Source organism: Thunnus maccoyii, chromosome 14 (genome assembly GCF_910596095.1).
Source record: "Thunnus maccoyii chromosome 14, fThuMac1.1, whole genome shotgun sequence".
NCBI classification, from domain to species: Eukaryota; Metazoa; Chordata; class Actinopteri; order Scombriformes; family Scombridae; genus Thunnus; species Thunnus maccoyii.
Genome location: NC_056546.1, coordinates 1,206,315 through 1,350,493, shown reverse-complemented (window position 1 = coordinate 1,350,493; position 144,179 = coordinate 1,206,315). Strand labels below are relative to the sequence as shown.

The 144,179-nt window shown below is 40.7% G+C and overlaps 4 protein-coding genes across 17 annotated transcripts in view; 2 read left to right on the top strand and 2 right to left on the bottom strand.

Annotated features, from left to right (window-relative positions):
• The first annotated feature begins 12,845 nt into the window (after positions 1-12,845).
• prorsd1 (prolyl-tRNA synthetase domain containing 1) lies at positions 12,846-15,468 on the top strand. The gene is made up of 4 exons (XM_042432545.1): positions 12,846-13,028; positions 14,474-14,599; positions 14,710-14,799; positions 14,999-15,468. Exons 1-4 carry the CDS (start codon positions 12,948-12,950, stop codon positions 15,209-15,211), a joined length of 510 nt encoding a protein of 169 aa, XP_042288479.1. The 5' UTR covers positions 12,846-12,947; the 3' UTR covers positions 15,212-15,468.
• A 25,882-nt stretch (positions 15,469-41,350) lies between these two features.
• usp54a (ubiquitin specific peptidase 54a) lies at positions 41,351-85,720 on the top strand. 6 transcript variants are annotated; one of them, XM_042432424.1, is made up of 23 exons: positions 41,355-41,526; positions 42,436-42,604; positions 51,723-52,535; positions 59,135-59,227; positions 59,328-59,462; positions 59,558-59,671; positions 60,822-60,904; positions 61,910-62,012; positions 62,128-62,274; positions 62,437-62,586; positions 64,632-64,800; positions 65,117-65,308; positions 65,589-65,723; positions 66,705-67,437; positions 68,223-68,410; positions 69,035-69,199; positions 70,883-71,002; positions 74,565-74,748; positions 75,688-76,559; positions 77,169-77,272; positions 77,367-77,480; positions 83,038-83,317; positions 84,168-85,720. In XM_042432424.1, exons 3-23 carry the CDS (start codon positions 52,347-52,349, stop codon positions 84,791-84,793), a joined length of 4,896 nt encoding a protein of 1,631 aa, XP_042288358.1. In that variant the 5' UTR covers positions 41,355-41,526; positions 42,436-42,604; positions 51,723-52,346; the 3' UTR covers positions 84,794-85,720. The 6 variants fall into 6 exon arrangements, with proteins under 6 accessions (XP_042288360.1, XP_042288358.1, XP_042288357.1 ...); XM_042432423.1 differs by lacking the exon at positions 42,436-42,604; XM_042432425.1 differs by lacking the exon at positions 42,436-42,604 and having other exon boundaries at positions 41,359-41,526; positions 68,223-68,350.
• A 2,979-nt stretch (positions 85,721-88,699) lies between these two features.
• On the bottom strand, positions 88,700-124,949 carry LOC121911181 (multimerin-2-like). 4 transcript variants are annotated; one of them, XM_042432434.1, is made up of 11 exons: positions 124,725-124,949; positions 111,070-111,176; positions 107,484-107,570; positions 102,386-102,656; positions 102,225-102,337; positions 95,247-95,683; positions 94,976-95,155; positions 93,266-93,730; positions 92,300-92,642; positions 90,267-90,773; positions 88,700-89,420 (listed from the first exon to the last, which is right to left on the bottom strand). In XM_042432434.1, exons 1-11 carry the CDS (start codon positions 124,943-124,945, stop codon positions 89,020-89,022), a joined length of 3,132 nt encoding a protein of 1,043 aa, XP_042288368.1. In that variant the 5' UTR covers positions 124,946-124,949; the 3' UTR covers positions 88,700-89,019. The 4 variants fall into 4 exon arrangements, with proteins under 4 accessions (XP_042288368.1, XP_042288367.1, XP_042288366.1 ...); XM_042432433.1 differs by having other exon boundaries at positions 102,225-102,385; positions 102,434-102,656; XM_042432432.1 differs by having other exon boundaries at positions 102,225-102,656.
• A 7,001-nt stretch (positions 124,950-131,950) lies between these two features.
• LOC121911218 (protein quaking-like) overlaps positions 131,951-144,179 on the bottom strand; it is a 31,645-nt gene continuing 19,416 nt past the window's right edge. For 2 of the 6 annotated variants that reach the window (XM_042432511.1, XM_042432516.1), the window contains 3 exons: positions 143,784-143,871; positions 143,331-143,633; positions 139,332-141,507 (listed from right to left, as the gene is read on the bottom strand). In XM_042432511.1, coding sequence (XP_042288445.1) covers positions 141,395-141,507; positions 143,331-143,633; positions 143,784-143,871 — 504 coding nt within the window. In that variant the 3' untranslated portion in view covers positions 139,332-141,394. Of the gene's footprint in view, positions 134,492-139,331; positions 141,508-142,961; positions 143,634-143,783; positions 143,872-144,179 lie in introns of those variants that run through there. The other 4 variants (XR_006099788.1, XM_042432512.1, XM_042432515.1 and 1 more) reach the window with 4 other exon arrangements.

Genomic DNA, 144,179 nt, shown 5'->3' with positions numbered 1-144,179 from the left:
AAACCGTCGGACACATAACACACAAACAACCCTGAGATCTCCGCAAACCGTAACTCTGATCACTATAATGGGCAGCAGGGTTTAAGCTGAAATCCCCACAAATGTATCAGGACAAAGTAAAGAGATGATGATGATGATGATGATGATGATGATGTGACTTCGACCCCCACGGAGCTCAGACGTGATCACACCGTCCAGACGTTCAGCTGGGGTGCGTTCAACGCTTTACCACCATCAAAACTAGTGACGTGCAGAGATCCCAGTATTTGTATCTGTATTTGTTGAGGCAGCACTGCACTTAATGAATAATTAAAGTGAAAGGATTATGATGCGTATAAACAACCACAGCAGCATTTAAACCTTTAAAAAGAGACGATTTAGAGTCAATGCACGGATCAAACTGTCTTCGCGTGGTCAGCAGGTTCTGACATGATGGAGACGACTGTGATGTCAGAACCGATCAACAATCAGATGATGTGGTTTCACGTTCTTTAGAAAACAAGTTATAATTTGACACATGATCTGTTTCTGTAGGAAATGTTAAAGGATTCAGACTCAAACCAACAATGTGTTTGGTTATCATGTAATGTTATCTATTAGGGATGTGCAGAGATCCCAGTATTTGTATTTGTATCTGTATTTGTTGAGGCAGCAAAATTATTTGTATTTGTATTCCAATAAAAGTGGAAAGAGGCTTAAAAATCTTGTTTTTGTTTTTATTACGCTTTTAATTTTAGAAAATTTAAGTGTTATAACAAGTGTTCATGAATAAACTACCTTATGAAGGACGACGTCCCCACACCGGGTCTGGAACTGGAGTCTCCCAGATCATAGACGACTGCGCTGACTACTGAGATAAAACTTTACTCATCACCTCATTGCAGACAGACCTCTACCTATTTATACACCCATAACACACAGACAGCACAGCATTTAACATGTAGAAGAACTTCAAAGGTGATTCTTGCTTTGCACTTTTCATTTATTGCTTATTTTTTACAACCTAACTTTGTTGAAAGGAGAAGAGGAACAACAGGTTATGGAGAGTCTCTTGGGAGCACTTTGTGTCAGTATCTCAGCTTTATCTCTGGGGAACACCCCCAACTCCAGGACTGATGTCCAAATTATGAAATGTGCGTCATGTAGCAGGTGGATGTGACTCCCCTCGTTGAGACCTGCTGATAGACGTCACAGCGGAGCAGAGGAGAGACACTGAGATAGTGATGTAACCGACCTGCTCGCTGGTATTTGACATGGGCTTTTTTTTTCCTCCCAAAAACAAATAATTTTAAAAATATTTGTATAAAACCCACTATTTGTGCTTTGCCGAATAATGTATTTGGGCACACCCGTACATCAAACATTAATAAAAAGGCATTTTTACACTCACTGAACTCAACTTGTTGAAAACAAATGATAACTATACAATCATCTGTTTACATTTAATGATAGACAGTCTGTCAATTAAAGGTTTATTGGAAAGTTTATACTTTGTAAAGAATATGATATAAAAAACTAGATATCAAGTGGATGAACTCAAACCTTTCATAGACAGACTTATACTTTAAATCCACTAATAACTTAACATAGAGAAATGATTGAAACTAGCAGGAATGGAGATAATTTATATAAAATGTTTGACAGTTCTGTGTTGCTGTATATATTCTACTTTTGATAGTTTAAAGCATCTATAATGTATGTTTTTATAACCACAATGTATCTGTGAGAATTATCAGAGACTCTGCAGCTCCTCTCGGCTTTACGGAGCTTTATAGTGAGTTTCAGCTCATTGTTTATCTGTCTGGCTGCAACTTTACTGTTCTGGTTCACTCTCAGCGTCTCATAGTGTCGTTTCAGAGAGAAGAAGCTGTAAAAAGCCGCTGGACACTACCTGCTCAGCACCAAACAGACACAGTTAGCTGTAGACTAGCTGGTGAACATAGTGGAGCATTTAGCAGCTAAAGAGTCAGATATTTCCCTCAGGAGTTGGTGGAGAACAAAAACAGAACTAAAAGAGAGAGAATATTGGACTTACATTCACCAGGTGGACAGAAACACGTCTCCACATGAATGATAATGTTGCTCCGTAACTGCTGGATGTGGAAACAAGCAACTGTTTGCTAACAAGTTCAACATATCAACTTAAAAGATGATGATATCATGATGATATCAACGTTTTTCTGACATTTTGTTGATGGCATAGCAGAGGAAGAAAGCTATTTCCTCTATGGTAACGAACCATGTTGTTAAAAGTCTTCTGTGTAATTAAACTGCCAGCAGGTGAAGCTCTGTTTAACGTGTTAATGAGGATTTACAAGGTGTCAGCAGCGACCTGCTGCCCTGTAATTCAGATTAATGCAGAAATGTTTCCCTCCAGAGACACAAACACACTGAGTTTAATCACATCTTCACTTCATTAACAGGCCACAGTCTTAGTTTAGTTCCTGCTTGTCTTTCAATTTAATAAGTTCAAGTTTCTTTATTGTTACATCTCGTTACACAAGTATACGAGAGTAAAACGCTCCTCGACAGTGAAGTAAGGGAAAATCATTAAAACAGTGATAAATAATGAGTATAAACAACTCAAACAACTCAAACTTTGAAGAGACAGATTAATAAACATTAGATTCCCAACTAAACGTTATATAAGTGGTTATATAAACTAGCAGGAATGGAGCTAATTTATATAAAATGTTTGACCTGTTCGCTGAGTCTTTAACCCTGATACACCTGCAGGATTAGTTACAGAACGAGACTATATATAGGTTTTTCTTTCCATCAATGATGTGACACTAAAACTTGTTGTTTTTGTTTTTTTTTAGAAAAAGCAACAAAAACGGCTTTAAAATAAAAAATACTGAAGTAAAATAAAACACAAATGGGACACATTAAAACTGATGTGAATAGTTTTAGTTGTTTGACAGACGGCTGCTGCTACGACAACGACTGATGGGAGAATAATTACAATCAATGTGTGTGTGTGTGTGTGTGTTCATGTGGTTGCCGTTGACAACCGCATGAACACACACAGGGCAATGACAGAAACCCTGCGTCCATTTAATCACCAGTTAAACTGATGGAAGCTGAGAGGAATGTAGGACACTGAATGATTGACAGGTAGAACGACACACACACACACACACACACACACACTCACACACACATACACACACACACACATACACACACACACACACATTAACACTCGAAGGTTGTCTCTCTCAGCTTGAATAAAAAACCTTTTCACTGACATGAAAGTAATTACAGTGAACATCAATACATTACAATGATACAGCTGTAGAGAACACACAGATGCAGGTTCGTCCCCCGTCAACAACACCGTGATCCTGGATGTCATTTAACACTATTAATTACATAAAAGTCAATATTGTTACAATATTTTTTCTGATGAATTAGCTGTCAGTGTTCAGGTTGGTTTGTTCAAGTTTACATTTGTACGTCTACCAGCTGGAGTGAAGCTGAATGTTTCCATCGTTAATCTGTGATTTTATTTTAGCAAAGAGTTCAGACTGAGTCATAACCAACTAAGTACATTTACTCAAATACTGTACTTAAAGCTATAATATGTAATTATTCTACATTAAATGTCTAAAAACAACTAGACCTGTGTTATATATGTTGTTGAGTTGTGTATTTTCAAACCCAGAGAAATCTGTAATTTAATCAAAGTAACGGACCGTTTCATTTGGTCGCCTGTCGATGGCGTCATACCTCCTCTACCAAAGAGTAAACACGCACCAGATGCATACGGCGGCGCTGTGTTTGTCCGCTACAATGGCGTCTACCAAAGAGTAACTTACACACATACAAGATAATACATCGGCGTTGTGGTTGTTCCACACAAACTGTTATAAATGGACTTTTATTCAGTTTTAAGACACATTTTCATGATAAATTTAGGTGGTTTTTAACTATATCTTTTAGCCGGAAGAAGGATTTTAGTCATCGGACGTCTGGATCTTAAGTTATCAGAGAAATAAACTGGACAAACGTTAGCAGCAGCTCGGCTAACAGCCCCTCCAGGAAGTCCGGTGGTCACCAAACATCGTCGGAGAAATATTGATTTTTTTAGGTGAAACAGTGTTTTTACTTGTAATCTCCGGGTCCGTTTGTTCTGATCCCTTGCTACTTCACACCAGTCCCAAACCCTGAGATATTTAATTGACAGTGATGTAATGATGTACAAATGATCCAATATTTCAGCAAAAATCAAAGATGAGAGAAAAAGTCCAAAACCTGAAAACAGATTTGTGTATCAGAACTCAGGCTGATAGAAAAGAAAAGGCCAGAATAGTTATCTCACAATTTTATCTTATCTTATTGTGAAACTAACACGTTTTGCACTGGGTTGTTTCAGGTCAAAATGTTTGAGTGCATTTAGTGAAGTAATAAAAAAGTAGCTCTAATCCAGAGTGCAGATAATCTTTGTTGAACCTCTTTTTGTGATTCTGATCAGCTCTTGACCTAAATATATAGAACTTCTGTATGTTATATGAGTATAAATAGATTTAAAGACAAATATCTACTGTGCTTTTTAGCACAAACTCATCAGTCTGAACTGTCTTTAAAGTAAAGCAGCTCACTATTTGGCATCCTGTCTATTGATGGGTTTATAAAGCAGCTCACTATTTGACATCCTGTCTATTGATGGGTTTATAAAGCAGCTCACTATTTGGCATCCTGTCTATTGATGGGTTTATAAAGCAGCTCACTATTTGACATCCTGTCTATTGATGGGTTTATAAAGCAGCTCACTATTTGGCATCCTGTCTATTGATGGGTTTATAAAGCAGCTCACTATTTGACATCCTGCCTATATATGGGTTTATGTAGCAGCTCACTTTGTGGCATCATGTCTGTTGATGGTTTTATAAAGCAGCTCACTATCTTGCATCCTGCCTATACATGGGTTTATGTAGCAGCTCATTATGTGGCATCATGTCTGTTGATGGTTTTATAAAGCAGCTCACTATTTGGCATCTTATCTTTTGATGGGCTCGTATAGCAGCTCAGTATTTGGCATCCTGCTCTCATCACATTTCTTATGAACCTTCCTCAATCAGTTTCATGTATTTGTTGTTTTAGGTGATGAAGCTGTTGGAGTTACAAATGTATGAGAACATTTGGAGAATATTTGCAGAATAACCTGTTATATAAAGATAATTATTCACATTAAAACAAGTAAAGTTTTTTGTTATAAAGAGAATAAATACCGGTCATAAGGAGAAAGGTGTTTGAAATATGAGACTCTGTCTGTATCATAAAAACAGCAGTGAAATGATCAAGTCTGACTTTCTGTTAGACTGAACAATCAAAATCCTGCTTTTACTAAGCAACCTGGATGTGTTGTCCTCAGTACGCAGACACAGTACAAGTTTCCACTGTTATGAGAAAACTTCATCAGTATAACCAGAAGATATAATTAGTAAGGTGAGCAGTTCCCTACGTACATATATACTACTTTTGATACTTTAAAGTGTCTATTATATATATTGTCTATATAATGATGAACCTACAGAGAATTATCAGAGACTCTGCAGCTCCTCTCGGCTTTACGGAGCTTTATAGTGAGTTTCAGCTCATTGTTTATCTGTCCGGCTGCAACTTTACTGTTCTGGTTCACTCTCAGCGTCTCATAGTGTCGTTTTGGGCCACAGCAGGCAGCTGTTTTGAGAGAAAAGGCTGTAAAAAGTCACTGTACACTACCTGCTCAGCACCAAACAGACACAGTTAGCTGTAGACTAGCTGGTGAACATAGTGGAGCATTTAGCAGCTAAAGAGCCAGATATTTCCCTCAGGAGTTGGTAGAGAGTAAAAACAGAGCTAAAAGAGAGTGAATATTGGACTCACATTTACCAGGTGGACAGAAACACGACTCCACATGAATGATAATGTTGCTCCGTAACTGCTGGATGTGGAAACAAGCAACTGTTTGCTAACAAGTTCAACATATCAACTTAAAAGCTGATGATGAGTCAGTGGACAAAACATCAGTTACTGCAGGTTTAAGTTTATTTTCCTCCATTAAATATCAAATGTCTCCCATGTGAACATAAAGGATGATTTCCACAGTTTTAGGTGAGAGACACAATGTTTGAATGATGGAGAGTCTTCTTCTCTCTCTCTTTCTGTTTCAGGACTTCTGCCTGACCGACTGACTGACGCAGGAAGCAGCAGGATGGAGAGTTAACCTTCTTCCAGCCGGGACACATGAACTGGACACAAGACCGGATGCTAATTCATTTTATCAAAAAACACAGACTCCATCCTCTGGTTACTCTAAAGGACAAAAATAATCCTCATGAATATATGAATAATGTAACTTAATCACCTCAAACATCACACCCTGGTTGATGAGAAGAGTTTCTGTTTGCTTGATTTTCATACATTTCTAATGATGTACATGGAAATACTCAAGTAAAGTACAAGTACCTCAACATTGTACTTATATACAGAATTTAAGTAAATGTACCTAATTTTTACTTTCCACCTCTGCTTATTAGTTTGTTTGGCATATTTAGTGAGATGTAGCTGCTGTGTTCAGCTCAGCCAATCAGAAGTGACGCAGCAGTGACGTCATCGCCTGCTGTTTCTGTATCAGCTGCCAATCAGGCTGAAGTCCTGGGTTCACTCAGCGTGTGTGTGTGTGTGTGTGTTTTAGATTTTAGTGTTAAAGTAGAATTATGATCAGATTAAAGTTACAATCCTGCAGATTTTCATGAAATTAAAACTGTTTTTGTTTTGTAAAAGAAAACTGAATAACAGGTTATCATTTGATGTATTTCTTCAATATATCATACATGTTTCAGACAGTGTTTAAGTTCAGTTTAGTGCTAGTTTGTGTGTGCTGTGTCTATTCTAAACTTAGTTCTTTGCTGTGTAAGATGAGGCAGTTGTGTGTCTAACAGTTAAGTTTATTCTGTTATACCTTTACCTGAGCCAGTGATAAGATAAACTGTAGTTATGTAGATGTTTATGTGTAAAACTGATAAGCTTTAGAGGATAGTGTGGTTTGTCCTTAATTTAATATAGTAGTGATGTTATTGTGTGATGTTACTTGGTGCTTATGTACTGTCATATATGGTCGTGAAGAAAGACTGTTCCTAGGTTAGCTGAACTTTTGACTTATGTTTCTATCTGAGGGTTGCTGACCTGTAAGGTTAGTAAACAGATGTCTGAAATTCTGTACGAGTAGTATTTAAGGGACTGGTTAAGTGCCAACCTTTCAGACAAAGAAAAGATAGCTAGGTGGTATCTTTGTCTCCAGAACTATGATGCATTATACTTCTGATTGTATTATTTGATTACACTATTTCATAACCTGACAATGCTCTCTTTGTGTGTTTATTGAGTGATCAGCAATTTCCCATTACAGTTTCTATTTATAATCAACATTTCTTCAAAAATAGTGATTCAGTGATTTCTTTATTGGGGCTGCAACAAAAAATGATTTTCATCATCGATTAATCATTAAATCTATGAAAAGTAAAAAAAAATAACAGAGAAGTGGCCTTTGTCAGAATCCACCTGATGTCACTGTCATATACGAGAAAGTTGGATTGAGACATTTGGCATTTCTGCTTAAAAATTTACTGAAACAATTTATCAATAATCAAAATACTTGCTGATCAATGTTCTGTTGACTAATCAATTAATTGAATCATCATTGCAGCTCTGATCCCTTTGAACTGTTGTAGGTTTCATTATTGTTCATATTTATCACTGAGTCATCGATCATTCATCAAACGTGCATCTACAAAACAAAACATTGGTTATGTTGATCATTTTGTTGACAGCTGATCATTTTTAAACATTGCGTATGAGGCTGATGTTAAAGGGTTTGTATTCAGCTGTTTGTGGTTTTCTGTTATTTCCTGTTCTGATGTCGGATGTTAAACGTGGTCAAAGTTCAGAAATGTGAGGTGAACGTATGTAGAAACGCTGCCTGCAAGTCAAAAGTCAGGGCTTCAACCTGCTCTGAACGCTTCATTTTTTCTACCTTGCTGACGTTGCTGAAGGCTCATCATGCATGCTCATAAACAGCCGTCCACTCTGTAGCCTTGGTTGCTAAGGTGGTTGCCAAGGTGGTTGCTAAGGTGGTTGCTAAGGTGTTTCCATGTGTTGTTCAGCTCCAACATGTACGGATGGATTAGTTGAAGTTGACATTTGGAGTAAAGAAGGAGAAAAAGAAGTGAAATCCTGCTACTATAGTTTGTTTACGTAGCCTCCGGAGCCGGAGGAAGCTTCCTGAAAGCTGACCAATCAGAACAGAGTGGGCTCATCAGGAGGGCGGGGCTTAAAGAGACAGGAGCTAAAACGGCCTGTTTCAGACAGAGGCTGAACTGAGGGGCTGCATAAAGGACCAGTAGAAGATAAATAAGGAGTTTTTAACTGGAAATCATGCAAAGATATTCCAGTAGAGCCCCAGAATATAAATATAGAGCTGGAAATGAGCAGAATATGTGTCCTTTAATGTGAATTTATGACAAGGAAAACATGCATGTACAATAAAAACAACATCAACATCACGACTTGATGAATATTCACAGAACAGCAGTGAATGGAAACAAGCATAAAGACCATAATCTGGAAATTTATAAACACATTTGGATGCAAACCTGGCTGGTGTGAATATTATTAACACCCACAGTCCCACCGTATACAGTACAGTATGCAGTATACTGGCAACAAAATGTTAAACGTGAACACAATGATGAAGCTCAAACACCTCCTCCTCTGCAGTTTCTATCCATGCGTCCGTCTCCCTCCAGGTATTATTTCCTCTGAAGGTTGTTTCTTATTGTCGACTTCTTCGAGTGGCTGCAGCTCTTCTGTTCAGCCGGGGAGAGCAGAGAGTTAACAGGAGCTTCTTCAACAGCAGCACAGAGACAATACAATAGAACAGTCGATAGAAAACACAGACACACACACCCGACAGCTCTCCTCTACGTGACGCATGTAGCCTACAAACACAAAGAAGCGTCGTTACTTTGTACAATGAAGTGATGTAACGACACACATCACAACAACATGTTTTGTTCCTGAAACGTATGATTCCTTCTGAGACTTTCCTCCAAAGAAAAACTGCTAAAGCTCAGTTGACTTTTTTTTTCAGTTTAGGAGGATTCGTTGTTCATCACAGTGTTGAAACGCTCCAACATCAAACACATGAACAGCACTGACACTGCCTGATATAATCTTTGGATTAGTTTTTGTTCTGACTGAAATCTCTGACCGCTGCAGAGTTATTGTCTTGTGATGCAGCTTCGACCCAAATCTCAGTTTTGTAATGTTCATTTGCTAAAAAGAGCGAACGGCTCAGCTGTGACTCCGACCTTGTACTCTGTATTAAAGTGGGTCATTGTGGTGAATTAATGCTTCATCCATTATGGATGAATATGTTTTATAACACACGTCGTTCAGGTGAAAGTGGGACGCAGACAACATGTCCTTGAATGTGTCTTTACAATGTTAGCTGTGTGACAGACGTCATTAACTCCTGAACACATAAAGACAACAGAGAAGTCCGTACAACCAGTGAGAAGAGGCTGTGGATCAGACCCAGGATGAAAAAACCAGAAGACATTCATGTTTTCTTTAATATTTCATTCCATTTCATTAGAGAGAATATTGTATTTCTGGATGTCCATGTAGAGATATTAAAGATCTCCTTCAGACATACTGTAGCCTCTTAACATCCACTCTTTTCTTTTGAATTTTCACCCATTTGGCATACTCAAATAGAAAAACTTATAACAGAAGAACTGTGAGGATATAATGCATGTATGAGGCTTCATTTGAAAGGTAACATCTTCTAGTTTCTGGAAATGTGCTTGGTTAGCATGTGGCTAAAACACAACCGAAACTACATCCGTTCAAATAAAGCTCAAAAAAGTGTTTTTGGTCCTCATTTATAATGAGTCATATTTGAATAACAATAACTAGAACATGCTTTATGCCAGAAATACGCAAAACGCCATATATCTTCTACATCTTGTCAACCACACCTATATAAAATTCCAGATCTCTAGGCCTAACCTTATAGGAGTCACAGAGTTTTTAGTTTGTGGTGTCACTGGTGTCCCGGAACGTCTCCAAGTGGCCAAATTGTGTCAATTGCTTTTACTCATTACTGTGTGATGCTAAGCTGCTTATAACTGGCTTAACCCTGACTGACCCGGTGGGTGTTAAGAGGTTAAGATGTATAGAAAAAACACTCTACTTTGAAAAATACTGTGTGTATAGTATGATTTCCCCTTAAAATGGCATCTTCTCCTTCTCCCAGATTCTATGAATATGCAAATATTTATCATTTCAAACGTTTTCCTGCTGAACACAAAATGTCTCTTCCTTCACTGTAAAGTCTATTCTCAGCCAAAAACTGGAAGTCGATCCCCACAGACCCCCATAGACCCCATAGACCCCCATAGACATCATAGACGCCATAGACCCCCATAGACCCCCACAGACCTCCATAGACCCCATAGACCCCCATAGACCCCATAGACCCGCATAGACCCCCATAGACCCCCACAGACCTCCATAGACCCCATAGACCCCCATAGACCCCCATAGACCCCCATAGACATCATAGACGCCATAGACCCCCATAGACCCCCACAGACCTCCATAGACCCCATAGACCCCCATAGACCCCATAGACCCGCATAGACCCCCATAGACCCCCACAGACCTCCATAGACCCCATAGACCCCCATAGACCCCCATAGACCCCATAGACCCCCATAGACGCCATAGACCCCCATAGACCCCATAGACCCCCATAGACATCATAGACGCCATAGACCCCCATAGACCCCACAGACCTCCATAGACCCCATAGACCCCCATAGACCCCATAGACCCCCATAGACGCCATAGACCCCCATAGACCCCATAGACCCCCATAGACATCATAGACCCCATAGACCCCCATAGACGCCATAGACCCCATAGACCCCCATAGACATCATAGACGCCATAGACCCCCATAGACCCCCATAGACCCCCACAGACCCCATGTTAAAATACAGAACTTTACAGCTGAAATAAACATGTTTACCGCCTGGTACGAAAAAGGTTTTGGTCTCTGTAGCTAATTTCTTCGTTCATGACAACTATACGGCGGGTGAATTTTTATATAACTCACCAGTTTCATTAAATACATTTTATTAAGGTTTAAAGTTAGGCATAATTAAGGGCGCGGCTGCTTTGAGTGGCAGGTGGGTGCCGTCACAGGCAAGTCGCTACCACTATGACAACGTAGGTTAGGTAACGTGACCCCAGAGTCACAGGGTATAAACGTAGCCGTCGCTATTTCAGCGTGTTTTCAGTTCATAAAAGTTAATTATAACATTTTGGTCGCCTAAAAAAGTCTATTTCAGCGTTTGGTTGAATTAAAAGATCCTCTGAAGAGTCAGATATTCAGTTTTTCCAGTAAGTACATTTTGTTTTAATGGTTTTAAGCCTGTTTTTCGCTAGCTAAAATTAGCATTAGCATTATCACAGTTAACCATAGACTGTAAAAGCACCATGCTAACCAAGCTAGCAGCTAGCATCTAGCAGCTAGCGTTAGGGTCAGCTCCACCTTCTCATCCAAATATGATCACTTCTGGCTCAAAAATCCAAGATGGCGACGGTCAAAATCCAAAGGCAACAAAGCAACAGTTGATGTCACGGTGGTTATTTTTTACAGTCTATGGTGTTTGTGCTCTGGAGGCTTCACGTTTCCACATCACACTTGTGTAAGTTGCGTGCTGGATCATGATTGGTTCCAAACTAGTTGTGATGTCATAAATCCTGCTCGTAGGCCCCTTAAAATCAGAAACTTTCCTCCTTCAGCAGATGAAGGTGAAAACAAACTCTGCACAGAGAAGAAGAACAAACATGCAGCTGAAGGAACAAGAAGAAGACAGAGACGACTTTAATGACGTACAGACAGTAACGACTCCCGCGTGTCTATATAGAGACAATAACAGACTCACAGGTGTGTAGACATGTTAATGACTGACGGGTGTTCACATTAAAATAATAACACACTCCCAGATTTCTATGTGACAATAACAGACACCTCGTTCTGTATCATCAAATCAAAACAACAAGTATAAATTACACACATAATATGTCACAAAACAGTAAGTAAAAAACATTTTACACTATAATATTAGATGCAACTTTGTGAAAATGCAAAAATAAATACATAAAAATGACTTGAAATCATTTAAAATAATTTAAGACTAGTTTAAGTAGTTTGGGATTCCAAACTGGTCTTAATCACCAGTTAACTGATGATTTTTACAGATGTTCAATCAATCAGCTGCTTTGTTCTGCTGATCAATGTTTACAGCCTGATATCTGACATGAACAATCATCTGACAGCTACACTTTATACTGTTTAAGGTCATATGAGGTCATATGAGATATGATCACTTGCTCAACATCAATAGGCCTACAGATCAATCAATCAATCAATCAATCAATCAATCAATCAATGGCACTGAAATCTTCCAGTTATTTAATTGCATGAAAATCCCCCAAAACTGGAGTTACAACGTTTATAAAACAACAGACTCATCTGACGTCTGAACAGCTTTAATAATAAGAAGAAGAAGAAAACTGATTCTGTTGTTTTATTTCAGTTCATTCATTCGTTTGTTTGTTTGTTTATTTGTTTGTTTGTTTGTTTGTGTGTTGTTTGCTGTGGGAGGAAAGATGTCAAATTCAGATCAGAGTCTGTTAACAATAAGTGACTCCAGCAGATGGCAGTAATGCAGCATGTAAAGAAAACTTCAAATACAGAAGAAGAAGTCCTTCTTCTTCTTCTTCTTCTTCTTCTTCTTCTTCTCCTCCTCGCAGCTGTTTCTGTCATTGATTCTCGTCTGTGTTTCTGTCTTCTAGTTTAGTTTTTAAACTCTTTTATAGTGAAGATGTCGGAGGAGCTTCGATCACAGCTGGAGGAGTTTCTGCAGACTTTAAACATTCAGACGACCTGCGTGGATCATCCGCCGGTAAAACTCAACAAGCTAAAAATAATCCAAACATCACAATCAGAAATAAATAAAAACAAACATTATACTGTAATTATCTTAAAGCAAAATAACACTTGAGGTTTGAGTGTTTGCAGCTGGAGAGAGGAAGACTTTCTCTCCAGAACATCATTGAACTACAGCTGAATATTTGCTGTCAGCTGTTTAAACATCCGGAAACATGTTTGCAGACTCTGAATGAATCGTCTGGATTCGTGTTTGTATTCGGTTTATTATTCTTTACTCAGAGATTAATTTCTGTAAATGTAGTTTCAACTTTGAGAAGCGACGTCTTCTCTAAAAAAATAAAAAAAAAAATCACCCACGTGGACGCGTTAAAAGGTCAAATATGAAGGAAACAACAGCTGGAATATAAATTATATAAACACCGAATTTACCATCAAATCCACTGGAGATGAAACGGTGAGAAGAGTTTTTCTCTCAGTATTTTATTTGAGCGCAAACACAAAACAAACGTTAAAATGACGAGTTATTGAACGAAATCTGGACTCTTCAAACCTAAAACGCCACGTTACCAATATATCGATTATTCTCTCCTTTAAATACAAACGTTACTGTTCACTGAGAAGCGTCACAGCTGACTAAAGTCTTCACAATCTGCACTTTTATCATTTCTATTAAACTTCTGGATCATAGAAAGTAAACGAAGGTACATTGTGTTCAATTTAATAACCAGTCTGACCAGTTTGTCCTGCACAGACCTGCCCAGTCCTGCAGGAGGCGCCAAACGATCATTTAAACCTGGAACACACAGGTGGACAAAATAACAGACACACCTCTCTGTCACTCCAACAGCAGATATGTTGACTAGTCATAGTAGGGATGGATGGATGGATGGATGGATGGATGGATGGATGGATGGATAGATAGATAGATTTATTAATCCTAAAGGGAAATTAAACAGTTGAGCAGTCACTTGACATAAATCTAAATACAAAAACAACGAGGAAGGTAAAAGAAACAAATCTAATTAAAGGCTAAATTATGTACAATAACTAAATAGAGTGAGTCTAATATAAAAATAAATAGAATAAATAAAGATAGAATAGAGACTAGTGATGACATGGTTCATTTAAAATAAAAAAAGTCTAAATTTTCCTTCCAATAATTCAATGAATGAATACAAATCATCGTATTTTTCTGTGTTTCTTTAATTTATTTCCACATTTATTTATGTATTTATATATTTATCTCCCTAATTAATTATTTGGGGCAGCTGTGGCTCATCCTGTCTGTACCACTTTCTCCGTCAAGGCGCCTCGTATATATAAGTTGAGTCCGTTTTGCTGTTATTTATTTCCACATGTATGATAATGAGGGACGATGTCACACAACTGTCAGATTTTACTTGTAACGGAGTATTTTTACTTTGCTGTATCGACGCTCCGTCCTTCCTCCTCCTGCAGGTGTTCACGGTGGAGGAAATGATGCCTCACCTGCAGGAAGTGAGCGGCGCCGTCACTAAGAACCTGTTCCTGAAGGACAAGAAGAAGAAAGGCCTGTGGCTGGTGTCGGCTCGCCACGACCGCCAGGTCAGCAGGAACCTTCACACCTTCCACCGTCACGCAGGAACATGAGGACACGTTTATCTGCTGCACACCGCCTCCATCCTGCTCCCATAATCCTCTCTGTTCCTCTGCAGGTCAACCTCAACGACCTCGCCAAGAAGCTCGGCGTCGGCAGCGGAAACCTGCGTTTTGCGGACGAGGCGGCCATGTTGGAAAAACTCAAGGTGGGAACTTTTATACACAGCAGCTGCTCTGAGTGGAAATGTAAAGCAACAGCAACAAAAGTATTTGCAGCAGTTTGTTAAAGTCGAGCTGTAACTGATCAGTTAATTATTCTTTTAGTTCGCTGGTTGATGATTTAATAGATTAAATATGTCAGAAACCGTGTGTGAGGATGTCTGAGCGCTCTGCGTCTGCTCTCAGGTGGGTCAGGGCTGTGCGACGGCTCTGGCGCTGCTCTTCGATAAGGATCAGAGTGTGAAGTTTGTCCTGGACCGCGACCTGGTGGAAGGCGGCCACGAGAACGTCTACTTCCACCCGATGACCAACTCCGCCACCATGGGGCTCCGACCGGACGACCTGCTGCGCTTCCTCGAGGAGACGGGACACAAGCCCGTCCTGGAGAGCTTCGAGTAGAGCGGGACTGGACGCCAGCAGCCTGCAGAGACGAACATCTGGACTGTTTTACATCTGACGTTAACGTCTGTTAATGGGTGATCTGATCACAAATGGACAGTTTTAAGTAAACGCACCCGTTGACATCTGATCGCCCAGACCATATCTAGAGGTGGTCTAGGCCGCCTGCTCAGCTGACGTCTTCTGTGTGAGCAGACAGGTGACACATTAAAGGAAAAACTGGTCCAGGTCTGAATGCTGGACCCCTACAGTGAGAGGGTCTGCTGGCGGAAGAGTCACTGCCAATCAATACAAAGTAGTTGTGATCAGCTTTATCCTATGATGAAACATGTCTATCCTGATGGGAGTGGTCTCTTCCAGGATGACAATGAATGGTTTGATGAGTATTAAATGATGTGAGCGCTCTCCACCACCATCATCACGACACCACATGAGGAAGATCTTTATGAAGAATGATGTTCATCAGCCTTGTTATTGACTCTACTGGAGGGATGAACCATTCATTAAAGATATTCCCTCATCTGGGGTTTTGATGGTGATGCAGAACGCCGTCTAACACGTCAGTCCAGAGTCTCCCATAAGTGTTGCCCATAGACTGTATTAACATATGGACGTAGTTACCGTGACGTCACCCGTTGGTTTCTGAAGAGCGGTTTTGAAGCTCAAAGCGAGCCGCTCCGGCCGTCGCCATCTTGGCAGTGTGTGACGCTGCAACTCCCAGCCAATCAAAACTGGGCAAAGAGGCGGACCTGTCACTCAAAGCAGCCACGTCCTTCATTATGCAGAACTTAACGGCTTAATAAAATTTAAACGGGTGAATTATAAAAAAATTCACCCCCCGTACAGTTGTCATGAAAGAGGAAATTAGCTACAGAGACCAAAACCGTTGTTTGTACCAAGTTGTAAACATGTTTATTTCTGCTGTAAAGTTGGACATGTTAACATGGGGGTCTATGGGGATTGACCAAGCGGCAACCTCCGGAGCTGTAAAATGAAGCCAAAAACTGCAGTTCCTTGAACGACCACTTGAGGCTCCAACAGCGAGTCAATCCCCATAGACCTCCATGTTAAAATGTCCAACTTTACAGCAGAAATAAACATGTTTACAGCCTGGTACAAACAACGGTTTTGGTCTCTGTAGCTAATTTCCTCTTTCATGACAACTGTACGGGGGGTGAATTTTTTTATAACTCACCTGTTTAAATTTTATTAAGCCGTAAAGTTCTGCATAATGAAGGACATGGCTGCTTTGAGTGACAGGTCCGCCAGCCGCTAGGTGGCTTGTTTCAGCCATTCAGCCCCGCCTCTTTGCCCATTTTTGATTGGCTGGGAGTTAGGCAGAGTCACGCACTGCCAAGTTGGTGACGGCCGCAGCGGCTCACTTTGAGCTTCAAAACCGCTCTTCAGAAACCAACGGGTGACGTCACGGTAATTACGTCCATATTTTTATACAGTCTATGGGGATTGACTCGCTGTTGGAGCCTCAAGTGGCCATTCAAGGAACTGCAGTTTTGGCACTTCCGCATTGGCTTTGTTTTACAGCCCCGGAGGTTGCTGCTTGGTGTTGCTAACCAAAAGTATAACAGATCCCCTCACTGTAGGGGTCAAACACTCAGACCTGGACCAGGTTTTCCCTTTAATTTGTCCCCCGTCTGTACTCATTCACACACCAGCAGCATCACATTAAAGACCTCATGAAAAGAAAAACACATTTTCCCAGTTTTAATCCTGTGTTCTGTGTTAATTGTTCATTTGTTTTGTTATTTGCCAAATATATTTAAAAGAAAATCAGTATCAGAGTATTTTTACATCAAAGTCTTTTCTCCTCCTGTAAAACTCTTTCAAATGTTTGACTCATCCTGCACTCAGGGGCGTTTTTATTAAAGTTCATCCAATCAAATGTGACTTTAGGTGAGTAGCAGCAACACTGTTCATATAAAACAACACTTCAGTGTTGGAGGATCGTAGCAGCTCGTCCTCCTCATCTAACAGCAGGTGAGGAAGGTGTGTGCAGCCAACAGGCCTCTGCTAAACTCTAAGCCCCGCCCACTTCCTAGCGGTCCAATCAAATGTGAGGGATTTGATTTAAAGTGTACACTGTTCAATTATTCTGTTTCACTGGGTAATACATCGCAGTACAGAAGTCAAAGATGCTCTAACTTCAGTTTCATGTCGCCTTTTAAAGTGCAAAACAACAACAAGAAGCCACAACAGGTGAAATGATTGTGATGGATGAGTTCACACGAAACACGCCAAGGTCTTTGCAGACTTCCTGATTTCCAACAGACTGGGCACAGGAAGTGTTTTGCTGCCTCCTGCTGGTTAGAAACAACACATTTGTTCTTTGCAAACAGAAATGATATACGTGTTTATTTGCGTCTAGAGCGGGGAAGTGAGATCTGATCACAAGTGGTCACTGAGACGCGTATTAACACCAGGTGTGAACAGGACGACAGGATTATGAACATGTTTCTCTCCACAGATATATTGATTAAAAAGGATAAAAGTCAAAGACAAATATTAAGAACATGAAGAGAAGCTTTCAACCTTCATGTAGAGAAACATTCATCCAAACACTTCTCTCCTCTGACTGTCTGTTACTCTGTAAAGCTCAAGTCTGTTGATTATAAAGGACGAGTTCACAGTTTTTCAAGTTTTGTCTTAAACCAAGAGTCCAAATGAACAGTGAAACATGTTTTTATGCTGTAATCATTCCTCCTGTTCATACTGACCATTAGAGGATTCCTTCATAATGACCTTACAATGTAAGTGATGGAGGACAAAATGTATTTAAAAGTTTATCTGAAGCTAATATGAAGCTTCAGCGTCCAAATGAGTCAAATCAAGTAGATATCTTTCAACGTTACAGTCTTTTTAGTGCCAAAGTCCCTCTTTTTGTTACTATACTTCCACCTGCAGCTCAACAGGGAAACACTGTCCGAGGAAACACAAAGAGGGAATTTGATGCTAAAAAGACTGTAAATGTGTCAGATATCCACTTGATATGACTAACTCAGACTGATGAAGCTGAATAGAAGCTTCACACAGACTTTTAAATGACTGTGTGGACACACTGTGGATTTTAACCTCCATCACTTCCATTGAAAGCACATTTGAAGGATCTTTTAATATCCAGTATGAACAGGAGGAATGATTACAGCGAGGAGAACTGTGAACTCTCCTTTCATTGAAGTGCTGAACTTAAACAGCTTAAGTTCTTAAATAAAGTTATTGGAAACATAAAAATGTCATCAGCAGCAGCAGCTTCAGAACAAAAATAGCTGATGAAAGCTTCCAACAACAGAAACGTCTCCCTCTGAGCCTCTCTGCATTCCTAATGAGTCTCTGTGTTTTGTTGTATTGTTGTGTAAAATTAGCAAATGAATAAACGTTACATACTGACACTCAGTTCCCAGGCATTCTTTCACACGCTGCGTGTGTGTGTGTGTGTGTGTGTGTGTGTGTGTGTGTGTGTGTGTGTGTGTGTGCGCCCCTCCTCATGTTGTACAGAGACTCTTTGTTGGGAAAACATCCTGGTGGGAAAATGTATGAAACATGATGTTAATAGTTGATATCAACAGATTCCTGTTGGACTTCATTTAGTTTAATGAGAAGTTTATGTTCTATGTTGTGTTTGTAGTCTGTAGTAGGGATGTGCCTGAATATAAATACATTATACAGCAAAGCACAAATGGTGGGTCTTATACGAATATTTGTTTCATACAAATATTAAAGAAATTATTTGTTTTTGGGAAGAAAAAAAGCCCATGTCAAATACCAGCGTGCAGGTCGGTTACATCACTATCTCAGTGTCTCTCCTCTGCTCCGCTGTGACGTCTATCAGCAGGTCTCAACGAGGGGAGTCACATCCACCTGCTGCATGACGCACATTTCATAATTTGGACATCACTCCTGGAGTTGGGGGTGTTCCCCAGAGATAAAGCTGAACTACTGACACAAAGTGCTCCGAAGAGACTCTCCATAACCTGTTCTTCTTCTTCTCCTTTCCACAAAGTTAGGTTGTAAAAAATAGGCAATAAATGAAAAGTGCAAAGCAAGAATCACCTTTGAAGTTCTTCTACATGTTAAACGCTGTGCTGTCTGTGTGTTATGGGTGTATAAATAGGTAGAGGTCTGTCTGCAATGAGGTGATGAGTAAAGTTTTATCTCAGTAGTCAGCGCAGTCGTCTCTGATCTGGGAGACTCCAGTTAGAGACCCGGTGTGGGGACCTCCTTCATAAAGTAGTTTATTCATGAACACTTAAAATTAAAAGCATAATAAAAACGAAAACAAGATTTTTAAGCCTCTTTCCACTGTTATTCGAATACAAATACAAATAATTTTGCTGCCTCAACAAATACAGATACAAATATAAATACTGGGATCTCTGCACATCACTAGTCTGTAGTGAATTCTGTGCAGACGTTTAATGTATATAATAATTTATAATTGGTTCTTCTACCTCTGAGAATATCTATATATATATAATATATATCTCACCTGTTTTAAAGTCTCTTCATTGGCTTCCATTCAACTTAGAATTCATTTAAAAGAGAAACTTTGGTATTTTTCAACCTTTCAAGCTATTTTCCATCTTTTTGTGTCTAATGGGGACGACAGTTTTTGAAAGTGGTCCAGTATCGAGTGAGAGAGCTTCAGCCTGCAGCTGTGAAACAGGCTGTAATGTAATGATTTGGGTCAGCGTCCGTCCTCTGAGAGTGTTTTTTTTTTACCACTGACAGCTTCAGATTATTATTATAAGTGTCTGACAACATTTATAAAAAGAAACATACAGAGGAATAAAATGTCTGTTTGTTATTGTGTCTAACTGAGTCTCGCTCAAGAAGAAGTCTCGTTCACGAGATTTTGAGAGTTGAGTTGTTGTTGAAAATATGCAGCCATGACAGAGCTGGAGAGAAGAGTGATGGAGGGAGTTTGTTAAGCTCAATGTTATCTAAAAGATTCTCAGAGTCATGGCTGAATATTTACTTTTAGTTTTATTCTTTCTTCATGTATTGGCACCAGATTATATGTCTGTCATGTCCCTCAGACTCTGGTCTCTTTGGTGTTCCTGGACCAGAACCCAGACCTGCAGTGATGCTGTATTTAGTGTTTAATTCCTTTATGTTTTATGTAGGATAGTGGTCTCATAACTACTGATATCTATTTATGTGTTTTGTGTGTTTTACTGTCTTGTGTCTCTCCAGGAAAATGTGATTTTGCGATCGCAATAATTAACACAAATTCAAGAAATCTCTGCAATATCTGTGAGAGCTGCAACTTTTCCGCATTTAAAGGGTCAAATCAACAGACCGCTCGTGATTTGGACCAACTGTTGCAGCGCACAGGAAGTGATTGTTATGGAATTTTCCATCTTTTAGGGGTCACACTGGGTCAAGTCTGGGTCCTGAGGTCACACTGTAATTCTTAGGCGGGAATCCTTGAGACTCCAGCTGTCTGTGATGTTTTGGGGAAAGCAGAAACCTCTCTGATAGAGAGTAAATCAGCGTCGCCATGGTTACCAAGGTCAGAGGAGGCTTTCCTAGACAACACAGATATGTGGATGTGTTGATTCTATTGACACAGTCAGACATTCAAACCAAAACAGCTGAAGATCCATGCAACGTGACATAAACCGACACGGGTAAAATGCAGTTCCTTGTTTAGAAACTAGTGACCCAATGAGACTAATTTGTAGGCTGATAAAGCTTGGCAAGTACTTCAATAAACATTTTCAGCTTTAAGACATCAAAGACTCGTGTGCACTTTTCTCCACTGAGGTGCTGACCATCGCTCAAAAATATCATATGATTACATATGACTTTTCATTGGTTGGGACGATTTGTGAAACTCTTGCGAGACTTAACTTTAACCTGAACGTAACCCGAACTGCACTAACGACAGGTCGTCCCTACATAACATCCACCTCCTCACCGGGGTCGTGTGTCTAGATGGTAACGCTACTGTCGTAGTCTCTGGTGAGATTAGTGCATGTGTGCGTTGTACTAAATAATGATCAGAAGGTCTGGTCAGGTTTAGATATATTCATGGTTTGGGTTAAAACTGTTACCATCTAGACACGACGCTTCATTGGTCGTCATTCTTTAAAAATAGCATTATTTTTCTTTTGCTTGCAATTTTTCTCAATTCCTGCAATTTTTGAGAAAAGTTGCTGCAGAATCAAACAATATTTTTGGCCTCAATAATCACAAAAAGACTCGTGGAGGGACTGTTTCATCATGTTCTCTGTTTTTAGTTGAGTTCTCATTTAAAGCACTTTGAGTTACACTTGTATGAACTGAGCTATACGAATAAAAGTTATTATTATTATTATTATCATACTGTGCAGAAAACAGTCCTCTGGAATAATGTTCATGAATATTTCGGCTGAGTAAAGAAGCTGAACTCTGCAGTGATCAATAGAAATGATCCAGCTGGTCACAGACTGAGAGGTTCTGATCACTCGACTATATTAGTTACTTTAGTTTTATTAGCTCTTTTATATGTAAATACATGTATTTTCTGTATGTCTGTGCATATATGTAATATTATTTACATATATTACAATGAAGAGCAGCACCTGATCTGATGTCTATGTGGAGATATCTCTGACCTCTGACTGACCTCTGACTGACCTCTAAGTGACCTCTGACTGACCTCTGACTGACCTCTGAGTGACCTCTGACCTCTGTATGGACAGAACGAGTGAGTTAATGCTTCCACAGTGTGTTGGCTCTCTCTCTCTCTCTCTCCAGTCTCTCGCCCCTCGCTCTGTCTGGTTTCCATTAGTTGTAGTCCTGAGCTGCAGCTCTATCGCCGTGGTGACAAAGTGCAGTCTGGTCGCTATGGGAGACAGCCAGAAATAAGCTGTCATTAAATGTGTGTGTGTGTGTTTGTGTGTGTTTGCCTGCAGCTCCACCACATAATAACAGTGATAAAGAGCTGCTGTTATACTGTCACACTGTGTGTGTTTGTACTGTAGAGTAATACTAATAACAGATGCAGTAGTACTGTAGAGTAATACTAGTAACAGATGCAGTAGTACTGTAGAGTAATACTAATAACAGATGCAGTAGTACTGTAGAGTAATACTAGTAACAGATGCAGTAGTACTGTAGAGTAATACTAATAACAGATGCAGTAGTACTGTAGAGTAATACTAGTAACAGATGCAGTAGTACTGTAGAGTAATACTAATAACAGATGCAGTAGTACTGTAGAGTAATACTAGTAACAGATGCAGTAGTACTGTAGAGTAATACTAATAACAGATGCAGTAGTACTGTAGAGTAATACTAGTAACAGATGCAGTAGTACTGTAGAGTAATACTAGTAACAGATGCAGTAGTACTGTAGAGTAATACTAATAACAGATGCAGTAGTACTGTAGAGTAATACTAGTAACAGATGCAGTAGTACTGTAGAGTAATACTAATAACAGATGCAGTAGTACTGTAGAGTAATACTAGTAACAGATGCAGTAGTACTGTAGAGTAATACTAATAACAGATGCAGTAGTACTGTAGAGTAATACTAGTAACAGATGCAGTAGTACTGTAGAGTAATACTAGTAACAGATGCAGTAGTACTGTAGAGTAATACTAGTAACAGATGCAGTAGTACTGTAGAGTAATACTAATAACAGATGCAGTAGTACTGTAGAGTAATACTAATAACAGATGCAGTAGTACTGTAGAGTAATACTAGTAACAGATGCAGTAGTACTGTAGAGTAATACTAATAACAGATGCAGTAGTACTGTAGAGTAATACTAGTAACAGATGCAGTAGTACTGTAGAGTAATACTAATAACAGATGCAGTAGTACTGTAGAGTAATACTAGTAACAGATGCAGTAGTACTGTAGAGTAATACTAATAACAGATGCAGTAGTACTGTAGAGTAATACTAGTAACAGATGCAGTAGTACTGTAGAGTAATACTAGTAACAGATGCAGTAGTACTGTAGAGTAATACTAATAACAGATGCAGTAGTACTGTAGAGTAATACTAGTAACAGATGCAGTAGTACTGTAGAGTAATACTAATAACAGATGCAGTAGTACTGTAGAGTAATACTAGTAACAGATGCAGTAGTACTGTAGAGTAATACTAATAACAGATGCAGTAGTACTGTAGAGTAATACTAGTAACAGATGCAGTAGTACTGTAGAGTAATACTAATAACAGATGCAGTAGTACTGTAGAGTAATACTAGTAACAGATGCAGTAGTACTGTAGAGTAATACTAGTAACAGATGCAGTAGTACTGTAGAGTAATACTAATAACAGATGCAGTAGTACTGTAGAGTAATACTAATAACAGATGCAGTAGTACTGTAGAGTAATACTAGTAACAGATGCAGTAGTACTGTAGAGTAATACTAATAACAGATGCAGTAGTACTGTAGAGTAATACTAGTAACAGATGCAGTAGTACTGTAGAGTAATACTAATAACAGATGCAGTAGTACTGTAGAGTAATACTAGTAACAGATGCAGTAGTACTGTAGAGTAATACTAATAACAGATGCAGTAGTACTGTAGAGTAATACTAGTAACAGATGCAGTAGTACTGTAGAGTAATACTAGTAACAGATGCAGTAGTACTGTAGAGTAATACTAGTAACAGATGCAGTAGTACTGTAGAGTAATACTAATAACAGATGCAGTAGTACTGTAGAGTAATACTAGTAACAGTAGTACTGTAGAATAATACTAGTAACAGATGCAGTAGTACTGTAGAGTAATACTAGTAACAGATGCAGTAGTACTGTAGAGTAATACTAGTAACAGATGCAGTAGTACTGTAGAGTAATACTAATAACAGATGCAGTAGTACTGTAGAGTAATACTAGTAACAGTAGTACTGTAGAATAATACTAGTAACAGATGCAGTAGTACTGTAGAGTAATACTAGTAACAGTAGTACTGTAGAATAATACTAGTAACAGATGCAGTAGTACTGTAGAGTAATACTAGTAACAGTAGTACTGTAGAATAATACTAATAACAGATGCAGTAGTACTGTAGAGTAATACTAGTAACAGTAGTACTGTAGAGTAATACTAGTAACAGATGCAGTAGTACTGTAGAGTAATACTAGTAACAGTAGTACTGTAGAATAATACTAGTAACAGATGCAGTAGTACTGTAGAGTAATACTAGTAACAGATGCAGTAGTACTGTAGAGTAATACTAGTAACAGATGCAGTAGTACTGTAGAGTAATACTAGTAACAGTAGTACTGTAGAATAATACTAGTAACAGATGCAGTAGTACTGTAGAGTAATACTAGTAACAGATGCAGTAGTACTGTAGAGTAATACTAGTAACAGTAGTACTGTAGAATAATACTAGTAACAGATGCAGTAGTACTGTAGAGTAATACTAGTAACAGATGCAGTAGTACTGTAGAGTAATACTAGTAACAGTAGCACTGTAGAATAATACTAATAACAGATGCAGTAGTACTGTAGAGTAATACTAGTAACAGATGCAGTAGTACTGTAGAGTAATACTAGTAACAGTAGTACTGTAGCAGTTTTCATATTTCTTCTGCTGCTGCAATCAATCAATCAATCAATCAATCAATCAATCAATCAATCAATCAATCAATCAATCAATCAGACCAGTAAAGAACTTGATCAGGACATCTTCAGGAAATGTTCTTTACATCCATGTGGCTCCAAATAAAGAATAAAGTTCATCATATAAAGTTTTAGTTTTCCAGAAGTGTTAAGACTTATAAATAATAATAAACAATAATAAATAAACACTTTACCTGTTTCTTTACTTCTATAATTTCTATATTTTAGGCCAAGTGTTGTTAACTCTCATGTCTTGTCTTACTCTGTTAGTTTGACTTTCTTCTTCTTTTATTCTTCAGTAAGACACATGATGATGATGATGATGATGATGATGATGATGATGATGATGATGATGATGATGCTTCAGCTTTCCTCAAACAAAGAATCATCCAGGAGAGAAAGAACAGAAATATTACAGATGGTCATATTGATAATCATAAAGTCAAACCTCCAGCGTGTGAACATCTCATTCTCTCTGTCATGTGACTGTTGCTTCCCCTTTAAGAGATCCAGGAAGAGACCGGCAGTGGGCGGGGCTTCCTGGTTCAGGGGGGTGGTGCTTTTTTGAGGAAACAGGTGTGTGTGCTGACGGGCAATGATGTCATTCTGTGCCTGAGTCACCTGGGAGACAGTTGCAGATAAAGCAGGAGGAAGAGCTGGGACCACTCCTGGTTTTCTGTCCCTGAGGAGGAGTCGGTGTGAGGAGGGAGAGGAGCAGACGGAGGAGCAAGAGGAGGAGGAGGAGGAGGAGGTCATCTGAGTGCTGCTGTTTGTCAAAGTAAGAGAGAGACAGAGAGGATGAATGAGAGAGAGAGAGAGATGGTGAAGATCATGTGTAGAAGAAACATTTATTTTTTACTCTAGGATGAGGAGGGATCTTTGTACCAAACTCTGTTTAAAAATCTGCTAATTTAATGTTCTGTCATAACTGCAGAACTTGACCTATGACCTCGTTACAGGATCACACAGCTGCTGTTGCATGTTTCTGCTCATGAACAACCATCTGAGTGACATTTTTAACCCTGTTGATCATTTGTTGTTGTTTTTTTTATTGGTGTAAAACATAAGAACATATGACAGACAGTTATCAGTGTTGTCAGGACAGACGTGCATTAAGACAGGACAGTAAAACAGGTTGAGATTTAGTGATTTGGGGGCTCCGAGCAAACGTCTTCCTGTTTCATTTTCACCTTTTCTCTAACTGGGAACGTCTCAAATCTTTCTTCTTTTAGTAAAACTATTAAAACTGTGCAGTAAAAATACTGTAAAAGTCCTGCATTCAATTTTTTTACTAAAAGTGAAGAGTGAAAGAGAGATATAATACTGGATAGTTTAATGAATAACAATGCATCATATCTTATCTGTTATATTTTGTGAATCTGGAACATAAGCAGTAACATTTATCTGTCAGGTAAATGTAGTTTACAGCAGACAGTTTGCTTTGGGGCCCTTTGTAAGTTATTTCAGAGTACAATGAGCTAGAATAGCAACATAATTCAATATTTTTCACATCTAAACATAAATAAATCTATGACTGATGGGACAAAAATAGATAAATAAATAAAAACAAGAGAGAAAGAGCGACGAAAGAGAGAATAATAATAAAGTATATTGGTATTGATATGGACAAAATCAAATATCATGATACCTCGATATCAATATTGCGATAATATTTGTAGGGATGAGTATTGGTGCTTTAACAAAATATTTACACAATGAGATTTTTGATAAATAATGATCAATAATGTGGATATTATGACTAAATAATGACAGTTAGAACAGTCTCACTTTACTGTAATAAAGCATTTAAGACCAGGAGAAGTCTCATATATCAATATATCAAGATATTGCACAGCTTTAATACCAACAATAATGATTAAACTGTTTTCCAAATCAGTTTTTAGCCTTTCTAGACTGAAATATCTCTACAACCGGTGGATGGATTACTGTGAAATCTGGTTCAAACATTCATTAGTTCCTCTCAGGATGAACTGTCATAACTTTGATGATCCTCTGACTTTCCATCATTTTCATTTGTATTAAGAGAAAAAGCATTTTTCCCCAAAATGTTGAACTATTGTTGTAAGTTAATACAGTCAAAGCGAAGTCGCTGTCACAGATTTAAACCTCTGAGAGTCTGTCGAGAGAGATTCCTCCCAAAATGAACACACGGTTGTGATTTCTGGGATCTAAAATGACAGTCCTCCAGTATCTGTGGGAACGTCAGACATGTTGAAGCGGAGCGAGGAAGAGGAGGAGGAGGAGGAACCCACAGTTAAGAGGCAGACATCAGAGCTGAGCCTGTAATTTCTCCAGCTGTACTTTGGTTTAGTGGTCAGTTTGGCTTCGGTTTTGACGTCACTCGCTGTTTCTGTGCTCTGTGGATCGACACCCTGCTGTTTGTGTCTCTGGTGGGAAACTGCTTTTACATCAGAGCATTTTAAATGGTTTCCTGTTCTTTTCTTGCTCAGCAGTCCCACCATCACTGAATGGAGTTTGTCTCTTTTCATTCTTCTCTCTGTAATTCATGATCATTCATGGCTCGGAAAGTTGGAATCGCTACGACCAAAGTGAGGGTCATGTGACCGACTGAAGAGACCGCTGAAGGCGTCAGTAGCTTGTCTAGTTTTAAAAGAAGGTCAACAGTAGAGAAGAAGAAAACAAAACTGCATCAGAAAATAAGTAAAACTCTGCAGCAACGAGAAAAACACATTAAAGCTGTAAATCGGCCTGCTGCATGATGGAAGAAGTACTCAGATACTTATAATACTGCAGTAAAAGTACCAATAGAGCAATGTACAAATACTGCATGGCAAATAAAAGTCCTGCATGAAAAATCCTCCTACAGTAAAAGTACATAAGTATTATGAGCTTGATGTAGTTAAAGTATTGCAGTAAAAGTACATAAGTATTATGAGCTTGATGTAGTTAAAGTATTGCAGTAAAAGTACATCAGTATTATGAGCTTGATGTAGTTAAAGTATTGCAGTAAAAGTACATAAGTATTATGAGCTTGATGTAGTTAAAGTATTGCAGTAAAAGTACATAAGTATTATGCGCTTGATGTAGTTAAAGTATTGCAGTAAAAGTACATAAGTATTATGAGCTTGATGTAGTTAAAGTATTGCAGTAAAAGTACATAAGTATTATGAGCTTGATGTAGTTAAAGTATTGCAGTAAAAGTACATAAGTATTATGAGCTTGATGTAGTTAAAGTATTGCAGTAAAAGTAGTGGTTTGGTCCCTCTGACTGATATATTATTATATATGACATCATTAGATTATTAATAGTGAAGCATCAGTGTTAGAGCAGCATGTTACTGTTGTAGCTGCTGGAGGTGGAGCTAGTTTACACTACTTTATATACAGTTAGCTAGTTTAGTCCAGTGGTTCCCAACCTAGGGGTCGGGCCCCTCCAAAGGGTCAGCAGATAAATCTGAGGGGTGGTGAGATGATTAATGGGAGAGGAAAGAAGAAAAAACAAAGTTCTGATACACAAATCTGTTTTCAGTTTTTGGACTTTTTCTCTAATCTTTGATTTTTGCTGAAATATTGGATCATTTGAACATTTATTGAAATGAAAGCATGTGAGAAGTTTAGAGGGAAAAATCACTATTTGGTGGAGCTGTTAACAACTCATAGACATGTGAAATGTGACCCCGACTACACACTGCTTTTTGTAAGACGTCAAAAGCCAAAAAGGTTGGAAACCACTGGTTTCATCTTTAACAATGTGTTGTATTTTAGAAGCTTGTTATATTATCCATTGTGTCAAATCTTCATCTGAAAAGTAACTAAAGCTGTCAAATAAATGTAGTGGAGTAGAAAGTACAATATTTCCCTCTGAGATGTAGAAAGTAGCATCACATGGAAATACTCAAGTAAAGTACAAGTACATCTAAACTGTACTTGAGTAAATGTACTTAGTTACTTTCTTTCACCTCTGGTTAGTTTGAACAAACTATGATTTGAACTCTGCAAAACATTTTAAATGTAAAAACGTTGACGAGTAGAGAAACAATATAAACTGGTGACTCATATTCATGATGATCTTTTGCATGAAGTTTAGTTTATCAGATATTGAAAAACACATTTAAGGATCTTTCATTATTAAAGTACTTAATAATGATTACAGCATATCAAACTATATCATAGTTTTGTCCCACTTCTGTTTATGAGCCTCTCAAAGTATCTTAATAGCTTCATACATGTGTGTTGCACATTTTCTTTTTCAGAATAACCAGAACTATTTGAAAATGAAAGAAATATTTTTTAAAATGTTATTACAAAATGCATTTTATTAGAATTTGCTGATACTTCTCTGTAGGTTCATCGCTATTGTATAAACTTTAACAGTAATATAACAGCAGCCGTCACAGAGCAGGTGTATGTACAGTAAGTCTGGAGTGTTAAAGGTGTCAGTGTGTGTCAGGTAAACAGCAAAGAGCCGACAGGTGACTAACAGCCTGTATTAAATGTCTCACAACTGCCCAGGGCTGTGTGTGTGTGTGTGTGTGTGTGTGTGTGTGTGTGTGTGTGTGTGTGTGTGTGTGTGTGTGTGTGTGCGTGTGTGTGTGTGTGCGTGTGTGTGTGTGTGTGTGTACCGTCATATGACTGGGACAGTAAACAGTGCAGATGTAATGATATGGGGGAACGGCGAGGGTGACGTCATGCAGGAAGTGGAGATAGTGAAATTAAAGCTGCAAACACAGCGATACCTGCGCCACACGCATGGTGTCATATGACGTGTGTGTGTGTTCATCTGGTTGAACCATTAGTGTTTTATAAATAAAACCTTTTCAGATGATGATGATTTTGTGTATTTCTTCCTTCACTTTCTTTTGTTAAGATTGTGTGAAAAGAAAACACTAAACAGTGACTTTACACATAAAACAATATTAGAAACAGATGAAATACAGAACAGACAAACTGGTTATTAGAATAACAGTTTGGCATATAAAACTAACATAATCCATAAACAAGGATAGAAATATCATAAAAGTCAAGATGATAATAATGATAATAATAATAATAATAATAATAATAATAATAACAGCAGCAGTTTGCAAAACAGTGCACAACAGTTTTTTGTATCAGGTTGTAAACATGTTTTATATATATATATATATATTTCTGCTGTAAAGTTATTCATTTTAACATGGGGGTCTGTGGGGGTCTCATGGGGTCTGTGAGGGTCTATAGGGGTCTGTGGGGGTCTCATGGGGTCTGTGGGGGTCTCATGGGGTCTGTGGGGGTCTCATAGGGGTCTGTGGGGGTCTATAGGCGTCTGTGGGGGTCTCATTGGGGTCTGTGGGGGTCTCATAGGGGCCTGTGGGGGTCTCATGGGGTCTGTGGGGGTCTCATGGGGTCTGTGGGGGTCTCATAGGGGTCTGTGGGGGTCTATAGGAGTCTGTGGGGGTCTCATAGGGGTCTGTGGGGGTCTCATTGGGGTCTGTGGGGGTCTCATGGGGTCTGTGGGGGTCTCATAGGGGTCTGTGGGGGTCTATAGGCGTCTGTGGGGGTCTCATGGGGTCTGTGGGGGTCTCATGGGGTCTGTGGGGGTCTCATAGGGGCCTGTGGGGGTCTCATGGGGTCTGTGGGGGTCTCATAGGGGTCTGTGGGGGTCTATAGGCGTCTGTGGGGGTCTCATGGGGTCTGTGGGGGTCTCATTGGGGTCTGTGGGGGTCTCATAGGGGCCTGTGGGGGTCTCATGGGGTCTGTGGGGGTCTCATGGGGTCTGTGGGGGTCTCATAGGGGTCTGTGGGGGTCTATAGGCGTCTGTGGGGGTCTCATAGGGGTCTGTGGGGGTCTCATTGGGGTCTGTGGGGGTCTCATGGGGTCTGTGGGGGTCTCATAGGGGTCTGTGGGGGTCTATAGGCGTCTGTGGGGGTCTCATGGGGTCTGTGGGGGTCTCATGGGGTCTGTGGGGGTCTCATAGGGGTCTGTGGGGGTCTATAGGCGTCTGTGGGGGTCTCATAGGGGTCTGTGGGGGTCTATAGGGGTCTGTGGGGGTCTCATGGGGTCTGTGGGGGTCTATAGGGGTCTGTGGGGGTCTCATAGGGGTCTGTGGGGGTCTATAGGGGTCTGTGGGGGTCTCATAGGGGTCTGTGGGGGTCTATAGGGGTCTGTGGGGGTCTCATGGGGTCTGTGGGGGTCTATAGGGGTCTGTGGGGGTCTCATGGGGTCTGTGGGGGTCTCATAGGGGTCTGTGGGGGTCTATAGGCGTCTGTGGGGGTCTCATAGGGGTCTGTGGGGGTCTCATTGGGGTCTGTGGGGGTCTCATAGGGGCCTGTGAGGGTCTCATAGGGGTCTGTGGGGGTCTCATGGGGGTCTATAGGGATCTGTGGGGGTCTCATAGGGGTCTGTGGAGGTCTCATAGGGGTCTATGGGGGTCTCATAGGGGCCTGTGAGGGTCTCATAGGGGTCTGTGGGGGTCTCATAGGGGTCTGTGGGGGTGTGTTAGTGGGAATATCAGCTTTGTCTTCAGTATTGTTTATTGTTTGATGGTTGATCAGCAGTAAACTGGTTCAGTCCCAGTAATGAGCAGGAAGCTGCGGCAGGTCGGCACAGTTTCCCTCCTGTTTCAGACTCTTTGTATTTAAATCACAGCAGCTTTTTGTCTTCGCTCTCACTTCACTGAGCTCTTTGTTCATCATTAGACACTAGATCACAGCCAGCAGGACGGAGAGGGACAGAAACCATCAACACAGCAGTGTGAGAAGTTGGAAGTGACTCATTGTTGTGTTTGAAAACAGCACAAACTGTTCGTCACAGTCTGATACACAAATTACACCAAAAAACACACGTAATACGGTATCACACAGTCGTCTGGTTATTAGTGTTAAATACACTGAAGCTGAGACAGAAACCGATGAAAACCTGTCAAAATACCTGAAATAACATTAAGATCAGAAGTAAAACTGTTAGTTTGTGTTCAGGTTAACAAAGAATAAACACTCATATATCCTGAATACTGGCTGCAAAACAAACAGATTAAATCTGTTTTGATAATAAAGTTTTATTTCTGAGAAAAGTTCATATTATTACAAGATTAAGTCATATTATACAACAGAAAATTGTGATATTTCATGAATAAAGTTATCATGTGGAAAAAATAAGTTGTTTTTTTTTAATTTTAAGAATAAAGTAATGACAGATAATTAAGATTTACTTCTGTTGGATTGTCAGGAAAAGATGAAACATGCAACAACATCTTTAATATTTGTACATGTAAAATTACAACTTTATCACATAAAATCATAACTGTTTTCTCAAAATATTTTGGTTTTCTTCAGAAAATCTCACACTGCAGCTGTCCTGAACTTCTGTTATTATACTTTGAACGAAACAGCGGTTGAATGTAACAAAGTACATTTACTCAGTACTGTGTTAAAGTAACTCAGTAGTAGTAAATCAGAGGGAAATATTCTACTTATTACTATTATTATCATATAATTAGTAAAGTATCATGAGTAGTGTTTAATGATCTAATCCAATAATATAATACAGGGGTCATTTTTATTTTACTTTTAATACTTTAAGTAGCATGTTGCTAATAATACTTACATACTTTTACTTTAGTGGTATTTTCAGTGCAGCATTTTTATATTTTTATATGCTGTATCACAACCTCTACTTATCTGAACCCATTACTTGACAAAATGACTAAAACCTATTTAAAACTAAGTTTTAAGCAAAAGGTAAAAACACATAAAAAAAAACTACAAATAAACTTAAATTAAAATAAAATAAAGTGATAATTGACTGCTTTCGTCCGTCTTCACCTTTCAGTTTAATGTGATAATTAATAACTCATAATTTCCTCTGTTGATGACTTTTTGTCCTGCAGGATTGAATAATCTGCTGATGAACATGTTAAACAACAATATAAAACCTGGCTGTGTTTTGGAAAGAAACCGCATTCAATTAATAAAGTTTAATACTATATTTGACTTTTCCAAGACATCCAAATGTCAAAAAAAAACATGCAAAATATGATTTTATATTTTCTCAATACATTTTGGCATGAATTTTAAGTTTTTTTTGGATGAATATTTGCTTTAATTTGACATTTTCCTGTGCAGCGGGGGCTGTTTTCTTGCCTCAGCGTCGCTCTAATCCCTGTTGTCCGTGTGCTGTGACCTCTGACCTTTCAGTTCCTCACTGCTGCTCAGTCTGCAGATAGAAACGGTTTAAATGTCCCAACATGGAAAACAGAAAACTGAACGAAGGGAGCGTCTCCATTTTTGGAGCGACAGTCGCTTCAGTCCAATTTATTATGAAGGTTGTTTTTTTTTATTAACCAAAGAAGAAGTGACTCAGCGAATGTTTTATGGAGAAAAAAGATTTCAAACAGACCTGCAGAGCGAGTGTGAACAGGATGATGTGTTGTCTGTTTCTGCTCTAAGTCGACCTGCGTGATGTTCAGGGTCTCCTGTTGTTTTCAGCTCTGGAGTTTGTTTCATCCATATTTATATTCCTGCACTTTCTTCTGATGAACTTTTCTTTTGTTGCTTTTTAAAACACCATAAAAAGCGATGTCATCATTACCCCACCTGACAACGTACTTTATGCAACCTCTGTGCAATAAAGACGCTGTAAAATATCATCAACTGACCTCACAATATCTATATCCAGTATACTTTAACTGTCTGGAGACAACAATTCATTTGGACCAGACAGAGTATTTATACTCATGCAGCTTACACCGATATATGTTGTTTTGAGTGAGTCTTCAATTTCTAAAATCTCTATAACAGAACTGAAGATAGAATAGAGACAGAATGGACACATTTACAGGAAATACATCAGGTTAGAATAAACCAGAATAACCCTTATGAAGAGATATTCCTGCTCTCCAGACGATGAACCCTTTTGATCTGAATGCTTGTGCTGCAGGTGTTGATGATTTTGGCGCAGAGCGAGCGTTGATCCAGGTGATGACCTCTGCGGTTTCTATTGACTTTACCAGATAACCAGTGTGTTTACACAAACCTGAAGCTCCTCGCATGTCCGCAGCGATAAGCGTCATCACGTCAGCGCTGCTGTTTCTGTCACACTGCGGTGGAACTTCTCACCAGGGCTTTAAAAACAGGCCGGGCCTTTTTTCCACCGCTGGAAACTCCAAAGTCGAACACATCCTGCTCCAGTATGAGAGTTAAACATGATCAGGAGCTGTTCATTATGTGCTGGGTTGACTCAGAGATGATTTATGTTTTGCTGCTTTCTGGGAAGCGTCTGTGACTGATGTTAAAATGTGTGACATTTAGAAGAATACACATGAAAATCTGTGTTGTCTGTACAGATCCTTTTCATGAAAGCGTCAAAACAAACATTCATCTGACAGTCACAAGACTTCCTGCCCTCCTTCCTTCTGTCATTTCTCTCCACAAACACTTGTGAAGCTCAGTTTAGTTCATCTTATTCTGTAAAATCTGAACTAAATTTATATAAAATAGTTCAAACGAACATCTGCAGCAGCTGCAACAGTAACGTGCTGCTTATTAATGAGGAAATAATATCAGATAGAATAATTTATCAGTCACTGGAACTGATTTTACTGCAGAATGAATACTTTTAATACTTTAAGTAAATGTAGCTGATAATACTTCTGTACTTTCACTTAAGTAGGATTTTAAATGCTGGACTTTTACTCGTAATTAGGGCTGCAATTATTTTTATTATCAATTAATCTGTCCATTATTTTCTTGATTGTTTGGTCCATAAAATGTCAGAAAATGGTTACTTGTAGATTAGTTTTAACCAAACAATGAGTTTGCTGTTAGCTGCCATTACGGTGGCCCTGAAGGACAAAACACATTCACACAAACACAGTTTCTCTTGATGTTTGTGTTGTTACTTTAATATGTGTTTTACAGTTGACACCAACAACTACAACTACGGAACCAGTGCGATAATGTACGACTATTGACACGGAACAGGATTCTGTGTCAATAATCATCAGGCTGCTGGTCCAGACCGGTTTTTCCGTGTCAATAGTAGTTTGTTCTGTTCCCCCTCCTGTTAAAACACAGTTACTTGAGGGAACAGACTTTGACACAACACCTCTTGTAGACCACTAAATGGACATTTTTACCGTTATGTTGGGCATTTTAGTGCCTTTAAATGGGACATTTTTCCTGCATTTTACTGTTTTAACCCAAACCATGACCTTTCCCTGACCCCAACCAAGTGGTTTTTGTGCTTAAACCATTTTAACCCAAACCACGGGAAGGATTGGCGTATCACCTACAAGCAAAAACATTCCTCCATTTTGGAACAATTTGAATTTGATCACATGGTCTTGAGCAACCAATACCAATGCGCATGCGTATTCATTCTGTACCAACAATAAACTATTGACACGGAGGAATCCGCGCTAATAACCACTTCCTTTACAATTTGTAGCATTTATGTATCCGGAGCACATTTCCCTTAATGTTTATGCTTCAGATCTTTGTATGTGTTTTGTCCTTCAGGGCCACCGTAGCAAAACACACTGACAAATAAACTCCTGTACACAGTGTGATGACAGCAATCTTACAGGTTAGATGGTCTAATAAAGTCACTTCACATAGTTGATTTTTGGACACTGTCATCCCACAATGCATCAGTGCAGTACAGCTCCTGGGGTCTCACGTGAGGTTCAGCTTCAGTTTGAGGTGTGTAGTGGTCTTCACCTGTTGTTCACTGACTGTACAAACCGTGTACTCTGTACGAGCTGGATAGAAGTCGGATGTAAAGAGACGTTTTGAGGAGTGATTTGACGTCATCAGATCCTCCTGATGTTTACTGCATGTGATCAGATTTCACACTATTTCTAACATCTGACAACAGAAACAGAAAAACACAAGTAAACAACAACTATGTGATGACAGCGAGCAGGAGGAGCCTCCGTCTTTCTCTCTCTCACTAGTTACAAACAGTTTTAATGAACATGTGTTGAGGCAAAGTCAAAGTAACAAATTAAATGCACTTTTTTTCAGTTTATATTTTATTGATTTGCTGTATAAACAAACATAAATAATCTGTCTGCCCACCGTTAAACCAGTCTGGCTCAAATCCAAAGCTTTAGAAAAAAATCACAAATACATTCCTAGACTTTCCTCCAGTAGTTCTGTACCGGATGTCGTTCCTGAAGCATTCAGGTCATTAATGTGCAGATCCTTCACATGTCCAACGATCTGCATTATCTCAGAGCTAAAGTAAAATAAAAACCATTTAGTATCTTAAACTGGATCTATCTAGTTATCAAGTCTACAGACACATTTTTTTTATATTCTTACATATAATCTCCATCTCCACTTGCAAATTAAATGGTGAAACATTTGTCAAACATAGACACAAGAACTCTCTTTCTCCCTGTGTTTCCTGTCTCTCTACACTCTTAAATAAAAAGGCAAAAGGCCAAAAAAAACAAAAAGAACAAAACTTCTTATATTAGAAAGAACTTTGTCTTCATCACCTGCTCTACAAATAAAATCAGCCACTAAAAACGTTCCCTTCCTGAAACACAACTCAAGTTTTTATAATCATTCATCCAGAAAAAATCATCAGAAATTAAAGACATTTTACTAAATATTGTATCTCTTAAATCATCATATAATGACAACTAAAACATAAAACAGACTTCATCTTCAGTCTCATCTAAAATGCAGTTTTTAATGATAATGATGAAGAGCAGGACGGTCGCGTTAACACCACATTGTCTCTCATGTTCTGTTCTTGTGTTTCTACAACTGCTGCTACTGCAACATGTAAGTCTGCTCGCAGGGAAAACAATCAGCACTCGTCTTTACTCTCTCTGTGTCTCTCTGTGTCGAGTTAACGGAGCTTCATGAGGAGACAAACAAGACACAGAAGTATGTGAGAGATAAACACATGGCTCACAGTCTAAATGTGGTCGAAAATAAGTTAATAAAGTTTAATGAAATAACACAAAGCATAGTTTGGGTGGAGGACAGATACGAACCGCAGCTCAGCCCTCACACATTCCTCTGGTGGAAACTCCTCCGCCTGGTTTCCATTAAACTGAAGCCGACCGAGGCCTGACTTATTACCATTTATATCACTCCTTCCTACAAAAAGAACATCTGTCTGATGTTGTTGGACTATTATATTGGGTTATGTATTTTAAAATGTCTTTCTTTGTGTGTAGATGGGAACTAAATAACTCTGTAGTGTTATTTATAACACAGTAATAAAAGTGACATGCTGTAAAACACTGAAGTGATGTAACACGTCTGTTGTCTAACTGCTTCAGTGAACATTTAAGCAACAAACTTTTACTTACAAACGGGCTGAAAACAGTTTTAATACAGTAATTAACTTAAAGGGGACACATATTCTGCACATTTCCAGCTCTATATTTATATTCTGGGGCTCTACTGGAATAAAAACTGCTTATTTATCTTCTACTGGTCCTTTATGCAGCCCCTCAGTTCAGCCTCTGTCTGAAACAGGCCGTTTTAGCTCCTGTCTCTTTAAGGCCCCGCCTCCTAATGAGCCCACTCTGTTCTGATTGGTCAGCTTTCAGGAAGCTTCCTCCGGCTCCGGAGGTTATGTAAACAAACTATAGTAGCAGGATTTCACTTCTTTTTTTCCTTCTTTACTCCAAATGTCAACTTCTCAAATCCATCCGTACATGTCGGAGCTGAACAACACATGGAAACCCCTTAGCAACCACCTTAGCAACCACCTTAGCAACCAAGGCTACAGAACGGATGGCTGTTTATGTCTCGGAGCCGGGGAGAGCAGCAGGTGAGCCAACTGTCAGTCACAGCTGTCAATCAACGCCCACACAGCAGACATCAAAGTTATTATAAGTCTTCAAATCTTAGTAACAGAGTAATAATTTCCAAAATGACCACCAGCACACTTATTAGAGCGCCTGAATTTAGAGATTTAGACCAGAATGACTCGTTGAAAACAATGATTGACTCAGTATTTCTAGAGAGAAGTTGAGGCTTTTTGAATGGATCAGCTAGCGGCTTCAGCTTTGGGAGCGAATAAACACAAACGAATGAGAATCGAAAATTTGCTTTGTTTCAGTTACTTCCTGTTTTTATTAATAATATATTAAAGGTGCAGTGTCTAAGATTTAGTGGCTGGAACTGACTTGGCAGAAACGGAATATAATATTCATTAGTATGTTTTAATTGGTATATAATCACCTGAAACTAGGAGTTGTGTTTTCGTTATATATTCACCACTAGATGATACTAAAAAGTACCAGTGACCAGCTGTTTGAGGAAATGAATGAGCCTTTTTTAAATAATGAAACTTCATATTTGTGGGCTGTTTTTAAAGAGAGCTGAGAGCCAAAAAGATGCAGTAGTGAAGGAGGAGAGACGGACTGACACAGTGTTGAGATTTATTTACAATAAGAAAAACATGGAATAACAGATGCTGACCATGCTGCTGGGCGGGACGTCGGCTGTTGTTGTTGTTGGACTGCAGTGGTTTCCAGTTAAGACCATAAATCTATTTCGTTTTGTGGTGATTTCACCAGTTTGTTTGTGTGTTTTTGAGCAGCTACAGCGATGTTAGCGGCAGCTCAGGAAGGAATACTGCTGGTAGTATTTGTAGAAAGTACCTCAGGTGGTAGTTTTAGCAGTAGAAGTACACTCTTAATGTTTGCAGTATTAATAAGTCAGAATCAAATATTCAGCTGAGTGATTTAGTAAAAGCTGTTAATGAATAACTTAACAAAGGTTAATAAAGGCTCAGCGTCCTCCATCCTGCAGCGTGTTGAGCTGCCACATATTGATCCTGACATGTCCTCCTGTGTTTCTAATCTGATCAATACTCTGATCAATACAGTCACACTCACTCTCTGCTGTCGAAGCACAACTTCAGCTCTGCGGCTCGCAGGTTTAACCCCTGACTGTCTTTATTTCAGCACCAGACTACAGATGCGTAATCCAGCGATTTTCTCATGGTATTGATAAACTCCTAATTGCTTAATTATAATGTGATGAAATTACAGTGACGATCAATAAAAAAAAAAACTTTATTATAATCTCATTATTATCTTTAAAAAATTAGAGCTGCAACGATTAGTCAATTAATCAATTAGTTGATTGACAGAAAATTAATCAGCAACAATTCTGATAAACGATTAATCATTTTGAGACATTTCTTAAGAAAAAAAAGTCCAAAATTCTCTGATTGCAGCTTCTTAAATGTGAATATTTTCTGGTTTCTTTAGTCTCTATGACGTTAAACTGAATATCTTTGTGTTGTGGACAAAACAAGACATTTGAGGACGTCATCTTTTCACCATTTTCTGACATTTTACAGAGCAAACAAGTGATCAGACAGATTGATTGATAATGAAAATAATCGTTAGGTGCAGCCCTGTTTAGGTCATTTAAAATACTCTGCTTTGAGTAATAATTTGTGTCTAATATTATTACTAGTTGTGACAACAAACTCAAGCTCAGAGAACATCCAACTGAACTGAACTGATCGACATTTTTCACCATATTCTGGCATTTTATAGATCAAACGACTCATCAAATAATCTAGAAAATAATTGTTAGTTGCAGCCCTAAAAAGATTCTTTACACATTTTAATACACACACACAATATTAATTAATGTCCTGTAAATGCTGAGTTTAATGTCCTAATTTTATCTTATTATGCTCTTATTATGATTATGCAGGGCTGCTGCTGAGTAAATATACATTAAAGGACGAGTTCACAGTTTTTCAAGTGTGTATTAAACCAACAGTCAGGAGCCCAAATGAACATTAAAGCTGTTTTTCTCGCTGTAATCATTCCTCCTGTTCATACTGACCATTAGAAGATCCCTTCATAATGACCTTACAATGGAAGTGATGGGGGACAAAATCCACAGTCCTCCTTCTGTGCAAAAAATGTATTTAAAAGTTTATCTGAAGCTAATATGAAGCTTCAGCGTCCAAATGAGTGAAATCAAGTAGATATCTTTCAACGTTACAGTCTTTTTAGTGCCAAAGTCCCTCTTTTTGTTACTATACTTCCACCTGCAGCTCAACAGGGAAACACTGTCCGAGGAAACACAAAGAGGGAATTTGATGCTAAAAAGACTGTAAATGTGTCAGATATCCACTTGATATGACTAACTCAGACTGGGATTTGCATGATGTAAACAATAAACATGGCAACACTGGAGGATGTTACTACTTTGTTAATTAAAGGGGCAATGACACATCGTACAGATAGACAGTAGGTAATTGCAGACTCGGTCTATTAACTTGTCTTTAAAGCCTCTGGAAATGTGGCTTGAAATCATAAAAATGCGTATATGATGTCAAAGTTGAGTGTCTAATTAAGCATCCACAAAAATCTGAATGAATATAAACATTCATAACTATTAGACAACTTAGCTCAGAAACAGCTCATTTGCTGCTCAAAGCATTTCTCAGGACTGTGTGGGCGTGTCCAGATCACGTTTGATTGACCGCTCACTTTCAGCTCAAGTACCATTTTATTTTCTATTACTTCACTAAAACGTCGACTAACTAGCAACACAGCTTAAACCACCCAAATCTGTGTTTTTATTTAACTATACCTCCCAGAGTATGACGCTAATCATTTTAGCATTCTCCATTCACATACATGAAACAGTTAGCATTAGCTTAAACGTTTTGCTATTAACTACCAAATCTATCAAATAGACCCTACTTGGTAGAAAGCTTGAATAACCAACTAACTAACAAACTAGGTTAGAAAAAAAAATGCATTTTTATTTAACTATACCTCCTGGAGTATGGCGCTAATTGTTTTAGCATCTTTACGTTTTAGCATATTTACCATATGCACATTAGATCCCAAATTACATGATTAATAGGCAATCATGGATTTGCGTTTCCAGGGGCTTTAAACATGGATGTATTATAAGAGCTGGATACCGGACCAAAAATGGAGCCCATTCAGTCCTAAAGGAATTGCTCGCCTGGCGCATACGCCAAAAAAAGTTTCTAGCTTCCAGGTTAGCTTCCGCGTTACAGATTTTTACATCGTTTTTCTCGTCTCGAGGAAAGTTTTACAAACATAAAACCTCCATGGATCAAAAGTCAACAATAGAAAGAGTCATAACTGACGTTGTTTGCAGTTTGAGGCAGTTTTACAGGCGTCTCTTTTACAGTGGTGGTCTATGGGGGAAAATCCTTTTTGGGCCGCAGGGGGATTTTTCGCTGCAATACCGTGAGTGGCCACTGGGGAAAAACTGGCTGCAAGTCTGAGCGGTGGCGCCCTATCCAGCTCTTATTACACATCCATGGCTTTAAAACTTTCCGCCGTTGTTGTTGCTGCTTTCTACTGACCTCTGACCCCGACGCATCCCCCCCCTACCGTCCATTTGAGTTTTGCATCTTGCAGAGGTTTCGCATTAATTTCTGAGGACTTGCTCACACAAACACACAAAATATTATTCAAAGCAGAATGTTTTTAAATGTCCTCAAACGTGTCTGAAAGGGGCTTTAATCGTAATATTGTCATGAGTTTATGGTTTTAAACGCAACACATAAACACACACACACACACACACACACACACACACATAAACACACACACGTGCACGCGCCTCAGCTCACGCGCACAGTGCTGCAGGTAGTAGCCCCTCCCCCTCCATTCTGCCGTTTTAAACACAATAACCGCCGCTTCTCCGGTGCTGCGGACAAACTGGCTTCAGGACACCGACGGCTTCTGCTTCTCCTCCTCCGGTGTTCAGGTCTCAGGTGAGCTGCTTTAAAAAAAACCCACAACCGGCTGTGTTTTTCCCTGCCTGCGTATCTGCTGTGATGAGCTCGGTAGATTTGAACGTAGCAGCCGTTACTCTCATTCACCGGCGTTAAGCTAATACGGACGCTACGTTGTCGGTTACCGGTTACAAACAGGGGCTCGGTAGTAACGGCGCACCAACGTGTTGTAAATATCCGCACGGATTCGGTGTTTGTGTGTGTGTGTGTGTGTGTGTGTGTGTGTGTGTGTGTGTTTAAGCGGAATCAGAAGAGATAATTAAAGGAGACAACCGGAGCCGTTTTACCGTCATTGTTCTCCGTGAAGTTTGCTGGAAGTGATGTAATGTGTCTCCGATGCGCACTGCGCCGAACTCCCTTTAAAAAAAATGTTGTTTTTTTTTAAATTAAAATGCTTCTTTTTGAATGATTGATATTGTTCATGTGTTGTAAATTAATTGAGGCTCGTTTGTGTTCAGGTTAACGTGCTTTACAGTCACCATTTTCCTTTACTGAAATCCCAAACTTCTGGCTTCAGCTCCCGGTGTTCTCCACTGTTTTGGAAGAAGAACATAATGGGAACCAGTTTAAAAAGTGATCTGGTTTATAATAAAATAACTGCTGTACAGTTGGTCTGATTAATGCCGATTTATAGAGTGAGTCCTGTGGATTTCTACTCGTAACTGATTTACAATTTCCGGCGACTGAACGGTTTCCTGTTCATTAGGAATCTTTAAAGTTGTGGATTTGTGAGCGGAGTTTGGTGAGCTGAAGAACCGGACAAGATGCGGTTAAATCGAAGTGATTTAGTTAGAAATTAGTTGGTAGTTTTCCAGTGTTTAACTTTTAGAAACGTTGTTTACAGAATCATACATAGATTCAATGACATGTTGAGTTTATTTCCTACAGGAGGCTGTTTTTAATGACAGTAAAACAACCTGTAGGTCTGGTTCTGTGCAGCTGATGAACTCCTGACTGTAAATGAATGAACCTCCATCAGACTGATGCGTCACTTCACTCCGGGGAAGTTTTGCTGGAAGTGAGGAGAGGAATCTGGAGCTCTCTGCAGAGAGGAGTTGTGAGTTACCGTCAGTGAGCTTTAAAATTAAAGGAACATTATTCAGCAGTACTCATGGGAAAATAATGTGTTGAAAGAGCAGGAGGAGGAGCTCCTCCCAGTCTGGATGATTTACTGTTTATTCACTCAACTGATGGAAGCTGCTGCTGCTGGGAGGAATGTGGGGGAGAGAAAATTAGAACAATACATTAACAACAGGGGACACGATGGAGAGGAAACTACCCAGAGTCTGGAATAACGTGTGTGCATCTTAGTGCAAAGAAAAGTTATACTGCAGAACAGAGCTGCAGCTATATCAGGTTTCCTCCTGACTGAGATTTAACTAGTCGACTAGCATGTTTATGATAATTTAAGTATTTGAATGTATATTTTTGGGGTTCCAGGGCTGAGAAATAATGTTTTAAGTAAGATTGTTAACACTGTGATACATTACAGAGGAATAAACCGTAATAATGAGCCTTTAAAATTTAAATATTACAGCACATGCACGAAGCGAGTCGCCTGTTAACGACAATAAATGCGTCGGATCGAGCAGCGATCAGACTGAGTTTCCTTTCAGTCCCGTTAAATCCTCTTATCTCTCATTTTAGGCTGTTTCCCGACAGGAAAGTGCTGAAACTAACTAGTCTATAGAGGGATCAGTGCTTCTGTTATCACAGCAGAGCAGGTCACTGACTGACTGAGTGATGAAGTTACACCGTTAGTCGGCCAATGGCGCGTCAGCCACGTGTGGCCACGTGTCACCATTTCCTGTATCCGGGGTGTCAAATTAAAAGCCGTCTAGCGTTTCATACACAGTCATTACAAGGTTTTGACTTAACGTTGACGAGGTGCAGCTCCTGTTTTTTGTTTGTTTCCTGCGACTTAACCGACAGTGAAAACGTGGTTGACTAGTAGGGGGGCGGCCCTAAACTATATGAATGTTTTCATTAATTTTCAGTCCATAAAATGCTAGAAAATGATGCCAAATGTTGATCAGTGTTTCCCAAACTTGAATAAACTTGTCTCTTGGTTTCTACAGAGCTCTAGAAACCAGTTAGCTAAGCTAGCAGCCCCACAGTCACAGAATACTGGACCAGTATCCAGTCAGGCTGATCTACCTGTTCATATGGAAATCATATGATCTGATTGTTCGTATGAAAATCAACGGACTGCTTTCATGTCTCCATCATAGACCAGATCTTTCTGAATCTGCTTCTTATTTCTAAAGTGATGTTGATCATTTCTTCAGAGCGACTCTCTGAGCTAATCTTCAGATCTGAGAAACTGAAACCAGACAGTTTTTTTTTTCCATTTTTGCTTAAAAAAAGTGCCTGAAAGGAGCTGCAGGAGGATTTCTTCTTCTTCTGTCTCCATCGTGTGACTTCATCCTGTTGGTGTAAAAGGCCAAACTGTACCGTATGTTTACAGTCCGTCTGTATATGTGACTATGAGACGTGAAGCTGGATGTGGACTACAAGAAGCTAATTCCTCCTTTCACTGGCTGGAATTAAGTGACTGAAGTGCTCCACATTCCCAAACTGTCCGAGTTATTTCGGTGCGGTTGGCGCTCTGAAGGACGGCTGTATATTCATGAGCTCTCCTTTTAGTCATTAGGCCCCAAATCTTTCCCGCAGACCGACTGCCAACGAGGTCAGCAGCAAGAAGAGCTTCAGTCCCGCTGCCCAGAAAGCAACTTAAGATTTACCCACTAATTCTCTGCTGCAGAGTTTCATAGAAAAAAAAATCAGTCACACAGATTTAACCCACATCATGTCTGCAGGAAACGTCCTCGAGTAAAAAAGAGACTGCAGAGAAACTCTGGAAATAAGAGAAAAGGGCTCATTTAATCTCCGTCCGTCCGTCTTCACATCATCCATCACCTCAAACTATCGAGTGTTTTCTCCCGTCGTCTCACACGTTTTCATTTTTAGAAATATCGACGTTTCCTGCAGGTTGTTCTGTTGTTAACATCAGCAGAGCTTTTGTTAATCTTACTCAACCTGAAACTGCAAACAGATATTTTTCATTATTAATCAGTTCATGTGTTCATCACCTTTTCATTCATTCATGTCGGACCAACAGTGCAGAAGCAGCATACTGTCGCTGTGGAGAAGCTGGAAGCATTCATCGATTTATTGTCAAAACACAGTGAAGAAAGGTCACTTCCTGTTGTTTGTTTTCTCCGACCAAAAAGATATTTAATTTACTTTCATATATGACAAAGAAAATGATCCTGACAGACAGTAAGAAGGAGAAAAAGTTCCAACTGAAGGGCCCGAACCTCACTGCTGCTTTCTCTCTCTTTTATTTATTTCTCTGTGTTTATTTATAACCAGAAATATAATCATATGCCTCCAGATTAATCGATAATGAAAATAATCTTTAGTTGCAGCCCTGATAAAAGCTTTCAGTAGGGATGCATGATATTGGATTTTTTGCCGTTATGCTGATATTTCCAACTCATTGTGGCCGATTGATGCCGATATATGAACATATTCTGAGGAGACTATTATACATGCAAGCATAGATTGTACTAAATATGATCAAGAAAGACAATATATGAAGGAAGAACTGAGGAAGACTGGAGTTCAGGAGCTCAGCATTAAAACTTTAATGAACCTGCCAAGTGGGAGCAGCAGTAGAGTTTTCATTGAGTTTATTAGACAGACAGGATTAATGTGGAGGATTTAACCTCTGGTCCACACTCCGGAGCAGAAGGTGGCGCTAATGCACCTAATACGCTGGTTGCCAACCGCTGTTATAAACCAAAAAGATTTTTTTTTCCAAACAGAGTGGTACATCCTGTCAGCCGAGGTGTTTCCTATCTGTGCAGCCGATCATAGTAGCAGCTCCTCGACGGACTGTTTCACCCTGACGGTCCCGGTGTTTCCTCCGCAGGCTGCACTTCACTCAGCTGCCTGTCAGACCCGCTGCTTCTTCCCACTTTAACCTGAATAACACACCGGGGCTCGGTGGCTAACGTTAGCTGAGAGGCTAGCGGAGCGTTAGCTGCAGCATGGCCAGAGGGAAGCACAGCCAGCTAGCCTCCGCTAGAAGAAGCAGCTGGTCTGACGGGCAGCTGAGTGAAGTTCAGCCTGCGGAGGAAACACCGGGACCGTCGGGGTGAAACAGTCCGATATTTCATTTTAGAGCTTTTATCGGCCGATACCGATGACGTGCCGATTATAACGTGCATCTCTAAAAATAATCTTTAGTTGCAGCCCTGATAACAGCTTTCAGTCGTATGTTTTTTTACATTCCTGTTACTGTAAAGTCAGAGACGTGAGATTGTAAACTGTTCAGTTGAAAATGGTGTTAATGTAGAGTTTTGATGGTTTTGTTGGGGCTCAGGCTCTCAGCACGAACGTTTTTATCTGTTTGACAGTCTGATATTAAAATGTCTGTGATGAGGATTTCTCAGGCTGACAGAGATTGTTTTCTTCTCTGCAGCTCTCACAGCTGTCTGCCTCTTTTCAAACCATTTAAACCCTTGTTTCTGTTACTCTCGCTGTGTCAGAGGTCGAGCTTTTACTGCAATGTTCCCAAATTATCCCACAATGCTTCCCTACATCACTGGCTCGTCAGGATGAAAGGTGGTGATATGTGCAGCCTTTCTGTAGAGAAACTCTGACTGGACTCAAGTTGTCCCAGTAAGCCAAACATGTCTGGGAACAGATTAAAGTCTCCTTCACTCAAAGTCATGTTTGTCTTCTTGTTCCTTCAGCTGGATGTTTGTTCTCTTCGTCTCTGTGCAGAGTTTGTTTTCACATTCGTCTGCTAAAGAAGGAAAGTTTCTCTGTGTCACTTTAAATCTCAGTTTAACAGCTGGACATCACAACTAGTTTAGAGCCAGTCATGGTCCAGTATGCAGCTCACACCAGTGTGATGTGAAAACTTGAAGCCTCTGGTGAACAAACAGTGAGACGGACTTTACAGTGAAGGAAGAAAGCAGAGTATTTTTATGTCTTAATAGATCTGAAGAGGATCTTTAAATACTCCAGCAGAACCTGAGTGTGTAGTTACACTTTTGATAACGTGACGCTGTTGTCATTAATGTGGAGTCACTGCAGCTCTGGTGCGTTCAGTGGTTGTGGTAAATTTCACTGACGAGGAACAGCAGCTCGCTGAAAATGGGTCAGAAAGTGAATGAAGTCTGGCAGCTGTGAACTCACCTGACAGACCAGACTGACCCGATCAATACTGTCTGTCGCTCTGCTGCCAGAACCTCCCAGTGTCCCCATTCCCTCCCAGTGTCCCCATTCCCTCCCAGTGTCCACACTTCCTCCCTGTGTCCCCATTCCCTCCCAGTGTCCCCACTCCTTTCCAGTGTCCCATTCCCTCCCAGTGTCCCCACTTCCTCCCAGTGTCCCCATTCCCTCTCAGTGTCCCCATTCCCTCCCCAGTGTCCCCACTTCCTCCCAGTGTCCCCATTCCCTCCCAGTGTCCCCACTCCTTCCCAGTGTCCCCATTTCCTCCCTGTGTTCCCACTCTCTCCCCATTAGCTCCCAGTGTCCCTACTCCCTCCCAGTGTCCCCATTTCTTCCCAGTGTTCCCAGTAGCACCCAGACTTCTGGCAGTGCTCCGGTCAGCTCTGCAGAGCGGCTGCATGAAGGCGGCACTGAGCCAGCCTGTCGAATTAGAGGTGATTATAGCGCTGGTGTGTGTGTGTGTGTGTGTGTGTGTGTGTGTGTGTGTGTGTGTGTGTGTGTGTGTGTGCCTGTGTGTGCCTGTGTGTGCCTGTGTGTGTGTGTGTGTGTGTGTGTGTGTGTGTGTGCCTGTGTGTGTGTGTGTGTGTGTGTGTGTGTGTGTGTGTGTGCCTGTGTGTGTGTGTGCCTGTGTGTGTGTGTGTGTGTGTGTGTGTGTGTGTGTAAAGCTTTTGCAACAGACTGGCGTTTTTGTTATGTAACCAGTTATACACCAAATCAGCCTCGGGGACTCACGAGGAGAGGAAACGACCTCGAACCAGTTGAACTAATCCCAGCTCTCTGATTGGTCGGTTCACCGTCCAGGTACACGGCCGTCACCTGCGTCCCCCTTTTACTCACTGGTCTCGGTCACGTGTGACGTCATCGACGTGTTTAAAGCGGGTTCAGTGTGGAGGTGAAGAGAGTTTCTGTTAGTTTGAAATGTTGAAACAAAAGAAACATCATCTCATTTTATGAGCTGCAACGATTAATCGATTAGTTAATTGGCAACTATTTTGATAATTAATTTTTTTGTCATATTTTTAAGCAAAAATCTGCTGGTTTCAGCTTCTCATATGTGATCATTTGAAGCTTTTCCACGTCATACATGACAGTTAACTGAAGATCTTTGGGTTCTTATTAGAGCTGCAATGATTAGTCGATTAATCGATTAGTTGCCAACTATTAAATTAATCCCAACTATCTTAATAATCGATTAATAGATTCCAACTCTGACTGAAATTCTCTGATTGCAGCTTGTTAAATGTGAATATTTTCTGGTTTCTTTAGTCTCTGTGACAGTAAACTGAAGATCTTTGAGTTGTTGACATAACAAGACATTCGAGGTCGTTAACTTTGGGAAACACTGATCAACATTTTTCACCTTTTACTGACATTTTATGGACCAAACAACTAATCGATTAATCGAGGAAATAGAAGTACTGTTGATGTGTACCAGCAGCTGCAGTTTAATGTTTTCAGCAGGTATAAAATGTGTCGATCTTCTGCTGCTAAGTGTTGCTGTTGCATCTTATTTCACCCATAATGCATTGCGTGACAGGCTGTCTAAGTCAGTTAGTCACTCATAGGGAAGCTTTATGCAACATGTAAACATAAGTGTTTAATAGCAAGTCTGACTCAAAGTTATATTAAAGTCAAAGACTCTTTATGCAGTTATGTTTGTTAGCTCAGTTTCAGTCTGTGTGACGTGTTTTTCTGCTGCAGAGGAAATAAAGTCATAACAAGTGAAAACAACAGAGAGAGAGAGAGAGAGGATACGCTAATGTGGGATTTACCTTCTGCTTTAATGGACGGACTCTCTTCTCCTCGGATTCATAGCATCTCACAGGACGACTGAGAGTGTGTTAGAAAGGTGAAGGAGGGGCTCGTCTTTTATTCTGGACAATACTGTGTGTGTTGAAAAGCTGCTCAAACACTTCGTCTCCGCACAGAAGAAAGACGTTATTATCCAGAGAAATCGTAGATCAGAGGAAGACGGCTGCTCTTCTGCGAGCTGCGTGTTGTTAACGTTTGTCAACACAAACACACTGTCAGCCTCAGGTAGACGACTGCTGCTGCTTTAAACTGCTGCAGTTAACGAGACTAATGTTGTTAACGAAGGAGCCGCAGACACAGAAACACACATAGACGCTGTAATCCTGCACAGACAGACAGAGTCTGATCAGGCTAATCCCTGCTCACCTCCCTCTGCTCCGACCTGCACACACACACACACACACACACACACACACACTCATACACACACACACACACACACTCTGAGGTACTTGTACTTTACTTGAGTATTTCCATGTGATGCTACTTTCTACATGTCAGAGGGAAATATTGTACTTTCTACTCCACTACATTTATTTGACAGCTTTAGTTACTTTTCAGATGAAGATTTGACACAATGGATAATATAACAAGCTTTTAAAATACAACACATTGTTAAAGATGAAACCAGTGGTTTCCAACCTTTTTGTCTTTTGACGTCTTACAAAAAGCAGTGTGTAGTCGAGGTCACATTTCACATGTCTATGAGTTGTTAACAGCTCCACCAAATAGTGATTTTTCCCTCTAAACTTCTCACATGCTGAGTACTTCTTCTCTTACTTCCTGTGTTCTCATCTCTGTCACTAACTGCAGTCTGTTGATTCATTTATGAACATACTTTAATTTATTTACTGTGGAGCTAAAATGAGCCAAAATCCCAAACTTTGAATAGAGAGCCGAAGTCATGACATCAGTGCACAGAAAAAACTACAGCTCCCATTAAAAGAACTACAAGTGTGGGTACTTACGTCAACATAACTTGATTTTTTTTCCATGTTCATGAAACACTTTCTTATAAAGTCATTATTCATCTTTCTAGTTCTGAGCTCTGACAGGGACGATGCGTCGGTGTGTTTAAAGGTGTACTATGCAGGATTTGTGGGTTTGTGTTTATAAGCGGAGAGGGAGGGGAAGAGAGCAGCAGTGGTGGAGCGAGCTACAGAGTGAATGAAGAGAGGGAGCAGCTCTAGCGAGAACAAAGCTGTGACTCAGAGAAATAAAACATTATTTTCTGATTGTTTCACGGCGGTTACGTTCTAAAGCGCAAATAAACACACCCACACCTCCACACAACGCCCTCCTGTCCGCTGCGGCCTCTCTGCTCTGCTCTGTGTGTGTGTAGCTCAGCCTCACACACGCACACACCCGCTGCTCTTTATACATCCACGACACAGAGACAGAGAGCAGAGCGGAGCAGAGGAGAGACATGTAACCTGGTCACTACACTACACTATGAGTCCTGACCTCACACCTGCGTGCTGTGATTGGCTGGGAGCTCCACACCCATTGCCCAAAGGTTGACGCCCACAAACGCCCCGAACACAGCAAAATAATAAAAAATAGAGGCAGAGAGCAGAATCTCTGCAGACACAGACACACTGCTAGTGGGTCATTAGTAATGATTGAGAGGGATTACTGTTACTGCTTGCATACTGTACAATAGGAATTATTTTCATAATTGATTAATAGTTTTAAGTCACGATCAAACATGAATGTCAAACTTTGATTGGCATATTTTACTATTTGCCAACATTTTATAGACCAAACATTTATTTGGTTAATGGAGAAATGAATCAGCACATTTATGGATAATGAAATGATAAACACAGTGTCGTATTTGCAGCAGATAAACCAAGTTTCCAAAACTCTTCACTGCTCTGTTCAAACCCTGAAACACTTTTTCAGACGACACATTTCTGTCGATCCGTCCTCTGTGGCTCTGACAGACTTTATAGATTTGAATTTTCACGCTGTTAAAAGTGCATCAGTCATTTAATGTGTGTGTGTGTGTGTGTGTGTGTGTGTGTGTGTGTGTGTGTTTGATATGAATTGTCAAAGATAACCCTGAGGGGGTTTGGCAGCACAAGTCGACTGTCAGAACAATGAAACCAGTCAGAGAGAAGCTGTAAAGGCTTCTGTCTGTTGTGATGGAGGAGGAGGAGGAGGAGGAGGAGGAGGAGGAGGAGGAGGAGGAGGAGGAGGAGGAGGAGGAGGAGGAGGAGGAGGGTTCCTCAACTCATTATGTCTGCAGAGGCCTTAAATTATCTCAGTCTAGAGTCTTAGAGGAGATTGAGATTTAGATCCAGTTATTATAGGTCTTGGTGTTGGTGAGTAATGTTTGTTTTCAGCTCTTCAGACTCAGACGAGCTGCTTCAGAAACAGTTTAACAGTCTGTTTGTTGAATGAATCTGAAGTTTGATCGGTTCTCTCTCTCCTCTATCCGTCACTCAGCAGACATGTTTGTGATCATTTAGTTTCTCTATTAATCCTTTTATCTACAAAATATCAGAAAACTATGAAAAATGCCAAAAAAAAGTCCAAGTTGACGTCTTCAACTGTCTTTTTGTTTGACCAAAATCCAAAGAAAAGCACTTTACTGTCTTCAGATTATCGATTAATTGATTAGTTATCAACTATGAAAGTCATCGCCAACTATGATGGGAATTATTTTGAGTCTTTTTTCTCTGATTTCAGCTTCTTAAATGTGAATATTTCCTGGTTTCTTTAGTGTCTGTCAGTAAACTGAAGATCTTTGAAAACGAGACATTTGAGGACGTCATGTTGGACTTTAGGAAACACTGATCAAACATTTTTCACCATTTTTTATGTTTTATGGACCAGAAAACAAATTGATTAATCATGAAAATAATCGGCAGCATAGTTAATTAGTTCGTTTCAGCCCTAAAATCAAACATTTGAGGAGCTGAAACCAGCACATATTTAAAAAATGACTAAAACTATTATTTGATGATTAAAATAATTGCATTATTTGCATATTATTTAGTTTATTAATCAGCTGATCGTTGCAGCTCTGCTCCTCTAAAATAGTTCAGGTCAACAGTTTAAAAAAACCTCTCAAACTGTTTGTCTTTCTTCTTCTTCTTCTTCTTCTGCAGGTCTGTCCTGAGCGCCTGCAGAGCCGCTGACCTCTGACCTCTGACCTCCGACCCGCCGGCTGGTCTGTGTTGAGTCTGGAGGACGAGGTGGTCACGACTCAGCTGCACGTGTCTGCGTCTGAAAGGAGGCGAAAGTTCGTCTCTCTCACCTGCGGGATCGTAGGACGTTTACGGGAGCTGATCAGTTTACGTCCGGTCGGGTTTCCTCCGTCGTCTCTCAGAGTCTGGAATATAAAACACGATTCCTGGGAGAAATAAAACCTTTCAAAGTAAAAGGATCCTTCAGTACTGAACCTGTGGAATGTAAAAAGGAGAAAAGAAGACACAGAATATTTCTAACTCCCTGGGACACAAATTTCCTGGATATTCTTGGATTTGAATTAAAAACAGACTCTGGAGAGACGTAATATATATTTAATTCTTCGCTCTTGGAATTTATCTGTTTTCTTGGACTTAATTTAAAAGTTTCTTGCTCTGTCCGTCCCACTTCTCGTCGTCCACTCAGCTGGAAGAAAAAATGGCTCCTTCGATACGAGAACGGACGACAGGAAGCTGATCCCTGCGAGGGAGCGAGGTCGAGACACGGACACAGAGAGAGAGAGAGAGAGAGAGAGAGGAACTATAATGTCGTGGAAGAGGAACTACTTTGCGTCGGGCAGCGGAGGAAGCGACGTCGCGGCAGGCGGAGTCGGAGGAGGAGGTGGTGGGATGCCGGGAATGTTGACGCCTCGCACCATGACGTCCATCGCTCCCAGTAAAGGGCTGAGCAACGAGCCGGGACAGAACAGCTGCTTCCTGAACAGCGCCCTGCAGGTACACACACACACACACACACACACACACACACACACACACACACACACACACACTGACGCTCTGGCTGACCTTTGACCCCTGCTGTGTTGACTGTGTCACCTTTAGTCATGTGTTCTCAGGAGAGTAAAAGCAAGAGATGGAAGGAAAGACAGGAAATATCATTTATCATTTGATTGAATAAATTAGAGCTTCAATTAATGATTATCATCAGTATTGATCAATTGGAAATTATTGGTTGATTGACAGAAAAAAAGGATTATTATTATTTAAACTAAAATTCTCTGTTAGCAGCTTCTCACATGTGAAATATTCACATTTAAGAAGCTGAAATCAGAGAATTTTGACATCTTTTCCTAAATAAATGACTCAAAACTATTAATCGATTATGAAAATAGTTGGTGATTAATTTAATAGTTGGCGACTAATTGATTAATTGACTGATGGTTGCAGCTGTAAATCAGATTATGTGCAGTAAAGCACTTTGCCTGGTTATTAATCCGGTTTTGATTGGTTTATAATCAAATACCTGCGGAAGTAATGACATCCCATGATCCTCAGCTGCCTCTCAGATGCTGCTAGCGTAGCTTCACACTCCCTTTATAAATAACACTTGATGCAGAGAGACGTTAGCGTGCGTAATAACAATGATTTAGTGTTGAACTGTGAGCGCTGCTGTAATGTTTGTACTGACGCTTGACAGAAAGCTGTTTAACCTGCAGCTCCACCAACACACACACACACACACACACACACACACACACACACACACACACATAACAACCAGTCTGATGACCTGCGAGCCTGTAATGAGCCTCATGATGACCCCTCCCACACCGATCATTACGCTCGCCTCATGACTCATCAGCTTTCTGAGGGAGGGAGGAGGCGGCGTGCGTCTGCCTCTCCCAGCCTCAACAATTAGAGCCGAGACAGTGTGAGCGACGGAGGCCTGACAGCAGTAATTACTGCGGCTGACTCGTTAACTCAGAAGCCTTTTTTTTTTTTTTTAAAGCTGCTGTAGTGACCAGTCTGAAGAGGAAACACACACACACACACACACACACACACACACACACACACACACACACACACACACACACACGCTTACTCTCTTTAATGCTGTAATCCTTCAGATTTCAGACCTGGTTGTTTTGGTAACACCTGTGGTTACCATGGTGACAGCAGGTGATTTACTACTACAGTGAAGGCTTTGTGTGAATCAGCCAGGAAACATGAGAGCTGCTGTATAGATTATTTTATTATCTATTAATCTGTTGATTACTTTCTCAATTTATCAATCAGGTGTTTTGATCTGTAAAATATCAGAACACAACTCAAAGATCCTTAGTTTATTGTCATAAAGAACTAAAGAAACCAGAAAATATTCATATTTGAGAAGCTTGATTTGATTTTTCTTAAACAAATGACTCAAAACTATCAATCAATCATCAAAATAGTTGGCAATTAATTTAATATTTGGTAACTGATGGATTTATTGACTGCTGAATATATTTTTATATCGTTGTTTTGTCTATAAAATATAAAATAAATATTGAAAAATGTCTGTTATGTCTTCAAACTGCTTGTTTTTGTCCGACTAACAATCCAAAACCCAAAGATACTCAAAAAAACCCCACCATTGATTATCAAAAAAAGTTGCTGATCAATTTTTTGTTGATCGACTAATCTAATAATCAAGTAGCAGCTCTGTGACATGTGCTGAGCGATAAGCAGCCGGACTCTTTACCTGTAAGACTATTTTTATACATTTTTTATATATTTATATATGTTTCTATATCGCTGCGTCGAGGATCTGATCACTTTGCTGTGTGACGTTATTGATCATCTGTGTTGATGCTTCCCCCTTCAGCTCATGACGATGCTGCTGCCTTACAGGCGAACGTGAGGGAACAGTTAACACCACAGATTATGTGAACAGTCTTTAACGTGATTGGTTGCAGCCATACGTGCACCGATTCACATACGTGTGTGTTCTCACCCACGCAGCAGCCTCGGGTATGAGTCTGCCGCCCTGCACTGTGAACTGGCACCTCCTCATGACTCCTCTGCTCCTGCCAACCAGGAAGCTTTACCGTCCTGCCCCCCCCCCCCCCCCCCCCCCCACCCACCCACCCACAGCTCCTCCGGTATCTCGCCGGTCCGTCGGCTTCGACTCGTCACGGCGGCGTAACGTCAAAAAAACCAGAAGTGATCAAAAGGATTTGCGAGCCCGCGGGCGGCTGAGCAGAGGACTCGTCAGGCTTGTCAGCAGACTCTCAGTGGCTCCGACATGTGATGAAGACAAAGCGAAGAAGAGGAAGAACATTGCGGTAATAAGCGGCTGAGGCCTTCAGTCCAGCTGTTCACAACCCCCCTTCATCCTCCTCATCCTCCTTGCTGGTCAGAACATCCAGCTTTCCAAGAAAAACATCCGTCTGACAGAAACGTGACTCTCTGATTCACTTCATCAGTTATATTTATCATTCTATCGAAACAAATCAGATATCAAACTTCACCTCCAATACTACAGAGTTTAGGCCATTAAAGGACGAGTTCACAGTTTTTAAAACAGTCTGTTAAAGCTGTTTTTCTTGCTGTAATCATTCCTGTAATGTATTTAAAAGTTTATCTGAAGCTAATATGAAGCTTCAGCGTCCAAATGAGTCAAATCAAGTAGATATCTTTCAACGTTACAGTCTTTTTAGTGCCAAAGTCCCTCTTTTTGTTACTATACTTCCACCTGCAGCTCAACAGGGAAACACTGTCTGAGAGGAAACACAATGAGGGAATTTGATTGACTGTAAATGTGTCAGATATCCATTTGATATGACTAACTCAGACTGCTGAAGCCTCATATAAGCTTCACAGAGACTTTTAAATGCATTGAAAGCACATTTGAAGGATCTTTAAATATCCAGTATGAACAGGAGGAATGATTACAGCGAGGAAAAACCTCTTTGACTGTCCTTTAACTACACATCAAATCCTCCATCAGGGTTTAGGTTGTTTAGATTCGACTGCTTCACTGACTCTGATGAATGAAACTAACAAAATCAATCTAAAAAGCTGACGGATGAACAAAGTGTTCAGAATTTCTAATAAACATCCTGAACGCTGAAAGCCGACAGATTTGTTGCTGATCACCTGACTGACCTGCTGCTGCGTCCTGCAGGAACACAGCGACATATTGGACCCGGTGGGGGGGGGTGGGACGGGACAGGACAGGATGGAGAAAACAAACACACCCAAAGTGCTGACATGACAGTACGCTTCACTTTGACTCGAGTCCAACGAGTTATCTCACTCCGACATGTTGTGTCCTCGTGAGGATGAAGGATCATGAAGAGAAACTTTTTATAGTTTAAAGTGTGTTTGTGTGTCTGTTCATTAACCACCAGCATCATGTTGGAATTATTCTTCATCCTCAGTCTTGCTCATGGTTCAGATAAAAAACATTAATTTTGTCTCATATTCAGTACTGGAGTTGTTTCTGCAATTAAATGAATCACCAGTCGTCTAAATTCTGATTGCAGCTTCTTAAATGAGAATATTTTCTGGTTTCTTTAGTCTCTGTGACAGTAAACTGAAGATCTTTGTGTCGAGGAAACACTGATCAACATTTTCTGACATTTTTATGGATCAAATAACAAATTAATCAAGAAAATAATCGACAGATGAATCGATCATGACAATTAGAGTCAGCTGCAGCTCTGATACATTTCTAAAGCATAACAGGAAGTCCATTTACTGTCCTTTTTTGTTCGTCTCTCTGTACATTGATTAAAAGGAGTTAAAGGACTGAAGATAAGAGACTTTGAGTTTAGTCTCACATCAGTCTGAGAGAATGACCTCCACACTGCCCCCCCCTCTACACCTGTAACTCCATAACCTACACCTGGATCATGTCCAGTAAGAATAACACTAGCAGTGATAAATCCATGAATCCTCTGTGTGCATGTAGTGACATGTAGTGAAAACTGAGACTCAAACGGTTCAGTAGGTTTATTTATAAAACGCCTTTCAAGAGCAGAGCGTCTCAGAGTGCTGCAGCCGTAAAATACAGACTCTTTTAGAAGAGTAAAAACAGCATAAAATATAGATAAATAAATAAATAAGTGAGTCTAAACTGGTCTTAAGTCTTCTGAAGTCTCTGTTCTGAAGTGAAGTGATGAAAACATTCCTGCGTGTCTGGATTCCAGCCGCTCTGCAGGAGATGAGACCCCCAGAGTCTCTGAGAGACCAGGAGGAGTTACATAAATGTTGTTTCCTTTTTAACCTGAACATCACATGAGCACGATGCATGTTTCAGTGTCACATGATGCTCTGTGTATGTGTGTGTGTGTGTGCAGCAGCTTCCTGATAGCAATCAAAGACTTTTTTTCAGATGTTAATAGTTTGATCATCTGCAGTGCTGGTGCTGAGTTTGTGAGCTGATGGTTTCTGATCCTGTTATGAAACCTCCGGCTGCCGTCACAGCCGCTTAAATCCACACGATGCGTTCAGGCTCCGTACTGACTGTAGGTCACCTGTGTTTCGGCAGCTCTCAGAGCTCAACGTCTGTTAATCTGCCAATTAGTTTTTCAATTGTTTGGTCTGTGAAATGAAAAAAAATGTCATTTACCACTTCTTCTTCTCACAGTGATGCCTTTTTAATTTCATAATGGACTAATCGTTGCAGCTTTTATAAATAAGCTGAAGTGCAGTAAAAGACCTGAGTTAGTCTGTTTCATGTGTTCATGTGAGGAAGGTTACAGTCTCCTCATCATCGCTCCACACAGATCTGATGTTTTCAGCTCTTCAGTGATGTTTAAAGCTATAATATGTAATTATTACACATTTAAATGTCTAAAAACAACTAGACCTGTGTTATATATGTTGTTGAGTTGTGTACTTACATTATCCCAAATGTTTCCAACAATGTTCAAACTCAGAGAAATCTGTAATTTAATCAAAGTAACGGACCGTTTCATTTGGTCGCCTGTCGATGGCGTCATACCTCCTCTACCAAAGAGTAAACACGCACCAGATGCATACGGCGGCGCTGTGTTTGTCCGCTACAATGGCGTCTACCAAAGAGTAACTTACACACATACAAGATAATACATCGGCGTTGTGGTTGTTCCACACAAACTGTTATAAATGGACTTTTATTCAGTTTTAAGCCACATTTTCATGATAAATTTAGGTGGTTTTTAACTATATCTTTTAGCCGGAAGAAGGATTTTAGTCGTTGGACGTCTGGATCTTAAGTTATCAGAGAAATAAACTGGACAAACGTTAGCAGCAGCTCGGCTAACAGCCCCTCCAGGAAGTCCGCTGGTCACCAAACATCGTCGGAGAAATATTGATTTTTTATTTATTTTTTTTTTTAGGTGAAACAGCTTTAATTAGTATTTTAACGATTTTAATCTGCGTGTGTGTTTGTTCTGGAGAGGAGGAGACCTCTGCTGGTAAAAACATCCCGAATGATGAACACTGGAGTAATCCTATCCCGGTGAAGCTGGTTATTTAACAATGAAGACAACAACTCCCATGATCCCTTGCTACTTCACACCATCATCACACTCCATCTTTTGTTATTGTTTTGATTGAGACCCCTGGCGGGTGAAATGACATATTGTGCATTTAAGTCACATGTTTACATTTGAGCTGCTGTCACACTTCAGACAACAGGAAACACTTTCTACATGTTTCTTTCTACTTTAAAAAAAAAAAAAAAAAAAAAAAAAATTCTAGTGCTGCAAATTGAAAATGTGCATAAAAACATGAACCAGACGTGCAGACTTAGATGCACATTGTGACGTTTGTTCTCTCTGACACATGAAACATCATGTTCTTCCTGTTTGTCTTCTTGTCACACACTTTCACACTCTCGTCATCAGACGGTTTCCTGAAGCAGATGAGAGAGTGATGAACTCAGTTTGACACTTAACACACATGCACACCTTCACCTGACAGTCTCCTGCATGTCCTCAGGTCACTAAACTTGCTCTCTGATTGGTCCGGCTGTGCTCTCAGGTCAGTGGCGTTCGTGTGTCCGCGCTGGCAGGTGATTGGCCGGTGGCTCCGTCGATGTAAACACGTCACATTGAGCTGATAGTGGAGCAGCCGCTGCAGCTCAGAGACGCACAGATTTCACAGAACTTCACTCGCATTTGTAGGATTTTACAGACTCTTAAACTCAGCTTTTTGTCTCCTTACTTCCTCTGCAGAGGTGAGGATTTAAAGCATTTTTTTTTTTGTGATATCTTGATTTCGAGTGTTCGTCTGGTTTCAAACCCAACCACACAGTTGTGAACAGAAAAGCTGCATTTTAAGGGTTTTCTGTTTTGTTGAATCAGGTTTATTTCAAACGGAAACATTTTTATTTCCTGCTCGTAGTCTGCAGGAAGAGAAAATGGTTTTCTTGACTGTACGTCTTTGTTTTTGGTATATTAGAGGCTTGATTATCAGGGATGGACATTAAGTTTTTATTGAAGGTATGTAAAATAACAATGCAGCTACTCTGGACCAGATCATCTTTCCTTCATATTGTCTGCTTGCTTTGCTTCCTGACCAGATGTGTCGTTAACCGCTGTTCTCTCCGTCTCTCTCAGGTCCTGTGGCACCTCGATATCTTCCGTCGAAGTTTCCGTCAGCTGACGACTCACAAGTGCATGGAGGACTCGTGCATCTTCTGCGCTCTGAAGGTGAAGAATCACATCTGCCTGATGTCTGAGGTAAAAAAAAACAGCCGGAACGGACCGGCTTCCTGTTTCTGATCTCAACTGTGTCTGTTTTCTTCTTCAGAGTATCTTCGCTCAGTTTCAGTACAGCAGCGAGAAAGTTTTACCGTCCGACGCTCTTCGCAGCGCGCTCGCCAAAACCTTCCAGGACGAGCAGCGGTTTCAGCTCGGCATCATGGACGACGCCGCAGAGTGCTTCGTAAGACAAACACACTGCGATGAGTGTTTTTGTTTTTTTTTTTACCAAATTTTTGCACCTTTTTGATTCATGTGTGTTGTCTTGCGTCTCTGCAGGAAAACATCCTGATGAGGATTCACTTCCACATCGCAGACGAGACCAAAGAAGACATCTGCACGGCCAGACACTGCATCCCCCACCAGAAGTTCGCCATGACGCTCTTTGAACAGGTGAGATGTTGGATTGTGTCGACGCTTCCTGTCTGACGGAACTAATTACAAAAAGTACAAAAAGAAAAATTCACCTTAAAAACTATTTAGATTATGCTTTTTTTCCCTCTTTTGGGGTGTTTAAAGTAGACCTGAAACAATTAGTCAATTAATTAATTAGTTTATTGAACCAGAAAAGAATTGGAATTGAGAGAATAATCCAGAGGTGCAGAGGATTCTCTCATGTATCATTGTAAATTTGGGATGTGTCTTTTTAATAATGGATTTAATATAGATATTGATACCTACCTTAACCTGAACGCTGATTAAATATGTATCTGACACACTGAAATAACATCTGTAGCTGCTACATTTGACACACCTACTTGATCAGCCTAAATTATTCAGCTGATCTAAATGATAGTTGAAGTGGAGAATGTGACTCCTGATCCTCTAGGAAGACCGACGTCTCACTCTGTTGGAACTACAGAAACACTCTGATTGTACGGCGGTGTTACAGCAGAGTGGAGCTTCTTACCTCACAGATGATCTTTTGGTGGTCGAGTACAAACAAACAAACAAACAAACAAAGCTGAAAATGATGCTATGCTATAAATGCTATTCTGTAGAGGTGAGAGAGTGTCTCATCATTTGTGCAGCGTAGTGATGATGAGCATAAATATCTTCTATCTAAAATGTTATCTAGAGCAGAGTCACAGGTGAACATGATAAACAGCATAACTGTATTTTCCCATCACATCGCCAGTTTTTGACATTTAGAGCAAAAACCAAATGCATGTACTGTATATTCCTACGGATCTGATTTATACTAATTTAACTGTTTTCTCAATGTAGTGTCTTATTTCTAAAAACCTAAAGATCTTTTGTCGTTTGTTGATCCTTATTTGCTTTTTAAGTCTTATAAGTTTTTTAGTGTTCCTCCAGTAAATCCAGTATATCAGTGTATTTTACCAGACCATTTTCAGCCCATTCGATCATAAACATCTTTTGAAAACACCAACCAATCTTTATAATGTCGTCATATTATCCATCGAGATATTTGGTTGATTTCACTCAGATCTATAAGGCTCAAAAAAAATCAATCTTTTGTTCAGAGTTAAAGGGTTGAAAAGAGACGATATCACATGTTTACTGTGTCTTTGCGTGTCAGTGTGTGTGCAGCAGCTGTGGAGCATCTTCAGACCCTCTGCCCTTCATTCAGATGGTCCACTACATCTCCACCACCTCCCTGTGGTGAGTCTGTGGTGATCCTGATGTGTCTCTCACACACACACATTTTGTCTAGTAATGAAGTTGTGGTTTGTGAAATTATTCAAAATTCTACTTAATTTTACACCAGGAAAAGACATTTCTTCAGTGTCATGTTTTATTCAAATATACTATATATACATTGAACGTGTCCATAACATATATTTCTATTCCCCCACAGTCTGATCTGTCAGTGTGTGATGTGTTTGGCTCGTAGTGATGAACCTACAGAGAATTATCAGTGACTCTGCAGCTCCTCTCGGCTTTACGGAGCTTCGTAGCGAGTTTCAGCTCATTGTTTATTTGACTTTACTGTTCTGGTTCACTCTCAGCGTCTCATAGCGTCGTTCTCAGAGAAAAAGCTGTAAAAAGTCACTGTACACTACCTGCTCAGCACCAAACAGACACAGTTAGCTGTAGACTAGCTGGTGAACATAGTGGAGCATCAAGCAGCTAAAGAGCCAGATATTTCCCTCAGGAGTTGGTAGAGAGCAAAAACAGAAACACAACTCCACATACTCCCACTGGATGGGAAGTAGGCATTTGCTAACATGTTAGCCACAACTACTTTTTAAGCAGGTAATGTGATGGAAGTTATGTCGACAGACTATTTTGCAGCAAAAAAGTGGACAAAAAACATAAATATAAACAGCTTTAACCAGATTGAAACTATAAAGGACCAAAAATAGAACCCTGAGGAACCCCACAAGTAATTATTGACATTATCAATGCGAGGTTGATGTTGCTCTGTAACTATTGGATGTGGAAATAAGCAACTGTTTGCTAACAAGTTCAACATATCAACTTAAAAGGTGATCATATGTCAGTGTTCATTTCTTGTTTCTGCTGAATGATTAATGTAAAAGAGCTGCTTTTTTTCAGTCGCTGCAATGTACAGATAAATGCAACATCTCAACTATGACAACTGTCATTACTTGTGAGTCACAAACTAGAGCTATGACAATCATATGTCCTCCTCATCTTCCTCAGTAACCAGGCTGTGAAGATGTTGGAGACGAGAGAAAAGGCGACTCCCGGCATGTTTGGGGAGCTGCTGCGAAACGCCAGCATGGGAGACCTTCGCAGCTGTCCTGTAAGACACTTTTGTATTTGTTTTATCCTCATGAACCAAATATAGATACCAAATGTTTGCTTGAGACAGCTTCTCAAATGTTTCACACCAATGTGAATTTGAAACTCTTCCTCAGAGTCAGTGTGGTCAGCAGCTCAGGATGGCTCGCGTCCTCCTCAACAGTCCGGAGATCATTACCATCGGTCTGGTTTGGGACTCTGACCACTCAGACCTTGCAGAAGACGTCATACACACCCTGGGAACCTGCCTGCGCCTGGGGGATGTAAGACAATTCACACCATAATAAACCACAATAAATACTCACCAGATTAATTAGATAGATAGACAGAAGTGTCATCAGCATATAGTGAGAGAAAATCTGACTTTCAGTGACTGTTCAGCTGCTCCATTGACCTCTTCTTCTTCTTCTTCTCTCTCTCTGCAGTTGTTTTACAGGGTGACGGAGGAGAAGGCTCGTCAGTCGGAGCTCTACCTGGTCGGCATGGTGTGTTACTACGGGAAACATTATTCCACCTTCTTCTTCCAGACAAAGATCCGACGATGGATGTACTTTGACGATGCACATGTCAAGGAGGTATATTCAAGGCTTCACGGTTTCATGTAGAGATGTTGGTCACTGAGATGGTTTAAACACTAATTGCAATCAAATATTATGTGTGAGCAACGTCATTGTTGTTCTCTGGACTGTAGTTACAGTGGACGGGTTGAATTCATATTCTGTATATGCAGATGGATGTAGCGAGGTGTGATGTCACCTGTTGGTTTCATTAGAGCCGGTCAGCGCCATCTTTTCCGTTTTGGAGTCAGGATCTTCCAGATAAGGAGTGCGGGGTTTCACACGCTGGAAACACGTCCTGCTACCTCGGACCCAAGCTAACGCTAGCTTACCGGCAACACCGAGCACTGCACACTTGGGCTAATGTTAGCTACTTTAGCTAAATTGTACTAACAGGACATGTATCACCATCAAGTCACATTAAACACAGTGAAATATTGTGTCAATAGTGCAACTCAGTGTGAGTCCTGGAGCCGGGGAGAGCAGCAGGTGAGCTAACTGTCAATCACGGCTGTCAATCAACGCCCACACAGCAGACATTAAAGCTACTATAAGTCTTCAAATCTTATTAATTGAGCAATAATTTCCAGTATAACCATCAGCACACTTATTAGAGTGCCTGAACTTTGATTGAGACCATAATGACTCGTTGATAAACTTACTGACTCAGTATTTCTAGACAGAAGTTGAGGCTTTTTGAAAGTCAGTTGCAGCATCTAGCAGCAGTCAGTGGCACTTTAAGGTACTTCAGACTCAAGACGTGGAAATTACTGATTGGTTTAAATGCTCTGAAGGAAGAAAAGTTGGCAAATTAATGGGACAAAATGCCAAATATTCAAAGAGATTTGGATTTTTTTGTGCTTTCTTCATCGGCCCTGCAGACAAGTTTGAAAATGAAACAAATCTGGGGGTGTGGAGTTAGAGGGAAGTGAGGTCACCAGACATCCGTAGCCCGCTCGATGATCAAATTGCATTGTGGGTAGTGTAGGCGCCATGTTTTGACAAGGAAGAATGTGCGGAAAGTGTTTGTGTCTCTTGGAAAAAATGAGAAAAGAGGTGTGGGGTAGAGGAAAGGAAATGAGCTCATGTTGTAGTTGTAGTGAGATCTCTTTCTCTTCCTGTCCATCCTTACACCTCGCTTCAACCTCTCCCTCCTTCCTCTTTCCTGTGACTCGTTGCTCTCTCTCTCTCTACCTCCTTTTCCTGCCTCTCCCTCTTTCTCCTCTTCTACTTTATTTACTTTACTTTTCCCTCCTTCATTCTTTCTTCTCTTTTCTGTCACTGTTATGTTTTAATAATGCTGGTGGAATGAGATATTTCATCCCCCCCCCCCCCTCTCTCTCTCTCTCTCTTTCTCTCTCTCTCTTTCTGTCTCTGCTGGTTGTGAAAACAAGGATATCCCTCTATTGTTTATCAGTCCAGCTGGACAGAACCGAGGGTGTGGTCAGAGCATGCACACATACACACACACACACACACACACACACACACACACACACACTAACACACACATACATCCCACCACAGCACAGTCGACACTTTTGCTCACTCTGCAGACTTTCATTCTATCTCTTTCTTTCTGTCTGACACACAGTTTTTCACTCACACACACACACACACACACACAGACACACACACAAACACACACACACACATTGCGGTCGCTGTTTTGGATTTTTGGGACGTCCTGTTACATCTGACCAGAGCTGGAGGTGGAGATGGACGTTTAGAAAATGGAGGAAGGGTTGAAATAACAAGCGGGAGGTTTTCTGTCGCACAAAAAAAAAAAAAAGACAAACAAGACAGACGAGAGCAGGAAGAGAACAGTTTTCCTTATCAGGCTGACGAATGTTTCAGCTGCCGTCACTGTTTTACCTGCTGAGCGGCGCTTTCGAGGTGAACAGGACGTCCTTACGGCAGCCGGAGCTTCATTACTGCGGCTGGTAAACTCATCGGCTACTTGTCAGGATTTCAGCGGATGGTTTGATGTGTCGATTAAGATGAGAATGAATGTATGGTTCGGGAGTCATCTTCTTTCCCGTGTTTTTCTTCTTGTCCTGCAGATCGGTCCCAAGTGGAAGGACGTGGTTTCGCGCTGTATCAAGGGCCACTACCAGCCTCTGCTGCTGCTGTACGCCGACCCGCGGGGCACGCCGGTGTCAGCGCAGGACCTGCCCCCGCGCCTCGACCTCCACCACCTCAACAAGGCCTGTTACGACAGCGAAGACTCGGGTAACTACAACACAGCTAGGAGTCGTAGTAGTAGCACAACAGCAAACGTTCAGGTAACTAAACCAGACTCAGCAGTACTTGTAGTAGTAGTACTAGTAGTACTCTGACAGACAGGACCGAGGTAACAGTAGTGATAGAAGTAGACGTCGTTGTGGCTGTCGTAGTTTTAGCAGTAGTACTTATAGCAGCTTGTCTGATGTCATGTGTGTATGTATGTAAGTATATATGAGCACACGTACATCACCGCTGACGCCTCAACTTGTTTACTAACCCCCTACCCCTCCGCCCCCCTCCCCCCCCCCCCCTCCTCGGACAGGCCGTGAGCCGTCAATCTCCAGCGACACTCGCACTGATTCGTCGACGGAGAGCTACTCGTACCGACAGCCCTCCCACTCGCACCATGAGTCCCTGGCCAGTCACTACTCCTCTGACTCCCAGGGAACCGTCATCTGCATCGAACACCCCGACAGACCCCTGCACGCCTCGCTCTGCAGCCTGGATACCGTAGGTGGGTTACTACTACCGGCTCACTGGAACCAATCACAGCAGCTCAGTCATATCTCTGTTCACACATCCTTCATTCTCATTTGTTCATTCTCTTGAGTTTGCAGCATCTGCTTCCCCTTGTTTCGATTTATCGAAGAAAAATAATAAATGTTTAGTCTTTAAAGAGATGTGACCTCGCTGTGCAGCCAATCACACTCTACCACTCTTCTTCTTCTTTTGTCTTCTGTCGTTGTGTTGCATGACGTGCCGACCATGCCGTTGCCGTGCTTCTTGTCGCTAAGGCCACGTGACGGACGCTGAGCAGCACCAGTCTCTGAGGAGGGGAGGCGGGGCCAGGGATAGGAGGCGGAGCTCTAGCCGCCTCCGGCGATCTAAAGCCGACAACGAAGCCTCGTCGGCCGGTTACCACAGCGAGGGTAGGCGGGGGCCGGGGGCCAATCACAGTCTATCATAATCATTATCATAATCAATATTCTTTTTTTAATAACTTAAATATAAACCAACATTTTTTTTTTAAGGAAAAGTGAGAAGAAAGTGATGAAAATAAAATATTTTAAACAAACAAAACTTTACTTGAAATTAAAATCAATCAATAACAACGATAAACAAAAACAGAACACAGATACATTTTGAAAAACTTTAACTAGAAATGTCGGTGATATAAAATATAAATATAAATTGTTTGATTTTGCTGTTTAAATGGAAAAACAGTGTCATGACAGACAGTTTTTAGACATTAACAGAAGATATTTGGCACAAAGTTTCTGTTTCTCACTGAAACTGTGTGTGTTTCCTTCAGAGCTAACAGACGTGTTGATGCAGTTCCTTCAGAATAAAGCGTTCGCAAAGCTATGCACTGTTTTTTTTTTTTGCTGATGTGCACGTGTTAGCAGGATTCGTCCTCGCTGCTGCACGTTTCACATCAGTTGGAAAGTTTGACACCGGCGGCAGGATGTGCAGAAACACAGTGTTACTCTTAACGTCATTTAAAACTCGTTTGCCTGCGAGGTTTCATACCTTACTGTTGGAGAATACATGACTCCAGCTCTGTCATGAGTCATATCTATCTGAACGTCAGAAAGAGAGAAAATAAAACTGTTTCACCAAATGTTTCAATGAATAAATGTTTAAGTTTTGAACCACTAGAAGAATAACTTCCTGTTTCTTGTCGCCCGTATTAACGTCATTCATTGTTTCTTCATTCATTTCTGCTTCCGCTGCTTTAATTTAATCTCACTTTCTCCTCTCTCCCTTCCTCTCACTTGTCTTTTTTCTCCCTTCTTTTCTCCTCCTCTCCTCTTACCGTGTCTCTCTTATCGTTTCGTTCCTCCTGTATAAATCTCCTCCTGTTCCCTTCTTCTTCTTCTCCTTCTTCTCCTCCTCCCTCCTCCTCCCAGGAGAGACGTTAAAGGAGCAGCAGGTTCCTCGTCAACTCCCCAAACCTTCCTCCTCCTTCTCCTCTTCAACCAGCCGCCTCCGTGACTTCAAGGAAACCATGAGCAACATCATCCACAGCCGAGCCCTCTCCTCCTCCTCCTCCTCCTCTTTACCGGCTGCCGTCCTCTCCTCTGAAATCACCTCCTCCTCCTCTTCCTCCTCTAACAACCACCATCACCCAGCCGCCGCCGCCGCCGCTGCTGCTGCTGCCTCCTCCTCCTCCAGTAAACCCCACGACTGGGAGGCCGACAGCACCAGCAGCGAGTCCAAATCCAGCTCCTCAGGAGGGACAGGAGGGAGGTACCGGCCGGCGTGGAGACCGCGGAGGGAGGTGCTCAACATCGACAGCATCTTCTCCCGCGAGAGGCGCAGGCAGGCCGGCTACAGCCCCCTCGAAGCCTCCCTGCCCGACGACTGCGGAGCTCCACCTGCAGAGGGAGCAGACGCCTCCTCCTCCTCAGCAGCCCAGGAGGAGGCGACGTCTGTCAGGCAGGGCTCCTCCTGGACTCTCCCCACCTCCAGCCACAGAGCAGGTGGACTTAGAACAGGAGGCGCGGACCTACCTCCTCCCCCTCCTCCTCCTCCCCGGCTGATCCAGAGGATGGAGAGCGGCTACGAGAGCAGCGAGAGGAACAGCAGCAGCCCCGTCAGCCTGGACCTGAACCTCAACCTCAACCTGAACCTGGGAGACAGGTGAGCTCACAGAAGAACCAGATCCTGTTGAACCCCCAGACCGCCACACACTGTTAGACTGTTCAGAAACTAAAAAACTAAAAACATGAATGTAAATGTTATCCGTAAGTTCAGCACAAAGAGGAGCCGTCTGTCATTAATTTGATCACTGATTGATCTGCTGATCGTAGTTTCTGTATCAGCCAGCGATGATCAATAAGTTTATGAACATCAGAGTTAAACGCTGCGTTCATGCTTCATGAGAAAGAGTCAGAAATGTGATGATTATGAGCCGAGATGTGAAGTTAGAAGAAGCCTGTTTTTCCGTACACACATCACAGAGAAACACACGTCTGTATACATTTGATATTATAGATATTTTTTTTACTGAGCTACAGAGTGTCAGAACATCAGCCTGTCAATCAAACAGAATATTCCTTTAGTTTGTCTTAAATCCTTCAGTCTGACTGGTTCACGTTGATAGTTTCTGTTTGTTTTCTTCTAACCAATCAGCATCAGTCCTGGATGGCAGACATACAGAGTGATATAAGGTTGTGAGGAGCAGGTGGATTAAAGTTTGTCATCAGTAAAGAAATATCTTCATCTAAGAGTTGATCTTCCTTAAATCGACAGTTTAATCCACACAGCAGGAAGATGACGTCGTCTTAATCTAAAGAGCTTTTCATTAATGGTTTCCTGTAATATTTAATAAAGTGTCTCTGACTTACAGAGCTGTAAAGACTGGACTGTAGGTTTTAAAATATAACGACAGATTACTGGACCGTTCTGACTCTTTCTGTCTTCAGGGAGTGTGTTGCGAAGAAGCCTTCGTCCTCCTCCTCCTCTTCCTCAGGCCCATCATGGAGGAACATCAGGTCGAAGAGCAGCGGAGCTCTGCTGCAGGAGATCAACTCGTCCTGTAGGGGGAGCCTCGGTACGACACATCTGTCCGTCTGTGACTCTGCTTATGATCAGAGCTGTTTCAGTCCTGCAGGCAGGTGTCTCCTCACTCTGAGTTAAAGCACCAGTTCCCAGTGTTCCCAGTGTTCCCAGTGTTCCCAGTGTTCTTCAGTGTATTAAACCAGCAGTCAGGTGTCCTGTTCATACTGGATATTAAAAGATCCTTCAAATGTGTTTTCAATGGAAGTGATGGAGGCCAAAATCCACAGTGTGTCCACACAGTCATTTAAAAGTGAAGCTTCTATTCAGCTTCATCAGTCTGAGTTCGTCACATCAGTGGATATCTGACACATTTACAGTCTTTGTGTTTCCCTGTTGAGCTGCAGCTTCTGGCAGCAGGTCTGTCAGGTTTCATTTAAACTTCAAATCCAGGTTATGATAAAAACCAGGTTGCTAATGTGCATCCAGACGTCGACAGCTGACTGAAACTTCCATCCTGAATTCGGACAAAGAGACGAATCGTCTTGTTTAAAACTATCAAACACATCTGATGCCAGCTGAAAGTCTCAGACGAGGTAGTTTGTGTCGACTGTCTTGTTTTTTTTAGTGAGGACATGGCCGTAGTTCACAGTGATGAGGGTGTGTGTGTGTGTGTGTGTGTGTGTGTGTGTGTGTGTGTGTGTGTGTGTGTGTGTGTGTGTGTGTGTGTGTTGGACAGCACCCCCCGCAGGCCGCAGCGAGCTGGACGAGCTGCAGGAGGAGGTGCTGAGGAGAGCGAGGGAGGAGGAGCAGCAGCGGCGGCAGGAGAAGGAGAGAGAGGCGGCACTTGGCTTCAACCCCCGACCCAGCAAGTACATGGACCTGGACCAGCTGCAGATCCAAGGTACACACACACACACACACACACACACACACACACACACAGTGATTAAGCAGTCTCACTATTAAAAGCTTTAAAACGTCACGGTGTTGTAACCGTAAAGGCTACACCGAGCGTTCCTGTTCTCACTCTCAAAAAAGGGACTTTATGTTACGTTAGTTTTCTACGATCATCGGTTGAACTGTGACGAAACCTTAACAAAACTAGACAATTGTGTTTATTAGGGATGCACAATATTATCCGCACGTCATCGGTATCGGTCGATATAAGCTCTAAAATGAAATATCGGCATCGGCCCGGATGAACATTTCTGCCAATAATGAGAGGCAGATTTGTTGCCTTCTCCTCCGCCTGTTTCACCCTGACGGTCCCGGTGTTTCCTCCGCAGGCTGAACTTCACTCAGCTGCCCGTCAGACCAGCTGCTTCTTCTAGCGGAGGCTAGCTGGCTACGCTTCCCTCCAGCCATGCTGCAGCTAACACTCCGCTAGCCTCTCAGCTAGAGCTCCGGTTTGTTATTCAGGTTAAAGTAGGAAGAAGCAGCGGGTCTGACGGGCGGCTGAGTGAAGTGCAGCCTGCGGAGGAAACACCGGGACCGTCAGGGTGAAACAGTCCGTCGAGGAGCTGCTACTATGATCGGCTGCACAGATAGGAAACACCTCAGCTGACAGGATGTACCACTCTGTTTGGAAAAAAAATCTTTTTGGTTTATAACGGCGGTTGGCAACCAGCGTATTAAGTGCATTAGCGCCACCTTCAGGACCAGAGATTAAATCCTACACATTAATCCTGTCTGTCTAATAAACTCAATGAAAACTCTGCTGCTGCTCCCACTTGGCAGCTTCATTAAACCTAACAACCACCACGGATCACAAAACTCACAGTTCAGATGGTGTCACGGTTTTGAGTCACGGATCGCTAGTTACCGTTAGTCTACATATTAATGATGCATCGTGGGACATGCAGATGCTTTGGGTGGGTTTATGTTTTACTGGAGATCAGTGTGTGTGTGTGTGTGTGTGTGTGTGTGTGTGTGTGTGTGTGTGTGTGTGTGTGTGTGTGTGTGTGTGTGTGTGTGTGTGTGTGTGTGTGGTCAGCAGGTGTGTGTGTTGTGTTGGACAACGGGAATGTTCCTCATTGAGCAGCTGAAAGGATCTGACTCACTGACACACAAAAGACAGACTGACCCACGCAGTAAAGAAGCCTGTGTGTGTGTGTGTGTGTGTGTGTGTGTGTGTGTGTGTGTGTGTGTGTGTGTGTGTGTGTGTGTGTGTGTGTGTGTGTGTGACTCATGTTGTGGGGACATTAATCTGTTTACACAGTCACATTGTGGGGACTCGCCTCCCTGTAATGTAAATCATCATATTTCCGGTTTAGAGTAACGGCTGTAAGTGTTTCCAGCAGCTCTTCACTGTGTTTCTGTGTGTTTGTAGTTTTGCATATAATGAACGTCTGTACAGCAGAAACTGGGTTCTTCTTTTAATATTTGGTGTCTGATATACGGAGTTCAATCTGCTGACACTTGTTGAAAAGAAAAACATAATAAATAATATACTATAATATATAGATAATATTGATAAATAAACCTGATAGACACAATAAAACGATCAGATGAAACACTCACCAACAGTTCATTATTAAACGTGTGTGTGTGTGTGTGTGTGTGTGTGTGTGTGTGTGTTCTGCAGGTAAAGGTGACAGTTTCGAGCGGTGTGTGTCAGAGGCGGAGCTCCTGCTGGACCAATCGGTGCGTCTGGAGCAGGCGGGCGAGGTCGCCGCAGCGCTGTCGGCGGTCAACGAAGCAGTCTGTAAGCTCCTCCCACTCCTCCTGACCCCGCCTCCTCCTCTCAACAAACACTCGCACACACACACACTCACACGCACACACAGCTGAATCCAGACGTCCTCCGTCTGGATGTGCGGTCAGACTTCTGTCGTTGGTATCGTGACGTGTCCGTCGTCATCGTGTGGAGCTGTGAGGTCGTTAAAGGCTCTGAGAGACGGACCGAAGACCTTCAGCGTTTCCATGGAGACGGAATTAAATCAACGTGTCTCTCTGAACAGTTTTAATAGTTTTGATTTCAGCAGCGTCTGCAGGATGTGTGAAGGTCTGCTCACACTTTACAAACTTCACATAACAAAATATGACTATTTTTATTACGACTATAACTATTTATTATTTACTGATATTATTTTCACGTTAAATCTTCATCCGACCGTCACATTATAGATGGACAGAAACAACCTTTACCGACTAGTTCAGCAGATTATAATAAACAAATCCAAATGATTAAATCTATAAATATTCTGTTCATTATCAAACCTGATTACATCAATAAGCCTATAAGACAGAAACGAAACAGCAAATGTCTCCAAACATAAATATGATGATGATGATGATGATGATGATGAGTAGGACTGGGTATCTATATATCTAATAACCCTGTAACAAGTAGTATCAAAGTGTCTCCAGTCAATCAATAACTGCATTTCATCCATTTTGTACCCAGATGAAGAAAAAAATGACTATTTGTATTGTTTTGCTTGCAGCCAATCACTGCAAGCGTCCTTCGTTTTAATGTGACGTGTGATTGGCCGACTAGCACAGCAGCTAGAACCCAAACAGTCTGTGGTGATAATACTTCATTGTTACTTTCAAAATGTATTTGTGCACAGATCATTTGTATAGAGAGCAGTGGTGCATTTTATACAACTGAATGCTTCCAGTCACATGACTGGTATCAAATGAAGTACTCTACTGGTATCTATCACTTTAAGGGTACTGGTATTGGTACTGGTTTCGTTATTTTTAAAACAATACGCAGCCCTGATGATGATAGTTGTTTTTATTTTCCTTTACATCATCACTTCCGTATCGTGGTGGATTCTGAGTGAAGTGACTCTCTGAAGGCTCTCGAGGATCTCGAGGTTCCTCGTGGACTTGATGAGTTGTGGATTTGGATCTCGGCACTCTTAGACTTCCTGTTAAATTCCTGCGTCTGCAGGTGTGGTGACGTCTGGACGTTTGGATTCAGCCTCACATTCACTCACACTAACAAACACACTGCGAATGAGGTCACCACAGCCCCGCCCACCAACCTTCTGTTCGGTTGCTAACGGCAACCAGAGGCAGCTCAGTGGCCTGCTGGTGACTGTTCAACATTGTGTGTGTGTGTGTGTGTGTGTGTGTGTGTGTGTGTGTGTGTGTGTGTGTGTGTGTGTGTGTAGACATGTGGGTTATATTTTCACTGTGTCACTGAGGAATGTTCACAAACACACACACACACATTAACTTTCTCTTTGATCTGTCAATCACACGCACACACACACGCACACACACACACACACACACACACACACACACACACACAGTCCCTCGTCCAGCCTCCGTCAGTGTGTCGTCACTGCAGCAGGACAGACTTCTTCAATTTGTTCTTTTTCACCCACAAAAACCCCCTGACAGCCACTAAAAACCAGACAAAGAACAGAAACTGTGCTGAGATGAGAAAAGTGAGTTTAATAAAAGCGTCAAATATCAAAATCAAAGGAAACAAACGACGCGACGCCGACGGTGAATCGAGCTTTAAAAGATGTTAAAAGGTTCCGTCAGAGCAGCAGAACTTTCCAGGAACTGATTCACTCTTTTTCCTTTCAAGCTGAGCTGCAGTTAAACGGATCAATCTGGTTTATTACAGGCGGGTTTAATTTAATCCATCATTACTATCGATTATGATATCATCATAATATCATCATATGCACCATCTGGGAGCGAGGTGACGTCACTTACAACATAGTGACATCATTTAAAACATAGTGACATCACCTACAACATGGTGACATCACCTACGACATGGTGACATCACCTACAACATGATGACATCATTACAACATGGTGACATCACCTACAACATGATGACATCATTACAACATGGTGACATCGCCTACAACATGGTGACATCATTACAACATGGTGACCTCGCCTACAACATGGTGACATCACCTACAACATGGTGACATCATTTAAAACATAGTGACATCGCCTACAACATGGTGACATCACCTACGACATGGTGACATCACCTACAACATGGTGACACCATTACAACATGGTGACATCACCTACAACATGATGACATCATTACAACATGGTGACATCGCCTACAACATGGTGACATCACCTACAACATGGTGACACCATTACAACATGGTGACCTCGCCTACAACATGGTGACATCACCTACAACATGGTGACACCATTACAACATGGTGACCTCGCCTACAACATGGTGACGTCATTTACAACATGGTGACATCACCTACAACATGATGACATCACCTACAACATGGTGACATCTACAACATAGTGACATCACCTACAACATAGTGACATAATTTAAAACATGGTGACATCCTTTACAACATGGTGACATCACCTACAACATGGTGACATCACCTACAACATGGTGACGTCATTTACAACATGGTGACGTCATTTACAACATGGTGACGTCACCTACAACATGGTGACATAATTTAAAACATGGTGACGTCATTTACAACATGGTGACATCACCTACAACATGATGACATCTACAACATAGTGACATCACCTACAACATAGTGACATAATTTAAAACATGGTGACATCCTTTACAACATGGTGACATCACCTACAACATGATGACGTCATTTACAACATGGTGACGTCATTTACAACATGGTGACGTCATTTACAACATGGTGACGTCACCAATGAGCAGTCAGGTTGGGAACAAAACAAACGTTTATCCAGGTTATTTAAACCAGCGTTTCCCAACCGTCGGGCCGCGGACCAGAAACAGACATTTTCTACGAGGCCGCACAAAAAATAAAAAGGTAATGAAACTTTATTGGCCTCTTCATGTGATGTCAGCTGTTCACTGGGTGAGTCGAGTGTCATGTTTAATGAGAGGAATTATTAATAAGACCAGAAAGATCCTTTAATGTGAGTTTGGTTTGAGTCGTGTGGTTTAACATTTTTGGTTATAATTTAGTTTATTTAACGTTCTGTCTGGATATGATTTCACCATTTCACCATCAAGATCCAAACCTGAGTTATTAGTAATTTAATACCAATCATTTCCCATCTCTCTCACACACACACACACACACACACACACTCACACTCACACTCACACTCACATCAGTCATGTCAGCAGTCTGATGTTTAAGTTTCTGTCAGCTGTATATTTGCTTTTTTAAGATTTTTTGCATGACCTCATCATAACAAGTCATTTTCCGATCTTTCTTTTCTTTTTTCCTTGTGTTTTCTTTCCCCTCTTCGTTTTCTTTCTGTTGTGTATTTTCTGTTGCCGCGCGGCCTCGCTGCAGCTAAACTGCGGCCGGCGGCGGCTGAGGGCGGAGCCAGTAGTCACAGCCGGCTGCAGCGCTGCATGAGGAGAGCCCGCAGCCTGCAGCAACGCATGCAACTGCAGCAGCAGCAGGACTCCGAGGCAGGCAGCTCGCAACCAGAGCTACAGCAGGAGGAGGGGCAACAGCTCCCGGAACAGCCCAGGTACCACCTGTAGTCTGCTCAGCCAATCAGAAGTCGTGTAGCGCTTCAGCTGTAAAAGCTTCTAAAACATTTTAGAAATCTTTAAAACTGGTGAAGCTGCAAAGCAACGATCATTAAAGGAATAGTTCAAGGTTTTTGGGACGTCTGTTCTCTTCTTTTCAGAGTAAGCTGTAGTTAGCCTAGCTTAGCATAAAGACTTGAAACTGAGGGAAACTCCTAGCATGGCTCTGTCCAGAGTTCAAAAACACCTCTAAAGATCACTGATTAACATGCTGGATCTTGTTTGTTTAAGTCATTTACTAACAGAAATGTAAATATGGAGATTTATACCTCTGTTTTTATTTTTTCCCCCTAAAAGGTCTCAGGGGTTTTTTTTACTTAAATTTTATAGGTGGCATTTTCACATTTAAGGTGAAAAAATGTTCTGAAACGATTTATTTTGGTTTAATTTTTTTTTTATCACAAAAACCTGCCATTTTAACTGGTGTGAAGACTTTTTACATCCACTGTAGACTTGAAATAAATAAATAAGTATTTAAACAAGCAGGAATGCAGCTAATCAATACGCCCCCAGTTTTGTGTCGACTGCTTGGACCCCAGAATAACTGCTGTATCCTCCATGTGCGGCTGGTCTCTAACATCCATCCACCCTCAGAACAGACATCGTCAAGTCATCAGATGTTCTTGTTGTGTTTGTAATGAACGCTGCAGCCTCTGGAGGCGCTAACAGTACTGTAGAGGTGTTGTCGTGACAACCGGCACATTCAGAGTGCGCAACATGGGGAGAGATCACCGACACTCACAACAACCTCTGAAACACACACACAGAGCTCTCCAATGACACCATCTGTTCCAACCATACTGCACACACACACACACACACACACACACACACACACACACACTGACCTCTCTCGCTCTCTCTCTCTCTCTCTGCAGTGAAAAGCCTCTCTCGCTCCCAGTACTTCTGACGGACAGACTCGGCGACCAATCAGCCGCCAGGCAGGACCAGCAGGACCCGCCTCTTTCTCCCTGCCATGTTAAGCCCCACCCTCCCAAAACAAGCTCAGCGTCTGACTCCGCCTCCCACGCCGCGGCCCCTACAGGTTCACCTGGGGAGGACAGCAGGGTCCGGGGCCCCTGCTCTCGCATCGGGAAACCCCTCGCCAACGCCAGGTCCCTCCCTGCTCTGTGTGTGGACACCTGGGAGCAAAGCCCCTTGGAAGACATGGCTCCACCTCCTCCACCTGAGGAGGCGGAGCTCCATACCCAGTGGACCAGAACATCATCACAGGCCCCGCCCCCATCCACATCGTACTCCAGAACCCCGTCTCCTGTCGACAGGTGTCACCTGATGGAGGTGGAGTCATATTACGCCAGACACCCACAGACCACGCCCCCTGTATCTAGCTCCACCCCCAGGGTCGCCCCGTCCCCTCCCACCTACCCAACCAGGAACTGGTCTTGTTTACACCCGGACCCACCTGATGCTGTTGATTCTCCCGTCGACCCACCAATCAGCTCGCCGCTTTACCCCCCTCCGGACTCCACCTCCGACCTGCCAGCTGCGAGCCGGCCGGGTCGCACCGCCTCGCCGCCCCCCAGCCAGGACTACAGAGCGGCCCTGCCTGTGGAGCGCTGGGCGGAGAACGTCAACAGATACTACGGCTCCCAGAATGCAACAGGAGGAGGGGCGGAGCACGGCGAGGAGCTGTCGGAGCTGGACTCTCTGTATCAGGCCAGTCTGCTGGCTCCCAGCATGCACCGGGGCAGCCGCGGAGTCAGCCCTCAGCCAACCAGCAACAAAGCAGGTAAAACCACCAGAACCATCCTCCAGGAAGCTCCATTAAACTCCCAGAACAAACTGGGAATAAATATCCCAGCTGCTGTCAGTCCAGTCAGACTCACATTTACAGCTTTTATCCAAAACTGATCACAAGTGAGACAAGACGATCAATCACTACACACATCTATAAATATAGATAGTGAGGACAGTTAACGGGAAAAGGTGACGATGTGACTGACGTAACATTTCAGCAGCGTTAAAGTCCTTTAAATTCACCTTCTGCAACCTTGTTGAATGTGAACATCGTGTTGTTAATCATAACTCACAACAACACAAGAGGAGGAAGGTTCACTGACTTCTACCACTAAATAAATACTATTAATACTACTATTAGTACTGCTCATACGTCCAGCTTTTTCACTGGTTGTTGCTGTTAAACCAGTAAATGAATATTTATGCAGAGACGTAGTATTCAGACCAAAGATGGTTCTTGAAGAAGATGCATCACTTTGTATATAGTTTCTTGTTTTGTTTGCAGTAGAAAAGACGAGTAATGCATCACTGCTGAATGAACCACAACAACTACGACTGTTACTACTGCATCTACTGTTTATACTTATGTGTGTGTGTGTAGGTGTAGGTGTGAGGAGAATGCTGTCAGGATCTGGACGGTCCAAAACCCCGACGGCGGAGATAGAGAGACACGCCTACAGAACACCTGTCACACCGCTGCATAAGGTACAGTATGTGTATGTGCTGCTTTCAGGATTTCAGATTGTGTGACGTCTGTAACTCTGTTTTTATTACACGCTGATGTCTGTTCTCCCTGCAGCCGTCAGGTGAAGACGAGAGCTACAGCGCAGAAAACCTGCGACGCATCGCCCGTAGTCTGAGTGGAACCGTCATCGGGTCTCGAGCCCAAAACCTCGGCCCCTCCCACAGCTGTGTAAGTCTCACACACACACACTAAACCCAATTTTAAGCCTAAAACTGTGCCTGAACCCTCAAACAGCCCTTTGATGGTGCGTCAGATCTAAAACTCCTCCAGTTACACAAACACACTGATGAAGCTGTTTGGAAACACCAGCAGTGAGTGTGAACATCATTGAATCTTTTCACTATTGATTGTAACATCCTGCTGCCACCTTCTGTTCATCTGATGGAACTGCAGCCTGGTTCTGTTTCTGCTCTTTACTGTGTCTGTACTGTGTGGAGAAGAAGCCTCCACATTACCTGCATACTCCACATTACCTACATACTCCACATTACCTACATACTCCATATTACCTACATACTCCTCATTACCTACATACTCCACATTACCTACATACCCCATATTACCTACATACTCCACATTACCTACATACTCCACATTACCTACATACCCCATATTACCTACATACTCCACATTACCTACATACTCCTCATTACCTACATACTCCTCATTACCTACATACTCCACATTACCTACATACTCCTCATTACCTACATACTCCACAGTACCTACATACTCCACATTACCTGCATACTCCACATTACCTGCATACTCCATATTACCTACATACTCCTCATTACCTACATACTCCTCATTACCTACATACTCCACATTACCTACATACTCCACATTACCTGCATACTTCACATTACCTGCATACTCCATATTACCTACATACTCCTCATTACCTACATACTCCTCATTACCTACATACTCCACATTACCTACATACTCCATATTACCTACATACTCCTCATTACCTACATACTCCACATTACCTACATACTCCATATTACCTACATACTCCTCATTACCTACATACTCCACATTACCTACATACTCCACATTACCTGCATACTCCACATTACCTGCATACTCCATATTACCTACATACTCCTCATTACCTACATACTCCTCATTACCTACATACTCCACATTACCTACATACTCCTCATTACCTACATACTCCTCATTACCTACATACTCCACATTACCTACATACTCCTCATTACCTACATACTCCACATTACCTACATACTCCACATTACCTGCATACTCCACATTACCTACATACTCCACATTACCTGCATACTCCACATTACCTGCATACTCCACATTACCTACATACTCCTCATTACCTACATACTCCACATTACCTACATACTCCTCATTACCTACATACTCCACATTACCTACATACTCCACATTACCTACATACTCCATATTACCTACATACTCCTCATTACCTACATACTCCTCATTACCTACATACTCCACATTACCTGCATACTCCACATTACCTACATACTCCACATTACCTGCATACTCCACATTACCTACATACTCCACATTACCTGCATACTCCACATTACCTACATACTCATTACCTACATACTCCACATTACCTACATACTCCTCATTACCTACATACTCCACATTACCTACATACTCCACATTACCTGCATACTCCACATTACCTACATACTCATTACCTACATACTCCTCATTACCTACATACTCCATATTACCTACGTACTCCATATTACCTACATACTCCTCATTACCTACATACTCCTCATTACCTACATACTCCACGTTACCTGCATACTCCATATTACCTACATACCCCATATTACCTACATACTCCTCATTACCTACATACTCCATATTACCTACATACTCCTCATTACCTACATACTCCATATTACCTACATACTCCTCATTACCTACATACTCCTCATTACCTACATACTCCATATTACCTACATACTCCTCATTACCTACATACTCCACATTACCTACATACTCCACATTACCTGCATACTTCACATTACCTGCATACTCCACATTACCTACATACTCCACATTACCTGCATACTTCACATTACCTGCATACTCCATATTACCTACATACTCCTCATTACCTACATACTCCTCATTACCTACATACTCATTACCTACATACTCCACATTACCTACATACTCCATATTACCTACATACTCCTCATTACCTACATACTCCTCATTACCTACATACTCCACAGTACCTACATACTCCTCATTACCTACATACTCCTCATTACCTACATACTCCACGTTACCTACATACTCCACGTTACCTACATACTCCACATTACCTACATACTCCACGTTACCTACATACTCCACAGTACCTACATACTCCACATTACCTACATACTCCACGTTACCTACATACTCCACAGTACCTACATACTCCACATTACCTACATACTCCATATTACCTACATACTCCTCATTACCTACATACTCCACATTACCTACATACCCCATATTACCTACATACTCCACATTACCTACATACTCCACATTACCTACATACCCCATATTACCTACATACTCCACATTACCTACATACTCCTCATTACCTACATACTCCTCATTACCTACATACTCCACATTACCTACATACTCCTCATTACCTACATACTCCACAGTACCTACATACTCCACATTACCTGCATACTCCACATTACCTGCATACTCCATATTACCTACATACTCCTCATTACCTACATACTCCTCATTACCTACATACTCCACATTACCTACATACTCCACATTACCTGCATACTTCACATTACCTGCATACTCCATATTACCTACATACTCCTCATTACCTACATACTCCTCATTACCTACATACTCCACATTACCTACATACTCCATATTACCTACATACTCCTCATTACCTACATACTCCACATTACCTACATACTCCATATTACCTACATACTCCTCATTACCTACATACTCCACATTACCTACATACTCCACATTACCTGCATACTCCACATTACCTGCATACTCCATATTACCTACATACTCCTCATTACCTACATACTCCTCATTACCTACATACTCCACATTACCTACATACTCCTCATTACCTACATACTCCTCATTACCTACATACTCCACATTACCTACATACTCCTCATTACCTACATACTCCACATTACCTACATACTCCACATTACCTGCATACTCCACATTACCTACATACTCCACATTACCTGCATACTCCACATTACCTGCATACTCCACATTACCTACATACTCCTCATTACCTACATACTCCACATTACCTACATACTCCTCATTACCTACATACTCCACATTACCTACATACTCCACATTACCTACATACTCCATATTACCTACATACTCCTCATTACCTACATACTCCTCATTACCTACATACTCCACATTACCTGCATACTCCACATTACCTACATACTCCACATTACCTGCATACTCCACATTACCTACATACTCCACATTACCTGCATACTCCACATTACCTACATACTCATTACCTACATACTCCACATTACCTACATACTCCTCATTACCTACATACTCCACATTACCTACATACTCCACATTACCTGCATACTCCACATTACCTACATACTCATTACCTACATACTCCTCATTACCTACATACTCCATATTACCTACGTACTCCATATTACCTACATACTCCTCATTACCTACATACTCCTCATTACCTACATACTCCACGTTACCTGCATACTCCATATTACCTACATACCCCATATTACCTACATACTCCTCATTACCTACATACTCCATATTACCTACATACTCCTCATTACCTACATACTCCATATTACCTACATACTCCTCATTACCTACATACTCCTCATTACCTACATACTCCATATTACCTACATACTCCTCATTACCTACATACTCCACATTACCTACATACTCCACAGTACCTACATACTCCACAGTACCTACATACTCCACGTTACCTACATACTCCACAGTACCTACATACTCCACGTTACCTACATACTCCACAGTACCTACATACTCCTCGCAGGTGAAGCAGGTGAATTAGAAATAAAGCCTTTGAAGTCAATAACATTTGAGAATTTACAGTATTTCTGGGTTTTTTTCTGTTTTTGGGATTAAATTAGATAATTGATCAGTTTCAATAAACTTTGCCTCTTTATGTTAATTTAGTATTTTTTTTCCTGTGAGAATAAATATTACTTTCATGAATAAAATCCGTAAAGAGACACAGAAAAACAGAAAAATCCACTTTTTTTATGACAAAACTGCATTAAATCAAAGAACACAGCAGGATTCCTTCATCGGTTGCTGTTTGAGGTCGAAGAAGTCGCCGCTCTTCTTCTCTTCTTCTCTTCTTCTCTTCTTCTCTGCTGCCGCTGGCGTTCAGCCATCTGGTATTCAGCCCTCAGGAATCGCCTCGGGGCCAAACGCATTAAACATTGATCAGTGATTTAGTTCCTCCATTAAGCTGTTAACCTCAGCGTGAAGCCGACAGCTGAGGTTTGACTCCAGCAGGAGGATTTTCTTCTTCTCTGGTGTCTGAAACAGCAAACTCTTACCAGGACTGAAATATTCAACTGAGAACAGCTCATAAAGAATTCAAACTGCGACACAAAGACAAACCACACATATATTCAAGAAGCACATGAATATTTCTAGTTATTCAGAGTGTTGTTGACGTCAGGTCAGAAGATTAAACCTGTTTTGTTTGATGCTTTTTGTATTAAAACTCCAGAAAGTAGACAAAGAAAAACACATCATGGGCTGCAGACTGCATGACATACTTTATACAGACAGATAATATATTTAGTGTTTGTCATGTGTTCTTATGTGAGATTGTGACACTGATGAAGAAAATCCTTGTTCAAAGTTTGCTGTAGTGGAAACGGTTTAATAGCGTTCTGGAAATGCAGTGAACTTACTGACAGAGCAGAAGGGATGGAAACACTTTATACTGTAAGATCAAACAATTGGTAACCAACGGTAGGGAGGGAGGGAGGGCATCTGCATACTGGATCAAGGCAGCGTTGTAAACGGGGGGGAAAGGTGGCAAAAACAGGGTGGGGCTCTGCATTCAGGCAGGATCAAACAGGTCAAATCAGCAGGGGTCAAAGGCGGGAAAGACGCAACGTCGGCATCTTGATGATCGAGGAGTTGACATACAGACATCACTGGATCATCAGTTCTCCACCTGAATGTCTGTTTTCTTCAATACTCAAATAAAAAAGTAATTAATTAATTCACTTCATATTTCAGGCGTCCAGCGTTCCTGCAGTCAGCTGACAAATCAGATCTGAATATTTACTGTTTACTGCAGTTTTATTATTATTATTATGAACAGTTTCATGGTTAAAATTGAATTTGTGGGATTTTTGTGACTCATTTCCTCCATTTTGTTAACATGTTTTCATTTTTTTTTTACTTTCTTCTTCATTTCTGTTCTTTTCTTTCTTCCTGTCGTCTCTTCTTCCTTTTGACGTCATTGTTTGTATTTTCTTTCTCCTCCTCCTCCATCCTCTTCATCATCTTTCATCTCCTTCATGTTCTGTCTCTCCTCGTGTCTTCCTCCTTCTCCTCTTCATCGTTTTTCCTCCTTTTTTCTCCACATTCTTTGTTTCTTTTGTCGTCTCCCCCCCTGAAGGACCCCTCTGTATCCAGGCCCCCCCTCAGACACTCCGACCTTCGCTCCTCGTTCTCCACCCTCCCCCGTCGCCCCAGCACCTCCTCCCTGCACCTCCCCTCTGCCTCCTCCACCTCCTTCACCACAGATCACTCCCACCACCACCTCCTCCTCCTCCAACAACACCACCACCACCAACCCCGTCACCACGGCCCCTCAGCTCCTGCACCTCCTCCACAGCACCCTCCCCCGCAGACATCACGGCCCCCCAGCTCGGGCCCCTCCTCCTGGGGACACTCAGGTAACCCACTGGCCCTTCACCTCCACCACCTCCACCACCACCACCACCACCCAAACCACAAAAAACCACCGAAGAAGACAAGAAAAACACCCGAACTGATCTGAGCAGCTTTTAAAAGCAACATTTATACACATGAGTGAAATAAATCCAGCTCAACTTTAATGAACTTTGTCCCGTTGACCAATAGCAAGCAGTCTCAACAGCGCTGATCTCTGAGGGTACGGAGAGCCGGAGAGTCCAAACACAAAGATGAAAAACTGCTCTAAATCTACACATTCAGCACTGTGCAGATGTTTTAGGCAGTAAAAGTAAAGTGAGGATGTTTTCAGTTTGGATTTACAGTAAACTGGATCCAAAGTTGAGTAAACAGCAGGAAGTTCATCAATATCTGCTGTGAGCAGCTTTGTCTTTAAACCAGCAGCAGTTCTACTCGGCAGGTCGAGAAGTCGCCACAGTTCTTCTTCTTCTGCTGCTTCTGTGTCTTCATGTTAATCTCAGACTGACTCTGGCTGCAGATGATCAGACGCCTCCTGATGCTGCTGCATTATGGGAAAGAATCTAAACATCTAGACACAGAACTGTTCATCCTTCATAATGTCCTGAAGTCGCTGTTTCCAAAGTTGCTTTTGACTTTCTTGAGGTTAAATCTTAAATCTGATTTTTTTCTGGCAGCCAGAAAACAACAGATTTTAGTCACAACTTGACTGATTGTGGAACAAAACGGGCCAATCACGCGTCTTATTGAGTGAATGTTTACTTCCTGTTTTTTTTCCTTTACGTTTGTTGCAGCTCTTCTTCTTTGTGTTCTAATCTTTTCTCTCCTCCTCTTCCTCCTCCTCCTCTTCCTCAGGAGCGGGTGTCCAGCAGCAGTTTCTGGTTGTGTCTGACAGGCATCAGAGTGCGTCAGGAGGTGAAGGCCTCCACAGCGTCGCGATGAATTACGGCACTCTGCCTCGGGCTCCCCGCAGAGCTCCACATCCCTCCTCCTTCTCCTCCACCTCCTCCCTCCCCAGGCCCAGAGCCGGCTCCTCCCCCGCCCCCCCGCCGGCACCGCCACAGAGTCTCTACGCCACCCTGACGCACCCCCGCCGCCCCGCCGCCACTAACAGTCACTACCGCCAACCGTCGCTGCCCAGTAAAGTCAACGGCGCCGCTCACCTGCCGCCGTCCCGCCACCCTGCCCCCCCCCTCAGGGTGCCGGGGGAAAGCCCCGCCCAGCCGCTCCGCCTGGACGTGCCCCCTGAGAGCGACTGGCGGCGCGACGCCGACTACAGGACTGTCAGCTCCACCTGGGACCTCCGCTCCACCCGCCACCACCAGTCCCTCCAGAGGACCGACTCCCACCAGCCCCCCCTCGCCCGGCAACGCAGGTCCCCCCAGCTCTGCTCGCTGTGCCAGCAGCTTCCTGCGCAGCCGTCACGCCCGTACTGCCCATCCTGTGGCGCCTACGTGGCTCGATTCCGCCCCGCCAGCTGATCGAGCCCGAGGCTCGCCACCGGGACCCCCCCCCACCCAACAGAAGAGTTTTAATCACATGTCCATCAGGACAAATCAGATCTTCAGTGAAGATTCAGTCAGTTTATTATTTTCTATTTAAAATGTGCCAACACGTCGCCGCCCACAGCGTCACCTGCTGCAGGTGTCGGTGGATCTCTGCTCTCTGATTGGTCTGATTGGTCTCCTGTTCTGCAGCATCATGTGGGGAAGAAATCCGCCACTTTAACAGTTTCCTGCTTCACTACAAACCTGTCTGTTCCTCCTCAGTCTGGACGCTCACACGGCCGCAAAAACCAACACCGACAGATTTCTTACACACAGATTCGAGCGTCTGCTGGATTTAAGCACATTTCAATTTGTAATGTATGACGTATGACGACAGGAAGCCGGCAGATAATCGATGGACGACGGACAGACGTGAAGCAGAGCGATCGGATCATCAGACGCCGCTGCAGCGCGGAGCTCTGAGAACCTGCTGAGAGTTAAAGTCACATCAACAGTCACTCAACAAGTATGAAACTCCAGTTATTCTTCTCTCCACGCCGGTCGGATTTACCAACGTTTAAACACGTCTTTAATCAACGGAAGAGCAGAGTCGTATCACTGAAACATTAAAGGTTATATTGTTTTCTATATAAATATAATATAAACTGATCCAACCACGTTAGATCTGCTCTCACAGACACAGAAACCAAACTTTTACCAAAAAGTCAGTTTGTTCAAACTCAGAATAAAAGTCATTTCAAGATAAAAGATTAAAATCGAATCATGACGCTGAAGTCGACTCACGTTTCTGTCACTTCAACTTTCACGTGAAGCTCAAATTACGACCGAATCACATCAAAAACTACGAGCAGCAGCAACTTCCTGCTTCTGACGGGTCAAAGTTCAAGTCAGGTCACTCAATTCTAAACTGGAAATCTGATGATCTACAGAGGAAAAAACACGATGAATAAATGTTGTGAAGCCTCAGACACACTCACAATGCCCCTTTTTCTCCTTTTTTAAAATTATTATTATTATAATAATAATTATTATAATTATTGTGGTTTCGGTCACGTCGCAGTGATACAGACGTGTTATTGTTTAATTATTAACTCATTCAGTAAAATCTATTAAACAGTTTCTCTGTGATCAATCAATGACGCTTTCCATTCATTCAACGTTTTTTTGATCATTTATCACATTTAATATTTTATAAAGCAGGTTTTTTGGATTTTGCAGCATTTTTTTAATAAGACAGAAAAGTTCAGACGTTTGTCATAAAGGATGTGAGGTACGAATCATGTGGCGTCGTTATTCTCATTATTGATTAATCTCATTATTATCTTCATTAATCAGTTAATTGTTCAGTTACGTCTTTGAATGTTTCGTCCGAATCCCAAAAATATTCAGTTTACTTAAAAAAACAACAGCAAATATTCTCACTGGACTTAAAATGATCGATCAGTTATTAAACCTTCTGTCAATCGACTGATCGATCAATCGACTGATCGATCAATCGACTCGTCGTTTCAGCGGCAGTGAAGAGGAGAATAACTGTCGATCAGTGTTGAATACTTGAGGTGATTATTGATGTGATTATTGATCAGGATGTGCCGTTCAGATGTTTTGATGTGAATATTGATCAGGATGGACCTCTGAATATAAATCTACTTCTGACTCTATTTATTTTTGTAGCTTGTCAGACTGCGTTGTGCATAGATTAATGAAACTATTCTAACCTGAGTAATTCTGAATAATTATACTCTGCCGCTATAGACCTGATCTCATTTTCTAAAGTTAGTTTAGCAGCCTTGTTTGGGATGTCGAGCCTTTATTATTATAATCGCAACACGCGGCTGATTTCTGTCGTTTCAGAGCTCGTTAGACGATTCTAGATTCATAACTGAAGCTTTTACTTTACCAGAGTTGCAGCTAATATTTAGCATGATGTTTCCAGATGTGTTCTAGCCTTGAGAGAATTTATTATAATGATGATATATGCAGATGTTTTTTTTTTTTAGTGCAGTGACTCGACTGCATTTAACTCTAATTTAGTGCACTTCAGAAGTGTTGATAGATTTTTTTGTTTCTGCTTGTTGCTCATTTCTTTTGACGTCTCGAAGCTTTTTTGTTTTCGTACTCAGACGACATTAGATCGGTTTATAGATGATGAAGGAACACTGGATATTAAACATGAAGGTGTTTTTAATAACTGACTGTCCTACTGCCAAGAATCCATTCTGCTAAAAGTGCTGACCCCGCCCGCCTGGCGCTTCCAGGTGAGCTCAAACAAACGAACCCAAGTCTGGTCTGAATTCAAGGCAACACTTCAAAACGGGAATATAATCAATTTTTATTAATTTAAATATGATCATTGTGTTCGGATGTCGATGAGTTTGAGTTCAGACCAAACCTGAGTTCATCATAGTAACGATGCAACAAAGAAGTGTCAATAATTCAAATGAAGAAAAGTTATTTTTTCACCGTGTTAAAAGTTATTTTTTGGCTTTTTTGCGTTTCGCCAGATTTTATTTTGTTTTTGGTATATATTTTCTGCTTATTTTTCTACACTGTAGACTTTAACAGAGATGATCAGATGATTAAAATGTTTAAAGAAAAAAAAAAGTGTCTTCTGGGTTTTTATTGGTAGAAAACAGTTCCTTTATTTAAATATATATATATATGCTGCTCTGTGTTTTGTACAGAATAATGTTGGTGCTTTACAAACAGGTGACGTCACATACAAATATTTTCCTCCTTTTAAAATGTGTAAAAGTTACTCAGACAAGTAAAAAAATCCTTTTAAAATACATTTTTCTTACATAAAGTATTTAACAACAATATTGACATAAAGTATTTGTTCATAGCTCTGTTGGTACTTGCATAGATAATTATGTTGTTCAGTTTTACAGATGAACTCGTGACCTCTGACCTCCTCAAACACATCTTTTAAAGTCCAACTGAGATTAAAGTGTAACGTTAACAGCTCTGTAAATCACTTCCTGTGTCCATCTCGAAGAAAAAGTCAGAAACCAAAAAAGGAGAAAAATCTGTTTTAAACACGGTTCCATCATCTGGAGTCTTTTACAGCCAATCAAATGTTTCTTAAAGCGACGACGCGTCGTTCTATCAGACGGTCACACTGAGCCTGATTGCATCCTGATACTCAACACGACAACCTGCGTCAGTTTTACTGCTAAAGTCTCGTTATTATCTAACTTAAACACACGTCTTGTCCTGCTGTTTAGCTAATTAGCTGCTCAGTGGTGGAAAGTAACTAAGTACATTTACTCAAGTACTGTATTTAAGTACAGTTTAGAGGTACTTGTACTTTACTTGAGTATTTCCATGTGATGCTACTTTCTACATTTCAGAGGGAAATGTTGTACTTTCTACTCCACTACATTTATTTGACAGCTTTAGTTACTTTTCAGATGAAGATTTGACATAAAATAACATAATGAGAGTTTATAAATTACTTTATTAAAGATTAAACCAGCGGTTCCCAATCTTACTGGCTTAACAAAACATGTTTGTGTCTCTGAGTTGTTTGCAGTTTTATTTAAAGAGACATTAAATAAATAAACTGTTTGAGGCCCAAAGAGGTAAAACTCTCCAATATTTCACAAAAACACAAAGATTAAAGAAAAGTTCTGAAAAATGATCATCTGAACACCTCAGATTTAATTGGTGACCTTCATAAAACAGTTCAAACTAGCTTCACCTCCAGCAGTGTTAATAATGTACTTTGTTAAATGTATTTAATATATCAGTCACAGCCTGACTGTCTGCAAAACCACTACTATTACTTTAATACTTTAAGTACATTTAGCTGATAATACTTATACACTTGTACTTATGTAGGATTTTAAATGCAGGACTTTTACTTGTAATGGAGTATTTTTACATCGTGGTATTGAGTATTTCTTCCACTGCAGTCAGTTGATCAGACAGCATGTAAACATACCTGCAGACGTCACACAGAAGTTTGTTGATAATAAACATCTGTTCTGGTTGTAAAGACGGAGGATTCGACGTGATTTCAGTTGGACTTTAAAACAAGCTGTTGGAGGTTCATTTGAACGTGTAACCAGATGAAACTGGTTTGCAGCAGCTGATCTGTGCTCAGTTTTCAAACGAAGCCTCCTGCAGCTTTTTGTCCCTTCGTGGCTTCAGTCTCTTTTCACCGGCTGTCAGCTGATTGGCCCACAGCAGCGCCCTCAGGTGGCCCGGTGCAGCAGCAGCCCGGCGAACACATTGTCCTCTGACTCCGCCCACGCCCCTCCCCTCAGGTGCAGCCTCAGCTCCTCCCCCTCCCTCAGCAGCAGGAGGCTCACGGCGGTGACGGGCCCCGCCTCCGTCACCTGCTGCCGCTGCAGAGACACCTGAGCTCCGCCCCCTTCCCTCCTCAGGCTGACGAGGGCGGGGCCCGGCCTCAGGTCCAAGGTGAGGACGAACAGGTAGATCCCGTCCACCGGAGCGGTGAAGGCGCCGGCGTCTGCATCAAACTGACCACGGTTCAGAAATGCTTCAAACGAGATGTCGCCGTGGGAGACGCTGCGAGGAGAACCAGCGATGAACAGCAGAGAGGCGTCTGATAGGCCGGACAGGACGGGAACACCTGGACCAAGAAACACTCGTATGAACAGATTTGTTCTTAAAGGACAAAAGTTCAACATTTTGGGAGATATGCTGCCAGATGTTCAGACGCTAAATATGAAGCTATAGCCAGCGGCTGGTTAGCCTAGCTTAGCTTAGCATTAAGACTGGAAACAGGTGGAAACAGATAGCCTGTCCCTGTCCAAAGGTAACAAAATCCACCTGGCAGCATCTCCAAAATCCACTGATTAACATAACAAATCTTCATATTAATCAAAGTTTTACGGGGGTCACATGCAGGACTATGACGGAGAAAAGGTTACGTTAACTACTAGCGTTGTACTCAGCGTGCAGTGGTATCAAAGCTCTCAGCAAGAAAACAAATAACTAACTTTTCCTTTAAGAGACGTAAAAAGTGATTTACGACAACTTGTCACATTCAAGTTTCGGTGTATTTAGAATTTTCTTTAAGGTACGAACGAAATTCACGAGTTCAGAGCTGTCGTACGAACAGACAGTCTGTTTACGGGAGGAATCATGAGAGAGTTTAAATATGATAAATAAACTAAATATATATAACAAAAACAAACTGATTCATTTATTGTGTTCATCATCATCGTCACAGTGTTTCCCTGTTGAGCTGCAGGTGGAAGTATAGTAACAAAAAGAGGAACTTTGGCACTAAAAAGACTGTAACGTTGAAAGATATCTACTTGATTTGACTCTTTGGACGCTGAAGCTTCATATCAGCTTTTAGGAGGAACGATTACAGCAAGAAAAACAGCTTTAATGTTCATTTGGGCTCCTGACTGTTGGTTTAAAACACACAGGAAAGATTGTGAACTCGTCCTTTAGAAGAAGCTCCCACCTGTTAAATCCCTCCTGGTCCGGTGGTTTCCTCTTCCCGACTCCTCCCTCGCTGCTCCTCTCTTCTTCTCTTTCTTCCCGTCTTTGTTCTTCACCAGGTGCCACAGTTTATCGAGCTCCAGCGTGGCGCCAGATCCGGCCAGCACGTCGGCGTTACTGAAGACATTCTTGAACATCCTCAGGTGGTCCTCCAGCCCTCTCTTCAGCCACGTCACCTCCGCCTGCAGTTTGGCCTCCTCGCCACCAGGCGGCGCCGCTCTCTCCGCGGTGGTGTTGCAGGCTGCCGGGCAGGGTTTCTCCTCCAGCCGGAGCACCTTCAGCCCCAGCTCCTCCACAGTTTTCTCCAGGTTCCACAGATCGCCGCCGTCTCCTCCGGGGTGCGGAAGCCTCCTCTCAGGGTGGAGGAGCAGCTGGCGCTCTCTGGCTGGAGCTCCATCGCCGCTCCTCCTCATGCCGTCGGGGTACCAGGAGGAGGGCTGGTCTGCAGACGGCACCTCCTCTCTGTCTCCTGGGAACAGAAAGAACGAGTCACATCAGAAGGAGAAACTGAAGGTGTTGAAATCACAACCTGAGAGCTGCAACAATCAATCTGTTGATTAGTGAATTCAATGTTTAATCTATAATCTATAAAAAATGCCTGTCAGCCCTCATTTCTCTCTTCTTTGCTGTTTTTCCTGCTGCATCTAATAAAGGCAAAGTTTAACTGGTGCATAAAACAAGCGAACCTCAGTAAGTAACTCAGTAGGCGTCCCTTAAATCTCACATCATCCCTCTTCAGTCACTTTAACTCACACTGATCCAAGTCACACGCTGTGTTTTTATTAACTGATGACATCACAGCTTTTATAACTAAACAATCTGTTCTCCTGTAAAATATAAAACATGTTATTAGTAATATTTTACTGTCCTTTTGCATTAAGTTACAATAATGTGTCAACACATTCAGACATATTTTGTGTTTCAGTGCACGATCCTTTTGAATATCTGTCGTCCAACAAAGCTATGGTCAGCGGGCAGATTAAGGGCCTGATATTCTCTAAAACATGTAACATAAAAAAATTATGGTGATGCTTTATTTTACGTGTACCTTAATTTTACAGTAATTTCCCAGAAATGTTTGGAGTAATTTGCAGGTATTTAACGGTTCATTTTACAAACAGGTGATGCAACTTGGTACAAATTATAAGAGAAAACAGAAGAAAGTGTGAAGTTGGTTGAGTTGGGATTTGCACACACACGTATTACATCTGGGCTCATATGTTGTGGTTAATTTGCAGAAATTCCCGCCATTGGAAACGTAGTTAATAAACAATACGAGCGAGAAAACAAGGAAGTTTTGTTTGTGAGCTGCATGTCGAGCCGCCTGCGAACCCGGAGGCTGCGACTACAAATCCAACCTGAAAACCTCCTCCGAGAACCGACGCCCTTACGAAAAAAAACACACACGTGAGTTATCACATGTGAAACAGCACTTCACATGTGATAACTCACATGTGTTTTAACATGTGAAATATTCAGGGGCACATGTGATGCATTCAGGGCACATGTGATGCATTCAGGGCACATGTGGTTTTCGGATGTTTCACATGTGATGCATTCAGGGCACATGTGGTTTTCGGACGTTTCACATGTGATGCATTCAGGGGCACATGTGATGCATTCAGGGCACATGTGGTTTTCGGACGTTTCACATGTGATGCATTCAGGGCACATGTGGTTTTCGGACGTTTCACATGTGATGCATTCAGGGCACATGTGGTTTTCGGACGTTTCACATGTGATGCATTCAGGGCACATGTGGTTGTCGTTTTTTTTTTTACGTCATGATGTCACTGGTTCCCGGAGGAACAACAGACAACAGATCATGCAGCCGACTTTTCTATTCTTTGTGTTCTTCTTCTTATTTTATATTTGAGTTTGTTTATTTAGTTATTGTATATAATTTAAGCCTGTTATCTATCTATTAATTGATTCATTCTGTCCATCGACTGATTGATTTATGGACTAATCGTCCTCCCCTCCGGGTGTTGCTACCTGTCCCGTCGCCCTGCAGGGAGGCGATGCTCTCATCGTGTCTCCTCAGCTGCTCCTGCAGGAGCGTCAGCTGCTCCTTCAGGGCGGAGATGGAGTGGGCCTCCTGGTCCTGGACGGACCACTCCAGGAACTCCAGCACCTCCTCCCCCAGCAGCAGCTCCAGCACGTCGCTGTGTCGGATGACGTCTTTCAGCAGAGATTGGAAGGAGCCCGCCAGGCGTCTCATTTCCTCCTTCAGCTTTCCGTCCGCCTCCTTCAGGACGGAGACCGAGTCTCTGAGCTGGGTCAGGCTGTGCTCCAGAGTCCTGGTCCTGCTCTGCTCGGAGGCCAGAGACTCCTTCACCTGCAGGGTGAGGAGGAGGAGGAGGAAGAGATGCTGATGTAAAGATATGCTTTCATTTTTAATTTTACATCAATTAACTTCATTCCTGCTAGTTTCAATAATTACTGTACAGAAGTTCAGTTGCTGTCAGAAGACAAAGAGGATTAAAACCACCAGAGTTTAACATTGAACATGTTGCTGTCAGATAAATGTAGTGATAAAAGTACATCAAATAGAAATACTAAAGTACAAGTACCTCAAAACTGGACTTGAGTAAATAATAATATACTTTATAAAGTACTTTAAAACCAGAGTTACAAAGTTCTTTACTCGGAGAAATCAAGATAAAACAACTCAGCACAATAAAAATAAGATAAAATCAAATAGCTGATAAGAGAATCATTTCATTCATATTCATAAAACATATTAAAGAAGTCAAACATCAATTAAAGGATTTTTTTAAAGATAAATTCTGAGAAGTGATTTAAAAGATGATCAATAAATCATAAACTGGAAACATTAAAGTAAAAGTACGTCAACATCAGTAAAGTACTCAGTTATAATGTTAAAACACTTTTAACTGATATCTTTTAGTGTATTTTTAGTAGAAAACTATTAAATTAAACTATAAAAACTCTTCGTACCTGTTGAAGGCCGCGCTGCAGGGCCTCCACCGCCGGCTCCCAGTCGCTGGCCCCGCCCCACTGCCCCGCCCCTCCGTCGTCGTTCTCGTCCAGCGCTAACCTGTTCTCATTGGCCAGCTCCGTCACGTTGGCCACGCCCCGCTCCAGTCGAGTCACGGCGGCCTTCAGCGCCGCGCATTCGCAGTCGGTGGAGGAGTTGTGCTTGTAGAGGGCGGTGTACAGGTAGTCCACGTCCACGTCCATCTCCTGCATCCGCTGGCCCTGCTGGCTCAGGTTCCCCGCCAGCTCGCCGACCCGCCCCAGCACCGCCTCCTTGGCCGCCTCCACCTCCAGCCCCGTCTCCATGAACTGGATCTGACCGTTGCGCGCCGTCTGGCTGATCTGCTCTCTCAGCTCCTTCGTGTCCCTCCTGAGCTGCTGGACGCCGCCTGACGTCACCTCCACGTCCTCCATCAGCCCGCCCACCTGCACCACAGCAGCCTCCGTCATCCTCACATCCTTCCTCTCCATTTCATCGCATGTTAAATGATTTTTAATAAAATGTTTTTCGTTTAGTCTCTTCTGTGTTATTTTTAGAATATAAACAAACTAAACCTGCTTTCAGACTGACTGGTATGAAGGAGGCGAGCAGAGAGGACTGATGTGATCAGAGCTGATAACTCACCAAATAATAAAAGATTAGATCTCTAGTCTCTATTCTATTTCTATTTATTCTATTAGAGTCAGTAGATAGAATGATTGTACATCATTTAGCCTTTAATTGTATTTGTTTCTTTTACTTCATTGATCATCTATAAGATTTACAAATGTCAATAAAGTTTTATCAAGTAAAACTGTAACAAATATGCTGAAAGCTGTATGTGTGTGTGTATATATATATATATATACACACACACAGACACAGACACACACACACACATATACATATATATGTGTGTGTGTGTGTCTACAGGTTGAGTCTGGCTAATGAACTAATGATGATCTTCTTCTAAATCTAAACTCCAGTTTTGTACTAAACAATAATTAGATAAACAGTGTGTATATTTAATAATTGTGTGTATTTAATAATTGTGTGTATTTAATAATTGTGTGTATTTAATAAATGACGGTAAAAAGTCGTCTACATGTTTCATGTTTGTTCTGAAGCATCTAAACTACGATGGTTTTATAAAATATTAACTTGTTCTTTGCAGAAATGTTGTGAATGAACTGAAGTTGCTTCATTTTAACATCAGCTGAGTCACATTGTGAGTCTGAATCCTGAACGATTATATCTTTAAAATATTTTTCATCGTATGATAATGAAATTAATATCTTAGGATATTATCTAATAATATTATCTCAGCTTACACCTTAGCTGCACAATGTTACATAATCAATTATCTTGTCAACAAGATTTTAAAAATCAGTTTTGTGAACCTTTCTGGAGCTGCAGAGGAGTCATAATGACTCTGGTCTCTCCATCAGAACACGCAGACTGGAAATATTGATCTCCACGGTTCCTGATCAGGTTCCTGATCAGGTTCCTGATCAGGTTCCTGCTCTCCAGAGGATGATCACGTAGATCAGATAAATCATCAGGATGTTTGTGTGTGTCTGTAATGAGCACTGCGGCCTCTAGGGGGACGCTAGCAGGCTTAAGACTGATCTCACGAGCAGTGCAGAAACAGAGAGGATTCTGGGTATTACGCCTGTTTTGGTTGGACCCACCTTCACCGTGTTGTTGACCACCATGTTGTCCAGCCGTTCGATGGCCTCCCAGAGCGCCGAGGAGTCCGAGGGCTGCGGCAGGGAGGGAGGGGGCAGGTGGTCCTCCAGCGGGTCCTCAGGGATCTGATCCTGGTCCAGCTTCAGCTCTGACAGGGTGGCGTTCATGGTCTGCAGGCTGACCTGGGATCAGACACATGAGCTGTGATGTATTCTTATTGAAAAATAAATAAATAAAAGACACAGTTGTAAAGGAAACTTGTTGTCGTCTGACCTGCAGCATCTTCTGGTGGCGTTTCAGCTTCATGTCCACGTCCGCCTTGAAGCTGGTGAGGTTGTAGTGCAGCATTGCATGCTGGGAGTGCAGCCTGTTCTCCATGTCTGTCCGCTGGCCGTCCATCTGCCTCCAGACCTCCCTGATGTCCTCAAACATTTCATCCAGTTTGGTGTCCAGGCGCTCCACCGCCGCCTCGTCCCGCTCCAGGACGCCCGGGGGCTCCGTCCGCAGCTCGGCCCCCCGCTGGCTGATCTTCAGCTGGGCCACGTCCCGGGCCAGGTCCCCTACCTGCCGGCTCAGGTGCTCCAGTGAGTGGTTGAAGCCCTTCAGGATGGGATCCAGCTGGGAGAAGACCAGAGCCATCATGTCGGGGGCGGAGAGGACGGTGGTGGCCATTGTGTGCGTGGAGGAAGCAGCACCCACCTTATCTACGACTGGAAAAAAGAACTTATTCAATTTCAAGCAAACTTATTTTCATGTGAGGATGTTTATTTGTACGGAGGCCCAAATGGGACACGAGCAGAGAGGAACTGCTGCTCACCAAATAAATATGATCTGCTGTAACTATCAGTTATAATAGAATCCAGAAATACATTTATTGTTTTTATCTACTGTGATCAACACTGTTGTTCATGCCTACAGTTAGTGTGGCAGCATGTTTGTTGTTGTTGTTGTTTGCCTGTCGGTGGAACTAGATGGAAAAACAGAATATTAGGATTTTATCTGGAGAAGATCTATGGAGTGAAAACAGTGCATTAATTATTTATTACATGTGTTTTATAAGATTAATAAATGTGTTTGTGTCCAAATGCACAAAACGTTTTCAGAGTAAAAGGATCATCTGTGTGTGTTAAAACGCACAACTAAAGATCAATAAATCTAAACTGCAGTTTGATGCTCGAAAGATCCAACAGACACAAATATTCAGATACAAATATTTTAATTCACATTTGTAAATCTTATTAAATGTGTGTAAATAATTGACGCAGCATTTTTCACTCCATAAATGGCTGAAATACAAATATGATGAGTTGTTCTCACACACACACACAATACACACACCCACACAGACACACAACACACACACACACACACACACACACACACACACACAAACACACAATACACACACACACACACAAACACACACACAACACACACACACACACACACAAACACACAATACACACACACACACACACACACACACACACAAACACACACACAACACACACACACACACACACAAACACACAATACACACACACACACACAACACACACACACACACACACAAACACACAATACACACACACACACACAACACACACACACACACACACACACACACACTCCTCGGTGAATCACAGCTCTCTGGGGGGGGGGTGCTGGCTGGTTGGTTGTTCTGCTCTGAAATGGAACCAGTTCAGTTTCCAAACTGGACCATAAACACACTGCAGGGGAACAAAAACATGTGAACGCCTGCTGCGCTGCTGTTTGTGCTCGCTGGGCTTCGTTCCTCAGAAAACAGCGACGCTGCTGCTGCTGATGTTGATGCTCAGAGAATAAACAACGTTTCTGTTGGTTCAGTAAAAAGCAGGACGGAGACGCCGCAGGGCTCGACGCCTCCGTCTGATCCTGGACGCCCACACACACACACCCCACTGAACGAAAAAGACTCTTCTCACAGAAGCATCATCATCATCATCATCATCATCATCATCATCATCATGGGAAAAGCTTATCCAGCATATTTAAAGCCACTAAAAGAAAACAGAACGTTTTAAAAATGTTCTTGAAAAGGAAATCTGTTAAAAATAAAAACAGCAGCTGATTTATGAACGTGATATTTTGAGTCACAGAACACAGTGAAATATAAACAGGACAAATATATATATATATATAAACTGTATATTTGTTGTTCTAAGTTTTGTACCCTTGAAGTATCATTTTTAAACTACAGCAGGAAGTTACTTTATTTATTTATTTATTTATTTATTTATTTATTCATCTTTTTAAGTTTTTAAGCTGCTGATTGAGGTCGAGCTGATTTAATTTACTGGTTTTATCTTGTTAAGGTTTTTTTTTTAATGTACCCAGCTGGTATTTGTTTGTGTTTTGTCTGTTCTGATGTCTGTTCTGTTATTCTGTTATTTAATTCTATATTTCTATAGTCTGCTTTGTTCTTCTATAGTTCTAGTAGTAGTATAGTTCTCTCTGTTAGGTTTATATTATCATTTTACTGACCTACAAACATAATGATTATTGTATTTTATTTCTGTCTGCTGTTAATAGTTGTGTGTTTGTGTGTTTGCTGAAATGTTTGCTTGTGTTCTGTCGTAAGAATTCTTGTTTTGTTGTAGTTTTTGTCTTTATGGCGTCTTGTCGTCTTCGTTCTGTAAATTTTTTTTATCAGTTTATAGGTTTAAAAACATCTCATCAAAGGACTGCAGGTGAAAATTAACGAGCTGACTGACACACATTTACACAACAGCTGATCCATGTGTGTCGTCCTTTTACATCCTTATGTATCTCCAAACTTCAGTCTGACAGGAAGTCCAGACTCACCGCTGCAGGAAAATACAACAATAACAAACTTTTATCAGCATCTTCAGACGGCTGTTAACTCTTCATACTGTCACTCAGCTGTGTGTCAGAGTTCTTCATCAAACCAGAAATACTCTTCATCACCAACTGCAATAAATCAGCTGATTTAAAATAACCTCATCAAAGGATGAAGATTCGCTCGTATCAACATGCAGATGATGTTTGATATCAGATATAATCAACTGGACTCATCAATACTTTACTGTGAAACGCTGAGATCGGTCTCATCAGACGGAGAAACAACAAACTGGAACTTTTAGAACTTTTTGTTTGAGGGTTAATGTTCAGGTTCAGTTTGAGGTGACGAGCTCAGGAATGTTTCACGGTGACGAAGGTCCTCAAAGGTACAGAAAGACAAACGTGTGTGTGTGTGTGTGTGTGTGTGTGTGTGTGTGTGTGTGTGTGTGTGTGTGTGTGTTTGCCTTCAGGTCACAGCTGTCACTCTCCTCAGAGACACAGTCCAGACACACACACACACACACACACACACACACACACACACACACACACACACACACACACACACACACACACACACACACACTGACCTCAGCCTCTTTCATCACAACCTGTTTTCATTACCACAAACCCATATGCTGCCTCGTACAGAGAGGTCAAAGGTCACAGTACACTGAGGCCAACATGCGACAGGAAGTTCCAGGTCACCTCCAAGCTGCAGATGAGGGGGGGGACGTTTGGTGGTCGAAATCAAACACGCTGCCTCAGCTGGCAGCGTTTTCTGTCTAATGACTGTCAGTGTGATTTACGGGAGGCGAGCTGAGCGACTTCCTGCTCGGACAGAAACATCGTCCGCTACACAAGCGTCCTCTGTGCTTCTGTTTGCTGCTTTTACCGTTTTGTTGTAAATGTCACAATTAAAAGAAAGAAAGACGACACTTTAATGATCCTCGCGGGGGAAACGGGGGCAACACACGAGTCTCAAAGCTCAAACTGATGTTCAAACTGTATTCCTGTGTGACTGTTGTCTAAAAAAAAGGTTTAATTAAAAGGTGCATTAATTAAGATTTGAGACATTAAGTAATGATCAGATGAATATCTCATTCATACTGTGCTGCCTGCTGTGTGTTCAGAGTACGGTCAGTAACCCCGCCCCGACCGCCATCTAGCAGAGGTTATAAAGTGGCGTGATTCAACCAGACAGCGATGGATGATCCTGCAGCCGCTACCGGCCAGACTGAATCCCAGACAGCACCAGTTAAACCAGACAGACGGCGTTTCTTTGCACAAAGAGAGCAGGACAGAGAACGAGCTGAAACAAGGATCAACAGGTTCGGTGTTGGAGAACATTAAAGGATCATTCTGGTGATTTTTTATATTTTTCTTCTTGTTAACAAATCTCATATTTGGATCCAAACCAACAATGAACTGATCTACAGAGGTTGTGATATGTAGCACAATAAGCTAGAGAAGCTGTAAACAGTTTTTGGACAAGAACGGAGGAATAAGATATATCAGGCTTTGATACACACACAATACTTTTCAGTAGATTGTTGAGAAAAATACAGAAAATCACCAGAATGATCCTTTAAAAGAGGCCAAAGGACTGAAACTTGACTTTGCTTGATGAAATTTATGACTGTGTGCTCTACCAGTTTCAAGTCTTGTGTCAGGAATGTAATAACTGTCGTTAATGAGATCAAACAAACAAACAGCAACGAAAAGAAAAACAGCAGAATGTTCCTTTAAGTCAGAGGTCAGGGAGAACAGAGCACTGTGGGAAAACAGGCTCCATACAGGACGGAGGAAGTGTGTGTATGTGTGACATAATGCACATGCTGGTCTGGTGACTCAACAGGGATAATATAGTCATCTTATAGTCACATGCACGCACACACACACACAATGCTAGGACAGAAGAAAGGGAGGATTTCCTGCGGAGGAAGTGTGTTTATATGTGTGTCACTGCAGAGGAATGAAGCTCGATGTGAGTTATAGTTATAGTGTTTTAATGCAGCTCAGTGTTATAGTTCGCTGGTAGGATGTGAAGGAGACATGAGGATTATTAATATCTCATCCTTCTGTCTACACACTGAGATGCAGACTCAGGGATTTCCCAACTGATGAAACATGTGTAAGACCAATATGTTGGGGGGGGGGGGGGAGCAGTGGTCGAGAATGAATGAAGAGAAGGAGTGCTGGTAGCGAGAATGCCAATGAATCTGATCAAAAAAAAGTTATTTTCTGATTGTTTCACAGCGGTTACGCTCTGGAGGTCAAATAAACACACCCACACCCCCCCGCCCACCTCCGCCCGACCCTGCAGCTGAACGCCACACCATCTGATTTGGTCTGAATACGGCCTTACTGCTAACCTTTTCCTCTGCTCATTCTGATGCTCGCTCTCTCGCTCTCACCACTAACTCGCTTACACTCTTGCCCTATTCCTTAAAAGGAGTTACGCTACCTGCAGTTTCCCAGGCAACGACACAGATGTTGACTCGACTTGACTTGACGTGTTTCGACACAGCGCTGTTCAGAGGCTCCCAAACGCGATTGATTTCCAAATGAATGGATATTTGGCGTTATTTTTGGCATTTAAAAAAATATTTTTTGTTCTGGCGGGGGTTCTCGTTGGCTTGGCGGCCCGCCAGGTCTGTACTATTATAGGGGAAACACTGATGTTACTGCTTTGGCTGAATGGAAACCAGTTCTCCATCTCTGTAGACAGATAACTAACACTAATCTGTTGAATTAAAAGGACATTCATTCATTTAGTAGGCAGTATATATGACAGAACATAAAGCTGTGATGTACATAGATGGTAATGTAGTCCGCCATTGTTGTTGTGCTTAAAGTTCTTCTTTTGCTGCTTCTTTTTTCTAGTTTATGAGTTACATACTGGTACCAGCACCAGGTTCCAGCTGGTGGAAAAGAGGATATGTGGGGTCGTTATAAAGGTCATTGATACTACTTGGTTTGTTAGTGCTCCTGGTTGTCATAACGACAGTCATTAGAGTCGTTGGAGCCACATGAAGCCAGATGTGAAAGGTTGTTAAGTCTCCTGGGAAGGAATGAAAGGACAGCGTTGTAGTTGGGGTTTTTTAGTGATGTCAGTGATGGTTTCTCTGTTTAGACGTAAACAAACCATCTGTCTTAAATGTTTCTTTATCTTTCAGGTGTAACTGCTGAGTCTCCACCTGAGGACACTGTGTTTCTCTGTTCATGTGAGCTCCTGACTGCTGTGAACTCGACCTTTAAACGCAGCAGCGTCCTGTAATGACGTCTCATGGCAGCAGAGGTCGCTGTTTCCGATGCTCAACTAAAGTTACACAGCCTCACTTTAAAGATTCATAACGATTCTCGAATTACAAACAAGAACCATCTCAGAACTCTGGAGGATATTTACTGAGAGTTTGTGGCTCTTTTTTTAGGGGATAAAAGCTGAATTGTGTTTCTCTTTATTTACTAAAGAGGAGCAGCGACAACACTGAAAACTGCAGGTTTGGGTTCATGCAAGACGTATTTTAAGCCGTTTCCCTTTAAATATGAGGAAATGTATATAAATATCAAACACTGTCGTTCAAAAATACTCCAGTACAAGAAAAGCCCTGAATTCAAAATGCTGCTTAAGTAAAAGTAAAGTAGTATTATCTGCAATTTGTACTTCAAAAGTAAAAGTACTCATTACGAAGACTGTTATATTATTACAGTTTATCATATTAATTGTTTCTATCACTAACAAATACATGTGAGAAAATTTTAATGTGGAGCCAATTTCAGATACTTTAGGTAGATTAATAATAATAATAATAATAATAATAATAATAATAATAGTAATGCATCATATAATATAAGTATACTATGTTTTTTATAGTAGTAGTAATAATAATAATAATAATAATAATAATAATAATAATAATACACTATTTATATGGCACCTTTCACACAGTGCATAACAAATTTAAACAAAGTAAAGGGCAGACAAATTTAAACAACAGAATATTAAAATATATTATTTTATGTGCAGTAAGTTTATGAAAACTAACTAAAGCTGTCAGATAAATGTAGTGGAGTGGAAATACTCAAGCACAAGTACCTCAAATCTGTACTTAAGTTACTTTCCGCCACTGGAAACTGAAATTTACCGTCTGAGAAAAACAAGTTTAAAATCTGCAGCAGTTTAATCACACAGACTCTATCAGAGAGAGACAGCAGGTGTGTTTTCATTCAACATTTTCAATTTGTGGATAAAAAAAACAACAAAAAAACAACAAAACTACAAAAAAAAAAAATCGCAAAATATCTCAAAAAAAGTCATCCTGATAATATGTGTAGTCTCAGTAAACCCTGTAGATGTTAATCTGTGACAGACTGAGTAAACGTGTCCTATAAGGAACCAGAACTCACCAGTAAGTGGAGGTTCCCGCTGCCGGTGGTGGTCGTGTGTGTCGGCGGGGCGGTGCGATCTGTGATGCGGGTGGCGGTCGTGGTCTTGGGGGTCGGCGGAGGGGCTGTGCGATGTGTGATAGCTGTCGTGGTCTTGGGGGTCGGTGGAGGGGTGGTGCGATGTGTGATAGCTGTCGTGGTCTTGGGGGTCGGTGGAGGGGTGGTGCGATGTGCGAGGGAGGACGTGGTCTTGGGGGTCCGAGGAGGGGTGGTGCGATGTGTGAGGGGGGACGTGGGTGTGGCCTGGGTCCGGGGTCGGGTGTGTCGTGCTGGTGTTGTTCGGGTTGTTGTTGTTCGGGTAGCTGGCGTCCTGCAGCTCGCCGACGGGCCCCTGGTGGTCGTTCTGCTCTCGGTTCGGGTCGCCGTGCTGCTGCTGGAGCGACGCGTGAACACCTGAAACATGAAGTTTCATCTTTAATAATCAGAGAGATGTAAGAAGCTGCACCTTCAAGGTTCATTAAATCATCTACAGCTGCAACTAATGATTGTTGTTGATTGATTGATCTATAAAATGTCAGAAATGTTTCCCAAAGTACAAGATTTCATCCTCAAATGTCTTGTTTTGTCCACAAAGATCTTCAGTTTACTGTCATAGAGACTAAAGAAACCAGAAAATATTCACATTTAAGAAGCTGAATCAGAGAATTTTCCTGATCAACCAACTCTGATAAACAACAACATGATAACTGAACGACTGCATCAAAGTAAAACAGATTAAACTTCATTATATTCATTATTTACTTCACTGTGTTTATGCTTTTGGCAGCAGGTTTTTCATACTAATAAAGCTTCATTGAACTGAACTGAGAGAGAGAGAAACAGGAAGTCAGTCAGACAGGTAGAGAGTGAGACGGAGGGGCTGATGGAAACAGGCTGATGTATTTGGGGATTTCTCAGTCGAGTTTCCTCAGTTTGTTTCTGGCTCTGAGTTGATTGTTAAACTTTCAGTCGGTGACAGAATCAGAGCGACGGCAGGAACACGGAGCTCCATGTCAGTGACCTTCAGTCAGCGCCGAGGGCAAAAAACACACGAACACTGAGAGAGAGAGAGAGAGAGAGGACGACGTCCTGCGGTGTCATCACATCCGTCTCCATCGTCCACATCAGCAAAGACTCGAGACCTTTCTGTCTCCTTCACTTTTATCATTTCAGCTCGACTTTATCACTAAAATCTGAACATTAATCTCCAGACGTGATGATCCAAACGAGAACAAATACATTAAATATCATTTTTTTTGGCTGAGGCATGAATGTTGGTTTTGTTTTGAATCACCAGCTGACTTGTTTTGGTTCTGTCATGTTGTTTCTGCCTTTTGAACGGAGCTTCAAACCATGTGTTCAAAACTCAACCGGAGCTTCCAGACAAACTTCCTCTCAGTTGTTCTGCTTGATGTTACACAAACAAATTAATTCTATTATTTTGTTTGGAGAAATGTTGGATTCCTTGAATATTAATCATTTCAGAATGTTTCTCAAATGTTATTTTGGAAGGTATATAACAAGTTTCCTCTTCAGGCAGTGAGAGTAAATAGTTGTTACCTGGATGTGACTCCAGTTCAACCAGTTACATGTGTGAGCTGGCGACGTCGCGGTAACTACGTCCATATTTTTATACAGTCTATGTGTAAAACGCGTCACTACTGGTGCGCCAGGGCGGGAGTGTCACCACAGACACCAGATTAAAGACTCTGTATACTGTGAAACACTGAATCAGCAGCGTGTGAACTCGTTTGGGAAGAAATAAATGTATTTATATGTAAAAGTTTTGCACTGCAGCTTTAAGTGTTGAGAGAAGTTCATTGTAGCTGAGAATGTTAGGAAGTGTGTTTTTGTTATAATACATTTGTCTTTATATTCCACATAATGTTATTATTTTATATTTGACTGTGTTGTTTGTTGTCAGATAGTAAATGTGCAGCTTTTATGTCTTGAATTGATGTTTGTCTGATTTTGTGAGGTTTCTTCTGTCTGTCTTAATAAAAATAACAAATAAAAAATAAATAATCCAAATGAGAAAAGAGAGGAATAAATAAAAATGTAAATATGCTGCAGAGAGTTTCTGAGTCTCTGCATGCTGTTTGGTTTAAATAAACATCTCATATATACTCCATATATATTTTTGTTTACAAATTATATTTTCCTCAAACTAAAAAAAACATCCTGATGGTTTGTGAGAAAAGTTTTTAAACCACCATTTCAACTTCTTTCAGTTCATGTTTAATTTCTGAGACATTTGAAAATCTTGAAAGGACATTAAAAAAATTTGTGGCGGCGATGCATCTCTCAGTGAACAGGAAGTGGCCACAATAATAGAAACACCTGTGCGGTCCGCTGCAGATCTCATCAGGCGTAAAAGGTTGTAAAGTTTATTCGTGTTGTCACACAGTTGATGACTCACCTCTGAGGCGTCTGAGTCGTATTTTGAAAGGTGTTCCTGTTATTGTGTCCTGTATGTGTTGATGATTTAATTACATGGACTCGAGCTCACAGGAAGTGGGTTCAATCAGAGGCGTGGTGGGAGCGGACTGTACCAATGTCGAGGTGTGTTACGGCCTCTTTGTTTGTCTTTCTTTGTTAAATCCAGCCTCTAAAGGCCAAAGGTCTATTTTAGTCTGACATTTTTCCAAAAACACGGACTGTTTTGATTCTCAGAGCTCTCCGAGCCTTTAATGGTAGAAATATTTCATGTTATGTGCTCTGAACGTATCCAGCAGTGCTTTCTGTTTACAGCTTTAACAGAACTGAAGTTAAACTGTCAGAAGATCTCATAACAAGGTTTCTGCAGCTTTTAAATTTAACATCTGTTTCATGGTCAAAATATGAAAGATATCAATAAAAACTGTTATTTAGCAAGTGCAATGTATTCCAGTGTCTTATTACTTCCTGACAGTATATAACAATCATTCCTAATAATAAAACTAGTGATTCATTCATCACAACCTGGACATGAACAAGCTGCAGAGAAACAATGAATGAACGGATGATTGATTAACCAATTAGACAATAATTCATTCATTTAAAAGGTCAGAGGTCTGGAACTGTACAATCAGGGATTTTCCAGCCAAGTTTTACTAAAAATCACATAAAAAAATTTTTATAAATAACATACACACAATATTTAAGACCTTCATGAATGAAATTTAGGACTTTTAAATAACTTCTATGGTCTTTTTTGAGGAAACTTAAATTAATGCTTTTTTAAGACTTTTCCAGACGTTCACATTTTACCTCCAAATGTCTCAACACTGAACTCTGAATGAGGAGGTGACGTCACAGTTTTGATGCAGAAGGTTGTAAATGTTGGAGGAAGATAAATGATGTTTTAACTGATCGTTAGACGCTGCAGTAGACGTCATAAATCTACTGAGGTGACCTGACGTACCTTTAAATTCCCTTTGAACCAAACTCTCATCCAAACAAAGAGCATCTAAACTTCATCTGACCCCAGAGGTGGAAAATAACTAAATACATTTACTCCAGTACTGTATTTAAATACAGTTTTAAGGTATTTGTACTTGACTTGAGTATTTCCATGTGATGCTACTTTCTACATTTCAGAGGGAAATATTGTACTTTCTACTCCACTACATTTATTTGACAGCTTTAGTTACTTTTCAGATGAAGATTTGACACAATGGATAATATAACAAGCTTTTAAAATACAACACATTGTTAAAGATGAAACCAGTGGTTTCCAACCTTTTTGGCTTTTGACGTCTTACAAAAAGCAGTGTGTAGTCGGGGTCACATTTCACATGTCTATGAGTTGTTAACAGCTCCACCAAATAGTGATTTTTCCCTCTGAACTTCTCACATGCTTTCATTTCAATAAATGTTCAAATGATCCAATATTTCAGCAAAAATCAAAGATTAGAGAAAAAGTCCAAAAACTGAAAACAGATTTGTGTATCAGAACTTTGTTTGTTCTTCTTTCCTCTCCCATTAATCATCTCACCACCCCTCAGATTTATCTGCTGACCCTTTGGAGGGGCCCGACCCCTAGGTTGGGAACCACTGGACTAAACTAGCTAACTGTATATAAAGTAGTGTAAACTAGCTCCACCTCCAGCAGCTACAACAGTAACATGCTGCTCTAACACTGATGCTTCACTATTAATAATCTAATGATGTCATATATAATAATATATCAGTCAGAGGGACCAAACCACTACTTTTACTGCAATACTTTAACTACATCAAGCTCATAATACTTATGTACTTTTACTGCAATACTTTAACTACATCAAGCTCATAATACTTATGTACTTTTACTGCAATACTTTAACTACATCAAGCTCATAATACTTATGTACTTTTACTGCAATACTTTAACTAAATCAAGCTCATAATACTACATAGTACTTGCAGTATTGGTTCTGCTGTATCTGGTCCTGGTAGTCTGAATCGTGTCTCTTGACTTGTGCAACAAAAGAAAACAACTTGGTTTCAGTGTGAAGTTGTGAGTGTGAGAGTACAGGGTCACCATGTTGGCAGCGTCTCAACTGTTCCTCTGAGTGTGTGTGTGTGGGTTGTATTATGGGATGTAGCTTTTCCTGCACCTGAGCACAGAGCAGCGACTCTCCCACCTACTGCTCCCTTTACTTCATCAGGTCCCTGTAACGTTAGTTTCTAATGTGAGGCGGCTGTGACCTCTGACCTCTGACTGCAGCAACAGTGTTTCTGAGTCTGAGTCACTGTGTTTACAGCAAGAGGAAGTTCGAGTGGGAGGGTGGGAGGGGGGAGCTGACCTACGAGAGCAGCTCGCCCACACCCTATTCCCCGGGGAAGGAGGAGGAGGAGGAGGAGGAGGAAGAGGGGACAGTCGGACCTTCTCCTGACCTGAGCTGAAGGTTTATGGAAGCAAAGCGTCGCTCTGCACTTCACAGCTTCCTCACTTTGTTTAAGAGGCAGGAATGAGTCAGACTGTTCTGACACTAAAAACACATCAGTGAGTCACTCCGCTGCACTGGTCACATGTTGCTTCATACCTGAAGACACAAGGCACTGTCGTTTGTTTAGAAACGACTTTGTTTAGAGTAAGACGGGTCTTAAAGAGACGTGTCTTTAAACTGGAAATCATGTAAAGATATTCCAGTAGAGTCCCAGAATAGAAATATAGAGCTGAAAATATGCGTCTTTAGAGGAAGACTTGTCATTTTGAATGTAGTCTAACTGCAGTCATGTCTGTCGGCGGCGGCGGCAGCGGTGGTGGCGGCGTACCTGCATCACGGAGCTCCTCAGGTGACCTTCGAGGTTCAGATCCTCCAATCACAGCCGAGCTTCCAGAATCCAGCTGAGTGTCAGGAACTGTCAGACAAACACACACGTTTATCACATTTATTCACTCCAGTAAAAAGAGGAGAGAAAATATCTTAAATACCATAAAAGCTTTTAAAAAGGTCAAAGGAAACACTTTTATTTATCTTTGAGAATATTTTCATTTGAGTTTCAGGAGAAACAAAAGAAAAAAAACTGAGTGCGGAGGAGAGGATGTCCTCCTCCTGATGTCTGGTAAACACTGCACTTTCCACACACACACACACACACACACACACACACACACACACACACACACACACACACACACACACACACACACACACACACACACACACACACACACACTCTGGACTTAATTAAGTTTGTAAAAAGGACGTTTAAAGAAACAGTGAAACAGTGAAACAGTGAAACAGTGAAAGTGACGGTGAGTTAGATCCTGTTTTTATTAATGAAGCTGAAATGTTTTTAATTACTCTTAATTATTCTAATTTATGACATAAAATAATATATATGGTATAACTGTAAACTGGACTGTTTAATCATATATTGTACATTATTATATTCGTATTATTTATGTAAATCATGTCTCAGTGCAGAGCGTGGTTAGCTTAGCTTAGCATAAAGACTGGAAACAGGGGGAAACTGCTAGCGTGGCTTCTGTGCAGTGAGCTCATTGGTTGGAAAGCTCGCTGTGACATAAAGACTCTGTTTGCATCTCGCTCCCACAAACATAAAATATCAAAATGCTCCTTTAAGAATCGGAGAGTTCTGAACACACAGACACATGTTTAGATTTAGTGTGTAAATGTGTGAATAAACCTCCAGAAATCTGTTTAGAAATCAGAGAGGAAGACGCTCCGTCGGTGTTTTACACTTGTGCCTCTGAGTTACAGTAAATAATTCATTAAACATACTGTGAGTGAGCTGATTGAACCAAATATAAAGATGAGCAGGAAGCTAACGAGGGACACGCAACCAAAGTTTGTGTTCAAGGTGATTAAACCCAAACTTAATGTATATAGAGTTATGTCTTCCATAGGACACTAACTCCATAATCATACAACCTTCTTGTCAGTGAATGAGTCATAAACATGAAATCTTTACGTCTCTACCGTCTATCCCATAAGATCATGAACGCAGCATCATTCAAACACCTCTCTGGACTCTTCATTTACTGTTTCTTAGTTGTTTTTACTGACTAAAGTCCATTTTCCTCCAGTGTTTTGGGGTGAAACACATGTTGCTGTTGAATCTTTTAAAAGTCTTTTTTTTTGTTGTGCTGTCAGCAGAACAAACGAACTTCCATTCAGCTCCATTGTGGTCTGGGTGAGGACGTCTTGATTTTCTTATAGCTTGACAAAACATCAGAACATTTGCTATCAGGCTGCAAGGAAAATACATGATTCGGCAAAAAAAAAAGCTGAATAGTTATTATGTAACTTCATGGGCTGTTATGGAGGTAGTCTCACGAAACCTGACTGGACAAACACAATGTTAGTGATGGAGGCCAAAATCCACAGTGTGTCCACACAGTCATTTAATATCCAGTATGAACAGGAGGAATGATTACAGACACCTGACTGCTGGTTTAACACACTGGGAACACTGGAAACACTGGGAACGCATCCTTCAAATGTGCTTTCAATAGAAGTGATGGAGGCCAAAACCCACAGTGTGTCCACACAGTCATTTAAAAGTAGATGTGAAGCTTCTATTCAGCTTCATCAGTCTGAGTTAGTCATATCAAGTGGATATCTGACACATTTACAGTCTTTTTAGCATCAAATTCCCTCTTTGTGTTTCCTCGGACAGTGTTTCCCTGTTGAGCTGCAGGTGGAAGTATAGTAACAAAAAGAGGAACTTTGGCACTAAAAAGACTGTAACGTTGAAAGATATCTACTTGATTTGACTCATTTGGACGCTGAAGCTTCATATTAGCTTCAGATAAACTTTTAAATACATTTTGTCCTCCATTATGAAGGGATCTTCTAATGGTCAGTATGAACAGGAGGAATGATTACAGCAAGAATTTGAAGACTGACTGTTGGTTTAACTTGATAAACTGTGAATCTGTGTGTTTGTGTTCAGCTTCTGACTGAACTCACCACAAACTGCACTTCTGTTGTTTCTCTTCCGTCTCCTCTCGTGTTTCATGAAGCTCTGCGATAAGCGCGAGGTGTTTTCGCTGCGCATGAAACGCTTTCAGCTCGTGCGGACGCGTCAGTTCGCGCCGTCTCGACCGAACACGCCGCTCTGTTCGCTTGTCGTCTGAACATCATGTTACCCTGCAGACAGCAGCTAACAGCTGAGTCACGTGACCTTTATATCAGCTAAACACAGGAGTCAGGTTGTCGCTCACAGGTGAATCTATGATTATCCTTCCTGTTTACGACCTCAAAGCATCATGGGAACAGTAGTTCAAAAACTGAGAGCACAAATATCCCTAAATGGAAAACAGATGACGAACAGAGAATGATAACAGGAGACAACATATTATTTTTTATCAGTATTTTTATGTATATATGTCTCTATGTGATATTTATAACATCACTGATGCTCAGAATCTTATAGACGCCTGTTGAGAACGTTGTTAATTTACTGAAAAGACTTGAATGTGATGTCAGCATGAAGGTATGACATCATTAATGTCATTTAATTTAGGCATCTACAGACTCTAATTAACATAATGCAGATTATCTCATCAGTTTATTTATTATTTATTGATTTCCTTCTTACATTAAGTAAAATAAATTCATTTAAACGGGCAGTTTAATGATGTTTAGTTTGGTTTGGGCTTTAAACAAAGTTAAATAACAAAATAGTTTTTCAGTTTTGTCAATATTTCTACGTTTTGATCACAGGTCAGTGACTCAATTATTGTATATTGTAGTTTTATTCTTTACTAATCATATTTTTATCTGAATGATATTTGTTGTCAGCTTCAGTTTTGTTAAAAGTAAATAACCTCATCAGAGGATCAGTTGATTTTATGTTCTTTTACTAAACATGATGTCATATCTTAGTTTTTCCAGACATCTTAGTAATTAATTGTGTCGTTTATTCATTTTTACACATCAACAGAAAGAGACGTCATTTACCTCTAACTACTAGTCAGAGATTAATTTACTTTTTTATAATTATGATAAAAATCTGCTTTATATTTTATATTTTTCTCCAAACTGATGAATCTCCTGACTGAACGACCACAATGATCGTCTGTGTTTGTCTTCGTTAAGATCATTTAGATCAAATTACCTCAAAATCTCTGAATGTGCAGAAAACAAAACAGACGAAACTGTACTGGCATCTGTTGGGTTCAGACTGAAGTACATTTACTCAAATACTGTAATACTTATGTACTTTTACTGCAATACTTTAACTACATCAAGCTCATGATACAAAGTCGATCCTAATGACACTTCAACACGAGGCGCCCTTTGTTGCTCGCATCTATCAGGTATCATCATCATAGCTGTTGTTGCTATGGCTTGTTGCCACGGTAACGGAGATGCTTCTCCTGACTCACCTGTGTCCTCGGAGTTCTGTCCTCCGTGTCCCGGACAGCAGCGCCACAACACGTCGGTGAAGATCTTCTGCGTCTGCTTGTAGCGTGGCCGGGTGGACAGCTTGTACCTGCACACACACACACACACACACACACACACACACACACACACACACACACACACACACACACACACACACACACACACATCACTGAGGTACATCCTTACACTTGAAACTAAAAAAAATACACTTGAAATTGAAAGATACAAAAACATGAATGAGACAGAAAACAGCTGGAAAGAGTCGAGAAGGATCTGATCTCCGGTCAGAAATAAATCTAATTTCTCCAAAATTCAAACTTTCCAGGAGGTGAGGTCCAACAGTCTGTAATCTGATCAGCAGACTGTTCAACGTCAACAGTTCTTATGGTATCAGACAGTCATCATGTACACAACGACAGAAACAGAAAATATTCACATTGAAGAAGCTGAAACAGGAGAACGAGGGTCATTTCTCTTAAAAATGACTCCGATCGATTAATCAATTATCAAAATAGTCAGTAATTAATTTCCTGTCAGATGACTAACTGATTAATTGACTAATTGTTGTTGTTCTAATTAAGAAGAATTAAGACACACCATCGCCACGGTAACCACACGCTTCTTCTCGAAGGCACACCAGTTCCTGCACAACACACGCACACACACACACACAGAGTCAGGATACTGATCCTGTGATAACATTTTCACAGTGTTTCAGGAAGACGGATGAGATAATGAAAAAGACTTCAGGAAACACACACACACACACACACACACACTCACAATCACACACACACACACACACACACACACACACACACACACACACACACTCACAATCACACACACACACACACACTCACAATCACACACACACACACACACACACACACACTGCAGAGTCGTCAACTGCTGCTGAATTTGCTTGTTGCAGTTTGTCGTCGTCTGCTTCCTGTTTGGGGTCAGAGGTCAAACACGGTGACCGTCAGCCGAGTGAATTGAATCTAAAAGAAATTCTCGCTCTCGGTTTTACTTTATTTGTGATTTTGGTCAAATTTTATATTCATTAATCAAAATTTACAAGCAGGAAATAATTTCATGTACCAACAAAAAGTAAACATTTTACAGCTGTTTTTTTTCCTGATTGTTTACCTGCAGGGATCAATACTGACACAGTCCTGCAGTATTAGTATCTAGTGACGACACTGTAAAGCAGCTCAGAGTTTAACTGCTGTGGTGTGTTGCTTTATACAAATAAACATTAAATAAATAAATACAATGTGAAAACCTGTAACACCTGTAATATTCACAAGGTTTTTATTAGTTGTGTCATGTCGGTGCTGCTGCTGTATTTATGTTGTATTTATATATTTACTTGTTGTATCAATAAAGTTTATTGTAAAAGAAATTATTTTGAATAATAATAATGTGTGTGAGTGTGATGAGGTCACAGGACTTCAGATGAGGTGTGTTTGGTGTTTTGTCACCCTGCCGGACCTCTGACTCACCACGTGTGTGTCCAGATTTTCTGTGTGTGTGAATGTGTGAGTGTGTGTGTGTGTGTGTGTGTGAGTGTGTGTGTGTGTGTGTGTGTGTGAGTGTGAGTGTGTGTGTGTGAGTGTGTGTGTGTGTGAGTGTGTGTGTGTTTGTGTGTGTGTGTGAATGAGTGTGAGTGTGTGTGTGTGTGTGTGGGGGGGGGGGGGGTCAGTCTGGATCAGATGTTTGTTGAGTGTATGAAGGTTCATCATCCTGATGCAGGTTTTGATGGTTTTTGTTTGTTTTTGTTGTTGTGTCAACAGATGGTTGTTTGTGTCGTGTTGGCTGCAAACATCCTGTTTACTCTTGTTTGTTGTATAAAGTATCTGTGAGCTGAAACTGAGAACCCCCCCCCCCCCCCCGAGCCGACCCTGCGTGGTGTTACTGTGTGTGTTTGTGTGTGTTTACTGGTATGTTGATGTTGGACTGTTTGTCTCTCGGCTTCCTGTCTGCTGACGGTGGCACCAACAGCTCTGAGAGTTTCGGCTCCACTTTCATGTTTCACAATCGCTTCTGTGTCTCTGGAAGTGACTCTTCACACAGACACGACACAACGTGGACTCCAGATGCCACGCTCGCTGAATCTCATAATCTTTTGAGAAATCCAAACACCATCGCCTGCATAATCTGTCTCACTCAGAGGACATTATACTGGGACCACACCATCAAACATCACTGGAACTTTTCCCCTGATGTCACATGTTCTATGTTCTGTGTTGACCCAATGAAAATATCCAGATGTTGATGTCAAATATCATACAATTCCATTATTATACATCTACCATCCACTTTGACCTCTGACCTCTGACCTATAACTAGCATGCAGTACATGAATATTACACATAGAAAAAAAGTTGCCTATGAAGATAATTTAGGCAGTGAAAATACTATCCACACACACTTTAAAGGACTCATATTCTGCACATTTCCAGCTCTATATTTATATTCTGGGGCTCTACTGGAATATCTTTGCATGATTTCCAGTTAAAAACTCCTTATTTATCTTCTACTGGTCCTTTATGCAGCCCCTCAGTTCAGCCTCTGTCTGAAACAGGCCGTTTTAGCTCCTGTCTCTTTAAGGCCCCGCCTCCTGATGAGCCCACTCTGTTCTGATTGGTCAGCTTTCAGGAAGCTTCCTCCGGCTCCGGAGGCTACGTAAACAAACTATAGTAGCAGGATTTCACTTCTTTTTCTCCTTCTTTACTCCAAATGTCAACTTCTCAAATCCATCTGTACATGTTGGACAACGTGAACAACACATGGAAACACCTTAGCAACCACCTTAGCAACCACCTTAGCAACCAAGGCTACAGAACAAACATTTATGAGCATGTGCAACACGCCAATGTCAGCGCATCAGCAAGGTAGACAAAAATGTGACATACAAAGTGTTCAGAGCAGGTTGACAGCCTGACTTTTGACTTGCAGGCAGCTTTTTTATATACGTTGCCTCAAGTTTCTGAACTTTGACCATGTTTAACATCCAACATCAGAACAGGAAATAAATAACACAAACCACAAAAAGCAGAATATGCCAGAATATGTCCGTTTGTGGGCATGTGTGATGAGCCGACGTCATCGCAAGGAGGAAGTAGAGGTAACTTAAAAAACAAAGGAACTAGGGCAGCTGAATCCTGGGCTTTGTCTTACAAGCAGCATTTTTACATTTGTCCACCTTAAGTATTGGAACTTTCTCATCATTTCTCATCTTTCCCCATCATGTCCCCTTTATCTTTTCACGCTGTCAATCCAAAACTAGATCTCACTACGAGACTCTTTGACTCTGACAGAGTCTGAAATTTAAGACCAAATTCTCACAATGTGAGACAAACCAATTAATCAGAACAATAAACGCCATCTTTGAATAAAGTTTAAAGGGGAAAAATCACTATTTGGTGGAGCTGTTAACAACTCATAGACATGTGAAATGTGACCCCGACTACACACTGCTTTTTGTAAGACGTCAAAAGACAAAAAGGTTGGAAACCACTGGTTTCATCTTTAACAATGTGTTGTATTTTAAAAGCTTGTTATATTATCCATTGTGTCAAATCTTCATCTGAAAAGTAACTAAAGCTGTCAAATAAATGTAGTGGAGTAGAAAGTACAATATTTCCCTCTGAAATGTAGAAAGTAGCATCACATGGAAATACTCAAGTAAAGTATAAATACCTCAAAACTGTACTTGAGTAAATGTACTTACATGCAGTAAACGTTCACCATTGTGGTTGTTTTACACTCTAAAGGCTTTTAAACTCTCCTGCAGCTCTTTCATGCACAACTGAGTTTCAACATTTGAGCTGCTGAGAGGAAATTTGGGGGATTTGAAGGCGCTGGAACAAAATCAGAGAGTGAATCTTTAATCTTCTTCTTCAGGTTAATTTATCCTGTCAGACTGAACGCTGGGCGCCAAATCACCCCTAACTGTAGCCGCCGGGATGTTTGTGTTTTATCTCTTTCTCTGCTCATCTGCTCATCTTTTCTCCTTCACGTGATACACGCTGCGTTCACGTGCTCCTCGGACGTTCCCGTTTCTTGAGTTGGGAAGTTGTTCTTCCGACTTTGTTCATGAGCTTGTAAGTCATAATGTGGAAACAACACGGACACTACAAAGGAGATGTGTTGTGTTTTGTCCCTAAAACCTCTAAAATATTGCTTTACCTGACTTGTTATCAGGGTTACACAACGTTACAAAGACAGCTTTTTATCATTTAAGAAACATTGCAAGAGTCAGACCCTTCCTTACTTTAAGAAACTCACTCATGTCTTTGTTTTTTCACGCTTACATTATTGTAAAGCACTTTATACTGGTTTACCAAATAAAACCATTGGTCGGCTGCAACTCATTCAAAATTCAGCAGCAAGAATTTTAACCAAAATTCTTAGCCTAAAGGCGAGGACCCTGTTGTTTTTCATGTGTTTGTTTCTTTGTTTCTTTCTTTATTATTACGCCACTTAAACCCTTAATTTGACCCCCTAAACATGCTCAAAAACTCACCAAATTTGGCACGCACATCAGGTCTGGTGAAAAATTTGATAAAATCTAAAAATTAACCCCTGAAGTGCCAAAATGTGCTCTCTAGCGCCACCTATGTAAGTAAAATGGCCGTCATGGCCTGTAGGAATGTCGTAGAGAGATCAAACCAAAACTCAATTATTTGTCTCATCAAGACCTACAAATCATACACTGACACCCCTGACCTAAATCCAACAGGAAGTCCGCAATTAGCCTTTCAAAATAAGACTTTGCCCCAATTTTGGCCACAAACAAACACTATCTCCTCCGAGGGCGTTAATGGTATCGACTTCAAACTTTAATAGGTGACTTATGACACTGTGCTGAAAAAAGTTGTTAAAAACTTTGTAATAACTTGAACGGTTTGGATTTTATAAGCCCTGAAAGTTGTAGTGCCACATCACCCTTACAATGTAAACCAATGGGGAGGCCATCTATGGGCATGGACTTTGTGTCAAACAGAGGCTTCTGACGTCTAAACTATAAGTCTGACCACTTTCAAACCTGTATCAATGGATTCGCCACAAAATTTCCTACTAAAATATGATTTTTAATGTTAGATTTGGCCAAAGTCATGGGATTTATGAGGATATTTCACCAGAAGCATACTATAAAATCCTCCTCTCCAACTGCTCCTGGTGATGTCACTCCCTCAGTGCTGTGAAACATTCCGCAATACACACTCATTATAAAATCACAGGAGGAGCAAGAAAAGACTTTAAAACTCACACTCTAATATCTCAAAAACAGTAAAAGATAGAAAAAACATGTAAATTCAAGATTTGTAGGTCAAAGTCTCGTGACTCATTTAAAGTTCAAATGAAGTTTGTATCTAAAACTATGTGGAAGCAGTAAATGTTCAAAAAGGTGTGGGTTCACTCACACTCTCCATTCAAATATATGAGTATTTTTCTGTGTCCAGCTGCAGTTACTTATTGTCTCTACACACCTGACAGTACACGTCAATCAAACTTTCAAAATAAAAGCACACAACATTTGTAAGAAATATCCCTCATTTTTAAAAATAATCTGATCCTGACGGGCCAGAGTGCGAGGTCCCGACCAACGCTGCTTACAGCTTTAATTATTGTATTTATGTTTCTCCTTTCTTTTAATATTATAATTTTTTTTTTTTTGCCTGCTTGTTTGTTTTTACCTCTTTCTGTAAAGCACTTTGAGCTGCATTTTATGTTATGAAATGTGCTATATAAATAAAGTTTATTATCATTTATTATTATTATTATTATTATTATTATTATTATTATTATTATTATTATTATTATTAATGCTAATAAATAACTTTTCTAACTAATTGAAGTTACTCTAAGTGCAACTAATGTTTACAACCTAATATTACAAAGTACATGTGAACAAAATATGTGAATTAGTATAGTAGTAAGTTTTTTGCCACATTTACTGTCGTCCGCCATGTTTCTGAATAGATGACGTCATATTTGGTTGTTAGTTGTCGTTCCGACTTAAAGAGGCGTTCATGTGATTTTTCCCAGTTGGGATCTCATTTTTCCGATTATTCCGACACCACATGAATGCCACAACAGATTAACCTCTGATACACTTCACAGCTCAGACTCCTTCTTCTGGCCTTGTTTAATAACAGAATTATCACCCGTTTATCAGTTGGTTATCTGCTTTGTCACATTTGTTCATTCACTGAAGTGAAAAAATGAGGGGAAAAAAAATCCTCTTCTGGATCCTTTGAAATCTCTCTGAGCTTTTGTTCTGAAGTAAAACACCGTTTGACCTCAGCAGTAAAAACCTTGTCATTAAAATGTTAAGTATGTGCATCATTTTCCCTTTAAAATGTGGACAAATAGGAAACAAACGTTTAATATCTACAGAGAAAACAACAATGCAAGAGGACCAACATTTTGGACCAAAAATGCTCAAAATCTTTACGGTAAGTCTTGTCTTTTCTGTCTCACAGTGTCACTCTGAAGCTGCTTTGTATTTCATTCTTGCGTGGGTTTGTTTAGGAGCTTCGTTCGAGAGCCTGATTCGTCCTGAGAGAGAGAGACGGAGGCCGACAGCAGCTGCAGGAGTCCGAGAGGTCAGATTCAGATTTGAAAGATGTTTGTGAACAAGCCAGAGTGAGAATAATGAGCCTGGAGACCGGAGGGATGTGTCGCAATCACACAGCGATCAACTTCTTCTGCTCTTAGTGGAGATAAAGATGTAAAGTTTGTCCTGAAGGAGAATCATTCACATCTAGAGGGTTCATCCTCTGGTGAGCAGGAATATCTGCAGTAAATTAAACACTTTCAGAATGTTTTACTCTTTTTTTTAATTTACTTCATTTATAAGTTTACAGCAGAGTTGTAGCAGTTCACACGTCTGTCCTCCAGGAGACGCTGTTCGTTTCCTGTTTCCTGTTTATTATTGTAGCCATGACGACGAAAGAAGTAGTGACTTTAACCCACAGCACGTTTCTTTAACCTTAACGAAGTGATCATTTCAACCCAAACCATCATCTTTCAACCAAACCAGACTTTAACCACAGTCGTTCTGGAGTCACATGATCAAACCACAGATCAGCTGAGGGGTGAACTACGAACTGAGATTAGTGGGTTAGTGAGATGTGTTGAGCCTGAAGGGTTTTCAATGTCATGAAGGTGTCTCTCTTTTAACCTGCTACATCACCATGGTAACTCTCTGTTAACCTGACTACATCACCATGGTAACTCTCTGTTAACCTGACTACATCACCATGGTAACTCTCTGTTAACCTGCTACATCACCATGGTAACTCTCTGTTAACCTGACTACATCACCATGGTAACTTATACTACAAACTGAACCTGGTCTGGAGCAGGTTATGTTCCAAGTTTCGGCTTAAATCAGCAATAAAAAGCGCCGTCCTTTCACTGACCACCTGATTTGCTGCAAAGTCTGTTTAACACTGCTGATACTGCAGCTATTAGAACACTGATTCAAAAATTGATTAGTCTTTTATCATATTTACTATTGATTTGATGTCATATTGTAAATCTGTAATGGTGCGAGAGGTTAGGGTTACTTGCAGGATGAGATTTTGTTACAATAGATAAAACTGTATTTGAAAAAAACAAACAAACAAAACTAATGAAGAAAAAAAAAGATGAATCTATTGATATTTATCTCAGATAATATTCAATCTATAATATTAATTTCACTTTGATTGACAGTTTAATGTTTAAATCTGCTGCATCAAGTTTAAAGTTTAAGAGCTCTGGATGTGAGAGGCACAGAGAATGCATATATAATATATATATTTTATGATATTAATAAATGAATGAATTCATTTTTTAATTGATGAATTTACATCAGCAGTTTTCAGCCAGCATTCCTCTCTCGCCTTATTTGCACCGACAGTGTTGCTTTTTGCTGTGATAATGTATTTATATTATTCATATCTCTCCGTCATAATGATCTGTTCCTGCTGACTGAAGTGATTGGTCCATTTTATGCGGAAAAAGAGTCAAATGATGCCAAACACCCCCTTTCATGGGGCCGCGCACAGAGCCTGAGCCTTATCTCTGATCGAGCCAGCTCACACAAAGAAAGCCTGGATATGTTGAACTGGCTTCTGGTCTAATTTGGAGGATTTGTTGTTTAGGAAACTTTTTATGAAGAAAAAAAAACTAAAGATGTTGAAATTTTGTGATTTTTTTCATCTTTATGTCTGTAAATGTTCAATCCGACTCAAATCTTCATATCTGAACGGACAGGAGAGATTTCCAGCGATGTAAGAATATAATAATAAGAGTCTTAGTGGTGTCAAAACATGTATCGGTTTTGTGATCGATCTGCTGATTGTAATTGTTCTGTATCAGCCGGCGAGGATCAATACGTTTAGTGACGTCAGAGCGACACGCTGCGTTGGTTCACACGCAGATCACAGCTGTGAGAACTTTTACTGGAGGAAAAAGTCAGAAATTTGCTGATTCTGAACAAAGATCTGAAGTTATAAGCAGCAACGTTTTTCTCTGGTTTCACAGCAGATTTACTGAGAAACGTCTCTGTTAAGGGGAGTTCTGCTTTATTTTTTCAGACAGTTCAGATTTCTTCAGCTGCTCCTTCGTCTTCAGAATCTCACCACAGAAGAAGAACTTTATCTGATGGTCAGATTCACGTCTCAGCGGCAGAGCGTCCCAACTTCTCTCTGGACGCTTTCATCTGCCAGCTGTGTGTCTGTTTCCTGATAACGTCTGAATGAGAGTTCAATTCAGCTCTTTGATCTGAATCTGCCTGTTCGCTGAGCCTCTTCTTCTTCTTCTTCTTCTTCTTCTTCTTCTTCTTCTTCTTCTTCTTCTTCTTCTTCTTCTTCTTCTTCTTCTTCTTCTACTGCTGCTGCTGCTCAGACAAACGGAGGCAGCAGTTCAAGCAGCCGACAAAAAAAGAACAAATACTCCTGTCACCAAAGTCAGCAGCGAGAGAAGAAGTACTCAGATCCTTTACTGCAGTAAAAGTACTAATACAGCAATGTAAAAATACTCCATTACAAGTAAAAGTCCTGCATGAAAAATCCTACTAGAGTAAAAGTACATAAGTATTATGAGCTTGATGTAGTTAAAGTATTGCAGTAAAAGTACATAAGTATTATGAGCTTGATGTAGTTAAAGTATTGCAGTAAAAGTACATAAGTATTATGAGCTTGATGTAGTTAAAGTATTGCAGTAAAAGTAGTGGTTTGGTCCCTCTGACTGATATATTATTATATATGACATCATTAGATTATTAATAGTGAAGCATCAGTGTTAGAGCAGCATGTTACTGTTGTAGCTGCTGGAGGTGGAGCTAGTTTACACTACTTTATATACAGTTAGCTAGTTTAGTCCAGTGGTTCCCAACCTAGGGGTCGGGCCCCTCCAAAGGGTCAGCAGATAAATCTGAGGGGTGGTGAGATGATTAATGGGAGAGGAAAGAAGAAAAAACAAAGTTCTTTGTCTCTAATCTTTGATTTTGGCTGAAATATTGGATCATTTGAACATTTATTGAAATGAAAGCATTAGCAGCCCTCATGACCAAATTTTAAGCTCAGTGATTGGCTGTTTGTTGCAGAAATGCACCTTGGGAGTCGTAGTTAACTTCTCCTGCAACATTTTTATGTCCACAGTCTTGTAGCTTCGACTTTTAAGAACCAGATATTTTCATCTTTTATTGTGATGATTGAATGTTGATCCAAACTGTAGAAGAACTGAGAGTCACTAACGCTCCATAACTTCCGTCATTAGCACTTCGCAACTCCGTGCAAACCAACAGGTGACGTCACACCTCGCTACGTCCATCTTTATACTGTCATTGGCTGGAATTTGTATCTTCTAGAAGTCCAAATAATCTGCTTTTAAATTCCTCCACAGCTTCAGATCGTCTCTTCTTGCAGCCAAACAAAAACCCTTTTTCCACCTTCACTACATCAACACTTAACTACCTGTTGACCTCTGACCCCTGAACCACAACCACCCCACCATCCCATGACCAATCAACCGCCAGCATGCAAAGATAACCCTTGAAAAGCTGCTCTCCATTACACCAACAACTGCCAGCACAAAGAGCTCCGTTAGTAAGCGAAGTCATTAAAGCAGCGTTTAAAGTGGGGGGGGGGGGGGGGGGGGGGGGTCAGCGATGGGGGAGGGGAGGGCGGTTATAGAGCTAATGGAGGGTTGTTTCCTTAAGTGCCTCCAGGGGTCTTTTTATCAGGGAATCTGTGGACGGGACTTGCAGTTTAATGTATGGATGTGGGTCAGCACGCTCCAAAAAAATGTCACCCGAGACATTTAATCCTCATATTTAGTCTGTCAGTCTCACCGCCTGTTAAACAGCAGATCAGTTCACTCCTGGAATAATAACAGTAATATTTAATGAAATGTGATTGATTCCAGTCACGAGCAAACAGGACTAAAGCTAAATGCTAACTTCAACATGCTAATACGCTGACGTTTACCATGTTTGCCATCTCAGTTCATAGTGTTAGAATGTGATCTGCAACTGATTCTAGTCTTTTTTTTTATGATCGGTTCCCTGCAGGGATCAATACTGAATCCACGTCTTCAAACTTCATCACACAGTCGACACAACAGCAACGATTCTGGATCAAACTGTGACACGTTTGCATCGTTTTCACACAGTGACACAGTTCAGTGACTACAGCCTTCATAGTTTACATCCTCACTTCCAAACTCAAACACTAACATGTATTCATACTGAGATACATCTATATTCAACCAAAACACAAGATGAAAACTTTCCTGCTGCGTTTCTATGACTCGTTCCTGTAGATACACTGTAGTACGTTCTATAGAGAGCTACACATCTGACTGTATTTACACTATATACACATTTATACACTATCAACCATTAAAACTACATAAACACAATAAAACAGTGATGCAATAAAAAGATCCTAAAAGCAATCCATCCAACAGTTGTTGCAATATTTCAGTAGAGCAGTGAACTGACTGATTTAACTCTCAGTTCAGTCGTGAAATAATAAAACTGCAGTCAGAGGTTTGTTTTCTGCTCGCTGTGAAACCTATGAGGACCGGCTCAGTCTAATACCTGGAGGATAAACACAGAGGACACCTACAGCCTGTCTGAGACTCATAAAATCAAAAAATAAAAAAAGGAATGCATGGTGTCTGGGTTGTGTGTCCGTGTGTGTGTGTGTGTGTGTGTGTGTGTGTGTGTGTGTGTGTGTGTGTGTGTGTGTGTGTGTGTGTGTGTGTGTGTGTGTGTGAGCAGCCTGGGTGGTATCAGCCTATTATATGCATGCTGGCAGTCAAAACATTAAAATGTTCCCTGTTTGGTACTTGTATGCATTAGGCATGACTCAGTGTGTGTGTGTGTGTGTGTGTGTGTGTGTGTGTGTGTGTGTGTGTGTGTGTGTGTGTTCTTGTACTACTATCTTTGTGAGGACCAATTACAGTTTTAGACTTTGACATTTTTGGGAAGTGAGGACATTTTGTCGGGTTCAGACTTGGTTTTAGGGTCAGAGTGAGGGGTTAGAGCATAATAATTTAATCCAGACCAGAAACAAACTTTCACCACAACTTGACTTTGATCACTTTTCGGCAGCGATGGAAGAAGAAAGTACCAAAACAACAATGTAAAAATGGGAAAAATCCTACTACAGTTAAAGTACAGCTGAGAAGTCGTTCCTTGGAAAGCGTTTGGAAAAAGGCGGGTACTGTCTATCAACAGCTGACTGACACAAGCGCAGAACTTGAAGCCTGACGGGATGGACTCTGGTGCTGTCAGTGATCCAGCTGCCTCGCACAGCAAAGACAATCAGGCTTTGACACATTTTACTGTTAAACTACATGAGATAAATGTGAGGGGTGTCGAGTAGGAAGCAAGATAAAACAAAGTTCTGCTACATACATTTGGATAAATTGTTCAGAATGTGTCTTCAGTCTTTTGTGAAATGTTGGAGAGTTTTACAGTTTATTTAATGTCTCTTTGCTCGTCTGAAACAAGACAAACAGACACAAATACTAACTGATGTTAGACAAACAGTTTAGGACCCGCTGGTTTAATCTTTAATGAAGCAGTTGATTTATAAACTCTCATGATGTTATTTTATGTTAAATCTTCATCTGAAAAGTAACTAAAACTGTCAAATAAATGTAGTGGAGTAGAAAGTAGAAAGTAGCACCACATGGAAATACTCAAGTAAAGTTAAAGTACCTCAAAACAGTACCTGAGTAAATGTACTTAGTTATTTTCCACCAGTGGTTTTGAGTGAAACGTCTCTACCCTGCTGCCTGCTGGTTGCTGCACTTAGTAAAGTTGTTGTCGGATGTTTGAGCTCCAGTAAAATATCTTGTTCCAAACTAGCAAAAAAAAAACAAGAAAGATGGATGTAAAGTAGGTACATTAAAGACATTATATGTGTTCATTTGGCCAGAGGGAAGTATGAGACCTTTGTGTTTGATCTGCAGTGTTTAACAAAACTAGAACCACAAAACTGAACCAGCTGAAGTCGACATATCAAGACTGTAAAAGATCTCAGACAGTACATGTTCCCACTGCTCACATTGTCATTATCTGACAAAAACTGAAGTAATAAATTATTTGTAAATTATATTTATTTGTATTGAAATACCAGTACTATTTATTATTACATTATTGTTTAGGAGAGAGAGAGACACAATAACAAGAGACATTATTGTTTGTCTCTTTGAAGCTGCAGCTGATCCGCTCCGGCAGCCCGGTCGACCAGCAACTTCACAAATCATGCACATCGTTATATCCGTTATATCTCTCTTTCACACCGTTTTCCACTGTGACTGATCTCATAAGATGATAAAGGCCATAAAATCATCTAAAAAAGATGGCCTTGCACCATTTGATGCAATTAAACCAGTGTTTCTGGCTTCATAGCTGAAGTTATCATCTATATTTTAAATTATTTGCAGCCTAAAGCTATTCAGGCACTTCCAGACAACTTCACTTATATGAGAGGTACGGAAGCTTCTGAGCCTTAATGTCAAAACATGTATTGACGACGGTGCCGAACGAACATTTTCATTGATTTGATCCCTCTCTGATTGAAGTAGAAGCGAGTGTTATACAGTTATATATTATATTATTGGATGATCATTAGGTGGTGCTATTTATCTATTTTAAATCAGCTGCTGTTGCATATCTACAATAATCCTTCATGTGATCGTTTTATCAGATTTTAAATTGTCCTGAGGATGTTTCATGAGAAAAGACATGAATGATTTATAACTGCAGTGTCTCTACTCTGAGATTTAAATAAAGTTTTGACGGCTCTTTTAATATCCAGTATGAACAGGAGGAATGATTACAGACACCTGACTGCTGGTTTAACACACTGGGAACACTGGAAACACTGGGAACTCATCCTTCAAATGTGCTTTCAATGTTAGTGATGGAGGCCAAAATCCACAGTGTGTCCACACAGTCATTTAAAAGTCTGTGTGAAGCTTCTATTCAGCTTCAGCAGTCTGAGTTAGTCATATCAAGTGGATATCTGACACATTTACAGTCTTAGTCGAAAGCGCCTCCAAACCAAAGTAAGAGAAGCTTTAATGTTTATATTTATAGATCTGGACTCACCCGCTCCGGGTCGGGTAGTTCTCTCTGTGTCCCAGCAGGGGGGGCTCCGTCGCCCTGGGGTGAAGCCTCTGGAGGTAAGGTGGGACCCCCCCCACTGCAGCTCTTCCTCCCCGCTCCTCCTGCTCCTCCTCCTCCTCCACATCGGGGTCTCTGGCTCTCACCTCGCAGTGAGCGCTCACCAGTAAGCCCAGTACCAGCACCAGCTCTCCCACTGCCACCATGTCTGCTGCTCCTGGTCCAGATCACTGAGTGGAGGCTCGCACGACCACCAGCTGCTTTTAAACAGCTGGAGGAGAGAGAGAGAGAGAGAGAGGTGGGAGGAGGAGGCCACGCCCCCCCCCCCCCCCCCCTCCAGCTATAAGCCACGCCCCCTGCTTCCTCTGCTGGCAGTGTGTTTTTATGGCTCTCTCTTTGTGAGGAGACAGAGGGAAAATCCAGAAGTCACAACCTTTTCCTCTCTCCATCTTTCAGTTTTCTCTAATCAGGTGTGAAAAGACAAAGTTTTATTGCAAACATACATTCATGTGTCGGCGCTGATTCACCCACAGAAGGGAAATAAAATGAGGAGAAAAGGTCAAAGCAGAGAAAGTTCTAACTGTGAGCGAAACCCGTCTTCATTCCTATATTAAATGTTTGTAATATGGCAGATTTAAAATGCCTTAATTAAAGGAGACATATTCTGCTTTTTGTGGTTTGTGTTATTTATTTCCTGTTCTGATGTCAGATGTAAAACATGGTAAAAGTTCATAAAAAAGCTGCCTGCAAGTCAAAATTCAGGGCTTCAACCTGCTCTGAACGCTTCGTTTGCAACGGTTTTTTCTACCTTGCTGATGAGCTGACGTTGGCGTGTTGCACATGCTCATAAATGTCTGTTCTGTAGCCTTGGTTGCTAAGGTGGTTGCTAAGGTGGTTGCTAAGGTGGTTGCTAAGGTGTTTCCATGTGTTGTTCAGCTCGTACGGATGGATTTGAGAAGTTGACATTTGGAGTAAAGAAGGAGAAAAAGAAGTGAAATCCTGCTACTATAGTTTGTTTACGTAGCCTCCGGAGCCGGAGGAAGCTTCCTGAAAGCTGACCAATCAGAACAGAGTGGGCTCATCAGGAGGCGGGTCTTAAAGAGACAGGAGCTAAAACGGCCTGTTTCAGACAGAGGCTGAACTGAGGGGCTGCATAAAGGACCAGTAGAAGATAAATAAGGAGTTTTTAACTGGAAATCATGCAAAGATATTCCAGTAGAGCCTCAGAATATAAATATAGAGGCTGGAAATGTAAAGAATACGTACTTTAACACCCTCTGAAAATCTTGTCTTTCCTGGTCTGGAGTTGTTTAACTCCTCACCTCGCTGCAGGGATGTACAGGTGGACTCCAGCATCTGCCTGCTGTTAGAAGCTCAATGATTGGCTGTTTCCTGCTGAAATGCACCCTGGGAGCTGTAGTTAACTTCTACCCCGAAATCTGCACAGTCTTGTTTGCAGCTTCGGGTCTTTATCAAAGAACCAGATATTTTCTAACAAAGTTGTTCATCTCTTTGTTCTGATGATTCAAACAGGAGAGTTTGATGTTGATCCAAACTGTAGAAGAAAGAAAACTACTTATTATTATGATTATTATTATTAATAAAAAAAATAAAGAAAAAGATTTTGGCAACTAAAAGTAACAAAGATAAACGACTAATGACCAGAATGAGCTGACACTCCTTTACTTTACTCTCCTTGTCTCTCTGTCTTCAGCCTCTTCCTGTAGAAGTGATAAGAACGGAGGAAATCCACCGACCTGCAGCGAAATGACCTCCTTCCTCTGCGTGTGTGTGTGTGTGTGTTCCTGCACTTCTGTCTTTGTGGAGACCAATTAGAAACCAAGGATGTGATGGAAAGTAAAGACATTTTGTTGAAAAGTGAAGCCAATTTGAAAAAGTCAAAGGTGTTTTGTGTAGTTTGGACTGTTTGTGTTTGATAAAACCGTCTTAAAATAAAACTGAATTATAATGAGAAGAGAGAGGGCCATGGAGCTATTCATAAGTGATGCATAATAATAATAATAATAATAAGAAGAAGAAGAAGAAGAAGAAGAAGAAGAAGAAGAAGAAGAAGAAGAAGAAGAAGAAGAAGAAGAAGAAGAAGGAGGAGGAGGAGGAGGAGGAGGAGGAGGAGGAGGGTGGACAACGTGAGCAACACATGGGAACACCTTAGTAACCACCTTAGCAACCAAGGCTATAGAACGGACGTCCGTTTGTGGGCGTGTCCGATGAGCTGATGTCATCACAAGGAGGAAGTAGAGGTAACTTTAAAAAAAAAAAGAAAGGCAGCTGAATCCTGGGCTTTGTCTTACAGGTAGAATTTCTACATTTGTTCACCTCAAGTGTTGGATCTTTCTCCTTGTTTAACATCCAACATTCAATATCAGGACGGTATAAAACATTTTTTTGTTCTGTCTGAGAAGGAAGTTGACAATCATGAGAGAAATGTGGTGAAATCTTTGTTCGTCAATCCAAATCTAGATCTCACTATGAGGCTCTTTGACTTTAACAGAGTCTGAAATGTGACGGCTGCTACGACCCACGACTACAAACCAACCAATCAGAATAATAAACATCATCTTTGAATAAAGTTTAGAGGGAAAAAAAAACACACACACATGTTCTTCTGGAGAACATCCACAGCAAACAAACCACAAACGATGGAGGTGAAACGAACGGAAGTTTGTGTGATGGATGACGAGCTGATGATGTCATAATTCCATCGCAGCGAACATTCATCTCCTCAAACTGATATCAGAGCGTGATGTAGTTAAAGTATTGCAGTAAAAGTACATAAGTATTATGAGCTTGATGTAGTTAAAGTATTGCAGTAAAAGTACATAAGTATTATGAGCTTGATGTAGTTAAAGTATTGCAGTAAAAGTACATAAGTATTATGAGCTTGATGTAGTTAAAGTATTGCAGTAAAAGTACATAAGTATTATGAGCTTGATGTAGTTAAAGTATTGCAGTAAAAGTACATAAGTATTATGAGCTTGATGTAGTTAAAGTATTGCAGTAAAAGTACATAAGTATTATGAGCTTGATGTAGTTAAAGTATTGCAGTAAAAGTACATAAGTATTATGAGCTTGATGTAGTTAAAGTATTGCAGTAAAAGTACATAAGTATTATGAGCTTGATGTAGTCAAAGTATTGCAGTAAAAGTACATAAGTATTATGAGCTTGATGTAGTTAAAGTATTGCAGTAAAAGTACATAAGTATTTTGAGCTTGATGTAGTCAAAGTATTGCAGTAAAAGTACATAAGTATTATGAGCTTGATGTAGTCAAAGTATTGCAGTAAAAGTACATAAGTATTATGAGCTTGATGTAGTTAAAGTATTGCAGTAAAAGTACATAAGTATTATGAGCTTGATGTAGTTAAAGTATTGCAGTAAAAGTACATAAGTATTATGAGCTTGATGTAGTTAAAGTATTGCAGTAAAAGTACATAAGTATTATGAGCTTGATGTAGTTAAAGTATTGCAGTAAAAGTAGTGGTTTGGTCCCTCTGACTGATATATTATTATATATGACATCATTAGATTATTAATAGTGAAGCATCAGTGCACTTAAGAAACAGATGCAGGAAACAGAAACAGTAATAATATGAAGCATGTAAAGAGAGACGTTGGTGGGCAGATGTCTCACTCTGAAACTTATTCTGTCACATGATTTTGTTTGTTGGTTCATTAACAGGACTGAAGCAGATTAAAGTGAATCGCAGTGAAACAGAAGAGAAAGAGACGGAGGGAGGACAGTTCCTGTCCGGGCCGAGCCAGCGAGGGACTTTTCCACTGGGAAGGGGGGGGGGGGGTTGGGTCGGTTGGTCGGTGAGTGGGTGGGGGTCATTTCCGAGGATTGTTTAAGAGCTGTAAGAAGGTGGAGGAGGAGGAGGAGGAGGATGGGGGGGAGGTTGAAATGTGTGACAGAGAAAGAGAAAGTGTAGCGAGGAACTGAAGAGACATGAACAGGTTATGATTTTTAAGAATGGTATTTTCCCTTCCACAGAGAAAGAGGATGATATTTCCTGGAATGATACATGGAAAAACTCGAGGCAGCCTTTCCATTGTACAGACTGAGGCCATTTCAAATACTAAAGAGATTATATTATACCCCGTCACAGCTATACATATATATATATATATAATATATATTTAACAGGCATAAGGGATTCAAGTCAAGTTGATTTTATTATCAGTAGCAGGAGGACATTAAACTCTGGTGTCAGAGTGCTGTTTGAACTCCTGTTGGACCAGAACACAAACACAAACAGCTGGCAGATCAACAGAAATAAAATGTTTTTGTTTCTTGTTATTTGTACAAATACAGTAAATAAATGCGCTAAACGACTGTAGTTAAAATCATCGTGTGTCTGTGTGAATATTAAAATGTAAAAGGCAGATGGTGGTTTAGCAGCAGTGAATCCAGTGATGCTGAATCTCTGCTGTGTGTTCAGGATGTGACCAGCAGATGGCAGCATGTTCACACACATTCAGAACACACAACATGCCTGAAACACACTTGAAACACTCCTGTAACACGCCTGTAACACGCCTGTAACACGCCTGTCAGCCGGTTGGATAACTGACACCCACATGTAGGACAGTGGTAGGCAAACAGCGGCCTGTGGGCCAAATCCGGCCCACCAGAAGAACTATTTGACACCTTGATGAAAGCAGAAGTTTTGACTTTTGTTATCAAAAGTTTTTACATAATTTTTCACAAATCTACTGTAAAAACTGTTAAAAGTCGTCATCAGTCATCAGAACTCGGAACTTTTTCAGTCTGATTTATCACCCAAAAGGTACAAAAAGAAGCAAATGAACAACAAAAACAAACACTTATACTCATTCTGACTGTTTGGTTTTAAAAATGAAAGAGTTCATTTTAAATGAGACAAAGGTTATGACAATGTCACAACACTGCTGTTATTAGACTGTCAAATAAAATAAACTGAGAAGATGTGTTTGCTGGATTTTTCATTGCAGAGGAAACAGGCCTATGTGTTCTGTTTATTTCTTTTCATTCATTTAATAATAAAAATGATTTATAATAGTGTTCATGTCATGTTTCACATTAGCAAGTGAAGGTTAACAGTTTATTTAGTCTAAAAATGGGTGAGTATATATGCTGAGGCTCATTGCAGAGGATCACAGTCATCGTTGGAGTTCTGAAAGGAAGTGGGTGGTTTTCAATCTGTCCTATGAACTAGAGGCTTTTCTTAGCATGCAGATTCACGTATTTCCATGGCCAAGGACAGTTCAATAAATATTTGTCAGAGGTTGGGGACTCAAGTCGCATGACTTGACACGAGTCGCAATTTTGAGGACTTGCGACTTGGTTGACTAACACTGATAAGATTCAACTTCACTTTGACTTGAGGCAGATGACTCGAAAAGACTTGACAGTTACTAAAGGTACTTTTGCATAGACTTTCTGTTTTTTGTACATTCAGAACTCCATATATTAATGTGAAATGTCTGTAGATATATTGGGGAGTTGCTTGCAATTACTGTCACATAATGTTTATATAAAGTAAACACTATACATTAATGGGAAAAGCCTGTAAATATATTGGAGAGCTGTTTGTAATTACTGTTAAATAATGTTTATATAAAGTTAACCTCATACATTAATGTATGTGAAATGTATGTAGATATATTTGATAGTTGCTTGTAATTACTGTTAAATAATGTTAGTAAAGTAATGATTATTAAAATTATGTTTTTGTAAACTATTATCACATGATCTTATTTTTTTGTACAGTATAAAACCAACATTTACCAGGGATCTACTGTAAATAGATTGGATAATCACATAAAATAAAAGCTTAAAGCTCTCAAGATATCATTAATGGGTGTTAAAGGAGGGTAATTTGAATGTAATTTTACATAATTTTTCTGTGTTTTACATCCAGAAATCTGTACTTTGATGGGGAGTTCTTGTGGATGGATTGGATAATCTTATGAATTTACCAAAGATTACTGTATGAAAACAAGAGTCTTCATTTAAATTAGGTCATTTTAAGGTAGTTCTGCAATCTTTTTCATTTTTTGTGCAGATTTATACATTTGTTTAACATTCTAGCAATGTTTTATAATGAGCATTTTCTTTTTATTTTATAATGGTTGGACTGTAAGAATGTAGACAATGTCCAAAGTAAATATCCGCATTTTTAAAATAAATCTCTGTAGAATAACTAACTTGCTGCCAGACTTTTTACCTTTTTTTTTTTTTTTTTGCAGTGTACATGTCGGGCTGACAGGCGTGATACAGGCGTGTGTGTGTGTGTGTTGTGTGTTCTGAATAAGTGTGAACATGCTGCTACCTGCTGGTCACATCCTGAAACACACAGCAGAGATTCAGCATCACTGGATTCACTGCTTCACATGATGCTCATGCTTCAGAACCTTCTCTGTGTTTCTCTGTATGTTTTTGTGCGTTTGTCCTCAGCGGCGGCGGCGGCGGCGGACCGGATGGTGACGGAGGAGGTGAGGATGGACTCAGTGACTGTAGAAGTGCACCATCAGTGACTTTGGCTGCTGATGTTCTGCTGAGTATATATTGATTTCCAAAATGTGCCACCTGTCGTCTCACATCTCAGACATTTTGGGGAGATTAGTATTTATGAATGAATGCTTGTACGCGGGAAATGATACAAATATACCATTAAACTCCTTGTCAAGGTCTCAAACTCTTAACAAAGGCTCATTAGAGGAAACACAGCTTTTGATTGTATATATTATAAAACGTCTTAATCTCCCAGTGATGTATCAGACTCAGAGCTGCAGACGGTGTGACATCACTCGGCGGGGACATGATGTAATACCGTGACATCACTGATGAGCGGCTGGTTTCCTCTGATCTGAACCTTCAGACGGGTCGCGGCTGTCAGACGTGACAGTTTGATCATGTGAGAAACAAACAGGAAGACGTTTGAGTTGATAAAAAAAAAAAAAACTGAATCATGTCTGGAAACTTTTTAAAGTTTGGTTCAATATGAACGATGACGTCAGAGTTTTATGTTTTTTATTACATTTAGGCTGATGTGTGTCTGTGGCTCCGAGGATCAAACTGTCACTTACTGATTTCAATCATTATTATTTTATTTTCTATTTATTTTTTATTGTTTATTTAACATGGGCTCAACATTTACTTCATTCACACATTAAAAACACACACAACTGATTTTTTTTTAAAATAGAAAAACAGGTTTATGCTCTTCAAACACATCTAGAAAAATAAGAAATAAAATAAAAATCATATTGAAACATTTCAAACACACGTAGCACTAAACCAAACTCATTCTCCTAAAAATGACATTTTATCTGAATAAATGGTTTAGTCAAATACATTTAGGAGGAAAGTATTTTATTCAGTATCGTTCTCCAGTTCAGGAAGTGTTGGGTTCTTGTAAATCACAGAGGTCAGGGGTCAGAATGTGATCCAGGAGGCATTAGATTTTCCTCTTAAATGTATTTGCTGTTGCAGATCAGCAGCATATGAAGGTCGTTTCTAGCAGACAGAGTCATGATAAACTGTGATAATCAAATTATACTGTTGTTGTATTGTTCTTGTAGCTCAGATGAGACATGAAACAAAGTGGCGTAACATAACGTTCTGCTGTCAGCAGTGACTTCCTGGAGTCTCTGCGGGTTGCCTGGCAACCTCAAAGTGATGACAAATGCAAGAAAATTGTATTTATATGTTTATAAAAGTCAATTCAAATACATGAACAGTCAACGTCATAGAAAAATATAGATTTCATTTCTTCATCAGCACTCACATCATAAAAAATGACTGGCAATGTCATTCCCTATTGATTACAATTGTTTACATTATAGGCTACCTCAGATGCGGCAGGAATTTAATGAACTAATTAAGAAGCTTTTCATACAGTATAAAGCAGCTGTGACGACAGATGCTGTAAGAATCACCCACATTCATTTATAGTCTAATGCTGACTTCCCTGCTTTAATCACATTAAACCTTACTTTTGGCTGGACAGTGTTTTAGTCATATTTCAAGCATTAATCTATTATTGCAGCATATTCGCAGCAAGTATTTAGTTTGATCCTGTTGATAAAAACACCAAAGCAGCAGCAGATTGATGATGCATCAGAAACAGACCTGGTTCTGAGACGTCTGTTTCCAGCACAACATCCAGAACCAAATTTCACCCAAAATACAACAACTGTCTTTGTGCTGCATCATTTGAACAAACCTCCCTGCGTCGACGCTGAGAGCTCAACGCACGCAAGTTAAGAAAACACATGCAAACAGATATGTGTTGTCTTCATTTGCGGCGCATTTTCTAAATACTGCGTGTGTTGTCAAATTGATGAATATGTTTTCTTAATTTGATCATGTTTCATCTATTTGAATGTTAACCTCAGTTGCAGTGTGTTGAGCTCTCAGGGCCACCGTACCTCCCGCCTGTGCAGCGTCACTAAAACACCACACAGACGCGCAAAGTGAGTTTCAAGGTCAGGAAAACACCAAAACAGTTGGGGCACTGCTTGAGCTGGTTGTTGCGCCTCTATGCAAACACAGCCCATTGTCACTACCTGATTTGCGTTGCGCATGGGCGAGCAGGGGCAGCCATCTTGGACAGCTACGTACAGCAACACCACTTGAACAAACCACATCAGAGTGGTGTGGTGTTGCCTTACGTAGCTGTCCAAGATGTCGGACCTCCTTACACATGTGCTACGCAGATCGGGCGGTCACACCCATAATGTTTTTCACCATTCATTCAGTGTGCTAGCATGCTAACATTTGCTACGTAGCGCTTAATACAAAGTACAGCTGCGGCTGATGGTAATGTTATTAGTTTTGCGGGGACACTCTAAAAAAAAAAATCACTGGTTCAAATTTGACCCAGTTTGGATCACTATGGCAACAACACAACATCGGGTTAACTTTAGAAATCTGTTATTTTGACCCAGTGTTCACACATAACAAGCTTTAGCTAAAACTGTCTCAAATGTTTTGTTTCTTGTACAAAACGATGTGACATTCAAAAGATACACAAATTATTAACAATCAGTAACAAACCATGATATGTAAGTTTAAAAAGAGTAGATTGTAACAAGCTTTAGTTTGGGTAAATAACCCAACAGTCAATTAAAAAATACCACTAAAACTGGCTCTAATAACATTATCACAGCTGCTATATTGATCCAAACTGGGTAAAAATTGAACCTGTATTGGACAAAATTAAATGTTGACCAGATGATGACGATAGATGAAAAGTCAGAGGATCAGAGTTATTATAATTCATCCTGAGCGGAGCGTGAACATGTGAACCAAAATTCACAACAATCCATCCGACAGTTGTTGGGATAATTTCAGTCAGCTGTTACCAGTCTGGACCCAGTCTCACCAGTCTGTTACCAGTCTAACCAGTCTGGACCCAACTTCACAGCAATCCATCCAACAGTTGTTGAGATATTTCAGTCTGGACCGAAATGATGGACAGACAGACGTTTGCCCTCCTGGGTCGAGCTCTGTGATTGGTGGACGGTTCAGACCTTCAGTATTGCTTCAGAGTGATTCAGTGCAGGTCTGTAATGTGTGTGTGTGTGTGTGTGTGTGTGTGTGTGTGTGTGTGTGTGTCTGTGTGTGTGTGTGTGTGTGTGTGTGTGTGCATTTTATTGCAGAAACCACAGCAGAAGCAGAGCGACCAGCAGGCAGCAGGGTCATCACAGGGACAGGAGGTCACAGGTCAGAGGGTTAGTGGGCGGCGGCTGGATGGAGGTTAGGAAACACAACAGGAAGAAGAAGAAACACAAAAGAAGATAAAGGAAGTTAGTTTCAGCAGGATGATATCGTGAAGTTCGATTATTGAAACAATGATGGATGAGAAAGTAAGAAATGAAACGTGCGGAGACATGTTGAGTTAGCAGCATCCTAACAAGAGATCTCAGCAGGGGGAAGAAAAAGTTTAAATAAACACTGAAGCAACAGTCAGCAAACAGAGTGAATCTTCTTGTTCTCACAGTAAAATAAGATAAAGTCAAACAGTCAGACATGAAGGGAAATATATTAGTTTACTGTCTGAGTTACATCTTGTTAGCAGTGGTGGAAGAAGTATTACGATCCTTTACTGCAGTAAAAGTACCAATACAGCAATGTAAAAGTACTCCAGCAATGTAAAAATCCTACTCAAAGGTGCAGTGTGTAGCATCGTAGCTAGCAGTCTGAGCTAACTTATCCTCCATTTTAGAAGCAGTAGCAGGCGATGAAGGTGAATATTAAAGTCTGAAGCAGGAATGAATTTAGTGAGAACTGCGGTCGAACAGGAAGACGACAGTAAACATTTTTGTTTATTTGACTCAATAATAGTTTTTATTGCCTTTTCAAAAGAATTGTTTCTATTTACAACAAACATGGAAATCTTTTCTGAAATGATAGAAAGCAACACTATTTTTTTTACTAACAGAAGGTTTGAGCAGGTAGCATGCTAACAGCCCTTAGCTTAATCATTCACATGATGTCATAGAAACTTGCATATAAACAGGGAATTCCCTTCTTTTGTATAAAGCCCTAAAATAGATTCAAAAATAGAGGAACATTTCTACAGTGGCACTATAAAGCTGCTAAACAGACCTCTACTGTATTCTTCACTCTTTGCAAAATACAAGTAAAATCTTACATTTCATATACATTCCTGTTTTATATATATTTTTATATATATATTTCAACAAGCCACAAGTAAATACTATTTTCTTTGCAATAACAAAAAATAATAGAAATAAAAAGAAGCTTACAGTAAAACATAAAAAAGTCTCAAGTGGAATACTTTTTGTAAAATGCATTCATACTCTTCATCTTCTCGTCCAGGAAGTGACCTGAAGCTGCTCAGGTTCAGACACATTTATTCTCTTTAAATAATCGTCTTGAGGTTTGTCGGAGGTTTTAACTGTCTGCTGTGCTGGCGGCAGCGGAGGAGGACATAAAAATCATCTGTTTCATGAAAAGAAGATAAATCCAACAGACGTAACAAACTGAGACACTGCGCCTCCAGGAGATTCGTCTCCAAATGTTCTGGGTTTTGTTTCTAAAACAGGTGTGAAGTGAGAGGAGATGTTTCAGGTGTCTCTGGTTCCTGCAGTAACTGTTCCTGCTTTATGTTCCTTATTGATAATATTAACAGTTTGTGATGGACATGAAACTCGATTGATTGAATCATCACAACAAAGGATGAAACGCTGTATTAGAAAATATCTGGTTCTTTAATAAAAAAGTCAAAGCTACAAGACTGTGGACGTAAAAACTGAAGGAGCAAAGTCAACTACAAGTCCCAAGGTGCATTTCACTAACAAACAGCCAATCACAGAGCTTCAAATTACACTTGGGATCATTTCAGTATCCATAATGTAAACCGGTGTCAGAGCATCAACATATATGATGATGTTAACACCTCATTTTACAGGTCCCCTAATTTTATACTAATTTCCTGGAAATGTTTTGAGTAATTTGCAGGTATTTACTGTTTATTTTTTAGGGACATTTGATACAAATTATAAGAAAAAACTAAGAAGAGTATTAAGTTGGTTTAGCTGCTCCTTATAGGCTATTTGGGTTCTTTTTCTTGTTCTTTTTCAAAATTTCCAAATAAAGTAGACTTTTGACAACTCTAACTAACAGAAAATACTCTGTTGTCAGTGTGTAGTTTTGCATGCTAAACCTAATATTAGCATATTAGGTTTTTTCAATAATTTCAGAAAAAAGTAGCTGCTGTGTAACTGTTAATTCTTAGGACATTTCTTTGAAAGGGTTATGTAATGTGTTATTATGGGAAATGTGCTTGTTATAGTTTTTAAGAAAACAACCTAATGTGCTAATGTAGTTTGACACACAAAACTACACACTAAAAACTAAGTATTCACTTCAAACTAGTATTCAGAAAACTTCAGGGAAATTTCTATCAAATTAAAGGAACTGTAAAATAATGTTACCATGATGGTAACATTATCCAGGAGAGTTTCTATGTTCAGTAACATCAAGGAGTTAAAAGAAACCTTTAAAATGTTGAGGAACCAGCAGCTCCGCACACTTCACAGTCTGAACAAAATATCATTTTCAACACAACTAAGTTGGTTCAATGTCGAGAACATCCAGGTTATAATTCTTTGTATTTTTCATCAGGACAAACAGGATGAGAAACACGATCAGCTGTGTAAACATCGTACTGTTTCTGTCTCTAAACACTGAACCACAATACTGACGTATTCTATCCACAAGTTGAGGTTTTTAGTTTTTAGAGTTGGTTAAAGATTCAGAAACTGTTTTGTGTCCACAGCTGTGAAACTTCTGAATGATGTGATTCTCGTCTGTTTCCTGAGATATGTTTGTTTTCAACATCATTTGTAATGTCTTGTTTTATATGTATTGTATTTACATTTGTTCATTTTAAAGATTTTATTTCATAATTATTAGCTTCATTGGTCACGTATGGCCATCTTTTAACTTTTGTTTGTAATTGTATTATTATTGTTATTGGTTAAAGTGGTTTCAGGTTCTGAAGTGCGGCTTACATTTAGTATTTTAAAGTTACACATGGCATACACCAATATTTTTTAGAGCTTTTAACTATTTTCCAGCCATGAAAAATTAAGAAATACATTGATGAATAAATGCAACAATTCAACAGTTTTTCTGGCTAAAATTTGATTCCTGAAGGAGGGTAGAAAGCTCTTTGAAAACAGCTTTTGTTGTTGGGAACTGTGTTACATAAAGGAATTAAAAACAAACAAAAAGTAAACAATGGTTTAATAAATTAAACTTGGAAAAAAATATTCAAATTCATGAATGTTTAAGCCATTTTTCAGGTCTCTTCAAAGTGATCTGTGGGGCTGTTTGGTCATTTTACATCAATACACAACCAGGAGAGATACTACTGTGAGATATTTTTGACTTTATTCCATCGACAAACCACAAAACTTCCTCCTAAGAGAACATCAACACTGACTTTAAAACTTTAAGACGGATTTCTTTCCAGTCAACCAGGTGGTTTTATGATGGCAGGGGTCACCGATTTTTCTACAACATACATCAGTGTATCATCAGCGTATGGTGAAACTCATTTTCTGGATTTTTACATTTTTGTCTCAATTTGAGGGAATTTCTCTGACAGTTTTTTTCAATCATATATAAAATATCAAACATATGACAAAAGTGCTTCAGAAGTATGATCTAAATTAAAAATATATAGATTAGAGCGAAATGAAACAGGGAAAACTTGTATTCTCCAAGACTTTTGTAGAGCCGCGGGAACATTTCAGTTGGGGGTGATGACTCCCCCCCCCCCACAACAAAACAAATGGGCCCATAGATATTCAGCCACCCGGAGGCGGGCTGCAGTACCCCCAACATCCCTGCTTCCCGCGGTGATAGCCAAATGAATAAATGTTAATAAATGTAAAGATATAAATGATCTGAGTGTTTTTGAAGCTATCAGCTTCATAAGATAATGGATTGAAATGACTGATAACCCAAAGTGAGCAAAGTTGTAATTAATAAAGTTTCTGTTTGTTTCAGCTCTGCTTGAAATTTAAATCTTTATCAATAAAGTTTTATTTATTTCTCAATTTTAATTTAAACATGCAATAAATTAAACAAAAGTATAACAAATTTTAGTATTATAGGTAGGTAAAAAACTTGTAACTAATGTTAATTTTTTTATGGGTATTAAAACCTTTTAAATGAGCATGATGTTCTTTGGGTAAAGAAGGTTTTACCATGTTTTGCTTATGAAACCCATTAAAAACTCCATTGGAAAAAATGCACAAAAAAAGAAAAGTTGTCCTGGAAAAGATTTTTGAGATTCAAGCTTTTCATTCGTGTTGAAAATGACATCTTGTTTTTTGCAGTGACATCACGTCCAGTGTCTCTGAATGCCACACGGAGCTGATGGAGCCACATGTCGTCCACCTGTCCGCCGCCATCACAGCCAGACGCCAGCAAACACACAGGTTTACCGGTCACACCTGAACACAACCCGCCGCGGACAGACAGCATCTGGCCCGTCACCGTCACAGATGAGACGTAAATGAATCATGTCGACGGCGTTATGCGAGTTTTTACCAGCAGCCGTTTGGACAAGTGAAATCTGTTCAAGTGAGTCAGACGTCACCACGGCGGGTCAGACCAGGACTTTGTGCAATTTCATCAGATTTGTTTCATTAAGTTTGTCAGTGTTACCTAAATGTTGCTTAGTTTTTGATCAATATCAATAAAATATTACAGTTTGATCTTTTTAGTAACAAAACTCCTGCTGATGGACAGTGACCTGAACTCTGGGATTCTATTGGACGATATCCAGCAGTTTTCTGCCATCCGATGATCCGATTGGTCAAGAGATTTGCTGTGACATCATGGGAGCCACAACTTCAACCTTGATCATTCTGTATTCGAGCTAGACTCTGAGTATTTGTAGAGGCTGTACTGTAAACTCGAGATAAAACTAGAATGTAAAACATTCTGATCATCAGCAGAAACATCAGATTCCTCTTCAAACTCTTCTCTCATCATAGTTTATGGTTTTTTTTTTTAGATTAGATTGATTTCAGCACCGCAAGAGACAACACTCGACTTTTTAATCGGGAACTGTTTGAAAATCCAATTCAATGTGGAAAAAACTAAACTCATTCATGGCAAAGAGTCAAACATTTCTTTCTTGACTTGGTCTGTGCACACAGATAAATACTTCAGGATGAACACTGTTAGCGAACGAGAATTTAACGGCGGAGAACTTCAAGCAGGAACTCCTCTGTTTTCTCTGTCAGAGTCACCTGTTTCAGTTGTTTCACCTCAGAGTGAGTTGACATGTTTCTTGTTTATTGGACAGGTTTAGAAACCTGCTATTTAATAGCAGTTAGCTAGTTTGTGGACAGAGGCAGCTTCCACCTGTTTCAGTGGTGGAAGAAGAACTCAGATCCTTTAAGTAAAAATACTCCATTACAAGTAAAAGTTCTGCATTTAAAACTCTGTTCTAGTAAAAGAACAGAGTATTAACAGGTAAATTTACTTCAAGTATTAGAAGTAAAAGTACTTGTTTTGCAGAAATTGGGCATTACTACATTACTAATACTGGTGAATCAGTGCATAAGCAGCATGAGACTGTGAGATGATAATTTGTGTAGGAAAGAAGAAAAAATTTCTGGTGCATAAATTTGGATTCAGAAAATTTAAATACTTAAGTACAAGTACCTCAAAATTGTACTTAATTACAGTACTTGAGTAAATGTACATGCTAAACCCGTCCTGGACTCAGAGATGAAACTGAAACATGCGACTCTGGCAGCAAACAAGACGGTTTGTTAAAATGTTGAAGTTTTTTTAAATAAAGTTTTCTTCTTACAGCTACAGGAACAAGTCATTTCTAGTTAAAGTGTTTGCTCCGTTATTTGTCATCAACATCACGGCGTCTTCAAAATAACGGAACAGGAAGCATCAGGAAGTCATTTTAAACACTGTCATCGTTCTGCTGTGAAGAATAAACTTGGAAAACATTTACTTTCTGTTTGTTGTTGGATCACATGCTGACTGGCTGACAGGGCTCACCTGGTGAACAGGGCAGGTATCACTATCACACATCTGGCCTGCGTTTCCCAGAACACACCTGTTCTGTTTGCTGTTGGGCGTTCTCACCATTTCAAATTATTTCTGTTCAGGTTTTCGTTTTTCTCTGTTCTGTACTTTGATATTTAGAGAGCTGATATCAGTCAGGGGCAGATTATATCAGATTATATCACAGTATATCAGCTGTTCCTGTCACTAATTAACTTCTGTGAGTAACTTGATGACAAGATGAAACCTGTCTGTGAGTTTGTGTGTCTGTACTCGACCAAAGATCATCTACGAGGGAAGAAGCTCCACTCTGTGACACCACTGCACAATCAGAGTGTTTATGTAGTTCCAACAACTCCAACAGAGTGAGACGTCTTCTCTCTAGAGGATCAGGCGTCACATTCAGATCAATCATTTAAGATGTTTTTAATTAGGACTATCAGGGTTTATCAAGTAGTTCCTGAAAAATAAAGTCTGTCTGATTAAAGAAAGATTCCAGTTTATTTTAACCCGATGTATTTCCCATAAACGTGGCCATTGTCTGTAGCATCCATTATGGCTAACCGCATAGGGAACTACATCCGCGGAAGCTTGCTGGCTAACCGAACCACCCACATATTCATCTGCACATGTAGGTTTGTTTACGTCTGAGGCTGTGGATAGCTCAGCATCTGTTCCTGCTAGAGAAGTAGTAGAACTTAGCAGATACATAAAATGGTTCCTGTCTGCAAATTTCCAAGTTGGGAGGATAAAACACAATGAGCAGGACGACACAGACTTACAAACTGTAATTCCTCACACAGTCACGTGTTGTAATTACATTTAACGCATGTGTGATAAACATAATTTTTATGAATCGCTGGAATCTCAACAACGGAGCTGGAGAGAGCAAAGTTAGCATGACACATAGAGCCATAACGGCCACATTTATGGGGAATACATCAGGTTCATATATTGTTGTAGCATTAAGTTAACAACACCCTGGATGCCAGCTGACTGGTGTGGCAGTGCATTCTGGGAAAGGCAGGTGCGCAGACAAAGGGGGCGGAGCTGAGCGGACTAACCTTGGCCCGCGGTCACCATCCTTTGGTAAGGATGGACACGCAGCTCTCGTCTCCGAACTTTAGCGGCCACCGCACCTGCACCAGACGGCAGACACCACAAACCGTCATGGAAGACATGGAGTCACCTGTCCACAGTGTCACACAACAGTCCATACAGGTACGTACAGGTACAGGTACAGGTATGTCATCACATCTACACAGCTACACACGCATAGAGAGAGAATCATTAGAAAATACATGTTAAGGCACAAAATGAGGCTGATTCTGGTTACAGGTGAGATCTGAAAGGATTTCAGGTCGACATTTAAATCGTGTGATGTCATTATGAGGCCGACGCCCCCATCAGGTCGTTCAGTTTCATTTGTTGTCACAGTGTTTTCCTACGATGGAGTATCAGGACCACTGCTAGAAAAACATCATCTGAGATTTCCAGAGTAAAGTCATAATATTACGAGGAAAAAAATTGTAATATTTTGAGAGAAAAAGCTTAATATTTTGGGGAAAAGTAATTATATTTCAAGAAAAAAGTAATTATATTTCAAAACTAGGCGTAATATTTTGAGAAAAAATTGTAAAAAGTTGTAAAACTACAAATAACTTATTATGTCTCATAAAAACATAATATTTCACAAAAATGTAAAATTTTGAGGGAAATGTAATATCTCAAAAAGGTTGTAATATTTTTGGAGAAAAAACATTATGATAATAATTTGGCATATTTTGAGAAGAAAAAAATGTATTATGTTTTACAAAAAATATATTTAGATTTTTTGTAATTTTTTTAAATCATAATTTGTAATTTGAGAAAAAAAAGTCGTAATATTGCAAATAAAAAGTCATAATTTTTCAAGAATTAAGTCATAATGTTATTAGATTTAAAAACAATAATTTATTTCTTGAAATATTTCAACTTCATTCTTTAAATCTCAGATTCAGTGTTTTCCTGATATGTCGGATTTTCCAAAAGACAAAACTGACCAATCAGAGAAAACTCAGGTACGACACAGAAAAAAAACACAGAAATCGCCTGTTGTTTAGCACAGTTAGCAGTCTGTTTAGTATCAAAACACGCAGCCGTGTTTTAGCTGTGTTGGAGGCGTGTTTTAGCCGTGTTGGCTTCAGCTCAGCGTCTCTGTTGCACATTCACAGGCTTTATTTGTTTCAGAAACTCTTGCTTGTCACATGACGTCAGAGCGCGATGGTTTGCGGTTCTAACATCCGTTTGTTCTCGTTAAATAAACCCGGTGAGGTTCTGTGTGACAGGAAGCTCAGAGGAACAGTAGTACAAACATCTTCAGCCAATCACGTTACAGTAAAGTTGACACGGTCGTACCTGAACGCCTCGTTCACGACTGAAACGTCTGACAGTCGAAGCTCCAGCAGGAGGTTTTGCTGGCGCAGTGCGGCGCCGCCCTGTGGACGAAGACTGAAACTGATTCTATAATTCAACATGTTTCATGTTGGACTAAAAATGATATATTTTATATTTTAACTGATGTTTTATTGACAGTGAGAACACAAGTCAAGTGTTATTGTTTACATGTTATTATTTATGTTATCATTGTTAACTGTTATTATTTATGTTATCATTGTTAACATGTAATTATTGTTTATATTGTTATCATTGTTTAGATTCATAGATGCTTTATTTTATCCCGAGGGAAGTGACATCATCACTGTCCTCCATGCAGCGTTTCCTGTTTACTTCACTGTCAGTCAGACGCCACACTGTGAACGAGGCGTGTGTGTGTGTGTGTGTGTGTGTGTGTGTGTGTGTGTGTGTGTGTGTGTGTGTGTGTGTGTGTGTTATGGAGCGAGGAGGAGCGCTTGTTTTCTATCTTTCAGGAGGCGTGTCTGAGGAGCAGCGTGGGGGCGGGGCTCCACTGGCCATGGGGGTGGTGGTGAGGCGTGGGGGAGCAGTCGCAGGAGCAGGGGGGGGCGGGCTTACCTAACACCCCCCCAGAGTCCAGGGGGTACTCCAAGATGGAGGCCGGGGCCGCCAGAGCATACGGGTAGTCGTACGGTGTGGCGTAGATCAGACCTGACTCAGCGCCCGGCGGCATCAGAGCCGACACGCCCGGGTGAGGCGTCCCATTGGGCAGGACCGTCTGGATCTGACGAATCAGCGGCATGAGGGCGGGGCCTGCAGGGGCGGGTGTACGCAGGGTGGTGGGCGGGGCAAGGACCGGGCCGGGGCCAGAGAGGACACGAGGAGTCTGAGAGGAAGCTGCAAGAGAGAAGGCAAGGGAGGCTGAGGAGGAGGAGGAGAAGAGGAAGAGGAGAGGAGGAAGAGACACAGTAGTTAGTATGTATCCATCAGTGATTGTGTTAGCATGTTAGCATGTTAGCAGAGAGTCAGGTGTGGTTTTTCTGCCCTCTGATTGGTCAGTTAGTCTCTTACATGGTTTGATGTTGGCGTCTCTGTACGTCCCGTTCAGGATCGCTAACTCCATCAGCTGCATCTTCTTCAGACTGTCCTCGCCCTCCGCCTGCAACACAGCGGCACCACGCTCACATACACACATACTGTAGATACACAAATCTACACATAAATATACTGTTATATATATATATATATATATATATATATATATATATATATATATATATATATATACACTGAGCACAGCCCTGCTCAGTATCACTAAAATGTTAAGTAATTACAAATCCTGTCCATTTAATACATTTTTTTCAAAACCCAAGAAGAATTAAGCCAATTCATTTTAAAAACAGAATATTTGATTAATTACACATTTAGGACCTGATCAGCAGGGAGCTTTGTAGCAGCCTGGGCAGC

Coding starts and splice junctions, on each gene's coding strand:
- prorsd1 (XM_042432545.1), top strand. CDS start 12,948: ATGTCGGAGGAGCTTCGATCACAGCTGGAGGAGTTTCTGCAGACTTTA. Junction 14,600..14,709: donor CGGCTCGCCACGACCGCCAG/GTCAGCAGGAAC, acceptor GTTCCTCTGCAG/GTCAACCTCAACGACCTCGC. Junction 14,800..14,998: donor CCATGTTGGAAAAACTCAAG/GTGGGAACTTTT, acceptor GTCTGCTCTCAG/GTGGGTCAGGGCTGTGCGAC.
- usp54a (XM_042432423.1), top strand. CDS start 52,347: ATGTCGTGGAAGAGGAACTACTTTGCGTCGGGCAGCGGAGGAAGCGAC. Junction 60,905..61,909: donor ATCTCCACCACCTCCCTGTG/GTGAGTCTGTGG, acceptor CATCTTCCTCAG/TAACCAGGCTGTGAAGATGT. Junction 62,275..62,436: donor CCTGCCTGCGCCTGGGGGAT/GTAAGACAATTC, acceptor CTCTCTCTGCAG/TTGTTTTACAGGGTGACGGA.
- LOC121911181 (XM_042432432.1), bottom strand. CDS start 124,945: ATGGTGGCAGTGGGAGAGCTGGTGCTGGTACTGGGCTTACTGGTGAGC. Junction 111,177..124,724: donor AACTACCCGACCCGGAGCGG/GTGAGTCCAGAT, acceptor GTGTGTGTGCAG/GTACAAGCTGTCCACCCGGC. Junction 95,684..102,224: donor GCGGGAACCTCCACTTACTG/GTGAGTTCTGGT, acceptor TCTTTTTTCCAG/TCGTAGATAAGGTGGGTGCT.